A 121,327-nucleotide genomic window follows, 5' to 3' on the forward strand; every position below is an offset into this window, starting at 1 on the left:
GAGAGCCCCGACACAAAGAATACAAAGATATTTTATATGGCAAAGACACCCCCCCTTAGTCTACATGACAAACAGATGTGTGGAATGGGTCACAAGGTGAGACTTGATATATGAGAAAGGAGTATCCCCCAGCCAGATAGCATTTGCTATGAAGACTGTTCTTATTGTACAGAGTTTGGACCCTAAGACGAGGCTCTTATCTCGTCCATGGTACCTCACAGTACAGAAACACCAACTCATTCTATGGCATCAATCAATTGTCAGCAACAGATACCCCTATCTCAAAAGCTCCTCCTAAGTTCACACAGACACAATAGAGTTCTAAGAACCCCATTCTGTTGCATAAAACCACCATTTGATGCAATAACAGTATTTTAACATAATCTTGTAATTTCACCACCATTAACCGCAGTGTCTTTCTGAGACGCATAATAGGTGAACAGATGATCTCTGCATGTGTGGTTCCCACCATGAAGCATGGAGGTGGTGGTATGGTGTGAGGGTGCTTTGCTGGTGACAGTGTCAGTGATTTATTTACAATTCAAGGCACACTTAACCAGCATGGCTACCAAAGCATTCTGCAGCGATATGCCATCCCATCTGGTTTGCGCTTAGTGGGACTATCATTTGTTTTTCAACAGGACAATGACCCAAAACACACCTCCAGGCTGTGTAAGGGCTATTTGACCAAAAAGGAGAGTGATGGAGTGCTGCATCAGTTGACCTGGCCTCCACAATCACCCGACCTTAACCCAATTGGTTTGGGATGAGTTGGACCGCAGAGTGGAGGAAAAACACCTTCAAGACTGTTGGAAAAGCATTCCAGGTGACTACCTTATGAAGCTGGTTGAGAGAATGCCAAGAGTGTGCAAAGCTGTCATCAAGGCAAAGGGTGGCTACTTTGATGAATCTAAAATATATTTTGATGTGTTTAACACTTGTTTGGTTACTACATGATTCCATGTGTTATTTCATAGATTTGATGTCTTCAATATTATTCTACAATGTAGAAAATAGTAAAATACATATATGGCTGTAGTAACATACATATATATACATATATGGCTCTAGTCTGCACATAGCCACTATCTTTTATCTCATCTCACCTTGATCTAGTCACATCAATCAGCACCTGAGATCCAAACACTACCATGACTTGATAAGGTCGTGTAGTTACCGGAAATAGCTATATAATGTTTTTTTTAAACAACAAAGAAAACTGGTTAGATAGTAGCCTAGGTAGATGATTATGCAGAACTAGCGCCCATGCACTATGCACTATTGATGTGCATTCTCGGTAATACACTCGTGTACACCATGGACCGGCTAGTACATAAAGCATCCTCCATTCAGGCTGCAAATGCATCATTTTCCACATTAACTAGCTCGTAAGGCGAGAAGCCCTAGAGGATCTTGCGCCCATGCACTATCAGCTGCCTAGGCTAGTTAGATAGGCATACCTACCCTGCCGACGCTCGTCGGATGTGGCAGGGCTTGCAAACTATTACAGACTACAAAGGGAAGCACAGCCGCGAGCTGCCCAGTGACACGAGCGTACCAGACGAGCTAAATCACTTCTATGCTCGCTTCGAGGCAAGCAACACTGAGGCATGCATGAGAGCATCAGCTGTTCCGGACGACTGTGTGATCATGCTCTCCGTACTCGACGTGAGTAAGACGTTTAAACAGGTCAACATACACAAGGCTGCGGGGCCAGACGGATTACCAGGACGTGTGCTTCGGGCATGTGCTGACCAACTGGCAGGTGTCTTCACTGACATTTTCAACATGTCCCTGATTGAGTCTGTAATACCAACATGCTTCAAGCAGACCACCATAGTCCCTGTGCCCAAGAACACAAAGGCAACCTGCCTAAATGACTATAGACCCGTAGCACTCACGTCTATAGCCATGAAGTGCTTTGAAAGGCTGTTAATGGCTCACATCAACACCATTATCTCAGAAACCCTAGACCCACTCCAATTTGCATACCGCCCAAACAGATCCACAGATGGTGCAATCTCTATTGCACTCCACACTGCCCTTTCCCACCTGGACAAAAGGAACACCTATGTGAGAATGCTATTCATTGACTACAGCTCAGCGTTCAACACCATAGTACCCTCAAAGCTCCTCACTAAGCTAAGGAACCTGGGACTAAACACCTCCCTCTGCAACTGGATCCTGGACTTCCTGACGGGTCGCCCCCAGGTGGTGAGGGTAGGTAGCAACACATCTGCCACACTGATCCTCAACACTGGAGCTCCCCAGGGGTGTGTGCTCAGTCCCCTCCTGTACTCCCTGTTCACCCACGACTGCATGGCCAGGCACGAGTCCAACACCATCATTAAGTTTGCAGACGACACAACAGTGGTAGGCCTGATCACCGACAACGACGAGACAGCCTATAGGGAGGAGGTCAGAGACCTGGCCGGGTGGTGCCAGAATAACAACCTATCCCTCAACGTAACCAAGACTAAGGAGATGATTGTGGACTACAGGAAAAGGAGCACCGAGCACGTCCCCATTCTCATCGACGGGGCTGTAGTGGAGCAGGTTGAGAGCTTCAAATTCCTTGGGGTCCACATCAACAACAAACTAGAATGGTCCAAACACACCAAGACAGTCGTGAAGAGGGCACGACAAAGCCTATTCCCCCTCAGGAAACTAAAAAGATTTGGCATGGGTCCTGAGAACCTCAAAAGGTTCTACAGCTGCAACATCGAGAGCATCCTGACCGGTTGCATCACTGCCTGGTACGGCAATTTCTCGGCCTCTACCGCAAGGCACTTCAGAGGGTAGTGCGTTCGGCCCAGTACATCACTGGGGCAAAGCTGCCTGCCATCCAGGACCTCTACACCAGGCGGTGTCAGAGGAAGGCCCTAAAAATGGTCAAAGACCCCATGTTACAGCGTTTGTTTACAGAAGACGAGGCGACCACCTGTGCTAATTAACTACCTAATTAGCACAGGTGGTCGCCTCGTCTTCTGTAAACAAGCGCTGTAACATGATGATATGGCTGTGTGGGAACACTAACCCTATCAAGGTGTGTATCCATTTATTTCTGGCTGATATGAAAGAAAAGGTCCTTATGCTTCCAAAACCGTACAGCAAGCGACGCGTGTTAATGTTCAGACTGAGTATCGGGGTTCTTAACAGAACTCCCCTGTACAGAATACGTTACGTCTTCTTCCAATTGCTCTTATGTGTAATGTTATGGAACTGAGAGTCATGATCAAGGGTAGAGTTCACATAGTAAATTTGGGACACTAATTAGTATGATATTACGTTTCGTATGTATTAATTAGGAATTACAATCCGTACAATATGTTACGAATAGCAATTCGTACAATGTTATTGATGCAGCGTTGGTTGAAGAGACCAGACAACTCCGGTGTCGGCTTTTCAGGATGTTAAAAGAAAAGCACAAACATAAACATTCCCTTACACATGTCCATGGGGCTATCAGTAAGTAGATATGAGTTTTTCATGTAAAAGCAAACTTATCTTAGTTCTTCAAAATGTCAATAATTTGTGAAATTGTTTATTGCCTTAAGTTGTCTATAGGAGGGGAGAGACTGTAAGTCACAAAGAATTTATGGTCTCACCCCTAACCCTCAACCACAAGTAGCCCACTCTCCTTACTCAATCTGTGCTGTCTATTGCAAGAGGTAAAGACAGGGTTGCATTTCTAGGCTGTCATGCTAAATAATATCAATGTTTCTGATCTGGTGATTCCATGTCTATGCACAGTATGTTACACAGGTGGAACATTGTCCTATGTAAGAGATGATTAATGGAATACAGAATCCACTGACACCTTGTCTTAAATAATCAGGACCATTCAGTTGGCAAGCACCTTTTACACATTACTCCATACATACAACATGCGTGTTGTACATCTGGTTTAGATTTTACTACCGTGTAGATGTGGACTGACTGAAGTTAAAGTGTCAAAGACTGACATTATTGCTTATCTTTATGTGTTAAAGCAATAGTCATGTAAAACTGCATGTGTTTCCATTCCCCACTCTAAGCTTGGAACCAAATTAGCAAATTATTATTAATGAGTTAAAACACAATTGTTAGAGAGATTTGGGTACTTTCTCTCTTCTGTGATTATAGCCTACAGGCCTACTGTTGTGTTGCTATTTCCCCACACCTCTTCGTCGTGATTGGAATTGACCTTTGATCCCACTCCGAGTCACTAAACCAGTGAAGTCATTCAGAACATATGAGTGTTGAGACAAGCTTGCAAAGTGTAAAGTCAATCATAGGAAAGTCCCCCCCTGTTGGAAACCTTAACACACCTTGCTGTTTTTGTTCTTGCCTTCAACAGTATCTAAATACTTTTGGATGTGGATATATTCCAAGGACGCCGATTTGCAACTTTCAACAGAGAGGTCCACTCAGCAGGAACCGCCATATTTGATGGAGTCCCATACTATAACATTAGCTGTACATTGAAGGTATGTAGCTATTTCTGATGCCTGCTCTACTTTTAAAGAATGTGAGTTTAAATAGTATGAGAGGAATTCACAATATTCACTCCTAGCAAACATTCCCAGTATGTTATGAGATGGTATGTTTTTACTCAGCACCGTCTATCCACGGATAGGACAGAAACATGTGCTTGCTGTGTTTCTTGTATTTCAAGGATACAAAATATCCAATTGTCAGCTCTTAGCTAGCATCTAAAACAATGATATCTTCCCTGAAACTTAGCATCAGATGAATGTGTAAATATTAGAATGCTGTTTGTGCCTCCCAGGTGGTCTGTTAAAGCGGCCTGGGTGATCAACCTGAGCCTCTCAAACTACCCCTCCATCCTCATACAGTAGCCAGACAGTAGGTGAGCTTTTCTCTTTATCTCTTTCTGTATTCTTTAAATGTAAAAGCAGACTACACATTTAAATGTTCCCTATAGAGAAAATCTAAGAATTCTGTTCTGTTCTATTCACTTCCACTCTTTCCTAGCTTCTCTGATCTAGCTGCCATGAACGGTGTGATAGAAGGTGTATATGAGCCAGTGCAGCACCATTGGTTCCACTGCGAGCAGCAGGTGGACTGTAAAGACTCCTGGTTCCCTTTCAGCAGAGAGGACTCATCAAGGCTGGAAGAGGCACACAAACATGGCATGAGACAATTCATCATACTTTTACAAATAATACAAATTGTTCTTGTATTGTTGCCCCTTTGTACTATAGCACCATATTATGTGCTATGTATTACCCTGAAACAAGAATATAGTTACACTGAAATGAAGGACTATCTAGGCAAGTAATGTTTTCATTGTGATTAACTATAACTTGTAACCATACTATGTAATTACAACTTTTGCTGTAATGTGGAGTGTTATGGTTTTGACATGGGATGTAATGACGTGATCCCTGATGATAATAGCAATGATAAAGATGGCTATAACCATATCATCATAATTGTGGGTTTGCTCCTAACAGGGGAGACCCGCGGGGAGGAGGAGATGGTGGTAGCCACAGAGGGTAGGCGGTTCGATGTGAGGCTGAAGGAGAGGCGGCGCTACGCGGTGTACTGGGAGCAGCCCCCCTCGGAGGTGAGGCGGTGCTCCTGGTTCCACAAAGGAGACAAGGATATCTCCTACACCCCTTACCCAGAGCACACCAGCCTCGTCCTGGAGGTAGGACACAGTCTGAAACGACAACGTGTTCCCTATATAGTATACAGGGCCCTGGTCAATAGAAGTGCACTATATAGGTGCCATATCGGATGCACACAAAATGCAAATCATTACAAAGTGATACAATATCTACCTTGATAACTTGGTGTTTATCTTCGTACCATAGTTTTGCGGGGCCAGTATTTATTTATTTCTACCGTCTGAAAGGGGTATACTGCGGATTGGTAATGACCTTTTTAATCTGTCAATCAAACCTTGGTAATATTGTCAGTAACATATACAGTATGACTGACCGGGTTTGAACCTTGGTCAACCACATAACCCAAGACTTGTGTTACCTCCCGGAGCTAATGCCCGGAGTGCAGGAGACCAGGGTCCGTTACATTTGCATCACTTTATTCACAGGAGGCTTACATGATATCAGTGACGCTGAATGACTGGACGAGGAAGTTAGAATTCCCCACTGGAGAAACGGTGGTGTTGCACAGCCGTATGGTATGACCCCCTCTCCCATCCATAACTGACATGGACAGAAGCACAGTATATCTTAGTGACACTATCTTACTGTTACTAGTACCTGCATGGTTTGTCTGTAGAGATGCAAATATTGGACTGTAAAATAAAATGCAACAAAGTTTCTATTCCTTGCTCTGTCTCCGTTAGCTTATGACACAGCAACAGACAATCCCCTCTAGGTACTGGATAAGCTTCCCCTCTGACTCTGAGCAAAGTCGACCCAGGACCGTAAAAAGGGGGCTGGAGGGTATTTCAATAGAGATACCTGAAGGTAAGCCCGCAAATGTATAGGCCTCCATCTTCACAATGGGCTTTGATTTCTACACCTCTGTGTGAGGTTCTCACACCTGTACTGTACTTCTATTTGTGTCTCATGCAAACATTACTGGGAATTGGCCTGAACAATGGATATTGCATTGTTTACAGAGAACTCAAGTTGTGGAGCATCCAATGCATTGGACCATGTGCACGTTGGTATTTACATGATACCAAATTACAATTCCTTACACAGTAGACCCAATTTGTGTTGTTGGTCATTCAGGAGAGCCTTACCAAGTGGACCACCTTGTCTTCATGGTACATGGCATTGGACCGGCCTGTGACATCCAGCTGCGTGGGGTCGTTCAATGTGGTGTGTCTATAACCTTTGACCCCTACCTCTAAAACTTTACCTGCACTCTGCTTTTTCCCTTTTTCACAATTCCTTTTTTGCTCACAAACATTCCCATACATTGATTAATGCAGACTTGATAGGTTAAGATGACCATATTACTTGAAACAAAAGGCCTACCAGTTAACTGTATCAACATGCAAAAGCATATCACAAACATACTAAAGCACTCTCTACCGACTGTAGTGAATGATTTCCGCGATGCTTCACTCAGCCTGCTGAGCAGTCACTTCAAGCAGAGCCAAGATGGCGCCCACATGGGCCGTGTGGAGTTCCTGCCAGTCAACTGGCACCGGGTGCTGCATGGGGACGCCACTGGAGTGGACGAGTAAGGCCTTGGACTGTTCCATCATTTGGCTTTGAGTGCTGTTTTTGTGTTGGTTGTTGTTTAAATCGTCTGTTTACTGGGTTTTGTGGTTTTTCACACAAAAGAATGGCACGCACACAAACACAAACTTTCTTACCTTCCTCCTACCAACAGGGATATCCAGAGGATCACCCTGCCCAGCATCAGTCGTCTGCGTCAGTTCAGCAACGGCACGGTGCTGGACCTGTTCTTCTACAACAGCCCCACCTACTGCCAGACCATCATAGACACCGTGGCCTCAGAGATCAACCGCCTCCACCACGTATTCCTTCAGCGCCACCCACAATTCACTGGTGCAGTGTCACTGACTGGACACAGTCTGGGTCAGTACCTCATAGACCTCTCCTAACTTTTTCTTCTGACTTTATTAGGAAGAACTGCACTCTTAGAAAAAAAGTTTCCAAAAGGGTTCTTCAGCTGTCCCCATAGGGGAACCCTTTTTGGTTACCAGGTAGAACTCTTATGGGATATGTGTAGAACCCTCTGTGTAAAGGGTTCTACCTGGAACCAAAAAGGGTTCTTCAAAAGGTTATCCTATGGGGAGAGCTGAAGAACCCTTTTTGGTTCCAGATAGTACCTTTTTGTCTAGGAGTGTAGTATTAATAACCATTATAGTAATTCATATTCTTTATTAATATGACTTTTCTAGGTTCTCTGATCCTCTTTGACCTTCTGACAAATCAAGAAATACATAACACAGATGAAAAGATAGTAAGTAGTAGGCAACTGATAAAATGTACAGCTACATTTTGGCCATGGCCACAACCACCAGCATATTTATTCTGATTAGCTCAATGTTGATCCTATATTTCTTCTGCTTCAGAGTAGCGTCAGCAGCCCAAGTGAAGCAACCTCCATTAACTTTGAGAGCTTTGAGGAAACACTTAGGAATTTCGGATTGGGCAAGTTTTTCCAAATGCTTACAAAGGAGCAGATGGACTTAGAATCACTGGTAAGCCTGCGTGTGTGTGTGTGTGTGTGTGTGTGTGTGTGTGTGTGTGTGTGTGTGTGTGTGTGTGTGTGTGTGTGTGTGTGTGTGTGTGTGTGTGTGTGTGTGTGTGTGTGTGTGTGTGTGTGTGTGTGTGTGTGTGTGTGTGTGTGTGTGTGTCTTTGACTTTCTAACTGTGTGTGTGTCCTCTGTCTATTGACTAGGCTCTCTGTTCGGAGACGGACTTGAAGGACTTGGGAATACCCTTGGGGCCTCGCAAGAAGATCATGTGCTTGTTGAAGAGATGGAGAGAGGTATGAAATCCTATCCACTTCCAAATGGATCCATTCATTGTCAAACATAGCCATCATGTGAAATGTTCACCTAGTTTTAAAAATCAAGCTTCTTTGATCTGACATTCCAGTCTATTGGATCCATTGTGCGTAGCTTCCTGTCCGTCTTAACCCTGACAATATTCCATCCTAACTGTTTGTAAATGGGCTGAATGCTGGAACCAGCAGTCTGATGAAGTTATATTGTTTAGATTGTTATTGGAGCTATCTAATCTATCCATCTATCCTTCGGCCCAGAAGCAGGAATCCAGGACAGGAACGTCCCAGCCAGTTCCTGGCGTTCCAGGTGTGTATTCCCAGGTCCAAGAACAACCAATGCTCCTTTCAGACGCCCCCTCCACCAGCCCAGTGGATTACAAGTACTTTGACATTGGCATTGGCCAGGTAAACAAACAACAACAGTGACTGCATACTGTAACATGTACACATGCACATACAGTAGAGCGAGAGAGAGCAATGCCATGGTGCACATATCTGCACATATGTGAAGTAGTACACAATTTTCGGGGACCGCTTATGGCTCGTGAGCACAACTTTCAGAACTACTGGTTAAAAAGTATACATTGTTTTGTGTACAAAATTCAGTGAACAGATGATTTAAACAACAAACAACACAAAAACAGCACTCAAAGCCAAATTATGGATTAAAGAGAATATATTTAATAGAATGTCTGGATGCAGTTAACATGAGGCCCAACTATTACAACTGAAAATCTAAATTAATTAAATTACATTTTAAAATGTTGGTGAGTTTTGATATCCATGCTTAGTTACAGAAAGTGAAGAAATGTATCAGAATTTATACATGGAGCATACTGAATTAGTATTACCTTCCTGCCCAGGTGTCCATTGTGTACCCTCAGCTGGCCTTCCAGCCGCAGGCCTTCTTTGCCTTGGGTTCTCCTATAGGGATGTTCCTAACGGTGCGCGGCCTGAAGAGGATCGACCCCAAATACAGCCTCCCCACCTGCAAGAGCTTCTACAACATCTTCCATCCAGTATGTTTATCGATCATATGTTAATAAAAATGCTTAGCGGAGCTAAAGTCAATCAAAGTCATGAATATTCATAAGGACCTGACAATGTTTTTTTCCTCCTTGCAGTTTGACCCGGTGGCCTTCAGGATTGAGCCCATGGTGGTGTCTCCAGGGGTGGACCTTCCCCCAATGCTAATCCCACATCACAAGGGCAGGAAGAGGATGCATCTCGGTGAGACCTGAGGCGTGAAGCTTTGATCTGAACATTACAAAGATATGGTAGCCCCATATGTCATGAGCTTTTTGTTAAGACCCTAAGCAAGCATTACTAAAGCTCTGACCTGCATGATCATTTAAAACACTGACCTACATCGTTGCTATGCAATGAGCGTGTGGAAGCTTTCATCCACCTTGTGCTCCCATGCAGTGACTCTGTGTTGACATTGTGTCCCCCAGAGCTGAAAGACAGCTTGATGCGAGTCAGCTCAGATCTGCTGCTCTCCATCAGTACTCTCCGTGGTGTGTGGCAGACCCTCACCACACTACCTGTCAACACACTTCCCCCAGTGGCCAGTGTAGGAACCACATCTGCACTGCCACCTCAGGAGTCAGAAGGTGAGAGATTGGTCTCATTTATGTATTACTTTTGTTCGCTCATTAATTTATTCACTCATTTATTAGGAACCATGTGCAATGGTTTTCCATACATGCATTACTTTATTCTTCATATTCCCTAAAACAAATTCCACTGTTGTTACTCTAGTAATTACAGCATTACTAAACAGGTAGGCCTTTAAAAGCAACTTAATGTAATATAATGATTTTTCGGTGTAATTTGTCCTTTGTGTGACATGTTTTTTGTATGTACTATGCAACCAAATGTCCCTTTATTTTTATATATTTTTTTATTTACCTTTTATCAATACAGTTTTTTCTCATTGAGATAATATCTCTTTTCCAAGAGAGACCTGGTACAATAGCAGCAGGACGAACAATGTTTCAGACAAAACAACTTACATACACTAACACAACATTAAACAAAACTATAAACACACATACAGCACAACAATTACATATTACGTTAAAAACACGATGGTCTTGACTAAAAACAGCTGTCCTAAAGACAACAGCTGTCCTAAAGACAAAAAGGAGACAATAACATTTGAACTGTGTTAGCGGAATGTTCCATCAATACTCTTTTCCAGGTAGTAGGGCCCAAAACGGTACCGTCTCACCTACAGAGATGAAGAATAGCAGTTTTGGAATGTTGAATGGTGGACGTCGGTTTGATTACGTCCTTCAAGAGAAACCCCTAGAGAGCTTCAATGAGTATCTGTTTGCCATTCAGAGCCATCTCTGCTACTGGTAATAACAACTGAGCTAGTGTTGACTCTGACTCATGCTGTATTGAACTAGCTTACATGTTTTCTTTAGCTTTCTGCATTATCTTATGTTTTCTTGTGTGTTTCAGGGATTCTGAGGATACCGTGTTGCTGCTTTTGAGAGAAATCTATGAGGGGAAGGGAATCCTTCTCTAGCATCTCCAAATGTCCATGTAAAGCAGGGGTGGGCAATTCCAGTCCTCGAGGGCCTGATCAGTGTCACAGTTTTGCCCTGGCTAACACACCTGACTCCAATAAACACCTAATCATGATCTTCAGTTTAGAATGCAATTTGATTAGTCAGCTGTGTTTGCTAGGGATGGAGAAAAAGTGTGACACCAATCAGGCCCAGGAGGACTGGAGTTGCCCACCCCTGATGTAAAGGATGGATCTTTTGAGTTGTGTATCTACTAGAGGAGACTGGATGCATTACATTTTTATGGCTTCATTTGTATTTATTTTTCTGTAAAGTGTATTGAGGCTTCTGGTAAATGCACTTTGAATAAATGGTGATTTTAATCTGAATTGTGAATTGATCTGGAGATGACTAATTTACATAAACTGTTATTTTTGGTCGATACCTAATGCACTGTTTGCATAAGAATGCATTTAAAATGTACTGTAGGATTATGGGCTTGTTCTAATTTGTTTACAAATATGGAAACTGTGAACAACTTTTAATTAAAGCTGCTTTTCTGCTTATTCACACTTTTTGCTGGACCATGTCCTAGTTGCAATTTAGCACGTGTGTGTGTGTTTACTTTCAGTAAATTATGAACAACATAAATAAATCCTGCAAGGATTTTACTGTCTGCTGCAGCCAATAGGCTTATATAATAGCTACTGTAGACTCCATGCCACACTGTTGCCTATTTAGCCTTGCACTCCAAAGAGAGGTGACCACGCATTGTGTTCCTATCTGTAAGATTCATGTCGTAAATTAACCGACTGTGTCTTTAAATCACATTCCTGGCACATAGCCCCCAGAAAGTTAATTTCCCCATTTATCCGCGTCACCCACCGCGTGGAATATACGCCACAGGACAGTTCTCTTTGAAGAACGCGTTGGGACATTGGACTGCCCATCACATCGTGCTTTGCAAGGGACGTTTTCATAGTGAAGAAAATAACTTCATAACACCATCTTTGACGTCTCTTGAAAGTTGGGTTGCGGATTTATCCGGTAAATTCACTGGAAAGGTAGGACATTTAACTTTTGGACTATTGGCTATAATCGCCAGCCCTGTGTTGACTGTTTTTGCCTGTAAAAATGTAAAGCGCTATACTGTTAGATGGATAGTGATACCGTTGTGTTATGTATCGTGATGGCATCTACTAAAATGTAAAATCACATAACAAATTTGGAATGTTAATTATATTACATTTTGAAGTATAATTTTGCTTTAAAAGTTATTTAACTCACTTTGGCACAAGATCATGGGCGACATGACAGTACTTGCATGTTAAAAGTCACACAGCGTATGTGCAGACACCAAAGACTAGGCTATAATCACAATATCTACTTATAGAGTAACGTTCCATGAGAGCAATTCATTTTTAAAACATGATTTGAAACCATAGTCTCATCTGTTCAAGTTTCCTATGAATCCTACATGGACTAACACAGGCCCTGTAGTTTCTTGTTTATGATATATAGTTCTGTTTTATTGAAAGTAGGCTATTATGACCATGTAAAGTCAGTTAGCATAAGATCACACAAGTTGGCTAGTCATGATTGTTCATTTGTTGTGTCATGATTATAACAGTTTTTTTGTAGCCCATATAACATGGGTTCAAGTAAAGTGCAACCACATAGGGGAATCAATGGAGCAAATGCATCCCATGACATTTTCACATGCAAATATCTTTTACTTTCTATAATATATAGGTTATCAGTAGTCCCCGAGGAATGAGACTCAATGAGAGCAAAATATGTCTTCCACTGAATCATCCTTCTTTTTGTAGCCTGTCAATTCTGCTTGAATCAAATGTAATGCTTAATTTTCCAAAACTCTGCATTAACTGTCTAGATGGGGGTTCTGGCAAGGGAGGATTACTATTAAAGCATTTATCCTTTTAATTACTTTCTTTCACTCTTACAGTGTGAGAGTCTGGCAATGTTATAAGCTCTTTAACTCTGGAAACAACTAGCTGAGCTGACACCACAGCCGGTGTCGTGGATCATGTGTGAGCACTGCTAGTTTGTACTTTTTCATGCCTGTAAGCCTGTTGTTTTCGGCTTTTCTAACACGTGTTTGTATTGTGTTTATGTAAGTCTTATTCAACCACGGGATAATTAATCCCTGCTCTAATTAAACACACTTAAAATGCTTTCCTTTATTTGGATGAAAAAGGAAAGCTGTGAAATTAAAAAGTCTGGACCTGCTTTTTGTGGGGGCAGCCCATTAGTTACCTAACACCATTAGTTCATGTTTGAGTGCAGTGGCTTAGGTTTCTGCAGGACAGGTTTGATTGAATTCTAGGCTAACACAGCCAGGCTGCACTGTTTCAACCCTGCTAGTAAGAAAAACCCATCTGACTGAAAGGTGACTTCATGTAAAGTGAGGTAGCTTGAGATTCTTTGAAGTAGGGGAGCTAATAAGAGGACTGGAGGATAGAGTTACAATGTCACTCTATCTGAACAATGTAGAGGGGTTCTAAACCTGTGTTTTGGTCAAGGATTTCACTTTCGCGTGTACACATACACACACACATACACACACACACACACACACACACACACACACACACACACACACACACACACACACACACACACACACACACACACACACACACACACACACACACACACACACACACACACACACACACTCACCACACAACAGTGCATGTGCCTTTCTCACAATGTGATTCTCACATTGATTGATTAATCATTTGATTTATGGTGGATATTGTCCATCAACAGGAAATTCTTTCCACAGATTTTCCACTTGTTGACCAATGACCAACGTTCCAGTAGCCAACACAAGGCAAGGCTCAACCGTACACACACAGCACTATACATAAGGCAATGTAAAGTCTGTCTGAAGTGAACAGGGTGCTACTCATGGCTTACACACGCTCGCACACAGTGACACACACACAATCCTCTTTCACCGCACACAAAAACAGCGTATATCCCAGAAAGAGCACAGCTCAGACAGAGGGTCAAAAACTGACAACCAGCGTGCTGGAACGTTCATTTCCTTCCATGTGTTTTCTTTCAGTTACATTATGACTGAATGAATACGAGTGAAGAACTCATAGAAACAATCCATTTTGGCTTACTGGTTGCCTCGAACTTGCATTCACATTGCATCATGTGCTGTAGTGTTTTTGGCATTTCTGAGGCCCTCAGAGCTGGAAGGAAGATGAGGTCACTCTCAGACACACCCCAGGCAGAGGCTGAGGCTCAGCTGAACAGGAAGTAGGGGTTAAATGGGCAGGAGCAGCCAACATATGGCTGTGTCTGAAAATGTTTCTAAATGCCAAAGCTTTTCTTCCTCTGTCATTTTCTTTCTGAATTCCTATCAAAGCTCATTGAAGGAGGTCAGAGGGGGGATCCTCGGATCCTCTCCTCCAATGGGCTTTGAGGGGAATTGAGGAAACATGGATTGAGGAAGTAAGGATTTGACGGCACATAATATTTTTAGGCACAGCCCCAGTCCGCTCTTTCACATGTGGAATGGAAGCAAGCTGCGGTTTCTTGGAATCAAAAGAAATTCCCACAAATGTTCCCATTTTGGAGAACTGGAATGTAGAAGTTCTCTTGGGAGGTGAAGGAATCCAATTGAATTTAATCCATTTATATTGAGCTCATGAGGCCTAACCGTTTGAGTAACACTAGGGGAAAACAATGGATTATGTGATCAGTATTAGAAAATAATCATTGTAATATGTGAGCAGGCAGTATTAGAAAAGGGAGTTAAAGGGAGAGATTCCCAGACTACCATGACCCTGCCATTTATAGACTTGTGGTTGTGGAAGGGACTTCAGGAGCTTGTTGTTTTTAAGTGTTGCCCCTAGCAATTTGGCTGCGCTGATGTGGGTGAGTTATCATTTGTTGAGTAGGAAGTGCTAGGGAGACATTGAATCAACACTGTGCTGTTTCACATCCACGCATTGCTCATGGTCCCCTGCCTCTCAATGGAAACGCTGAGGAAGACTGCACTGTCACTGCCCCTGGCCAGGATGTACTGTAGGCCTACACCAGATGTGTCTGGTCTGTGTGTGAGGTTGCCTAGTAACCTCCCCATCATAACACCTTTAAACACGTACGGAATGGATTTGGATCCCTTTAACATGATGTCACATTAGACCCACACTAGTGGTCATTATTAGTTCCATCGTGGCAATTAGGCCGACTGTATGAGTAGGGGAGTCAACATCCCTAAAAGCAAGTACACTATAAAGTGTAAAAAGTTCTGTAATTATGATGTTGAAGATCTTGATGACAAACCTTGGGAAATCATGTCATGCCTGTAACAACTACCAACAATGTTTGAACGGAGCTGAAGGTTGGGACTAATAACAACAAGGTAACTAATGTAAAACATACTGTGTCTGTAAAAAAGTACATAGGTTCAGAACGTTTTTGAAATAGCACAGTTTGAAAGATATGGCAAATAGAAAAAAAATGGATGGACATCATAAATATATGGGAGGGGTAGAGGAAAGACAAGAGTTAAAACAAACAAAATAAAACGATTGTAAAATAGACTGTGTCCATAAACGGTATATAGTATGTATAAGCTGGAAATGCAGGCCTAAGAGTTGTTCACTAGTTTGCTCCAATTGGGGGAGGGGTGGTAGGGTTGGAGGATAATTAAGGAAATATTTTAAAAAGATGCGTATATATATTTATGTATGTATGTATTTATGTATGTGTATATATCTGCAAAAATATATATATGGGGGGTTGGAAGTGAGGCAGACAATTACATTGATACAATCTATCTGCAATATTTTAATGCTGATCTACCCCCTAACCCCCCCCCAAAAAACTATGCCATTTATCTTAGTTTACCACTAGATGTCAGGCTGTTCATACCTAGTCTTTGCTGACATTTCCTGTCAACCTGTTTAAAATGCCGCTATATGTAATAACATACAGTCCCGAACTGATTACAGTAAAATAACGATTCACTAAATCGGTTCTCAAAAGGATGGATGGATAAAAAGTTGAAGCAAATTCATTTCAAGCAGTGTTGGATTTGATGTTCTTTAACATGTAACTGAACGTGAAAATTATCTATGAAGATCATTGAACCTCTTTGAAAATAATTCTAATTGTTCTGTGAAAGCAAGGTGGCGAGGTGACAATGCCATGGCGTGGGCTAAAAGGCTATATTTGCCATCGGTATTGGGAACACGAACTGCACAGACAAATAGTCCTCCTACCATGATGCTATTATTGGTCAATGAAGATGCGTTCTTCTTCTTACTGTATCTCTGATAGGTAGTGTCTATAGGAAACATGGCCAGGTATGTCTGTAGCAGAGAGCTTTTACCTTTAATGGCTAGCTAGTATGCAATCATTACAGTAGAGATGGCTAGGTGTGTGTGTGTGTGTGTGTGTGTGTGTGTGTGTGTGTGTGTGTGTGTGTGTGTGTGTGTGTGTGTGTGTGTGTGTGTGTGTGTGTGTGTGTGTGTGTGTGTGTGTGTGTGTGTGTGTGTGTGTGTGTGTGTGTGATAGAGAGATGTCTGGTATTTATGACTACAATGTGACAGTGACCTCACTTTGACCGTTGTTATTATGCACAGGTCACCGGAGCAGGATTGTGGCAGTGTTGTTACAGTGTTAAGGGAATCGTGCTAATGTTTTCAGGGATTGACATTAAGGTCTGAAAGGTCATTTTTGGGTTGCCCGATGATTATGATCGTTTGCCCGAAAATACAAAGTAGCTAGAAGACGACCAGACTACTTCATTTTGGTTGTTATCAGTAAACAAAAAATCACAGACCCGATGGGGCAAACACGGAGCAGTCTCAACTTGCGTGACCACTGAGGTCACTTGCCTCAGGCAATAGGGCAACCCTTAATCTCAATCCCTGTGTTTTGTATTTTCTGACACTTGAAACTACTGATGAATTCATGAATTGATTGAATTAACACTACCCATGAGGGCTCTTCATGAATGAATAGAATTCATTCACTTTCTAAACTGATTGTGTTCAACAGGATTTGACTGCCCAACCCTGCCAGATAGACTGTTAATCTGAAATGAAGCATTATGCTGTGGTAAATTAAAAACAACTAAAAGGATTAGTCAGTGTGAGCAGCAGAACCTGTTTTTGCTGGCTTGTGTGAGCTTGAATCCTGAAACAAAGTTGTCTTAAAGTTTTCCCATGGTTCTTTGACAAACAGATATAAGGTATTGATTTTATTCATGGCATTGATCCAGTGTGGGTTCATAACTGTAAGAAAGGAAGTACATCTTGTGTTACATATGTCTCCTCCTTGTCACACCAAGTTGCATCGTTTGTGTTACTGTATGCTAACACATACTTTTTGTTCACGCTAAAGAGCACATATCTGTGCAATAAAGTACCGTAACATTTGAAATAGATGGGAAAACATCTAATCCAATGGGGTTCCAAATACCACAACTCGCAATTGCAGGAATTGCATGCATGCATTTTGGTCAGATAATCACTCCATGATAAGGGATGGATCGAAATGGACATGGAGGGAAATGGGGGAGGGTCATGCCTTTTCAATTTCAGTCAAGGGGAGCGTTTAGTATTTAAAAAGAAATCTAGTCCAGTGGAGGGTCATGTCATTTGTGATTGATGACATTTCAATATTTCTCAGTGTTTTAGAATTAGTTGCTTATTAGGCTATATATTGGCGACTATAGGCTATTTAGTGTGGTCACAATCAAATGATCCATAGCCTATAGGCTACGAAGTGCATGCTGGGAGAAGCACAGAGCAAGGTTCCATTTCTAAGATAGCTGCTGGGATGGTGTGAATAAAAGTAGGTTGCATTACACACAGCACTAGATATTCCAACCCTGAGCCCCGGCCTGCTCTGCTCTTGCTAATCAAAAAACGTTTTTGTGTGCTGCTTAACCTATAGCTGTGCTGTGTAGGGCTACAGTGGCAGTTCAGGAGAAGAGTCAAAGGTTTCTTTCGATTTTCTTTTAAATGATTAGGCCTTGCGCGCAAACAATACACACTGATTTAGCATTGGAGAAATAAGATAATATGAACACAGGCCTATCTCTCTGTCCATTCTTAGCCTGTAATTTTGGTCATTTGTGGGGTATTAAAAAAATATTCTGCTAATATGTACAATTATGTAGAATTGCATGAAATGTTTATAAAAGGCATTTTTTTCGATTGACCTGCAAATACGATAATAATAATAGCTCTGTCCATGGTGGTCTACGAACCCACAACCTTCTGGCCTGCAGCCCCGTGTGCTATTAAAATGTCTGCGTTGCCATGTAATGCTTACAGGACGAGGAACAGTTTCTAAAACTGCATATCTAAGGCTCTGGTCTGTCCAGGAAGTGAGTGTAAACGGTACACATATTCTCTGCTATCCACTTGGTTTCTAATGATTATTTTGGGTATAGGGGAGGGTCGATTGTATTTTTTTCAAGCGTTCAGGGAGGGTTTCGGTCAAATATATTTTTATATTTTTCTCAAGGTAGGGTCATCCATTTTCATTTCAGAGAGGTCCGATTTTCTCCATGTATTAAATTGTAATAAATGTAATAAATTGTATGACTGGACTGCTGTTGACATTTAGATTTGAGTCAAAACATGGAACCATCCATCCTTGCTAAACAGGTTGAACCAGAAGTAAGTAACACCACGTCGTCACATCAAGCAGAGTCCTGTTTGCTCTCATGACTTGTTGTGTGCCTGCTATCTGGGGCTGAGTCCCAAATGGAACCCCTATTCCTTATATGGTGTCCTAATTTTGAACAGAGCCATATGGATAGTACACTATAGTAGTAGTAGTACACTATAGTATAGGGAATAGGGCGCCATTTAGGACACAACCTGGGTTATACCCACATGACATCACTTTATGACGAAGAAACTTGACCTGGTTTACGTACTGTACCTTCCAGCCTCCTTCCTTGATTGTCTCCACCTGGATGTAGTATAGTGTACAATAACTCCCAGTCGAATGCTTACCACAGTCTGTTCCCTGGTGTTTGCGCCTGCGCCTGCGTGTGTGTGCTTGAGGTGAAGGAGGAGGGGACAGGGAGAAAAAGAAAGAAGTAAAGGCAGGGAATGAGGGAGCAATAAGTCTATGGGAGGGAGGAGGCTTGGGCCAGAAGAGAGAGCCTGGCAGGATATCAGGGCTGTTTCGGATGGACATTGCAGCGTCATTCACTGCAGCAGTAGTCAGAGAAACACGGATGGGACAGTACGCTGGCTAACTTGACCTGGGATGACCCACACCCACACACACACACGTGCACACTTAAAAGGAGCACGCAGTTGTATAGACTTACAGACAGACAGGTAAAGGCCCAGTTCCCTTAGAGGGGTAAAGAAAGCTGCTGTCAACATGGGGGGCTCTCAGTCCCAACAGAAGAAGACCGGCGGGGCAGCAAACTCAACCAAGAGGAAGACAAGTAGCATGTGAGTGAAGTAACTGTTCTCTAATACCTGTACTTACAGTAACAGCAATAGAAGTTTGACAACTGTCTAATAACAGTACTTCTACAGAGGCGTGTCAAAATGGCCTCACTCAGTTGTGGAGTGGACTATTTTAAATTAGCTATTGGGTCAATGATATTCATGCTGAATGTTTCAGGAGCTATTGTTTGTCAGAGGTTGTGGCGTCTTGTTTGCGGAATTGACGATATTCTGGTTTGTCAACGTTGTTGTGGCCTGACGAGTGAAGAAGCTATGAATAGGCTATGACTGATACGTTTGTGACCTGTCACAGTGTTTGTTGACCAGAAAGGAAGTAGCTTAAAACATAGTATAATCTTTGTTCAAAACAAAGTATCGGGGAGACTTTAGCTAATCAATGTCTACATTTTAACTATTACAGTATAACAATATCATCATTATGCTATGTTTTACGGATTGATAGTGTAAAGATACAGTCTTTGCTAGTTTTTGCAAGTTATGTGTCTTATTATTCAAATCGATTGATACATTTCAGGATTTATAATGACAAGGTAGCTGTGGGAAATGGATGGAGATCAGTTGCTTGTTATGCTGTGTATTATAGGAGTTATGCTGTGTATTATACGAGTTATACTGTGTATTATAAGAGTTATACTGTGTATTATACGAGTTATACTGTGTATTATAAGAGTTATACTGTGTATTTTAAGAGTTATACTGTGTATTATAAGCATACACTATAAGCAAACAGTCAGTGTATGCAGTGTGTTGTCACCTCCATGTGTTTAATACTAGTGTGAATGAATGGTCTGTTGAGACAAGCTCTTGCACACACATGCAAATATTCACACACTCAATGATAAGTCTTCAAACAGCCTGGAAATGTACAGTGTCAAGCATGTTTGTCTACTGTACCCTCTAGTACATCCTTGCCTGTTTGTTTGTGTGTGTGTGTGTGTGTGTGTGTGTGTGTGTGTGTGTGTGTGTGTGTGTGTGTGTGTGTGTGTGTGTGTGTGTGTGTGTGTGTGTGTGTGTGTGTGTGTGTGTGTGTGTGTGTGTGTGCATTTACTGAACTGAGATTTGTCATTTTACAGTTGTTGATTGAAACAGAGACCCTCAGTTGTCTCGTCATGTTTTGTTGACGAAAGGAACATTTAGCTTTCCGACTGATAGATCTCACTGTGTGAAGTAGCTCCTGTACTGTCAATGTTTATATGAGGAGTTGTCTCTCTTAAAGGGGACCACTCTGCCCCCTGCAGGTTATACCCACAGAAATAGAATTAATGGAATAGAGAATCCCATTCAAGTCAATGTACTCTAATTCTATTTCTATGGATATGCCGTTTCAATAGCAGATGAGACAGCGGGCGTAATGGATGCATTTGACCCTCATGCTTTTACCAATACTGTAAACTGTACCTCACACTAGAAGATAAATAAATGCTGCATTACTGTTAATGTAATGGAGGTGTTTGGGAACCTTACTTGTTTTATGAATAAACCTTGCCTGAGACCTGAAGAGTTGTGTTGGCTCCCAAGGCTTTAGTTCAGTGGGCTACCATAGATCAATATTGTGGTAAGCTGTTACTGATTGACTAGGTTAGGTAGATCCATATCCGATCACAGTGTTGAATCCATAAGATGCTCAGCTAATTGCATGTGATGAATGTGGCATTTGGAATTATAGAGTCGATCACTCTTGATTAAAATAAGTAATTTGTGTATCAACAGAAGTTCTTCTATAGACAGTCCTGTAAACCCGGTTAGCTGATCTAAATCAGGCTCTGTGAAGCGGGGGGGAACATTGAGAAAAGGTGGACCTTTTCTTCTGAATCTTCTGCCACAGGGGACCTTTTGTTCCTGCTGTGTGGAAATGAGTGTCAGGTTCTTCCACTTTCTACGGTCAATCTTATAAATACTGTGGTAGGGCTGGGAACTGCCAGAGACCTCACGATACGATATTATCACTATACTTAGGTGCAGATGCGATATGTATTGCGATTCTCACGATCCTCACGATTCTATATTGTATTGCGATTCGATACTGCGATTCTATTGCGACTTGATGTTCCAAACAGATTGCTCACTATATGTCTGCTTTAGAGAGACAAGAGAGAGCATGAGACAACGAGTTTAGGTCAGTCTGGGAAATAAAAGTGCTGAAAACATGTTGGCTTACAATTTCAAAAGAAGATGCAGAACAAGCTGTAGGTTGAACAATTTCTGAGTTTTGGCGCAGGTACAGCTGACTAGCGCTAGCTAACGCTAACTACAGTAGTGTCAGGTTTTGGCCAGGACTGTTCAGGTTTTGGTCACTAGATGTCCCCATTGCACCTTTTTTGAACCTTTTGTTTTTTTCCTTGCTCTAATTATTGTTTGCACCTGTGTGTCGTTCCCTTGTTGGTATTTAAACCCTGTGTGTTCCTCAGTTCTTTGCTCAGTGTTTGTATGTTAGCACCCAGCCCCAGCCATGCTATGAACTTATTTCTCTTGTTGGATTTTCCAGAGGTACTCTGGTTTTGTTCTTGTTTATTTTTGATTAGTCTTTTTTCTGTCAGGACCCGGTGTGAGAAACAGTCACTAAAAGTCGGCAGAACCCAGAAGATGAGGCAGACACAGCAGTACTAGAGACGGTGGTTTAATCAAAGTAAAAGATCTTCAGGCAAAAATATAAATCCACAACGTCAAAAGTAAAGCCAAGAGACAAAAATGGATATCCTCCAAAATACAAAGAAAATCCACAAAGTGGTAAGAACAGCAAGGGAAAAAAACAAACCTCAAAAGACTAATCAAAAATAAACAAGAACAAAACCAGAGTACCTCTGGAAAATCCAACAAGAGAAATAAGTTCATAGCATGGCTGGGGCTGGGTGCTAACATACAAACACTGAGCAAAGAACTGAGGAACACACAGGGTTTAAATACCAACAAGGGAACGACACACAGGTGCAAACAATAATTAGAGCAAGGAAAAAACAAAAGGTTCAAAAAAGGTGCAATGGGGACATCTAGTGACCAAAACCTGAACAGTCCTGGCCAAAACCTGACAAGTAGCAACAAAAATAATCAAATGTACAGTATATATTGTTTTATAAATCGAGTCAAATATTGATATAATATCAGCCAAAAATAATATTGCAATATGTAACTGTATCGATTTCCCCCCCCCCCCATTACTAATACATAAGATAAAGATAATACTTTACTAAACTCAAGCTGTGGTGACTTATTGCTGTATCATCTAAAAAGCTTTACTACATGGATAGTTCACCCAATTTATACAATAAGTCAGATGTTGTCCTGGGTGAGCTGAACTATCCTTCTAAAACAGGATATGCCTATCATTTGATTCCCTGGTGTTTACTCAGGTAAAAAATGCAAAGGCTCCCACTATAAAAGCCCTTCACACATCATATTTGCATTGCAAACATGGGTCACTTCAGACAGGAAGTATCTGTGTGTGCTGTCACATCAGATAGGACTTTGTCCTCTCAGCATTTGCCGTATACAGTGTCCTGGATTGGGCAGGGCTGGCTGGGGCACACTGCAAACAGGTGCTCAAGGCCTTGGCTATGTTCCAGTATCCATACTAGCACACCCACTGCCTGATTCTTATAGGACTCACTGGGGCGATTTAGCAAATGTATTTCTCAAGTGCAACACAAGTGCAACCTCCTTTCTCAATTTTGATCCAAATAGCTGAGGAATACATCACAAGACTAGTGAAGTACGACAGCGTGAAACCAAAAATAACCTTATTTGAGACTGTTGTATGATTTACCACATTCACATACAGTATCATAGATATTATTCCATATAGCTGTATATTATTAAAGAGGTAAACAGAAATGCAATTCAGGGCAGCCACAGAATTGGGGTAGAGGCCACTGGAGCAGAATCAGAACTGTTTCTGCCACCAGATGGCTCTCTCATCACATGAAGGGGATTTTCCATGGGGAGACTGTATAAGGCAAGGCTTATCGTATTTAGGTTTCATCTAAAATGGCACCCCATTCCCTATATACCTGTAGTTCACAACTTTTGACCACCAGGGCCCATAGCGTAGCTGGTCCCAGATCAGTTTGTGCTGGTGTGACAATGACCCTAGCAGCATTTCACGGTAAAGTCTACACCAGTTTTATTTTTTTATTTTTTTATTTAACCTTTATTTAACTAGGCAAGTCAGTTAAGAACAAATTCTTATTTACAATGATGGCCTACCAAAAGGCAAAAGTCCTGCGGGGATGGGGGCTGGGATTAAATTATATATATATATTTTAAATAACATTATAAATATAGGACAAAACACACATCACGACAAGAGACAACACAACACTACATAAAGAGAGACCTAAGACAACATAGCAAGGCAGCAACACATGACAACACAGCATGGTAGCAACACATGACAACATGGTAGCAACACAACATAGTAGCAGCACAAAACATGGTACAGCTGATGGTATAGCTGATTTTGAAAAGGCTTTTGATAAAGTACGACTGGAGTTTATATATAAATGCCTAGAATATTTCAATTTTGGGGAATCTCTTATAAAATGGGTTAAAATTATGTATAGTAACCCTAGGTGTAAAATAGTAAATAATGGCTACATCTCAGAAAGTTTTAAACTATCTAGAGGAGTAAAACAAGGTTGTCCACTATCGGCATATCTATTTATTATTGCCATCGAAATGTTAGCTGTTAAAATTAGATCAAACATTAATATTAAGGGATTAGAAATCCAGGGCCTAAAAACTAAGGTGTCATTGTACGCTGATGATTCATGTTTTCTTTTAAAACCACAACTAGAGTCTCTCCACTGCCTCTTAGAGGATCTAGATACATTTGCTATCCTCTCTGGATTAAAACCAAATTATGATAAATGTACCATATTACGTATTGGATCACTAAAAAATACACATTTTACATTGCCATGTAGTTTACCAATTAAATGGTCTGACGGAGATGTGGACATACTCGGTATACAAATCCCAAAAGAAAGAAATGATCTCACTCCAATAAATTTTTATAGAAAGTTAGCAAAAATAGATAAGATCTTGCTACCATGGAAAGGAAAATACCTGTCTATTTGTGGGAAAATCACCCTGATTAACTCTTTAATCATATCACAGTTTACCTATTTGCTTATGGTTTTGCCTACACCTAGTGACCTGCTTTTTAAATTATATGAACAAAAAATATTCAATTTTATTTGGAACGGCAAGCCAGATAAAATTAAAAGGGCCTATTTATATAACGAATATGAATTCGGAGGGCAGAAATTATTAAATATTAAAGCATTAGACCTCTCACTAAAGGCATCAGTCATACAAAAGTTATACTTAAATCCAAACTGGTTCTCTAGTAGATTGGTACGAATGTCTCATCCTATGTTCAAGAAGGGCCTTTTTCCCTTTATTCAGATTACACCTGCTCACTTTCGGTTGTTTGAAAAGGAAATAATCTCCAAAATATCTTTATTTTTTAAACAAGCCTTAGAAAGTTGGTTGCAATTTCAGTTTAATCCACCTGAAAGGACGGAACAAATAGTACAACAAATATTGTGGTTAAATTCAAATATAGTAATTGATAAAAAAACTGTATTTATCGAAGAAATGTTTAAAAAAGGTATAATTTTTGTGAATGATATCATAAATAGGACTGGTGGAGTAATGTCACACATGCAGCTAACACAGACATATGGAAATGTCTGCTCTACCCAAAATTACAACCAATTAATTGCAGCATTACCACAAAAATGGAAGAGGCAAGTAGAAGGGGAAAAAAGTAAGGAACTTGTATGTCGGCCCTATATTAAAGAACATAAATGGTTAAAGAAAAGTGTGATAAATAAAAACATATACCAATTTAATTTAAGGACCAAAAAACTGACAGCTGTGCCATATAAATTGCAAAATAGTTGGGAAGAGATTTTCGATGTACCCATTCCATGGCACATGGTTTATGAATTGATACGCAAAACAACGCCGGATTCAAAACTTCGAATTTTTCAATTTAAATTATTGTACAAAATTCTTGCAACTAATAGAATGTTATATATATGGGGGATACAATCTTCCCAGCTCTGCAGATTCTGCTGTGAGGAGGCAGAGTCATTAGATCATTTATTTTGGTATTGTCCGTATGTAGCTCGTTTTTGGTCACAGGTCCAGGAATGGTTGAAGAATTGCAACATTTGCGTAGAACTAACGCTACAGATAGCAATACTGGGGGATTTGAAAAGCCATAGTCAATCAATCAATAATATAATAATTATTTTAGCAAAAATGTTTATTTTTAATTTACAATCCGTGGAAGCTATGAGAATAGGAAGATTCAAATCTTTTGTGAAGCATCACAGCACAGTTGAAAAATATATGGCAAATAAAAATCCGAAATGGATGATGTTGGAAGATAGATGGGAAGGGTTGAGTGGAGCTGAAGGGTGGGACTAATAACAAGATAAACAATGTAGGGCATACGGGATCTGTGAAATGTGTATAGGTGCGGAGCCTTTGTGAAATAGCACAGTTACAAGTGGAAATCAAACTGGATGGACAACAGAAATAGAGGAAGGACTAAGAACAAACAAGAGAGAACTATTATAAAGTAGACTGTGTCTGTAAAATGTGTATAAGATGTATAAATTGAAGGTAAAAACAGAAATGTTTATCAGTTTACTCCAATTGGGGGATCGGTGGTAGGGTTTGCGGGGAATAATAATAAAGGTATACTCTTTAAAAAAGTATGTATGTCTATATAGGTATGTGTATGTATATATGTGTATATGTATGCATACGTGTATGGATATATATATTTACCCCAAAAAATATGGGGGATTGGAAATGATGCAGACAATTACATTGGAAGCAACATTCTTTCCGCAATATTAAGCTGATCCACCCCTTAAAAAAAAAAAAAAAAAACATGGTACAAACAGCTGTATTCGGTGCACGTGACATAAAATTTGATTTGATTTTGAGTTGGCAAGACAGAAGAAACAGATCTGGGACCAGGCTAAATGTAACCTTACATACTAGGTAGACACATGGCTGATAGAACAGATGGAGGCATAAACAGGAAAGGTGGTTGGTCTGCCTCAAGTCATGATTGGATAGCAGTTTAGATGTCAACATACATATAGTCATGTCTGTAGGCGGATGTGGTCTCCTCCACTTCCTCAAACTGTGTAGACTAGAAAAACTACTTACATTTCACCCATCTTTACAACTCTCTGACAATACATGAAGAAAAGACAACAAGTAGGCAAATGTTTTGTTGTAGTTTGTTACAGACACCTGAGGTAACTGTTATAAGATGTTGTGTTTTTGGGCCTGTGTTGTGCAGTGGGTGGTGATTTTCCCTGTCAGGTTTTTGGACAGGTGCAGCATGTGCTGTGGGAGAACAGAATAATGATCATTATCACTGCGCTCAAAATAGAGTCACTTCCCCATATGGCTATGCAAAATAGGGGCTTACAACAGCCGACAGATGCTGGTATAAACTAATAAAATACATATAAAATGTGTTACGTATTATTTATCCTGTCTCTCACTCTTTCTCTCTCCCTCTCTTGATCTCCCTCTCTCTCAGAGAGACAGAGAGAGGTCACATCCCCTTATGAATACCGTGAATCACACCAAGCAGCTACAAAGTTCCCATCATGAGAAGTTTGGAGAGAGAAAAATACTTAGTATAGGGGAGGACATGACTGTGACTGCAGTGGAGAAGTAGGAAATAAGGGCCCTGCCTTACATAACAGACCTTCCCTCTGCCTGGAGACAGAAATAGCACCAGTGAGGGCAGACAGAGGGGCTGCCTAATACAAAACCCCACTACGAATGCAACCATTGTTTGTGTGTGTAAATGAAAGCGTGCGTGAACCTGTTTGAGAGGGTGGCAAGATCAGAGAAAGAGAGAGTTGGGCGTCTCCCAAATATGCCTGTGTGTATGTGTTAACGAACTAGCGTTATCTGTGTTGCAGATGTATTCACCTCCCTAACTAACGGACATCTCAATCTTAGTTCCAACCTGTTTGGTAAAAGAGAACAAAGGAAGTAGCACATGAGGGCATGCAGCCAAAAAGGACTTCTACTTCCGAACGCTTGTTATTGTTCCTCCCAGCTTGGCTCACTAGAGAAACGATGTTAGCAGGCTGGGCTGTTGTGCAAGGCCTGCTATACCAGGTTGTTGTTATTATTGGATGTTCAGTAAGACTGACATCAAGACTCAACATAGATGGGTTTTTGTTGGTGACATCTGTGTTGAGAAAAGCAGAAACAAGTGAGATGTTGCTAAGGTCAGTGAGGACGTGCCTTGATGAGACAGTGAGACAACGTGTTAGGGGATGTGTTATATTCCTTTGCTGTCTTCTTTACGTGTGTGTGTGTGTGTGTGTGTGTGTGTGTGTGTGTGTCTGTGTGTCTGTGTGACTGTCTCACTGTCTCACTGTCTGTCTGTGTGTATTTGGCTCACTGTTGTCTCAGAGAGGATCCCTTTTACCCATACATCTGGAGTCAGACGGTAGTCAGGCCACTCCCCCATTGAAACTGGCTTGTTGGAATTCCTCACATATAGAAGCGTCCACCTTTATTTCCCTGCCTCCCCAACAGCAACAAAGGGATCTAACAGATGAAGCCAGGCCAGTGGCTGCAGGCTGGGTGGAACCTGTCTGGAGCTTTAATAGCTAGGGTCTGGTCTGCTCCACTGGAAACACCCTTCAGCCAATTAGATACACACACACACACACACACACACACACACACACACACACACACACACACACACACACACACACACACACACACACACACACACACACACACACTACACTCCCTTCTTTGAATAGTTTAGAAATCCCCCCCAAAAAGTTGAGGAAAGTCGTGTTTTTTTAAACAGGTTTCTTGAATATATTAGACTAGTACTTTGTCTCCAAGTGTATCATCTGTCTTTCCCAACTTTGGGATGAAGTGCTTTGCTCAAGGGCACAACAGTAGATGGTAGCTGGTAACAGACACCAGCAGCAATCTTCAGATTACTACTTCAATTCCTTTTAATGTGAGCCAGAACACCAAATACAATTTTCCATTTAGTGTAAACTTAAATGGACAATAAAGGTTTTCTAATCTCTAATCTAATTGCCACTGTCAGCAGTCCTAGCACCCCTTAGTTATTCTACAGGCTTTATAAAGGCTTTACGACAGCTTCATTAAGCCTTAACAGATATTGTTAGTTTAAAGTGGGACATGATTTCGTAACTGCTCATTTCAGTGGCATGTGGTTTCTGTTTTCCTCAGCTTCATAACTTTCGGTGTGTGTTTGAAATAGGAAGCATGTCTATGTAGCTCTCCTCGGGTTATATAACAGAACGTCAGTCTCAGATCCTCCTGAGCAGCAGTAGTGGAGAAGCAGGTAACATCAGCATACCTTTCAAGACTGGGTAGCATCCTGTTTGGAACGGGGCCCATGTGCCCCACAGACCATTGCCTCACCATTTTCATTGATGTGTATGGCTGTCGTCTTTATACTAGAATGAACAAGCTCAGCCTTAGCATTTCAATCAAGCGATCCTTCTTTGATGTTTCGTAATATAGCAGTGAAGTGGCCATGTGTGACGTGTATGCGGGTAACCTCAATTATTTTAGTTTTGATGCTGATGAACGTTATTGATGGAATAGTATGATTATAGGTACGCTAATATGTATATGTTTTATCGCTAAATTTAGTTCAACACTTTGGACAGGCTGTTCAGTTGGGCAGTTTTGACTGAATCTCATTGACTGGTGTAGATTAGATGATAATGTGGATCTCTGGTGACCGTCAGCGGTAATGTATCTGAATGCTGTACAAACCTGGGTCACCATGTGTCACAACTCTCTCTGGATCACTTTGACCTTTTCCTGCTTTTTGGGTTGAACTGTCCTTACACCCCCCTCACCTCATTTCCTCACTGCAGTAGTAGTCGGTAGGAGACCGCATGTTGTCAAGGCGGGTATTTCAGACAACAAACACTTTAGAGAGTTTGCTAAGGCGTATTAGTCTTTTAACACGATGGAAAATACCTGGAAAACTGATCAGAAATACAACATTGATAGAATCACCAATAACTCTCCAATGTAGGAAAACACAATAGAATGATTATATATTATCAATTGTTTTATTCTGAGTTAGAAGTTGGAACTCCCTTTCTCAAGCACATCTTCAAACCAGACGGCAAAAACCTCAACTAGAGAGAGCCTTCACCCTCTCCGTGGTGGAAAGAATTCTGTCAGGGTAAACAAGGTTTTTCTCTTCTACAATGGACAGGCTGCGCTCTCGTGGTTCTTTAACTGAAGCATAATGATTGATGTCAGCTTGAGCATAAATCACTGGAGGGGAACAAACAGCTGGCATCCCCAGGCTCTTCTATTATTTCAAGCAGCCATCAGTGGTATCGGTGAGGTTGTGTCCCAATCATTTAAAATGGCTTCCTCGTCTTTTCTTGGTGACAATTGATCGGCTTGAGGGAAGGGAAGGGAAAGGGGGATACCTAATCAGTTGCGCAACTAAATGCATTCAACCGAAATGTGTCTTCCTCATTTAACCCAAACCCTCTGAATCAGAGAGGTGCGGGGGGGCTGCCTTAATCGACGTCCACGTCATCGGCTCCTAAGGAACCGTTGTTGTTCGCTGCCTTGCTCAAGGGCAGAACGGCAGATTTTTGCACATTGCCGGCTCGTGGATTCGAACCAGCGACATTTTGGTTACTGACCCAACGCTCGTTACCGCTAGGCTAAGAAAAGATAGGGTCCGAATTCGTCCGATTTATTTTGCCTTTTCATGTCAGCGTTCATGAAGGACAGGAACATTTCCTAGGAAAATTAGGAAAGGAAAATAGGATCCTAAGGAAATTAGGAAAAGGAAATCGATGACTATTGAGACAATGAGCCAGAGAGAGTGACAAGGGGCCATTGAGTCCGTGAACCAGGGAGGAACTGGGGGCTATGAGAAAGAACAGGTTTCTCCGGTCTGGTCCAGTCATGCATGGCTGGCTGTTGCCGCCTTGTCGGGTCGGAGGAGGAGGGAAACGGTTAACGGTTAAACAGCCTGAGGGCGGGGAGCTTGGGAGACTACATTCCAAAACCCTCTGTGCTGTAAAACGTGAAGCTCCACCGACTCCACCACTCTGCAACACCAGACTCTCCTCAGCCCCTGTTCGTTTTCCCTCTTCTGCTTTTTGCATGAGTGGAACAGCTGCCTGACTGGAAGCTACCACTCTGTCACCACAGGGGCCGCCACACTCACTGGCCCAGGGAGCACAGCAATCTTTGAAGACGCAAGCTTCCTTTCTCCCCCCATGTTCTTTCACAGTGGACTGGCCCTGATGTAGACAGCATGGGAGAGAGTGAGAGTGCGAGCTAGGCAGCACTCTGGAAGCCAGCTGATCATTGCTGTGGTATTCTGACTGCCACAGAGGCAGAGAGAGAGGGAGCGTGACAGACAGTAAGAGAGAGGGTGAGTCGGAGCAAGAGAAGGCGACAGCACTGGAAGCCTCTTTCTATTCTGTCACCCTCTGAGAAAAGGTTGCCAAACAGAACATCAACAGCAGAGTGGAAGGAGCGCCTTCAGGGGAAACGGACTAACATGAAGAAGAGAACAGCCAGGAGGAGCTACTACTAAGATGTGAAGAACAACTGGTGGTTTGTTTTGCCATCTTTAAGAGGGAGAGAAGAAGATAGAAACAACTGGTTAACCATTGAAGACAACTCAAACAGATAGGGTCTATTCAGACACTACAGGACGGATTTTGTCTATCTAGACACAACGCAAGAAGATAGCGTCTACGCTATTCAGAACAAGGGAGGAAACCGAAAACAGTGCCAAGGAGGATGTCTTGGCTGTCGCCCGTGTCTTGGGCCAAGTGGACGTGGACGGCAGTCCGGGGAGCAGGGGAGGGAGAGGATGGTGAGGAGGAGGAGGGCCAGGGGGTGAAGGAGGAGGATGGACGGCTGCCCCTTGGAGGGAAGCGAGAGGAAGAGGAGGAAGATGGATCTCAAGGGTGCAGGCGAGTGTGTTTGTTGGCTACATTGGAGCCTTAAAGCATTCTAAGTGAGAGACCCACAAGGCAGCTGGAGGGAGAGAGGGGGTGTCATATGGGGGAAGGAGCGAGAGAGGGGGTGTCATATGGGGGAAGAAGGGGGAGAGGGGGTGTCATATGGGGGAAGGAGGAGGAGAGAGGGTGTCATATGGGGGAAGGAGGGGGAGAGGGGGTGTCATATGGGGGAAGGAGGGGGAGAGGGGGTGTCATATGGGGGAAGGAGGAGGAGAGGGGGTGTCATATGGGGGAAGGAGGAGGAGAGAAGGTGTCATATGGGGGAAGGAGGGGGAGAGGGGGTGTCATATTGGGGAAGGAGGGGTGTCATATGGGGGAAGGAGGGGGAGAGGGGGTGTCATATGGGGGAAGGAGGGGGAGAGGGGGTGTCATATGGGGAAGGAGGGGGAGAGGGGGTGTCATATGGGGAAGGAGGGGGAGAGGGGGGTGTCATATGGGGAAGGAGGGGGAGAGAGGGTGTCATATGGGGGAAGGAGGGGGAGAGGGGGTGTCATGGGGGAAGGAGGGGGAGAGAGGGTGTCATATGGGGGAAGGAGGGGGAGAGGTGGTGTCATATGGGGAAGGAGGGGGAGAGAGGGTGTCATATGGGGGAAGGAGGGGGAGAGGTGGTGTCATATGGGGAAGGGGGGGGGAGAGGGTGTCATATGGGGGAAGGAGGAGGAGAGGGGGTGTCATATGGGGGAAGGAGGGGGAGAGAGGGTGTCATATGGGGGAAGGAGGAGGAGAGGTGGTGTCATATGGGGAAGGAGGGGGAGAGAGGGTGTCATATGGGGAAGGAGGGGGAGAGAGGGTGTCATATGGGGGAAGGAGGGGGAGAGGGGGTGTCATATGGGGGAAGGAGGGGGAGAGAGGGTCATATGGGGGAAGGAGGGGGAGAGAGGGTCATATGGGGGAAGGAGGGGAGAGAGGGTGTCATATGGGGGAAGGAGGAGGAGAGGGGGTGTCATATGGGGGAAGGAGGGGGAGAGGGGGTGTCATATGGGGGAAGGAGGGGGAGTCATATGGGGGAAGGAGGGGGAGAGGGGGTGTCATATGGGGGAAGGAGGAGGAGAGGTGGTGTCATATGGGGGAAGGAAGGGGAGAGGGGGTGTCATATGGGGGAAGGAGGGGGAGAGGGGGTGTCATATGGGGGAAGGAGGAGGAGAGGTGGTGTCATATGGGGGAAGGAGGGGGAGAGGGGGTGTCATATGGGGGAAGGAGGAGGAGAGGTGGTGTCATATGGGGGAAGGAGGGGGAGAGGGGGTGTCATATGGGGGAAGGAGGAGGAGAGGGGGTGTCATATGGGGGAAGGAGGAGGAGAGGGGGTGTCATATGGGGGAAGGAGGAGGAGAGGGGGTGTCATATGGGGGAAGGAGGAGGAGAGGGGGTGTCATATGGGGGAAGGAGTGTGATAGTGGCACCTGCTTTGCTTTTCCACCTGTGGGGTTTGTGAGTCGGTGTAGTTCTAACGCTTCAATCACACCGACAGTGTCCTGGCGCACAATGGTGCTCAGCATCATCTGGATATGTATGCAACAAAAGTTCAACATTCACCTTCTGCTACCATTTCTGTCAGGCCGTCTACGCAGACAGTTTGACACATAGGTTCAATAAATCCAACGTATGCACCACAGCGAACGTACTGCAACTGCCTCTGCAACACAATGCTGCAAGGAAAGCGCAGCGTTTCATTGGAAATAAATGTAATTCTGGCGTACCAAAATGCAATGACGCTGCCGGTGTGATCGAAGCGTAAAGGGGGAATGAGCAGAGAGAGAGAGAGAAAGAGAAGAAAATGCATTTGACCATTACACCGTTTTGTTCTACTATGTGGTTCTTCCAAACAGACATGTCTGTTGTTGTTTTAGAGGCTTACTGGTTAATGTGTGCGTGTGTGACGTTTGTTGGAAGTATTTCACAATGCCTCAGGTACTTTGTTATTCCCCAGCACTGCAGACAGGTACAACAAGTGATATATAGCACACAATGTGCCCTCTGTCTCCTGTTCCTTGTTGGGGCAAAACACTACCCTGCCTTTGATGATAGTGTTATCACTCACGGCTTTGTGATAGCGACAGAGAGAGATGATCGTGCAGTATATATGTTTTTATAGCCGTGTTTAATTGCTATACCTATAGCACAACATTGGATCTCACAGATACTACTGCTAGTTGTTTATCAGTTGTAGCCAACTGGTTTTGCACATGACAGGTATGCAAACACATTGCATTGAATGAGTACACATACAAGAACATCTACACTAGTACACATACAAGAACATCTACACTAGTACACATACTAGAACATCTACACTAGTACACATACTAGAACATCTACACTAGTACACATACTAGAACATCTACACTAGTACACATAGTAGAACATCTACACTAGTACACATACTAGAACATCTACACTAGTACACATACTAGAACATCTACACTAGTACACATACTAGAACATCTGCACTAGTACACATACTAGAACATCTACACTAGTACACATACTAGAACATCTACACTAGTACACATACTAGAACATCTACACTAGTACACATACTAGAACATCTACACTAGTACACATACTAGAACATCTACACTAGTACACATACTAGAACATCTACACTAGTACACATACTAGAACATCTGCACTAGTACACATACTAGAACATCTACACTAGTACACATACTAGAACATCTGCACTAGTACACATACTAGAACATCTACACTAGTACACATACTAGAACATCTGGACTAGTACACATACTAGAACATCTACACTAGTACACATACTAGAACATCTGCACTAGTACACATACTAGAACATCTGCACTAGTACACATACTAGAACATCTACACTAGTACACATACTAGAACATCTGCACTAGTACACATACTAGAACATCTACACTAGTACACATACTAGAACATCTGCACTAGTACACATACTAGAACATCTACACTAGTACACATACTAGAACATCTACACTAGTACACATACTAGAACATCTGGACTAGTACACATACTAGAACATCTACACTAGTACACATACTAGAACATCTGCACTAGTACACATACTAGAACATCTGCACTAGTACACATACTAGAACATCTACACTAGTACACATACTAGAACATCTACACTAGTACACATACTAGAACATCTGCACTAGTACACATACTAGAACATCTACACTAGTACACATACTAGAACATCTGCACTAGTACACATACTAGAACATCTACACTAGTACACATACTAGAACATCTGCACTAGTACACATACTAGAACATCTACACTAGTACACATACTAGAAGATCTGCACTAGTACACATACTAGAACATCTACACTAGTACACATACTAGAATGATATTTTTACAATAGTTTGTATTTCCAGATATTCTAGTGGTATGACCTAACTCATCTGTCTTTGTCTGTTTCTCTCGCTCTCTTTCTGTCGTTCTCTCTCTTCCAGTTCGGACTCAGAGGGCCACTTTGCGACCCCAGAGGCTCAGAGTCCTGTCCACGCTCCACTCAGTGTCCCAGGAGAGCTGGAGAACCTCGCCACTGACAGAGCAGGTGAGAGCACTGCTGCTTGCCTTCAACACACAAGGACAGAAAGAGAGAAGTAGGCACAAAACATGCTGAAAATCACTTGCACGTATTTCATTAAGTTCAACAAAAAAATGAAATGAATGTTATCTATCCCCGAAGGGCAATTACTTTGGGCATGTGAGTCAGCAACAAAAACAACAACATGACATCATACAACTATATCATAATGACATACCACACAGAGCAGCTTCACAGTAAGGGATATTGTTGGGATATTATTGCACAAAATAGTCCCTCACAACATCTACAGTACATGGCATGGCCTACCACACACCCCAACCACCTCTTCAGTTCACTCCCACACCCACGCACCACTGACTGACACTCACGTGTAGAGAATGCATTAGCTGGCTGGCTTCCTTTGGAGTTTCCATGGCAACAATAGAGATTTTGTCTCTCTGTCTTGCACTTCCTGTGGGGAACCGTGTGTGTGTGTGTGTGTGTGTGTGCGCGCTATCATGGTGCTTCAACTTTTAACAGTCACCTCAGATGTGGTTTTCAATATGCTGTTTTCATAAACAAAATACCGTGTTTGGTGGAATCAAGTAGATTAGTCCTTCAGACCTTTTGATGTCGATCAATAATGTTTTCTCAACTGAAACTGCAGATTGCATTTGCTCTCAAAGGACTGCTACTGCATTAGATTAAACTACACCTACTGTAGAGCTATTTTAACTATGTTCCGTCTGACATGTGGCCAAACGGAGGGAAGTGTACCATGCCGCTGTAATTGAAGACAGATGTGCTTTGTTTGCCTACCGTACTTCTCTAGGTATCCATCTGACCGTTAGACATTCACAAAGACCATTAAAGTTACACAGCACTTAAAGCTTGATATTAAACTACACAATGACCTTATTCACACCAACAATTACGCTTGTTGTGAGAGAGAACCCACTGGGCACACACTGGTTGAATCAATGTCGTTTCCACGTCATTTCAATCACTTTACCTTGAACCAATGCAGAATAGACTGTGAATTGACGTCTGTGCCCGGTAGGAAGTCATCGGCTGAATACAGGACTTATATTTGCCATTCAGGTCAAACTGAGGGAGGCCACTCCAAAACAATAGCATGTGTGGCTCAAATAAAAGGTTAACATTGGAGAAGGGTAGAGAATTGGATCACGGCCTGCATAAGAATTGGCTTTGGACTATGGAATTCGGGAGGTCAGCCGTGAACAAAAGCAGTTGCTCCTCTTTGTTTTCAATTGTCTGTGGGAGGGGTTTCAAGTCATGAGAGTGACTTACCCTGTGAGGGATCTAGAAATATCTCCAATATATTGATCCACTTTGTATCTATGAGCCCATTACAAGTCAGTGAAGCAACAGTGGTTTTCAAATTACTCCCAGTCCCAATATTTTGAAGTAACCTACTTACAATACTTGAAACATTTCATTTCAAACCCTGTTATTGTATGATGTCCAGTAGATGTTGGCGATAATTTAGATGGTCTCAAAACTCATAGAGAGTGCATGCAATGCAACCACATACCCGCTGGATTTCAGACTGGTTTGGAAGTATTTGAGCAGGCGTAGTTTAGTTGGACAGCCGTGCTGCTTTTCACTCTGTCAAAGTTACTTTTAAATAAGTATTTCTTCGTCTCTGAGAGCTTTGTTTCGGTTCCCTCCACTGTGTTTTGATATGGGACTGTAAAAGCAAGGGGTCTGAAACTGCTTTGAGTGGGATTGCGTAGCACAGGCTAGTATGTGTCCAGGCTATCTTTGTTTGCTCACTGCCTGGGGTAGTGAAAGTGTCGTTCGTGAGCCGTGGAGTCGGAGAAGGCTGCATTCGCTGGCAGCACGCACCGAGGGAGTTGTCTTCTGTTCTATTCCACAACCACAAACATTCTCCTGATGTTTCCTCACTCCTCCTCTTGCTCACGCAGCCAGCTGCGGAGAAGATTGAACTCTAGCTCACTGGCCCGTTTTGAAATAGACTGTTCTTGGCAGCATGAAGCTAGCCTGTTCCAGGATTTGTTTGTGCTGCTTTGCTAATGGTCCCAGATCTGCTTGTGCTGTCTTGCCAATAAAGACCATATGAGTTGGCAAGACAGCACAAACAGACCTGGCAACAGGCTAGGATGAAGCTGCAAGTACTTTTAGAAATGTTTAGTAGTGTACACAAAAATAACCAACTTTGTTGTTTGTCCTACTCTCTGAATACTTAACTATCTCGGCAATAAGTAAAGTAAAAGAATGTTGTAGGATTTATAGACAGAAATAATGTCTATACGTCTATAAAGACGTATAAAGAGTGTGGTGCAATTTTAAAATGTGGTTAGTTGTTAACTGCACATTTTTCTCCGCCCCATGGCAAAACAAGTAAAATTGCATGAAATGAGTTATAAAATTGCTAAATGTTCTCTCCGCCCCATGGCAAAATGGTAAAAATTGCAGGACATTTTCTTTCAAACTAAAACATTATGGGTTCTATTTTAACAACCTAACGTAACGGCTAATCTAAGCAGGGGTGTGTCAGAAATATTTCTGCTATTTTCACTATCATAATTATCTGCGCACTTGTGAAAGGACTGGGTTTTGATGAATGCACAAGCATTCGCTCTAATATAGGGGCTAGGCCTACTGTAAATTGCATTATGGCTGAGCATGGACATGCCAAACATAGTCAATAAGCAAGTTTAAATTCATTATTGATAAGGCCTAATAAGAGAGAGAATTAATTATTTGAATCAAATTCTAAACAAAACAACAACTTGTTTTAAATAGGCTATGTCACACTTACAAACACCATCATTTCTCCCTGTGGGCATATAATATTAAAACGAGGCAGACTATGGAGGGTTTTACGAACATCCAAACTTTTCACAGTAGCAGGACAAAGCTCCAATGTAAAGAGAAGGGGAGAATGTCCACTCACGTTGTACTGCTCTCAAATAGGCCTATGTTTTATGAACATCCTGGAACCATCTTACAAATCAGATCGCACTCATTTGTTTTTTATGTTTCTAAATACAAAGTATACAGGCACCAAAAGCACATTAGGCTACTGTTGTTCCATGCGCATACGGGCAGTGTGCATCACGACTGGATAGGCTTTCAAAATTCATGCCATAACCAACTGCCTTACCGATAAAACCAGCTTTTGGTTGGTCTTAAATAAGAGAAAGTTGATTGCCAGTGTTCAGACCTGGTGAGAGAGCTTATATAACCACTCTTAACTTGGGGAATGTATTGTCTTGCCCCACTGTCTAGTCTTGTTCTACTTTAGGTCCTTAGTGCTGCTTTTGGCTACTGAAGGAAAAGAAGCGACTGCTATATTGTTTTAGGGTTGAACTAAAAACCCTAGTGCCGACAATAAGTATAACGTATATTCTGAAATATATAACTGTATTTTCCTTTATACTATGATTATTTGTATCAAATGAGTACAAAAGTACTTCTGTCCAGTGAGAGTTAGTCTTAGTATTATTGCAGTATCAGGTCCCAACTTAATAATGGCATAGTAGAGACTTTGAAAAATGATGATACTACAGCAAAACTGCTTATCAGAAATAGGTGTTCTTGATAATATAGCAATATAGCCATGTTCCCTATCTCCATTAAATATGGATTCAATAACTTAACCTTGAATTCCTGGGTACAGGGATCTGAACTTTGATGAACTGACTATAGAGCAGTTAACCAGATCTGCTCTGTCCAAGCTGTACAGATGTAGGATCTTCATTTGCAATGCAGGAAATGTAAAATGTGTTGTGTATTTGAGGTTTAAAAAGGCTTCTGCCCTTACGAAAAAAGATTGCAGAGTGCAGATATTCTGCAATTACTGCGTCCAAAATACAACAGTCGACTGCAGTTAGTGCACTTTTACTGCAGTTTCAAAACGGCAATCTTTTTTTGTAAGGGTGAAGTTTGTAATTTCCACGTTTTCAGACTTGATTTTGCCTCATGAAAAATGTATCAACCCCTTCAATAATGTCCATGATTTAAAATCCACATAATAATTCACATTTCCTGTTGCTGCAGGATTATTTTCCTACTGTAGCAAACTGGCTCAAATCAAGATCCTATATATTGTACCTCTCTTTGCGGCCCTCTTGTTCTCTCTGTCCACACGCACACACACACACACCACACCCATTCACACGTACGTAAACATACTGATGGAAAGATTTGACTTTGCTTAGTGATGATTAGCTCTAAATATTTTGAATAAGAGGATCAAAGCTACATTAAACACTGTAGCATATTAATTCTTCCACTCCACTGTATATAAATAAACTAGGGCCTTTGCTGCCCCCTGTTTCTTAGCAACAGACTGTTGCATGAAAACTGTGACGATGACGGCCATCAGGAAACATTTGTACATTCCTCTGGGCAGTGTTGCAAAAGCAACAGAAGCAACAGCTCCCTCAAGACATACACTCTCAATCTGACCTGTTAAGGTTTTTCCATATTCCCTTATTACAGTTTCCAGAACAAGCAAATGTATTGTTATGTTATTAGGCCTTTAAAGAAAAGCGTAACCATGGAAATAGATGCAACTTTATGTTACTGTGAGATTGGTAGCAACCAAGGAATATTATCATCTCTTAATATCTGTTGCAACCTGCCTTGAGAAGGCTTTTTTGTTGAAATTACATCACACTCCAAATTACATTTTTGATCATCGTCTTTTGCATTTGTGTTTTTTATTTATGTTCTGGCAGCTACTACTGGTTTTTGAGTCGACTTTTCGTATCCTCTCTCCTGCTTTCACCAGATACCCTGGAGGAGGAGGATGAACAGCTGATGGTGTCTGGCCTAGCCGGGGATCCAGCTCATAGCCTCTTTAACCAGAACATGGGCCAGGCTGAGCCCCCGTTGGCTCCTGAGGAGGAGGCCCCCGTGGACCCTAAGGAGGAGGCCCCAATGGACCCTAAGAAGGGGCCCCAAATGCTTCCCAACACAGACACTGCCGAGGTTCAACCCTCCACAGCAGACCCACCAGCACATGCCAATGGAGAAGCAATGACCAGTCCTGCTCTGAACTTAGATCTACCTGATGAGAGGCCAAATGCTACCTCTCTGGACTTGGGCCTACCTGAGGAGAAGCCACTGGCTACTTCTCTGGACTTAGGTCAACCCGAGGAAGAGAGGCCACTGTCCAGCAGCACAGAGCCAGTTTGTAATGGACACCCCATTGAGACCATCTCTGAACCGCAGGCCAAACTCACTAAAATCCCTAAAACCAAGCCCCCTTCCCTGAAGATAAAGGGAGCCCTGAGCGAGGCTAGCACACAGGGGGACGGGGACATTGACATCATCACAATCTCTAAGGCTAGCTACAACTTCGACCCGGACCAGTTTGACGACAGCTTTAACCCGTTCGCCATTGGAGGCTCCAAGATACAGAACTCCCCCCCAGCTTTTGCAGCCGATGCCCTGCCCACACTTGAGGCGCTACCTGTAAGTAGCTCCTTTCCCAAACTGGAGCCTTTGCCTGTACGTAGCTCTTCTCCACCGCTTTGTGGGACTAGCTCCTCACCTAAAATGGAGGTTGAGGAGGTCAAAGAGTTATCGTCGGAGGCATCAGAGGAGACCAAGCCTGTGAAGATGGAGTTTGGGTTAGACGAGGCAGGCGAGGTAAAGAAAACACAGCCAAGGAGGCTGGGTAAAAAGCCTGGCAGCAAGCTCGCCGCCAAGAAACCAAAGGCCAAAGCAACAACGACTGCACCTGCCCCGACGCCGACACCCGAACCAGTCGTAGCTGAACCAGTAGCAGAGCCAGTTTCAGAAACAGCTTCGGAACTGCTTTCCGTGCCATGTGCCTCCTTAAGTTTGGATGACGTTCCAATTCCCAAGTCCACTTATAAGTTTGACCCCAACCAGTGGGATGACCCTAATTTTAACCCCTTTGGGGGTGGTGGTTGCAAAATGAGCAGTTCCCCAGTTCTGCCCAAAGGATCCTACAGCTTTGATCCTCAGAACTTTGACGACTCAGCGGAACCCTTTAAGCCATCTAAACCCCTGGGCAGTGAAAACCCAACTTCCCAGGATACCCCTGAGAGGCCAGCAGAGGAAGCAGTGAAACCAAAGCTGGATCGCCCTCTAGAGGAGGAGAAGAAAATGCGCCAGCCTCCAAAGAAAAGCAAGGACAGGATCATCAAGTAAGTCCACTACACCCACAGCTCGGCATTTCAGCACGTCAATCCAAAGCATGCGTTGTGTTCCACCACTAGTGTAGCCTTCTTCAGGGTAATTCTGTTTTCAGAAATGTGCTTTGTCCTAGCAAGAAGAAAAACATGAAATTGTCTTCCTTGTCATTATCCTACAGTATGTGATATCAAGCCCTCCTTTGTGGTTTTCACACCAGTTTAAACTAGTTTTAGGTGGTGCAGCAGTTACTGGATCTCTTTTAGCCTTTTACGAAGTCACTGGCATCCTAATGTTTGGGTCAGACGCCCGCTGCCAAACCCTCAGCCCCTAGAAACCTAACTCCTTCATCTCTAATGCTGAGCAGAACACCTCTACTCACTCCTCCTTCTCTCTCCTTCATCCTTCATTCCCAAAATGTTCTCTGTGCCACCGCTGTTTCCCCTCCCTCCCTCCCATCTACCCAACCAACCTCCACTGTCTGTCTATCACGCACCCCTTCTCTGCTTCTCCTTCCACCTTGTGTTTGTTCGCCTCAGGACCACTGAACAAGTGAAGTTTCTCTGTTTTCTATTGTAAGTAGTACTCGCTCTTCCACCACTCAATCTCTCGCTTGGTATGCCGTCTTTGCTTTCTGTCCCATTGCATGTGTTGTCATGATGAGAGCTCAGTGAAGATGCTTTCAGTGACCTGCACTCCTGCTTGTTGGCACGTGAACCCTCCTTGAAAAACAAGGATTCATTAGCTAGTTGGCTATTTCCTGAACGGTTGCCTTGTTACTCTTTGCAAAGTTAAATAGCAGATTTCTATCAGCATAGGATTTTTAACAGTGCTGTAGTGTGCAACACTGACAAGACCAATGGGACCTGTAGTGTTTACAGTATAATCCATATTTAGACAACAGCTATTTATTAGATACCTGTCCTGAACAATTACATGTCAAGTAAACATGTCATCTTAGCTGAGTGCCCCAATAACCAATGCTATATTTTTTATTCACAAATCCCCTACCTGTGTTCTTCCTCTAGGAATTCTTGTAAGGTGAAGAAGTATGAAAACCAGTCCCTGGTCCTGGATGTCTGCAATCAGGTGTGTGTGTGTGTGTGTGTGTGTGTGTGTGTGTGTGTGTGTGTGTGTGTGTGTGTGTGTGTGTGTGTGTGTGTGTGTGTGTGTGTGTGTGTGTGTGTGTGTGTGTGTGTGTGTGTGTGTGTGTGTGTGTGTGCAATATCAGCTGAATATAACCTTGCTGCAGTGTCACTGCAATTGTTATTACTCAGTAGGTTACCTCATCTCATTTACACACACACACACACTTCTCTCTCATGCTGACCAGTGCCTTTCCCTTTCTCACACACTCATCAGTGTGTCTCTAGCACTGCAGTACAACCCTGGCGTGTTGACAGATGCATTACTCATCTCTCAGCACTGTTTATCAGTCTATAGAGGCCGTGTGCCATCACGTTTTTTGACCTCCCATTGTACTTCAATAGACTATCAAACTACTTCAAGTGACCCCCACATGTAACGCTTTGAAAAGCCAAACAAAAATCCTATAATATCAGAGAAGTCAAGTACTTTTTGCATGTTGAAATGCATATAGAATGCACCTTGGAATATTGCTGCATTGTTTATGATTTTTTGTTGGTAGACTTATTCTCTGAGGGTACAGTATGCACATTTTACAGATTATGGCTTTAATTATAGAATGATCTTCACCGCCTATCAGATGGAATACATTGAATTTAATACGGTAATGACAGTTAGTACCATCACATCAGTGTTCTATCTTCCTCTAGAGTCTTCTAGACTGACGGCACGCTGGCACTGCATTCTCTTGTTTACAGGAAGAGGATGCGGTGGTGTCCCAGGTTCAAGGAATGCCCCGCCGTGTTCGCCATGCCACCGATGAGGAAAAGCTGGCTTGCAGTGGCATCATGGGCCAGAAAGCCAAGGAGGAGGCCGAGGTGGAGGAAGACTCGGCGTGTGCCAAAGGCCCAGCCAACCCATCCAATGTCAAAAGCCAGGCGCTGCTGGATGGTACATTTGGTTTGCTCTCATGCAGGGGCGTCAGTTGGGTATGGCAGTCGCCTAGCTCAAGACCAAAAAATGTAAAAGTGGGCTACACTAAAGTAGACGCAAATCATTCCAATCCCGATTAAAATGTAAAGGCTGTTTAGCATATTAGCAGGCTGGCTTTAGGACCATGCAGAGCATCATCCCGCGAGAAGCTGCCAGCCTGCATGCCTTTCTCTTACTTTAAGAAAGCAGAGACAGAGTTTGCTTTGTCAGTCAGCCTTTTAGGCAGTGCACCGATTGCTTTGAATCTGATATCGGCGTTGAACTTGGCCTTGTAAGCCTCGAGGCCAGCTGTTTTATGCACAGGTTACTTTCACATTGATGTCGGCACAGGTGACACGTCCAATAGGTTAGGGGAAGATAAGCTTCCATGAAAGTAAATTGATTTAAATCTGCCCAAATAGCTATATAATTACTCGTGCCTATACAGAAATAAATACAATCTTTCAAAATACTACACCAGAGAGCATGATTTGGCCACAGTGAATCATTAGCTTCTTTTCAAAATGAGCTGTGGATCATTTTAAGCGCGCAGCAAATAGCTGATTGTTGAGTTGCAGCAGTCAGAAAAGCAATTAAATAGACCTTGGCCTATCGCAATATTTCAAAATACAATCATAGGAAAAACAGTTTAAAAATCAAATGGCTATTGCTGAAAAGAGAAGACAAAGAAAAGACAAATCTGTCTCTAGTTATCAAAATTCTCAACTCCCAATTGAGCGAACACAATTTATTGGCAAGAGCGGAGATCATTGGCCTATCCCTCGAGTGCAAGCATATTCACTGTCTTTATCATTGGATCAGTACCACTGGAAAGTTTTTTGGGGGACAATAATGTCCTTTTTTGGGGGACGTCATATTGTACAATTTGTGTCTCCCCTTTTCGTAGGCTGTAGATTTTTTGCATTCAAGACAAGGTCGTTTTCACTGATCTGTTTGTCAGTCATCAGAGTAGGCTTCTAATTTGTGTTTTATTAAAAAATATGTTGCCTAGCTATGTCTCCAGTCATATAAAGTGTAGTAGAATTGCATGAAATGTGTTTATAAAGGGCACATTTTTCCAGTGCAAAGAAAGAAGAAACATAGCTGATTAGGTCTACTCTATAGGCCCTATTCCCATTACTAGAGATTAAGGAGAGTCTGAGGACCAGATTGGCGAAAGAGATTTCCAATTTTCACTTCATATTTCACATTTGCCTTACCTTTCGTTGTGGCTGGCAACGTGACATTCTTGGTCCGCAGCGCAAATTGACCGTAAATATCACAGAAGCCAATAAGCACAAACGATTGAACAATACAAGCAATTTTTCTTCTAAAACACATTAGGCTACAATATTGAATAATATGACAATCCACAAGCAGGTGCAGACAATCAAATGGTTTATTTTCTCGTCAATACACATTAAATACCTGACAATACACAGGGAACTCCTGCTAACTAACTAACAACATACTTCATAATCAAATCATGAACGTTTACCCCTCCCTTGCTGAGGAACCATCAACTCCGTTCTCTTATGGTCGCGGGATTTGTTATCAACAACATTGAGTCACCATCAGTCAATTCTAAAAGCTTTTAGCGAATACAACCACTGACTTTTTACTCATTGCTCGTACTACGTAAACTAAGATTCAATTGGGTCCTTGGGATGTCCCTACCCCATTGAAGTTGAAATGTTAAATTGTTACAGTAAGGGTTAAGGTTAGGTAATGGTTATGGTAGGGTTATGATTAAGGTTAGGATTTAGGGTAATTTACGTAGCACGAGCAACGATGAAAAAGTTGGTGGTTGTATTCGTTAAATGATTTTGACTAGAAATATGAATTTCAGCACCCCGCGGAAGGACTGCAGTTGTACAGGACAAACATAAGTACAGTGAAGCGTATTCAGAATGTCTTTTTTTTACAGAAATCTACTGATTGTGACTCAATGTTGTTGCTAGCAAATCCCACGACCAGTTATCAAAACTCAACACCACCTCAATATAAAAGAACAGAGTTTGGGGCTCCTCAGCTACCCACCCATACGAATATAAAAGTACAGTAAAGCTATCATACAGGGTCATTCATATTATAATATAGGCTACACAGCAAGGTAACATTAGCTATCTAGTTAGCGAAACAAAATATGTTCTGCATCCTCACGTAAACGTGCTAGCTGTAGCTGACGTTTAGCTGAACCATGAGCTCTTTGGCTTACACTAGGTACCGTATTAAAGTTATCTCAGAACAAACCAGGGTTCATTTTATCAATATCGTGGACGTTATATTATGAGATCCAAGCAAATTGTGACTAGAAATGCTGATAATTCCCCGGGAGTTACTTTTGTTTGGACCTCAGTAGCTCAGTGCAGTCAAGCAAAAATAAACAGATTCAAAGCTACGGCTACAACTTCAGGTTAAAAACTAAATAAAACAAGTCTCAAAATTAAGGAAAATGTCTGTACATTTTAGCTGTTTCAAAAACATTGCTATGCTATTACTGTAAGAGTGTTGGCTCAAGGAGACAATTCTGTTTACACAGCCCTGCTTAAAGGGGGGCAACTGTCGGGCGAGTGTTGTGCGCTCTCTCTGAAGGTAGCGCTCGAGGCTTGACAAGTTCGCAAGTTTACATTGCAGTATATGTGTAGCCGAGGGACCCTAAAAGTCTGCTCGCTCAGGCATGCATTGTTCAGAACTGGCTGTTTTGCTAACAGTGATTGAGTTTAGTTATATTATTAGCTGAGTTCCTTTTGCTTTTTTAAGGAACTCAGTCGGGCTTTCAACTTACTCTTGAACGTTGTAATAGTAGCATCCACAAGGTGCAATTTCGAAACTGGGTAGTACATAAGCAGTTTTCCTCTTGTGATGTTGCAGACCTTAGAGAGCTACAGTATTTTGAACTTGTCCAGATCAACTAGCTCATGTCAGCTAACATTTTTTAGCTAGGTTTTTTTGGCCCATTGATTTTGTTGTAATGTTTGAGTCACTCAGATATCACATGAACACATATAAGATGTACAGGATGTTCCCCAATGATGGAAGGGGGACATGAGTGAAAAGCTTGTGAACCCCGGTTTTAGATGTGTCCAATAATCAAGTCATAGTCAAAGGGATTCTGCTTAAAGGGGCAAGAAAACAAACAGCTGAATGCAAGAAGCAGTCCAAGACAAAGCATAAAAGCAGCTTCTGGAGAGCCTCTTGGATTGTTGAATCTCACATTGGGTTTTACTGCCACCTATTGGCCATTGAAAATCAAGTGTTGAGTACAATAACTTTCCCTCTCCATCCCCTGATTCATGATACTGATTCAATATAATTTTTTCCCCCCTCAGGTCCACAGGCGAGGATAACACACTGTATGGATGAGAAAGACATTTGCACTTCGGTAAGTAGGCCTAGATCAGGGCTGGCCAACTTTGATGGGGGTGAGGCCACAAAGAATTTGAACTCGTCATGAGGGGCCACAGTGGCTCGTGGGTCAGCGTACCCTCATCCATACCCACACATGCAGTCAACTGACTTGTGCAATCACTCCATTTGTGCAGTTAAACTACTTAACTCTCCTAACTAAATGCATTATACCAGTAGCCAAGGCCGGTTCTAGCCTTTTCCACCTCGCCGACAAATCATTTTACTGGGCCCCTTCTTGACAGCGGAGAGAAATGTAGCATTTGTTTAAATTCTACATATTTTGCCATGGGGCGTAAAGAACATTTTGTCGTTTTAAAGCACGTTTTCTGCAATTCGACACATTTTGCCATGGGACAGAGAGAACATTTTGAAATGTTTTAACACATTTCATGCAATTATACTCATTTTGCCATGAGGTAGAGAGAAAAATAATTCTACACATTTTGCCATGACTTATGCCATATTAATATGATATCTGAGTGAGAGTGACTTGCAAAATCAATGGGGGGCCCCCCCGGAGTCAGGGCCCCTGGGCACGTGCCCTGCATGCCCGGTCAGTATTCGGCCATGATTACTATATCAGATAGCTGTCTAGACTAACTTACCAATCTAAAAATTGTTAGCTGACAAGGCTAATTGAGTGACTGTCAGTGACTAACAAAACAAGAGAAAAACTGCTGATGCACAACCAAATTTTGAAATTGCACCTTGTGTATTCTACTATTTTAACTCTCAACAGTAAGTTGAGACCCTGACCCCGAAATACATTGGGGTCGAGGGCCCCGTTTTTGGAAATTGATCCGCACACCTTAAAAAGAGGGCCTATGCGGCACACGGGCAGACAGTTACCGTAATTGCTGGACTATTAAGCGCACCTGAATATAAGCCGTACCCACTGAATTTTTTTTAAATATGTATTTTGTACATAAATAAACCGCACATGTCTATAAGCCGCAAGTGCCTACCGGTACATTGAAACAAATTAACTTTACACAGCCTTTAAACGAAACACGGCTTGTAACAAAAATAAATAGGCTTTTAAACGAAACACGGCTTGTAACAAAAATAAATAGGCTTTAACGAAACACGGCTTGTAACAAAAATAAAAAAAATAGCAGTAAATAGTAGCCTACCAAGAAAGTCAAACTTCATTGCGGTGGCGATTGTTTTGGCTTTCAGTCGGATCTGCACAGTTGAAACACCTCGGCTGTCTGCTCTCTGTGTGTTGACCCAGTCTTCAAGCTCATTTTCTAGTTCGGGCCTTCTGCTTTTCTTCCCTCTGAAAGCTTTTGTTGTCTTTTTGCACTGAGTCAGTTCCTCACGCTGCTGTTTCCAACGTCTTATCATCGACTCATTAAGGCCAAGCTCCCGTGCAGCAGCTCTATTTCCTTTTCCAACAGCCAGATCGATCGCCTTCAACTTGAAGCTGCATCATATGCATTTCTCCGTGTCTTTGCCATGATGAGGGTGACAAAATGACTACCGTAATCAGAATGATGGGAAGTTTGAGCGCGCTCGATTTACGTCACATTATGTGACGGTGCTCAGTTTTTTGGCGGCGTGAATCTTGTGAAAAAAATAAAAATAATCATAAATTAGCCACGCCATTGTATAAACCGCGAGGTTCATAGCGTGGGAAAAAAGTAGCGGCTTATAGTCCGGAAATTACGGTACCCATCCCTGGACTAGATCTTTTGATTTGTTAGTTGTCATAATTTGTCAATAGAAGCCCGTTTGCATTAGAGACCAGACTGACATGTTTTGTCCTTGGTGTCTACAGAGTGAAGAGCTGTCAATCACCCCAGGGCCAAAGTTGATTGGCTGTGAGGGTCACGATGATAAAGGCAGTCCTTCCTCCCTGGAGACCATATCGCAAAGTGAGATGGACAAAGCAGCAGTGCTCACCTTGATCAGAGAGGAGGTACAGTAACTGACTGATTAAACCTGGGTCGTGATCATTAGGCACCAAACAGAAATAGGGAGGGACTACTTTGACTAATAAGAAATGCACATTTTTCAATAAAAACATTTCCACATTTCCCATTGCCTGCCCTAATGAACACAACCTAGGTAACACCAAGCTAGCCCTCTGAGCTAAAGGCTCAGTTCCTTGATTGCAGACTGTCACTGTAATACTCAACACATACTACAGTACTTCTGTTAAATTATACGATAGTCAACATGCTTAAATAATCAACAAGTAGCAAGCAAATGGATGCCTGGCTGTCAAGCCTCTTCTAACCCTAGAGTGATTTCTCCCCAACAGATAATCACTAAAGAGATAGAAGCCAATGAATGGAAGAGAAAGTATGAAGAAAGCCACATGGAGGTGTTAGAGATGAGGTATTATATGGCGCTGTTGCTTTAGTTTGCCATAATTCAAAGATAATCATATTTAGAATATAACAGAGACAAACTCACAAGAAACCTTTTAGACTGAAAATAAACCTTTTCATTTTTATTCATATTTCTCCTGTGTTTATCTGTCTCTTGTAGGAAAATAGTGGCAGAGTACGAGAAAACCGTTGCACAGATGATTGGTAAGTTCTTGAGGAGTTCATTTTATCTGCACTGATATGAAATCATGGGATAGGTGAAAGCAATATGGTGGATGTCTACCAGCTTATGGCTTTCACCAGCCCATTTAATTCCACATCAGTGCAAATCCATGGAACTAAACGATAATAACAAGCCTATTTAGACTATTGAGACACACCATTGTTTGGATGTCCCTCAACTGTCTGACCTGTGACCTTTACAGAGGACGAGCAGCACAAGAGGAGTGTCCTGGGCTCCCAGAAGAGCGTCCAGCAGGTGATCCTGGAGCGGGACCAGGCCCTGGCTGACCTCAACTCTGTGGAGCGCTCACTCTCTGACCTCTTCAGACGCTACGAGAACATGAAGACCGTCCTGGAAGGCTTTAAGAAGGTAGGCTACGTGTTAACACTAGACTAGAGAGAAGGTTTAAGAATGTGAGTGTGAGTGAGCACGTGGTGCCACGGAGCTGAGCAGACATTGACAAACCGAGCTCTTCAAAGTTATTCCATTATTACCTAAATAACAACGTTGAAACAATATTCTAACATCAGCTGATAAATTGTCAAGTACTTACCTTCCCAAAGAGCCATTGACCTCCGACCAAGAGGCAAGAAGGACGACCAAAACGTTGTTGATTCCCAAGATAACGATAATGCTACAGCTAGCAAGATTAGCATTAGCCCTCATAACCCAGACGACAGTTCCAGACTGTTGCTCTCGGCAGCCTCGCAATGCTGGCTACTCTCCTCCGGGAAATTCAGGATGGTAACAAAGGTCTTTCTCTGAAAATTGACAAGAAATCGGCTGAACTCCATTCTTCCATTGACGACCTGAAATCCTCCATGAATGATCTCCTTTTGAGAACGACTGAGGCTGAGTTGCTCATTAGCACAGTTGAAGATACCATCACTCGACATGACCAGGTTCTGATACAACTGCAGAAGGACAATGCCTACCTCAAAAACAAGGTAGACCAGATGGAGAACCAGAACAGACGTAGTAATATCTGTGTGGTGGGATTGAAAGAGGACAGCGAGGGCCGTGACCCGGTCCGTTTCTTCACTCAATGGATCCCTGATGTCCTAGGCATAATCAACTTCACCAAGCCGTTGGAAATCGAACGCGCCCACAAAACGTCAGCGCAGAAACCCCGGCCAGATGAGCCCCCACGGGCCATCCTGATCAGGTTCCTCCGTTTCCAGGATAGAGAGAAGATACTGCAACTCGCAAGAGCCAGAGGGGACATCACTATCGATGGCAAGCGGGTCAGCCTTTTCCCGGATATGAGCGCGGTTCTCGAGGGGTCAGACCTGCCGCCAAAGCACTGAAGGAGAAGAACATCACCAACTACCTCATCCACCCTGCGCGGATGAAAGTTCAGTACAAAGGCCGAAGCCATCTCTTCAACACACCGGGAGAAGTGTTCACTTTTCTCAAAGAACTGAACCGTGTCTGAACCAGGATGGTCTCTCTGGGGGATAAGATGCAGTTTTTTTGTTTTTTCTTATCCGTGCTGTCCTGGGACTGAACTGCTGATATCTTCTTGGAATTTGGATCCGTTTACCCCGCTATCCGATCACTATAATTGATTTGTACATTTTCAACTAACTGTTTTTTTCCCCCGGGGTGAGTTCTATTACATTTACAGGAGAGTATATTTTGGTTTAGTCAATATCCACTGGGCGAAGCAAATTAGTGGGCTTAGGCCCACTGCTTTCCCCCCCATTTATGTTTCTCCTCTCCTGAAAAGAGACTCAAGCAGCCCTTACTGTGGGCAGTAAATATTCAGCCATAATGTCTATTCACAACGTTTGTTTTCAACTTAGAGAGCTCTCTGGTTTTAGTTTACGCCAAGGTTTAGCTAGTAAGAGCAAGATGGAAAGCGAGCAACAACGTATCTCTACAGGTGTATTCATGTTTGATTGTTGGGATTGTTGTTTTAGTCCGACAATCGGGGTGGGTGGGATTCTTTATTTTTTTTTCTTCTATTTCCTTCCTAAAGAGACACATAGGTCACTTCTGTGTTCAAACCAAAGTTGAAACATTTCCTGACTATTTACATATGAGAGATCTCCATTCAGTTACATATTTGAAACCCAACCTATGCTTAATCCAATAAAATATGTCACATTCAACGTAAAAGGTCTTAACAGCCCGATTTAAGAGGAAAAGAGTCTAATCATACCTTAAGAAATTTAAGGCTGACATTGTGTTTTTACAAGAAACCCATCTTACAGCCAGTGAACACAAGAAATTGAAGAGGGAATGGGTAAGACAAGTTTTTGTGTCTCCAAAGCAAGAGGAACTGCAATTTTGATAAGTAGACACATCCCCTTCTGCGTCAACAACACCATCTCTGATCCCTCGGGCAGGTTTCTTTTGGTGCAGGGGCATATGTTTTCAGAGTCTTGGACCCTATTGAATATTTATGCTCCTAACTTCGATGGCCATATGTTTATTCAGAATGTCTTCCTTCAGGTTGCTCAAGCACCACCAGGATGGCTACTGGTTGGAGGAGATTTTCATTTTTGTTTAGATACAGTTCTTGATAGGTCCTCTGATAAACCCTCACTTCTTACCAAAGCCGGCAAGCTCACCGTGTCATTCATGAAAGATCTTAATTTGCTAGACATCTGGAGACAGTTGCACCCACAGGATAGGGACTACTCTTTTTATTCACACCCACACAACACACACACACACGCATAGATAACTTTTTACTATCGACCCAACTGTTTCATAGAGTGTTAGATATCGAGTACCTCCCCAGATTGCTTAGTGACCATTCTCCTCTGGTATTATCAATCTCCATTCCTACCAAGGTGAATGGAGCATATAGATGGAGACTAAATTCTACACTCCTAAAGCAACCTGAATTTTGTGCATTCATCAAAGAGCAGATCAATATTTTTACTTTGACAAACAAACCCTCCACTCCTGACAGTTTCATTCTTTGGGACACATTGAAGGCCTATCTGAGGGGACAGATCATTTCCTATACTAAAGGGCTGAAGAGAAAACACAGTGCGGAACTGAATGTCCTTGAATCTGAAATCTCTAACCTACCAAAGAGGCCCGACTAAAGATCTATATCTATATTTTGGTAAATAAAAAACTGAAATATAATATTCTGAACACATATCAAGCTGAAAGGGCCATCACTAAATCAAAACAGCGTTATTACGAGCTTAGAGAGAAAGCACACAAAGTGTTGCCATGGCAACTGAAAGCAGAGGAAAGTAAGAGGACAATTAATGCTATAGAAACTCTTACTAATGAGATATCTTTCGACCCTACTGAAATTAATGATACTTTTAAGAAATATTACGAAGACCTCTACACTTACCAATCAAGCGATGATCTATCAGAGATCGACTCCTTTCTCTCCACTCTCAACCTCCCATGCCTGTCAGAGGAAGACAGAGAGCGCCTGAGTGAACAGTTCTCAGTTCCTGAATTGTTGGAGGCCATTAAATCCTTACCTTCTAATAAATCTCCTGGGGAGGATGGCTTCCCTCCAGAGTTCTATAAAGAATTTAGGGAGCTGTTGGTCCCCTACCTTATGGAGGTACTTAAAAAAGCTGGGGAAGACAACTACTTTCCAGAGTCTTTCTCTCAAGCAGTGATTACTGTAATCCACAAGAAAGGGAAAAACTCGCTAAAGTGCGCCTCCTATAGACCAATCTACCTCCTTAAACACGGATTGTAAACTGGTCACCAAGATGCTATCTATGAGACTGGAGTGATGTCTTCCCCTGTTGGTCAACCCAGATCAGACTGGCTTCATAATTAATAGATTGTCCTCCAATAATCTCAGAAGGTTCTTTGATATAATTCACCCTGCTAACAAAAACAAAATACCTAGTGTCGCAGTCTCCCTCGACTCTGAAAAGGCCTTTGATAGGGTTGAATGGCCATACCTCTTTCGCGTCTTGGAAAAGTTTGGTTTAGGTACCGTGTTTGTAAATTTGATAAAATCACTCTACAAATCTCCTAAAGCTATGATTGCCCAGAACACTCCCTCTCTCACTTGCAGATCCTACTACAGTGTTATAGTTCTTTCTCTGGATATAAGGTCAATTTTGATAAAAGCGAAATCTTACCATTGTCTGTCTTTGACCACCATACCATCAAGCACAAGTTTCCTTTTAGATGGTCACCTATGGGCTTCACATATTTGGGCATAATGGTGGATGGTAACCTGAACAACCTATATAAACTCCATCTGGCCAGCTTGTTGCAAAAGGTGGAGGGTGACCTTTGTAAATGGATGGACTTGCCTCTCACTCTACTGGGTAGAATCAATGTAATTAAAATGAATGTCCTGCCCAGATTTCTATATTTGTTTCAATCTCTCCCTATCCCTGTTCCCGCAGCATTCTTTTCCTCTCTCGACAAGCTGACCAGACGGTTTATCTGGCACGGCAAAACCCCTAGGGTTGGCCTGGATAAACTGACCCTTGATTACGGTCAAGGGGGCTTAAACCTCCCCAATTTTAGAATGTACTACTGGGCTGCACAGTCTAGGTTTCTGGCTCAGAGGTTTGACAATGGTCCCTCTCCCTCATGGTTGAACATTGAAAAGTTTGAGGTAAATGATGACACTGGGGCAGAATTGTTTTACAAATGGGATAGAAAATCTATAAAAAACATCACAGACAACACTTGAATCATACATTCTGTCCTGCCATGGTGCAAACTGCATGAGCTGTTCAGACGAGAGGGATTTCTTTCCCCTAAAACCCCTTTATGGAACAATAGATTGATCCCTATGTTTTTCCAGAATAGTAACTTTAGACCATGGTGTGATAAGGGTATCACTCTTCTCGAACAGTGTTACGAGGAGGGAGTTCTTATGTCTTTTGAACAGCTGAAACAGAAATATCACTTGCCTAACAGGGACTTCTTTAGCTACCTACAACTACGAAACTTTATTAGGGTGACTCTCAAGGGACAATGGAACCTACCTAAGGTGTCACCTATTGAACAACTCTGCCATGCAGACCAACCACTGTTCAAGACCATTTCCCGTGTTTACGATGCTCTTATGTCAGGACTAACACTGCCTGAGCTAGATAAACCCCGACTTAGATGGGGAAAAGATCTGGGTATTGATCTTGATGAGGGTCTATGGAGTGACCTATGCAGGGATGGTGTTACATCCACATTGAACTCCAGATACAGACTGATCTAGTTTAATTTCCTCCATCAGCTCTATATCACCCCATCTAGACTGCACAAGTTCAACCCTGATATCTCCTCCCTATGTTTTAGATGTGGCTCAGATGAAGGAACATTCCTCCATTCCACTTGGCAGTGTTTAAAACTACACGGTTTCTGGCAGGGGGTATACAATAACATATCCTCAATTCACGGGGTTGCCTTCCCTATAGACCCGGAGGTCTGTCTACTGGGTAACTGTACTAACTCCAATCTTAGGCAAAGTCATACTATAAAGCTAACAGAAATATTGCTAGCGATTGCCAAGAAATGTATTGCCTTGAAATGGAAATCGGATTCCTCCCTGCCAGTTGCAATGTGACTATCGGAAGTTAATAGTTGTATCCCACTGGAGAAAATCACTTACTGCTTGAGGAATAAGTTAGAGACATTTTACAGAATTTGGCAACCTTTTATTGACTATATGGAGAATCTCCCCTCACATCACATTGATTAAATCTCTATATAATCCTTATATAATGTTTCACACGTAATGTATAATATGTAGCTTACGGCAGGTGACCATATGATCCAATGTCTCATTATTATTTATTTTACTCTTTATTATGACTTATTTATTGTATGTTTGTATATACAATTATTATTTTTTTGTTACGCTCGTCTGTTACTGTCACTTTGTCCTTTTGCTGTCTAATATCTTTTCACTTTTGTTTTGAATGTTCTTAATTGAAAAATGCAAAAATACAATATAAAAAATTCAAAAAAATTGTGACCCATTGGGCAAAAACTGTTTTAATCAATGTTGTTTTCACGTCATTTCAACCCCAAAAATTGATGTGATGACTTGGAAACTAATTGGATTTGCTAAAAGTATTCAACGTAAGGGAATTTCGTCTTTTTTTCATCCAACTTTTAATTTAAATCCAATGACATGGCAATTTTTTGTTGTTGATTTCACATTGAATCACGTTAGATGACAACTCAACCAAATGTAAATCAAACTAGACGTTGTACTTAACCTTTTGTACTTGATGTTTTTATAATTTTATTGATGTTATGATGTACAGAGTCCTTTAATGTTTGGAAAAGCACTTATTAATGGGATGAAATGGTATTATTAGCATCACTGTTTTTTCTGTATCTGACTGTTGCTTGCAAAATTACTATCTGTAATGGAGATACAAGGTTATTCAGTTCTCCGTTTTTTTCTGTCTGTGTGCGTGTGTGCGTGTGCGTGCGTGCGTGCGTGCGTGTGCAGAATGAAGAGGTGCTGAAGAAGTGTGCCCAGGAGTACCTGGTCCGCGTCAGACAGGAAGAACAGAGATACCACACACTCAAGATCCACGCAGAGGAAAAACTAGACAAGTAACGATAGTCTAGTATTTCTTGTGTCTTGACTGCTTTTTCAGCAGACGTTTTATATGATTTGAGTCTCGACTCTAGGGATTGAGACGGTAAATGTTTCAATGTGAAATATCTGATCATTATAAATATATCACTTTATCTAGTCTATTGTTCATTTGGCTACAATGTACTTTTGAGGCGAGGGACATTATCTTTCTATGGTTCACTCTCTCATTTCTTTGTGAGGTCTTCTTTTTTTCTTTCTTTTCTTTCTTTAATGTTCCGCTCTCTGCTGTGTTGCAGAGCAAATGAAGATATCGCCCAAGTGCGCTCCAGAGCCGACTCAGAGAGTGTGGCTCTTCATGCCAGCCTGAGGAAGGAGCAGATGAAGGTGGACTCTTTGGAGAGAGCCCTCCATCAGAAGGTACTTGACTTGACATGAGTTAAATTGACTTGGCTTGACTTTATCCCTAAGGGAAAATGTGTCTGTAGGAATCATTGATAGTAAAAGAATAACTGGATACAAGAATTACGTTAGTTATCAATGGTTCCAAATGAGAAGCACAAAATGGCGCATTTCGACCAGGAAGTGTTTCATGATGTCCCATTTGTTAGTCACAAAAAAACAATTTAAATGCTGAGTCTTTGATTGAACAATCTCTACCTATCTCTCTATTCTTCACAGAACCAAGAAATTGAGGAGCTCACGAAAATCTGTGACGAACTAATAGCAAAGCTCGGAACGTTGGACTGATACCTGATATCATGAACTTTGGAGTTCTTGGATGTACTGTTCCACCAACATCTCTCCGCTCTGCCTTACCGTTGCAGCCAAGGCCTAACCATCCCCACCACTAGTAAACGACTGTCCACACATCAACACAATCTGAACCCGTCTCTGCTATTATAACTTATACACACAGGGAGTGACGGCGGTATTCACCCGCTGTCTCTCGAATGGAACCAATAAACTGCGAAACAGCTATGAGTATATGTTTTTTATGACCAATTGAAGTATTGATGTGGCAAATTGTAATGTGCATGTGCAGCTGTTATACGCATGTGGGGCCAAATCGTAACTTTTGCATAAATAAAGCATAGTATGGACATTACTGTCGATTTCTCCCTGTCGTGGGACTATGTGAGGGATCTGCTTGTAAGTTGCGTTGCGTACTGTGGGGTGTGTTTGTAAAGTATGTTCCACATCATGGATGATCAGTTTTGAAGAATGAGACAGAGACGTGTGATCCAGAAAGGGTTTGGGGGACATTCTTCTGCTGATACAGGGAAAGAGATCAACAATCAATCAGTTGGTGGCTCTCGTTTTGCAATCGCTTGCGTTCCACGGGTTTAGACTTTACACAATCATTCTGCTGCTATTCTAGTAACTACTAGAGATGGAGAGCGATCCATTTTTTGTTTTATAGAGTTACCGATTCGATCTACTCTCATTTTATCTTCTATTGTTTTGTACCTTTCTTTAGGTAGGACATGCTTTTAGCGGTATGCTAGTATACGTTTTTTTTTTTTATCGATCAAGGGATTGCACATTTATTTTAATAACTATGAAGCTTCTTGTTATTTGATATCAACTTCAAACTGCAGTTTGTGGTCGATGCTCTAGATCTTTTATGTAGCTCCATGAGATATACTCTATACTGTATACCCATATTAATTATTATTATAGTTTGAAGGCAAAGCACACGTGTTTCATGTGTACAGCATATGTTAAAGTATCTTTGTTTGCTCATGTCTGTTATCACCACATGTCTGGAGGAGGTGCTTGGTTTTCTGTATTAACAATGCAACATTATTTGGAAAAACTCTTGTTACCGTATTCGTTGTTTGAACAAATATGTTTTGTTATATAGACAATATAGGCTTTAATCCATATTCCTTGTGTCTTACCCCTTAGCTCATGTGGCTGAACAAAAGAGCACTATGACAAGAATATCTTAACAAATCCATCAACGGAGTAGTGACATATCCTGTTTATAATTGTACTTTTGCTCTCTTTAAGAATCGTTTGAAACTGACATGTTTTGTTTTCATCTTTCCTTTAGCTAGACACAGCATAGGGAGCTGTGGTTGTAAGCTTGGCTTTCTGCAGTGCAGCCACAGTTAAGTTTCTCTACATGACCTTTGGAAAACAGAACAAATATTTTCTACCATCTCCATAATACTTGAGTTGCCAAATCTTTCCCTTGCCCTCAAAGCCCATCACTGTTAATGTTGTAGGCTCTGAGAATAACTTTAGCAGAAAACACTAATTATTATGACAGATTATGACGGATCTGTAAACTATATACTAATGCAGATGTGGATTCTTGTTTAGATAGATGTTCTCAGAGCGAACAAAAAGATAACTGGTGGCCAAACAGCACAACGACTAGTTCCTTTAATGTTATGGCAATGTAGAGGACTGGTTCCTTTCAACCTTTAGGACTACAAGGACCTACAGTACAGTATGTGGACATGGAACTGTCCCCAAGCCCACTTTAGGTGCTACCTAACTGAGTCATAGTTTGGGAGCCATTGCCTTATCATACCTGTTTCATGAATCCTCATCATCCTCCTCATCATCATCAGTACCTTCAACTGCCAAATGTTATTATTGTGCCAAATAAAGGGGTTTCAGGAGGAGGTATCATGACTTAAAGGTCTGACTTTGAAGTTGCTTGTCATTCTATCACTGCAGTATGTGTACATTTATATTGTATGAAAATAATATAATTTTATTGGATTGTTCATACAGTATTTGTAAAGTGGAGGAACGAAACGTGCACAGATTCTATGATGTTTACTGATTGATATATATATTTTTTGTGCAGAAGGCATTTCCTGAATAAAAATGATCATTATTGTGAACTTTTTTTACTTCAGTAAAACTTTTAGGCTGGGATTTAAATTCGAGGCACTCTATAGAGTAGCGCACTGCACAGCCGATGTGCCTAAAGGCAATTTCCCTGACGTTCATGGAGATCACATTCACAGTAAATGCTGCGCATGTCGGCTGACCTTCAAAATTGAAGAGCAATGTGCTGCCGTTTAACGCGCCTTGGATTTAATCCCAGTCTTAGTGTATATGTTGTATGTGGACACCCCTTCAAATGAGTGGATTAGGCTATTTCAACCACATCACGCTTCACCATCTGGCACCATCCGACGGACGAATCTGAGTTTGGCGGATGCCAGGAGAACGCTACCTGCCCCAATGCATAGTGCCAATTGTAACGTTTGGTGGATGAAGAATAATGGTCTGGGGCTGGTTTTCATGGTTCGGGCTAGGCCCCTTAGTTCCAGTGAAGGGAAATCTCAACGCTAAACCATACACTGACATTCCAGACGATTCTGTGCTTCCAACTTTGTGGGAACAGTTTGGGGAAGGCCCTTTCCTGTTTCAGCATGACAATGCCCCCGGGCACAAAGCGAGGTCTATACAGAAATGGTTTGTTGAGATCAGTGTGGAAGAACTTGACTGGCCTGCACAGAGCCCTGACCTCAACCCCATCGAACACCTTTGGGATGAATTGGAACGCCGACTGCGAGCCAGGCCTAATCGCCCAAAATCAGTGCACGAACTCACTAATTCTCTTGTGGCTGAATGGAAGCAAGTCCCCGCAATAATGTTCCAACAACTAGTAGAAAGCCTTCCCAGAAGAGTGGAGGCTGTTGTTGCAGCAATGGGGGACCACCTCCATATTAATTCCCATGACTTTGCAATGAGATGTTTGACAAGCAGGTGTCCACATACTTTTGGTCATGTAGTTTATTTTAGTATTAAACAATGTCTTATTACTGCAGTAACAGTCAGTAAACACTCAATTTCAACAGTGCCACAAGACTTTCAAAAACTTTCATCAAAATGTCATTGAGGTAAAAAATGACTACTGAAAGTGTTAAATATAGTGTAAAATATTCAGTACTGAGTACATAAACACAAAACCTGTGATAAATGTTTAATTTTAATTTGACTAATTAGTGTGCATGTTTAAGCTAAATCTGTGACGTAAAGTCTACTTAGTTTAAATGAGTTCACTCATAAAGCAGAACTGTGTTGACATTTGACAAGTAAATGTTCAACAAAGGGAAATATTTACATTACAAACATCAAGGAATTAAAGAAATAGCAATACATATCTGGGCTGGGATTCTAACAATGTAGAGGGCATACGTGACCAGAGATTTTATGTACTGTATTCAGGATTTCAAGCTGAAAGTCTGCACAAAATGTTTTTATTTACTTGGGACCTTATGATAATTGATACTTAATCTGATTACAGGCAACCAACTAGTGGGATTTTTAAACTGATAGACTTTGTTTGGCTGATTAAGACCTCTTATTTTTCTCCAGCGTGTCAGCAAGCATCTTCTGCTTCATGTTCCTCAGGACATGCATGGTGATCTTCATAACCCCATCTCTGGCACTGCTCTCCTGCTTCTCATCTTCAGCGTCCACCGTCCTCTCTCTGACTTCAAAATAATTCTGGGTGATCTGAACTCAGAATCCTCTTGTTCTGAACTCAGCTCACTCCTCGCAAATGTGATGACATTCTCTCCCAAGTGTCTGAACACACAAAATGTAAAAGTTCAGATCGAAGGAACACCAAAGTTATTTCAACATATTGTAGAACTATACCTTCACTGAGGTAATCAAGACCAATATAAATCATCTCACCCTGACTATATAAAGGCCAGGTGTGTGTGATGCTGGGCAGACCGACCACTGGGAATATCTGACTCTGATCTCTGCTGTTGGTCTCTGTGGAAAAAACATGAGATTGTACACCTTACTCTGTACATACATATGAAACTTCCATTTAAATTCAGCAAAAAAAGAAAGAAGTATCTACCAAACAGAGGTACAAGAGCTATATCTTAAAATACAGCACATAATCAAATGCCCATATGATATTTATAAACCTGTGTGTGTGTGTTTGTATGTGTGTGTCCAGGTAAATCCCAGCCTAAAAGTTTTAAAAGTTTTACTGAAGTAAAAAAAGTTCACAATGATGATCATTTTTATTCAGGAAATGCCTTCTGCACAAAATATATACACTGCTCAAAAAAATTAAGGGAACACTAAAATAACACATCCTAGATTTGAATGAATGAAATATTCTTATTAAATACTTTTTTCTTTACATAGTTGAATGTGCTGACAACAAAATCACACAAAAATGATCAATGTAAATCAAATTTATCAACCCATGGAGGTCTGGATTTGGAGTCACACTCAAAATTAAAGTGGAAAACCACACTACAGGCTGATCCAACTTTGATGTAATGTCCTTAAAACAAGTCAAAATGAGGCTCAGTAGTGTGTGTGGCCTCCACGTGCCTGTATGACCTCCCTACAACGCCTGGGCATGCTCCTGATGAGGTGGCGGATGGTCTCCTGAGGGATCTCCTCCCAGACCTGGACTAAAGCATCCGCCAACTCCTGGACAGTCTGTGGTGCAACGTGGCGTTGGTGGATGGAGCGAGACATGATGTCCCAGATGTGCTCAATTGGATTCAGGTCTGGGGAACGGGCGGGCCAGTCCATAGCATCAATGCCTTCCTCTTGCAGGAACTGCTGACACACTCCAGCCACATGAGGTCTAGTATTGTCTTGCATTAGGAGGAACCCAGGGCCAACCGCACCAGCATATGGTCTCACAAGGGGTCTGAGGATCTCATCTCGGTACCTAATGGCAGTCAGGCTACCTCTGGCGAGCACATGGAGGGCTGTGCGGCCCCCCAAAGAAATGCCACCCCACACCATGACTGACCCACCGCCAAACCGGTCATGCTGGAGGATGTTGCAGGCAGCAGAACGTTCTCCACGGCGTCTCCAGACTCTGTCACGTCTGTCACGTGCTCATGTGCTCAGTGTGAACCTGCTTTCATCTGTGAAGAGCACAGGGAGCCAGTGGCGAATTTGCCAATCTTGGTGTTCTCTGGCAAATGCCAAACGTCCTGCACGGTGTTGGGCTGTAAGCACAACCCCCACCTGTGGACGTCGGGCCCTCATACCACCCTCATGGAGTCTGTTTCTGACCGTTTGAGCAGACACATGCACATTTGTGGCCTGCTGGAGGTCATTTTGCAGGGCTCTGGCAGTGCTCCACCTGCTCCTCCTTGCACAAAGGCTGAAGTAGCGGTCCTGCTGCTGGGTTGTTGCCCTCCTACGGCCTCCTCCACGTCTCCTGATGTACTGGCCTGTCTCCTGGTAGCGCCTCCATGCTCTGGACACTACGCTGACAGACACAGCAAACCTTCTTGCCACAGCTCGCATTGATGTGCCATCCTGGATGAGCTGCACTACCTGAGCCACTTGTGTGGGTTGTAGACTCCGTCTCATGCTACCACTAGAGTGAAAGCACCGCCAGCATTCAAAAGTGACCAAAACATCAGCCAGGAAGCATAGGAACTGAGAAGTGGTCTGTGGTCACCACCTGCAGAACCACTACTTTATTGGGGGTGTCTTGCTAATTGCCTATAATTTCCACCTTTTGTCTATTCCATTTGCACAACAGCATGTGAAATTTATTGTCAATCAGTGTTGCTTCCTAAGTGGACAGTTTGATTTCACAGAAGTGTGATTGACTTGGAGTTACATTGTGTTGTTTAAGTGTTTCCTTTATTTTTTTGAGCAGTGTATATATCAATCAGTAAACATCATAGAATCTGTGCACGTTTCGTTCCTCCACTTTACAAATACTGTATGAACAATCCAATAAAATTATATTATTTTCATACAATATAAAATGTACACATACTGCAGTGATAGAATGACAAGCAACTTCAAAGTCAGACCTTTAAGTCATGATACCTCCTCCTGAAACCCCTTTATTTGGCACAATAATAACATTTGGCAGTTGAAGGTACTGATGATGATGAGGAGGATGATGAGGATTCATGAAACAGGTATGATAAGGCAATGGCTCCCAAACTATGACTCAGTTAGGTAGCACCTAAAGTGGGCTTGGGGACAGTTCCATGTCCACATACTGTACTGTAGGTCATTGTAGTCCTAAAGGTTGAAAGGAACCAGTCCTATACATTGCCATAACATTAAAGGAACTAGTCGTTGTGCTGTTTGGCCACCAGTTAGCTTTTTGTTCGCTCTGAGAACATCTAACTTAACAAGAATCCACATCTGCATTAGTATATAGTTTACAGATCCGTCATAATCTGTCATAATAATTAGTGTTTTCTGCTAAAGTTATTCTCAAAACCTACAACATTAACAGTGATGGGCTTTGAGGGCAAGGGAAAGATTTGGCAACTCAAGTATTATGGAGATGGTAGAAAATATTTGTCCTGTTTTCCAAAGGTCATGCAGAGAAACTTAACTGTGGCTGCACTGCAGAAAGCCAAGCTTACAACCACAGCTCCCTATGCTGTGTCTAGCTAAAGGAAAGATGAAAACAAAACATGTCAGTTTCAAACGATTCTTCAAGAGAGCAAAAGTACAATTATAAACAGGATATGTCACTACTCCGTTGATGGATTTGTTAAGATATTCTTGTCATAGTGCTCTTTTGTTCAGCCACATGAGCTAAGGGGTAAGACACAAGGAATATGGATTAAAGCCTATATTGTCTATATAATGAAACATATTTGTTCAAACAACAAATACGGTAACAAGAGTTTTTCCAAATAGTGTTGCATTGTTAATACAGAAAACCAAGCACCTCCTCCAGACATGTGGTGATAACAGACATGAGCAAACAAAGATACTTTAACATATGCTGTACACATGAAACACGTGTGCTTTGCCTTCAAACTATAATAATAATTAATACGGGTATATAGAGTATATCTCATGGAGCTACATAAAAGATCTAGAGCATCGACCACAAACTGCAGTTTGAAGTTGATATCAAATAACAAGCTACATAGTTATTAAAATAAATGTGCAATCCCTTGACACACACACACAAACACACACACACACAGGTTTATAAATATCATATGGGCATTTGATTACGTGCTGTATTTTAAGATATAGCTCTTGTACCTCTGTTTGGTAGATACGTCTTTCTTGCTGAATTTAAATGGTAGTTTCATAGACTGGGTACTATTCATGGGAACACAGCTGGGTAGAGGGGAGTCTCGTCTTTCCAGCTGGATTGGGCTTCAACACAACAGAGTCAGACCTTCAGTCTCTAGTCTACTCTGTCTAATGATGATGTAATATACAAACTCGGAGCATAAATGCTACAGTGTACTCACGCATACACCCACCCATGCATGCATGCACGCACTCTCTTTCTCCCTTTCCTCCCAACTTTTAGCTTTTGTGTTAGTGTCATGTTCCCCTGAGAGATTCATCTTAGAGGCAGTGCCCCGTCCTCTCTCAACCCCACAGAGACTCATCAGAGGCAGTGTTCGGGCCAGTAACCGAAAGGTTGCTGGATCGAATCCCTGAGCTGACAAGGTACAAATCTGTCGTTCTGCCCCTGAGCAAGGCAGTTAACCCACTGTTCCCCGGGCGCCGAAAACATGGATGTCGATTATGGCAGCCCCCCCCCGCACCTCTCTGATTCAGAGGGTATTGGGTTAAATGCGGAAGACACATTTCAGTGGAATGCATTCAGTTGTACAACTGACTAGGTTTCCCCTTTCTGTTCCCCTTCCCTCTCTCCCTAGAGAGCCTCTTTGAGCCTAAACACAGACATGCAGCGTATGTTATAGTGAATCAATAATACAGACAGCGATATAATAGTCATAAAACATAACAGTTGAAGCAAAGTACAATGAAGCACAATACAATTACCAATAAAAACATGCGTATGGAACAGTCTTGATAGGGATAATTTGGGAATAAGGATGACCTTGTATATAACATTTCTATTGGGAGTTCTGGTTGCCATTCATTCCTCTTATGTAGTCAATTCTTTGTTTCTCTGATTCAAGCTCAGTGATACAAACTGTTACAAGTGAAGTGCTTTGTCAATGCTGTATCAATAAACCCAAGCCACAGTCCAGTGGAACAAACTGACACCTTGGCATAAGTACCACACCAGTGTTTACTAATTTAGCCTTTTCTTGTATTTACTTTACTAGAATAATAACCACTGTCAACCTTTTGTTTGTAGGTTATGCTCTATCTAGGTAGAGAATGTGACAATGTTGCACTAGATCAAGTCCTTATCTCCATTGTGCAGAAAGCTTTCCTTCTGCTACGCTACTAGAATCAGACGATACATTTCATATGTTTTCATCATTAGTTGGGTCCTTGCCTTGTGGTTTGGAATCACAACTAGAACATCAGGACATCAAATCACTGAAATATCTTTATTTCTGTTCTTGAAGACAGCTTGAGAAAAATTGTTTGTGCACCTCTGAGATACAATGTAGCTCTTTGGCCTTTTAGGTGGCCTTCTCTGGCCTTCTACAACTGAACTTTGGATTCCATAATACCAGCAATAAATGATGACAGGTAAAGTTCTGGGTGTATAATATATTTTTTTAAATGATAATTAATAACTGAAGTTAATATCCAAAATATTTTACCCTTTAAACACCAATCCAATATGCAGGTTGACTCCACTTAGATTGTCTGAGAAAATATTTTTGATAGTATTTTATCTATTTTTTATTAAAAGGAATTCACAGAGCAGGTGTGAAGGCTCCAGCCAAAGTCTGTATTGGGTATGATCACACTCCTGCAGGGGCCTACTCTCTGTTGGCCACTTGATGGGGGAACAGCACGGCAATATCAACTTCAGGATAGAGTAGGCTCACTCCATGGTCCTGTTTGAATACCATTTGAATATGTTCCTTCCTTGAGGAAATCACAGATCTGGTATGGTAAAATGGTGAAAGGACACGAGTGGAATACATTATATCACCTGCTATTGACACACACACACACACACACACACACACACACACACACACACACACACACACACACACACACACACACACACACACACACACACACACACACACACACACACACACACACACACACACACACACACAGGATCATTGACAGATCAGGATGAAATTATGTATTTTAAAGTTAGACAGAGTCAGAAACCTGAGAAACTCAACAGAGTGAGGTGCTAGGCAGCCAATCTATCTCAAGCATCGGTCTTTATGTTAAAAACTTCCATCACATTTCCCAGATCTACATCCAGGGGTTGTCACTTCAGAAGCTTATTGTTCACAGGATATTGTTTACACTTCTGGAATTGTCTTTGTTTATAAGCTGCTGGAAAGTATTCTAATATTAGGCTCATTGAGGTGAGAGAATGTGTTTGTAGCTTATGTAGCCTGTGATGTAGGGCAGGCCTATGCCTACTAGTCTTTTATATTGTCTGGTGCAATGTAAAGTCTATTTTATGGGGATCAATTTAGCAAGCCTTTATGGAAATATAACCTATTTGTTTTGGTGGAAATGTTGTTTTCTTCCCCTAGCAACTGGCAGAACTTTATACTAGTGCTACAACAAGCCAAGTTCAGTTGTTTCATAACCCTCCTGTGGACAAGGGGGCGGGAAGGATGCCGAAGACGTCATGACTGCAGGACTCCGCTTCCATAGATATTAAGGGAGGAGAACGTTTCGAGGAACGACCGGAGTGAAGGCTTGACGACATCACTGCTGCAGCCTAGACATTGAGAAGCCCAATTCGATTGAAACGCTGCTCTTTTTGGCGCGAGGTCATCTTCGGCATTTCTTCAAGTAAGTGGGTATTTTTTATGCACATTATAGCTGTTCCAGATGCAGAGCATTTTAAATAAATAACGGGAAAATCTTGAAGTTACCCGGTACTTTTAAAAAACAAGTTTTTTTCTAAAAACAACAGTTCATGAAATAACTTTAAAAAGTGTAAACTGTAGCCATTTATTTCCCTCTATAGTTTATTCGCCTAAAGCATTTTTTGTTTTGTTGCTTTTTTGTGTCAGCAATTAGACATTGTTCTTAAGTGGGGCTAGTTACCCCCTAGTACGCTAATAGCTATCCAAATCAACAGAAGGGCTTGTCTATTTTTAGTCTAGTGGTTGGGCCTGTCTAATTCTTTTTTATTTTGGGAGAAGATTATCATTATCTGCTAATGGGGGGGGGGGGGGGGGGGGGGAGACTTATCTTTGTCTGCCTTTTGCTGGAAAACGGTTGCCGGGGCTTTGATAGGTGGTCTTTACTGCCTGAGGTATTTACAGTCCACTCCAAAATTATTGTCCCCCTTGATAAAGACTGTATAAAATAAATAAATAATAATACAAATACTAAGCTATATTGTTTGGCAAAAAATGTTGGGAAATGATATTATTTTACACTAATACAATTGCTCAAAGGAAGTGATTTTGTTTAACAAGTAATACAAATAAACACAAAAAAAGATAGTTGTCAAAATTATAGGCACCCCTAAAGATTCTTAGAAATAACATCTGCATTAACATTCTACTTATTATTTTTTTTTAAATCTCAGTTTAAAATCACTGGAACAGTGGTAGACCTGTTGGATTTGGACGGATGTGTATCTTGTCCCCACACACAGTGAGGAAGATGGTTCAGGAGGCAAAGGAAAATCCAAGGGCCACAGTTGGAGAAATACAGAACTGGGTGTCAACTTGGGGTCATCAAGTCTCCGAATCTACAATTAGATGCCACCCCCATGACAATAGGCTCTTTGGAAGTGTTGACAGTTCTATTTTATTTTATTGAAAGCAACCAACAAATGTAAACGCCTGGAGTTTTCTAAACGACATTGGCACTAGGGTTGAACCGAGTCCTATGGTCAGATGAGACAAAAATAGATTTTATTTTTTATTTCACCTTTATTTAACCAGGTAGGCCAGTTGAGAACAAGTTCTCATTTACAACTGCGACCTGGCCAAGATAAAGCAAAGTGCGACAAAAACAACAACACAGAGTTACACATAAACAAGCATACAGTCAATAACACAATAGACAAATCTATGTACAGTGTGTGCAAATGTAGAAGAGTAGGGAGGTAGGCAATAAATAGAGGTGAAATAATTACAATTTAGCATTAACACTGGAGTGATAGATGTGCAGATGATGTGCAAGTAGAGATACTGGGGTGCAAAGAGCAAGAGGATAAATAACAATATGGGGATGAGGTAGTTGGGTGTGCTATTTACAGATTGGCTGTGTACAGGTACAGTGATCGGTAAGCTGCTCTGACAGCTGATGCTTAAAGTTAGAGAGGGAGATATCAGACTCCAACTTCAGTGATTTTTGCAATTCGTTCCAGTCATTGGCAGAAGAGAACTGTAAGGAAGGCTGGCAAAGGAAGTGTTGGCTTTGGGGATGACCAGTGAAATATACCTGCTGGAGTGCGTACTACAGGTGGGTGTTGCTATGGTGACCAGTGAGCTGAGATAAGGCGGGGCTTTACCTAGCAAAGACTTATAGAGGACCTAGAGCCAGTGGGTTTGGCGACGAATTTGTATTGAGGGCCAGCCAACGAGAGCATACAGGTCGCAGTGGTGGGTAGTATATGGGGCTTTGGTGACAAAATGGATGGCACTGTGATAGACTGCATCCAATTTGCTGAGTATAGTGTTGGAGACTATTTTGTAAATGACATCGCCGAAGTCGAGGATCGGTAGGATAGTCAGTTTTACGAGGGTATGTTTGGCAGCATGAGTGAAGGAGGCTTCGTTGTGAAATAGGAAGCCGATTCTAGATGTAATTTTGGATTGGAGATGCTTAATGTGAGTCTGGAAGGAGAGTTTACAGTCTAACCAGACACCTAGGTATTTTTTTAGATGTCCACATATTCTAAGTCAGAACCGTCCAGAGTAGTGATGCTAGTCGGGCGGGCAGGCACGGGCAACAGTTGGTTGAAGAGCATGCATTTAGTTTCACTAGCATTTAAAAGCGTTGGAGGCCACGGAAGGAGTGCTGTATGGCATTGAAGCTCGTTTGGAGGTTTGTTAACACAGTGTCCAAAGAAGGGCCAGATGTATACAGAATGGTGTCGTCTGCGTAGAGGTGGATCAGGGAATCACCTGCAGCAAGAGCGACATCATTGATAAATACAGAGAAAAGAGTTTACCCGAGAATTGAACCCTGTGGCACCCCCATAGAGACTGCCAGAGGTCCGGACAACAGGCCCTCCGATTTGACACACTGAGCTCTATCTGAGAAGTAATTGGTGAACCAGGCGAGGCAGTCATTTGAGAAACCAAGGCTATTGAGTCTGTCTATAAGAATGCAATGATTGACAGAGTCGAAAGCCTTGGCCAGGTCGATGAAGATCTCTTTGGCCACTCAAACCAGAGGTGGGTTTGGTGTCAAAAGAATGATGGATGTGCAGAAAATAACCTTATACCTACTGTAAAATATGGTGATAGATCTTGATGTTATGGGGTTGTTTTGTTTCCACTGATCCTAGGGCCCTTGTTAAGGTCAACTGCATCATGAACTCTACCAAGTACCAGGACATTTTAGTAAAAAACCTGCTTGCCTCTGCCCAGAGGCTGAAACTATCTTCCAGCAAGACAATGACCACAAGCACACATCAAAATCCAGAAAGAAATGGTTTATTGACCACAAAATCTACATTTTGCAATGGCCATCTCAGTCTCTGGACTTGAACCCCTTTGAAAAGCTGTGGTTTGAATTGAAGAGGGCAGTCCATAAGCGCAGACCAAAGGATATCAATGATCTGGAAAGATTCTGTATGGAGGAATCGTCTAAGATCCCTTTCAATGTGTTGTCCAATCATTAAACATTATAGAAAGGGGAGAGTGCAAAACATGTTGAAAACAGGGGTACCAATAATTTTTGACTTGTTAAATAAAATGTATTTCTCTGAGCAATTGTGTCAGTATAAAATAATTTCCCCCAAAAATGTAGCATACAATATAGCTCAGTATTTGTATTATTTATTTTATTACAGTCTTTTTTGCTCATCTTTATTTTTAAAATTTATTTAACCTTTATTTATTTTATCAAGGGTGTCAATCATTTGTGGTGACTGTATATTACTTCACTATTTCATAAAATTAAGTACTTTTTTTTACTGCTGCTAAAGTGATTGCAGCTTGGGAATATGAAGTCAGAGCCACATTGTGGTTGCAGACGGTTACTGTAAGGTCAGGGAAAGATTGAAAGCCAGTCAGAAATTTTGAAAAAGTGCTGACAAATCCCTCTTAATATGTTCCATATAAGAAACGTCCGGGTCAGGGCTGGTCCTTGCCATTCTGCCACCCTAGGCGAGACCAAAAAATGACACCACCCCTAGAAAACCAGAATAGTCCCAGTAAGAAAAATTATGTTGAAAAGACATGTAAAATACGTATTTTCCAGACGTTGAAGTTAGGTTCAATTTAGGTTCTGAATGAAAGGTGAAAAGACAGATTTTACGTATGTTTAAAATACATAACCTATATGGCCAAAAGTATGTGGACACCTGCTCGTCGAACATCTCATTCCAAAATCATGGGCATTAATATGGAGTTAGTCCCCCCCTTTGCTGCTATAACAGCCTCCACTCTTCTGGGAAGGCTTTCCACTAGATGTTGGAACATTGCTGTGGGGACTTGCTTCCATTCAGCCACAAGAGCATTAGTGAGGTCGGGCACTGATGTTGGGCGATTAGGCCTGGCTCGCAGTCGGCGTTCCAATTAATCCCAAAGGTATTTGATGGGGTTGAGGTCAGGGCTCTGTGCAGGCCTGTCAAGTTCTTCCACACTGATCTCGACAAACCATTTCTGTATGGACCTCGCTTTGTGCAAGGGGGCATTGTCATGCTAAAACAGGAAAGGTCCTTCAAGTTGGCATAAAGTTGGAAGCACAGAATCGTCTTGAATGTAATTGTATGCTGCAGCTTTATGATTTCCCTTCACTGAAACTCAGGGGCCTAGCCCAAACCAAGAAAACCAGCCCCAGACCATTATTCCTCCTCCACCAAACTTTACAGTTGGCACTATGCATTGGGGCAGGTAGCGTTGTCCTGGCATCCGCCAAACCCAGATTCGTCCGTCGGACTCCCAGATGGTGGAGTGTGATTCATCACTCCAGAGAACGCATTTCCACTGCTCCAGAGTCCAATGGTGGCAAGCTTTGCGAATGCCTAACCAACGCTAGGCATTGCGCATGGTAATCTTAGGCTTTTGTGTGGCTGCTCTGCCATGGAAACTCAAGCTCCTGACGTTGCTTCCAGAGGCCGTTTGGAATTCGTTATTGAGTGTTGCAACAGAGGACAGACGATTTTTATGCATTACGTGCTTCAGCACTCAGCGGTCCTGTTCGGTGAGCTTGTGTGGCCTACCAATTCAACGGTTGAGCTGTTGTTGCTCCTAGACGTTTCCACTTCACAATAACAGCACTTACAGTTGCAGCCCTAGCAGGGCAGAAATTGACGAACTGATGTCACATCCTATGACGGTGCCTCATTGAAAGTCACTAAGCTCTTCAGTAAGGACATTTTACTGCCAATGTTTGTCTATGGAGATTGCATGGCTGTGTGCTCGATTGTATACACTTGTCAGCAACGGGTATGGCCGAATCCACTAATTTGAAGGGGTGTCCACATACTTTTGTATTTTATAAATGCCCATCCATGTGGTAGACCCACCATTTGTACAACTGGCTTTCTCATTGGCTTTATTAGTCCTGATTCCTGTGACTTGTCATTTTAGCTACGTAAGCTCTGACTATAAGCTACCCAACTTTATCAGGAGTTATTGTGAGCCTATTTGCAATGTGTTTACACAGTGGGAAATGCAGATTTATTTTATATTTCGCTATGATCAGCTGGTCAAAAATTGACCTATACAAACTTGAAACCACTGATCATGACAATGGTGTGAAACTCCTGGACAAGAGTTGTGATTGTCCATTCCATGTTGTCCATTTTACTTTGACCTGTCCTGTTTTTAGGATATGTTGTTTGTTAATGTTACAGTGCATTTTTTTGTTGATTGGGCGCCATTTAGGTTAGGCTATTTGATCAGAGACACCTGCATGATGTAAAAAGTGTCCATCTCATTACATTGTCGTACATTTTACCTCCAGCCTGTAGACTACAGAAAAGGCCACATACTCGTTCTACCATATCCTATATCTGCTACGTGATTTATGTTAGAATATTTTTGGGATGGAACGTTGGTGGAGCGCCGCAGCGGCGCGCTGGGAATGGGCAAGCTAAATATCTTGTGCTCCTGCCTTTGACAAAGTGGCCACTGTTTATCACAGGGCGGCATTAGAGCTCACCTAAAAAGCCCATATCCCACTGGTTGAGAGAAATTGTCATTGTTTTTGGGCATATTTATGTGAGGTTTTATGTGTTGTTGTTGGAGGTGCGTCTTGGCCAGTTTAGCTCAGAAAATTCCGCCTCGTCAATCTGCCGTCATAGACAGCCACCTAATCCTGCCTAATGAGCGGGCCGGCCGTGGTCCGGGTTATATATAATATTAAGGGAAAACAAAGATATTTATGAGTATTTGATTAATTAAGGCTGATCATTTTGACCATTGCCCCCCCAAGTTTGCTACCTCAGCAGTTTGTTTGTCTTTACCATGACGTCGACAGGGTTAGTTGCCCCTAGCTGGGGCTTACGTGCAGGGCTACTACCCCCCCTTACGTGCAGGGCTGAATGGAATACTTCTCTCCGTTGACACTTCCATGGACTGGCTGAAATGAGAGGTAAAGAAAACGTTCCCGTTATCTGGTTCCACAGCCCAGAGGGGTAGTAGGATCTCCGGCCCAGGCAGAGATTAAAACATAGGAGCATACAAAACACAACCACATGTGAAACGCATTAGGCCCACAAAGTTGAGTCCCTGTCTGGGACATGCCGTTCCCTTCAGCCCAGCAACAGGAGAAAAGCCTGCACTGCTGACAACCCTACACATACCTCTGTCAGTAAATGGTGAAGCAAAGCAGTAACATTGCCATGACATAGAAGCAGCAGTCGATTTGTTTTCTCTAAAATGTATTATGGTGTATTGTGGACTTTGAACTGAATGGGGAAATCTTCCCATCCATCCACCCACCGATCTATCTATCAATCGATCCACCCATCTACTGTATCTATCCATGAAACTAAAAATCTCTCCTCTGCTGTGAACATTGCTCACCGCGAGAGATTTGTTTTGCTCCCACCATCCCCAATCCTCCAACATTGCTCAGTCTACCCTGGCCTGGAATTGTGGTTCATTCTAGATTGTTGGAGAAGGCTGTGAGGTTGAATGTCTGCCAAATAGTCAGTCTCTAATGATTTGATGCTGACGACTGCGTATGATGCTCAAAACACAAGAGGACTTATTTCTGTCCGATAAAATGCAAAACGCATGCTGAGTGCTTGACTCAAACCACTCACCACCCTTACTAGAGGTCGACCGATTATGATTTTTCAACGCCGATACCGATACCGATTATTGGAGGACCAAAAAAGCCGATACCGATTAATCGGCCGATTTTTAAAAAATTTACTTGTAATAATGACAATTACAACAATACTGAATGAACACTTATTTTAACTTAATATAATACATCAATAAAATCAATTTAGCCTCAAATAAATAATGAAACATGTTCAATTTGGTTTAAATAATGCAAAAACAAAGTGTTGGAGAAGAAAGTAAAAGTGCAATATGTGCCATGTAAGAAAGCTAACGTTTAAGTTCCGTGCTCAGAACATGAGAACATATGAAAGCTGGTCGTTCCTTTTAACATGAGTCTTCAATATTCCCAGGTAAGAAGTTTTAGGTTGTAGTTATTATAGGAATTATAGGACTATTTCTCTCTATACCATTTGTATTTCATATACCTTTGACTATTGGATGTTCTTATTGGCACTTTAGTATTGCCAGTGAAACAGTATAGCTTCCATCCCTCTCCTCGCTCCTACCTGGGCTCGAACCAGGAACACAACGACAACAGCCACCCTCGAAGCAGCGTTACCCATGCAGAGCAAGGGGAATAACTACTCCAAGTCTCAGAGCGAGTGACGTTTGAAACGCTATCGCGCGCACCCTGCTAACTAGCTAGCCATTTCACATCCGTTACACCAGCCTAATCTCGGGAGTTGATAGGCTTGAAGCACAGCGAAGAGCTTCTGGCAAAACGCAGGAAAGTGCTGTTTGAATGAATGCTTACGAGCCTGCTGCTGCCTACCACCGCTCAGTCAGACTGCTCTATCAAATCATAGACTTAGTTATAACATAATAACACACAGAAATACAAGCCTTAGGTCATTAATATGGTCGAATCCGGAAACTATCATCTCGAAAACAAGACGTTTATTTTTTCAGTGAAATACGGAACCGTTCCGTATTTTATCTAACGGGTGGCATCCATAAGTCTAAATATTCCTGTTACATTGCACAACCTTCAATGTTATGTCATAATTACGTAAAATTCTGGAAAATTAGGCGGCCCAGACTGTTGCATATACACTGACTCTGCGTGCAATGAACGCAAGAGAAGTGACACAATTTCACCTGGTTAATATTGCCTGCTAACCTGGATTTGTTTTAGCTAAATATGCAGGTTTAAAAATATATACTTCTGTGTATTGATTTTAAGAAAGACATTGATGTTTATGGTTAGGTACACATTGGAGCAACGATACGCACCGCATTGATTATATGCAACGCAGGACACGCTAGATAAACTAGTAATATCATCAACCATGTGTAGTTAACTAGTGATTATGATTGATTGATTGATTGTTTTTTATAAGATAAGTTTAATGCTAGTGTCACGTTCCTGACCTTATTTCCTTTATTTTGTCTTTGTTTAGTATGGTCAGGGCGTGAGTTGGGGTGGGCATTCTATGTTATGTGTTTCTATGTTGGGTTCTTTTCAATTAGCCTGATATGGTTCTCAATCAGGGGCAGGTGTTTTACGTTTCCTCTGATTGAGAACCATATTAAGGTAGGCTGTTCACACTGTTTGTTGGTGGGTGATTGTTGCTGTGTCTGTGTTTGTTGCACCACACGGTACTGTCTCGTTTCGTTTCGTTCGTTCTTTCCTGTTCGTGCGTTCATTGTTATATGTTCTCAAGTTCAGGTCTGTTTACGTCGTTTTGTTGTTTTGTCATTTATCAAGTGTGCTTCGTGTTAGTCTTTCTTCAAATAAATCATTATGTCTTCATACCTCGCTGCATATTGGTCCGATCCTTGTTCCTCCTCAGACGAGGAGGAGAACAAACGTTACAGCTAGCTAGCAACTTACCTTGGCTTCTACTGCATTCACGGAGCAGGCAGGCTCCTTGTGTAGTGCAATGTAATCAGGTGGTTAGAGCGTTGGACTAGTTAACTGTAAGGTTGCAAGATTGAATCCCCCGAGCTGACAAGGTAAAAATCTGTCGTTCTGCCCCTGAACGAGGCAGTTAACCCACAGTTCTTACTAGGCTGTCATTGAAAATAAGAATGTGTTCTTACTTGACTTGCCTAGTTAAATAAAGATTGAATAAAGGTGTAAAAAAAAAAAGGAAAAAAAGGCCAAATCGGTGTCCATAAATACCGATTTCCGATTGTTATGAAAACTTGAAATCGGCCCTAATTAATCGGCCATTCCGATTAATCGGTCGACCTCAAACCCAAACTGTAGCGGTCCATTGAATACATGTCTGTTTTCTGTTGGTATAGAGTAGATGTTCAATCATTTCAGAAATCCCTCAATTGTTAAAAGCTGTAAAAAAAAAAAAAATACTTTTATGCAACCCATAGCATATTACAATGGTCTTCAACTGGCGGCCTGTGGTCCAAATCTGGCCCACGAGTCGATTTGATGTGGCCCGCAAAAGTTGCCTAAATTAAGTTAAATACCCACGACATAATACATCACGTTGCTTATTGCAGTCATTCATTGGTCACTCTGGTCTGTGTCTCCCTCCTCCAGGTGGTCTACAGTACAGTGTGGTGAGTTCCCTGCCCATTCCTAGCAATGCCGTCTCCTTGCTCTCTCCTGTGCCGCCTGGCCACGCTTCTCTGTGTGTGGGCACTTTGCCAGGCCCAGTTGGATACCAAACTACCCCCTGGCACCCCCATCATCCAGCTGCGTCTGGCAGGGGACAAACACAAGCACTACGAGGGCCGGGTTGAAGTCTACTATAATGGAGAGTGGGGCACGGTGTGCGACGATGACTTCTCCATCCATGCAGCCAACGTCGTGTGCAGGGAGTTGGGCTACGTGGAGGCTGTATCCTGGTCTCCTTCTTCCAAGTATGGCAAGGGAGAAGGTAAGGAACACAGGGAGAAGAGATGGTTCAGTAACATGTTGGAATCTGAAATCCACTCTGACCATTAAGACTTTACTTAAAGGGATAGTTCAGAGAAATTATATATTTTGAAACAAATACATGTATCTCAGAAAGGGGAGTCACTCTTATCCAGAGCGACTTACAGGAGCAATTAGGATTACGTGCCTTGCTCAAGGGCACATCGACATATTTTTCACCTAATTGGCTTGGTGATTCAAACCAGCGACCTTTCGGTTACTGGCCCAACGCTTTTAACCTGTTCTATTACAACCGGAAGATACATAGGTGAGATACAGTATGTCACTCTTTGCAGGAACTATGATTAGCATAGCAAGGAGACGAAGTCTCAATGGGAACACGAGTCATTAACAAGGGGCGGTTGTGTTAATAACATCAATCATCTAGCTTTTATAGAGAGCAGACGGAGCTTCATGCAACTCCATACATACTGTCTCATTTACAACCTTCAGTCAGAATTATGGAGTTGGGAAAGTAATTAGACATATGACTGTACTAGAGATCTTCAAGACAAGGGGGATGATGAGATTATGTCTATGCGTCTGGCTTAGTGTGTTTCCAGTTGCCAATCGTTTTCCTCACGTAGGGTTTGATTGGTGTGTATCAGATAGACTGTAATGGGTAAAACATTGCTTTTTGAGGGATTATGGTCCAAGACAGGGGAAATGTGCTGCATTAAATGTGCTGCATGATTTCCATAGGACAAATCACATTCTGTTCTGAGCTGCTGAGATAAAGTCATATAATGTCAGTGGTGTCTAGTTCACTGCATGTGCCCAGATGATTTCTTGATCTTGAAATATGTAGACTGAAGAGTTGTTCGCTGGGAAAGCTATACTTTTTTTCACAGGTAACATAGAAATAAGGTGTGGATATCCACCAGCATAGGCCCGACATTCCAGGAGCAATTCTGCAACATTTAAAATCTCAAAAGGCTGAGTTAATATGCCCTATCAGAATCTGAAGAGAACAGTAGACCATTTAGATTAGTCTAAAGAGCCATAAATGTTTTTCTTTACAAGTGATGGCAACTGGAATTCTGTAACACTTATTTCTTGCATGAAGTAGTCAATCTAACCTAAGCAATAGGTGAGTTGTCATGAACTCATTAAGCCTAGTCCTGGACTTAAAATAATGTTCAACGGATAATATACTGTACAATGAAAGTTGATAACTAGACAGGCCCAAATTGTTACCTGAAGGTGTTGTCTGTTGAAGCCTAAAATGGATATAGGGTGTTGAGAATGGAGAATGGAGAGGGTCCCCTTACCTTCATGTGTGGTCATCAGAGAATATGTCTCTGTCCCCCATTGTTCGTAGGTCGGATCTGGTTGGACAACGTCCACTGTTCGGGACTAGAGAGAACCCTGGCCCAGTGTGAGTCCAATGGCTTCGGAGTTTCCGACTGCAAACACTCTGAGGACGTGGGAGTGGTGTGTAGCCAGAGACGAATCCCCGGCTTCAAATTCATCAGTACCCTCACCGACAATGTGGAAGTAAGCCTTAAAACATACAGACACACGTGTGAGCACATAGAAAAATGCACACACACATGGAAATGCACACAAGTATGTACGCATGGCCGCGCACACACGCCATCTACATGATTGCATCTTTGCTTTGATTGGATGCTGTTAAGGTGCTTGTGTAGCAATTTCACAGCAATGCAGGACATGAGAATATGTGTTTGAAGTTTGAATAATAAACAGAGTAATAATTCCTTGATATCAGAGATCTAGTGTGGAAATGTCTTACAGTTAGCTCGGTTGCGGTGACCGTATTGCCGGCCACACAGGCAGTCATGAGTCTTGACCGCAGTCGAATTCCATGTGACCTTTGAGTCATGGTAATCTCCTTTTATGCGCTCTGGACATGCCTTGGTAGTACCCAACTTGCTAACGACCATCTGGTCGCTAATGGCCTGGTACCGAGGGCTCTATTGTCCCTCTAACCACTCTGACATAAATGCAATTGAAAATCACATCAAACACATCATCAAAACAGTATGATTCTTTCAAAATCACCTCACTGTGATGATCAATTTGAAGAAATAAGTTTTTAAAAAACGGGTTGGAACTGAGTGGAAAACATGGTCGTTGTGGATGTTGTTTCAAAGCCAAACCAACGAAATGGACAGCGCTTTCTAAGGTGATGATTCATTCAAAACACCTATACAGCATATACAGCCCTCCCCCAAAAAACTGAATTAAAATAATGATTGTGCAATACGTAGTCTAATAGCCTACCTCATATTACGCACAGCAGAAGAAAATTGAGGGCCAACAGTTTAATGAAATATGTTTAGTTGTGAAAACATGTTACTATCGATGTTCCCGAACAGATTTCACTTGGCTTCACAAATTAAGCACTGGGTAGTTGCAGGAACAAGGTTGGAGAGCCCATGGCATACAGAGTTGGGGCGGAGTATCACCTGTCGCACAGAAAGAGGCTGCATGCTCCTCAAACAGGGGTTGATGCGTAGACTGAAATAAGTGTTCTTATAAGCCCAGACATTTGTATATGCAATCCCGTGTGAAAGAAGAGTTTTGATGACTGCCACTAGAAAGAGAAGGATCCCAGCTGCTACTTTATTTATTTCTCAGCTGCTTATATTAAGCACATACTCCACTATAAACCGGAGTAGCCTTCCCAGCATGATTGAAAAATTAACCATGGGAAAGCGGCCTCCATTCACTATTCGAGTGCATACGGATAACATGTTTCTTCCCCCCTGCCCCTGTTCCTGCCCAGTTGATAATAGGCCATTCTAAATCGAAACTCATTTTACATTTTAGTAAAGATAAGATTAAATTAAGTATTATCTGATGGGTTAAATATGATCGCTTGATGAGAGAACAGCGTGTGCAACCTGGGGCAGGGAACAGAGCGCGAGCTTTTTTACTACTTTCCCAAATCATCAATAGCCTATAGTCGCACCATGCAGCCCATATATGTTTTGATTTCTAAGACATTCTAAGGTTTGTATAATTCACAACTAAAGTTTCAAAATAACTCTAAATCTAGCATAAAGGACCTGTTTCAAATGATCACTTTTACGCTCAGCATAGCCACTTCATATGCTCACTAGTTCAGGAATGGGAAAAATATCCTTTCTATTTTATTCAGCTAGGTGCAATTATATTCTTCTTACTATAAAATCATATAATATAACATAATGGCACGGGACTTATAAGCATACCTTGTCTGGTAAAGGAAGATGGCGCCAACAGACATGGCAGCTCTGCTTCTAGCTGTTTCTAGCTCCTAAGCAACTTTGCAGTATTTCATTTTTTTTGTGTGTTATTTTTTACATTATTAGCCCAGAACATTTTTTGTGTTATTACATACAGCCGGAAATAACTTTTGGATAGCAGAGTGGTGGTAACTCACCAGCATTACGACCAGGAATACGACTTTCCCGAATTGGATCCTTTGTTTGTACCCCCCAGGGCAATTGAACTTATCCCAGAAGCAGCTCTAAGACGCCGTTGGCAGAGAAGAGGTATTCAGAGTGGACTTCTAGTCCGACTCAGGAGGAGCACACACCATCCACCGCTTCTGAGTATATTACTTGCTAATGTTCAGTCTCTGGCCAATAAAGTAGACAAGCTCAGAGCGAGGATCTCCTTCCAGAGAGACATCAGGAACTGTAACACTCTGTTTCACAGAATCATGGCTCTCTCTGGATATACTGTCCCTATCCATACAGCCAGCTGGGTTCTCAGTACATCACGCAGACAGGAATAAAGAACTCTCCTGGAAGAAAGACGGGGCTGTATGTTTCATGATTAACTACTCATGGTGTGATTGTGATAACGTACAGAAACTCAAGTCCTTTTGTTCACCCGACCTAGAATACCTCACAATTAAATCCCGTATTACCTCCCAAGATAATTATTTTCGGTTATAGTCATAGCCGTCTATATTCCCCCTCAAGCCGATACAATGACGCCCCTCAAGGAACTACACTGGACTTTGTGCAAACTGGAAACCACGTATCCTGAAGCCGCATTTATTGTAGCTGGGGATTTTAACAAAGCAAATTTCAGGAAAACGCGACCGAAGTTCTGTTAACATGAAGTACTCGCGCTGCTAAAACACTCAACCATTGCTACTCCAACTTCCGGGGTGTCTACAAGGCCCTACCCCGCCCTCCCTTCGGCAAACCAGATAATGACTCATTTTGCTCATCCCTTCCTATAGACAGAAACTCAAACAGGAAGTACCCGTGCTAAGGTCTATTCAACGGTGGTCTGACCAATCGGAATCCATGCTTCAAGATTGTTTTGATCACGTGGACTGAGATATGTTCTGGGTAGCCTCGGATAATAACATTGATATATACACGGACACAGTGACTGAGTTCATCAGGAAGTGTTTAGGGGATGTTGTTCCCACTGTGATTATTAAAACCTACCCAAATCAGAAACCGTGGATAACCACTGCATTTAACCATGGCAAGGTGACTGGGAATATGTTTGAATAGAAACAGTGTAGTTATTCCCTCCATAAGGCAATCAAACAGGCAAAACGTCAGTACAGAGACAAAGTGGAGTTGCAATTGTACGGCTCGGACACGAGACGTATGTTGCAGGGTCTACAGACAATCACAGATTACAAAGTGAAAACCAGCCACGTTGCGGACATCGACGTCTTGCTCCCGGACAAGCTAAACACCTTCTTCGCCCGCTTTGAGGATAACACAGTGCCACCGACGCGACCCGCTCCCAAGAACTGTGGGCTCTCGTTCTCCGTGGCCGAAGTGAGTAAGACATTTAAACGTGTTAACCCTCGCAAGGCTGCCAGCCCAGACAGCATCCCTAGCCTCATCCTCAGAGCATGCGCAGACCAGCTGGCTGGAGTGTTTACGGACATATTCAATCTCTTCCTATCTCAGTCTGCTGTCCACACTTGCTTCAAGGTGTCTACCATTGTTCCTGTACCCAAGAAAGCAAAGGTAACTGAACTATATTACTATCGCCCCGTAGCACTCACTTCTGTCATCAAGAAGTGCTTTGAGATGCTAGTTAAGGATCATATCACCTCTCCCTTAACTGACACCCTGGACCTAATTCAATTTGCATACCGCCCAAATAGATCCACAGACCATGCAATCGCCATCGCACTGCACACTGCCCTGTCCCGTCTGGACAAGAGGAATAACTATGTAATTGACTATAGCTCAGCCTTCAACACCATAGTACCCTCCAAGCTCATTATTAAGCTCGAGGCCCTGGGTCTTAAGCCCGCCCTGTGCAACTGGGTATTGGACTTCCTGACGGACCGCCCCCAGGTGGTGAAGGTAGGAAACAACATCTCCACTTCACTGATCCTCAACACAGGGGCCCCACAAGGGTGTGTGCTCAGCCCCCTCCTGTACTCCCTGTTCACCCATGACTGCGTGGCCACGCATGCCTCCAACTCAAACCTCAAGTTTGCAGACGACAAAACAGTTGTAGGCCTGATTACCAACAATGACGAGACAGCCTACAGAGAGGAGGCGAGGGCCCTGGCGGAGTGGTGCCAGGAAAATAACCTCTCCCTCAACGTCAACAAAACGAAGGAGCTGATCGTGGACTTCAGGAAACAGCAGAGAGAGCACGCCCCTATCCACATCAACGGGACCGCAGTGGAGAAGGTGAAAAGCTTCAAGTTCCTCAGCGTACACATCACTGACAATCTGAAATGGTCCACCCACACAGACAGTGTGGTGAAGAAGGCGCAACAGCGTCTCTTCAACCTCAGAAGGCTGAAGAAATTGCTTGGCCCCTAAGACCCTCTCAAACTTTTACAGATGCACAATTGAGAGCATCCTGTCGGGCTGTATCACCACCTGGTACGGCAACTGCAGTGCCCACAACCGCAGGGCTCTCCAGAGGGTGGTGCGGTCTGCCCAACGCATCACCGGGGGCACACTGCCTAACCTCCAAGACACCTACAGCACCCGATGTCACAGGAAGGCCAAAAAGATCATCAAGGACATCAACCACACAAGCCACGGCCTTTTCAACCCGCTACCATCCAGAATGCGAGATCAGTACAGGTGCATCAAAGCTGGGACCGAGAGACTGAGAAACAGCTTCTATCTCAAGGCCATCAAACAGTTAAATAGCCATCACTAGCCGGCTACCATTACCGTGAGACCGGCAGTAATTTGCATGACAATAACTAGCTGACAAAATGTCATGACCGTCACAGCCCTACTTACAGTAAACCATTTCGTTAAACCTAGTTTCCATGATATCACATTCCAGCCAGACAAGCAGAAGGGGTTCCCATAAAACAGGGTTTCCCAACTGGTGGCCCGCGCGCCGAATTAGGCTGCAGGTGGTTTTATTTGGCCCGCATGTTTTCTGAGCAAAACAATTAAATATATATTTTTTTTTCATTTTCGTTTTTTTCTGTTGTTGGACATAAAAGACTGTAAAAACACCAGGAAATCAGCTCCAAGGGATTTTAATTAAAGAAATCAAGTATTCACATGCATAATAGAGAGACACGTGATCGTATACAAATGTAAGCAAGATTTTAAATGATTATGTTTTAGTCAAACATTATATCTGTTTGGGCTTCTTGCAGTTAATTTGCAGTCTACAAATTATTTGTAAATATGTTCTGGCCTCCCGACCATCCACGCAAGAAAAAATCAGCCTGTGGCTGAATCTAGTTCATGATCCCTGCCTTAAAAGGTCTGGACTGTGATTGTAAAGATGAATCAATCAAATTTCAATCAAATATATTTATTAAGCCCTTTTTACATCAGCCGATGTCACAAAGTGCTGTGCAGGAACCCAGCCTAAAACCCCAAACAGCAAGCAATGCAGATGTAGAAGCACGGTGGCTAAGAAAAACTCCCTAGAAAGGCCAGAACCTAGGAAGAAACCTAGAGAGGAACCAGGCTCTGAGGGATGGCCAGTCCTCTTCTGGCTGTGCCGGGTGGAGATTATAACAGAACATGGCCAAGATGTTCAAACGTTCATAGATGACCAGCAGGGTCAGATAATAATAATCACAGTGTTGTAGAGGGTGCAACAGGTCAGCACCTCAGGAGTAAATGTCAGTTGGCTTTTCATAGCCGATCATTCAGAGTTAGAGACAGCAGGTGCGGAAGAGAGAGATAGTCAAAAACAGCAGGTCCGGGACAAGGTAGCACGTCCGGTGAACAGGTCAGGGTTCCATAGCCGAAGGCAGAACAGTTGAAACTGGAGCAGCAGCATGACGCGGTGGACTGGGGACAGCAAGGAGTCATCAGGCCAGGTAGTCCTGAGGCATAGTCCTAGGGCTCAGGTCCTCCGAGAGAAGAGAGAGATAGAGAATTAGAGGGAGCATACTTAAATTCAAACAATACACCGGATAAGACAGGAGAAATACTCCAGATATACAGACTGACCCTAGCCCCCCGACACAAACTATTGCAGCATAAATACTGGAGGCTGAGACAGGAGGGGTCGGGAGACACTGAGGCCCTGTCCGACCATACCCCCGGACTGGGCCAACCAGGCAGGATATAACCCCACCCACTTTGCCAAAGCACAGCCCCCACACCACTAGAGGGATATCTTCAACCACCAACCTACTACCCTGAGACAAGGCCGAGTATAGCCCACAAAGATCTCCCCCACGTCACGAACCCAAGGGGGGGTGCCAACCCGGACAGGAAGATCACGAGTTCCTGTAGGGAAAGTTCAGTTCACTTAGCACCAACAGAGACACATTTCGTTGGTAATGTTTGTTCATTGAGAGGGTCTGTGTGACTTCAATCAGCATGTCCACAGCACTAAAGCTCGAGTTTAGTTTAACTCAAGTTTGACTGTATCTGTATTGATTTTGGCAGTTCGCTGGGAGTTGAAAACAGCCTTAGCTAAGTTAAGGGATCACACTAAGTTTTGACTTGGAATGCCCTGAACTCACAGAGAAGCAGGTTTTACGGTGGGATGGAAACGTGACATCATAGAATGTCAACAGACGTGACACAGGTGGGCCACATGTTAAATCTTCCACTAGTGCTCTCACATTTGCCTACAACAGGAAACCAGAGACATTCTAGCCCACTGAGCAATGGTTGGTCTGTGGCCTGATGACTTTACCATAATACGCCCTTCTTTCTGGCGTAACCACGGTAACGACCTCCTCTCTGGCATCTGGGATGCTAACCAGGTGACTCACAGAGAACCAGACTCTGACTGGTGTGGAGGAGATAACAACAGTGTATATAACACACTGGCGCGCACACACACACACACACATACGCACACACAGGGGGAAAACCATCCCATCCCGTCACATTAATGAAAGCACCTCTGTGCCAGACGGAAAGTCTGCGTGGGATTTATATACCTAAAGGGAGGAGGGAGGCATTTCTGTTTTAACATGGGACACTTCAACACTAATCTAAAACTCCTGCCGTCCGACAGGAGCGAGGAATAGCATGAGTATGGCCATTTATGTGAGCCTAGCTCATCCAGTAGTGTTTGTGTTTCCCTTGAATGTGTTTGAATTTAAATAAGAGTTTAAAGCCATCTAAAGCTGAAAGGCCAGTCTGTAGTTGATCTTTTTAACAGTTAGCAGCTGAGAGCAGCAGGATAGTCAAATGCCACATACTGCGCTAGACTAGAGAATTGGCAGTGTTTCCCGGTTTAAAATGTATGTGGATTCTCCCTCAGTGTCTGTGTTTTCACTAGGCTTCATAAGATAACACGCCACTAGAGGATGTCTCAGATCCCTGTGTATCTTTCTCATTAAATGACCAACTCCATGAGAAAGGATGAGGAAGCTGGGGCCAAGCTTCCTGCCATCCAGGACCTCTATATCAGTTGGTGTCAGAGGAAGGCCCTAAAAATTGTCAAAGACTCCAGCCAGCCTAGTCATAGACTGTTTTCTCTGCTACCGCACGGCAAGCGGTACCGGAGCGCCAAGTCGAGGTCCAAAAGGCTTCTTAACACAGCTTCTAACCCCAAGCCATAAGACTCCTGAACAGCTAATCAAAAGGCTACCCAGACCCCTCTTTTACGCTGCTGCTACTCTGTTTATTATCTATGCATACTCACCTTAATAACTCTACCTACATGTACATATTACCTCAATTACCTCAACTAACCGGTGCCCCCGCACATTGACTCTGTACCGGTACCCCCTGTATATAGCCTCGCTTGTTATTTTACTGCTGCTGTTTAATTATTTGTTACTTTAATAAATAAATAAATTACTTATCTATTTTTCACTTAACACTTATCTTTTTTATTAACTTCTTAAAGCATTGTTGGTTAAGGGCTTGTAACTAAGCAATTCACTGTAAGGTCTACACCTGTTGTATTCGGCGCATGTGACAAATACGATTTGATTTGAAAATGGAGAGTGGAGGACGAGAGGCAGTGAAATAGGACACATGGTCATGACATTTACTACTTTCAAGGCTTAATGAAGCCTTCACTCGCCTTTTATAAGGCCTATATAGATGCTTCAGGAATCATTCATAAGCTTTAGCGTGGAACCTAAGTGGGCAAAGCTAGTTCAATAGATGAATCCCCATCAAACTTTACCCTGTTCTTTTAATACCTAGATGCCTGCTTTACAAGGATATGGCACCCGCTGTTTATTTGTGCCCTGTTTATGTTTACCTTTATATGGGTGTTATTACGGCTAACTGTCCCCACCCTGTCAATATTTCCCTGGACTGACCAGTCTTTCAACTAGCAGGGGAGTGGAATGGGAGTGGAATGGGAAAAGGTGTCATTTCGACCCTTCACCAGGCCTGACCTTGCGTCAGAAACAGGCACAAGCAGCTCCTGTGAGTGACTGTCTTCCATTCATTCATGGGATGAAGTGGTATTCTATTCAGGGTTTCCCACCAGGTCACGCCCTGACCTGACTGTGTCAATATGTCTTTATGTAGCCTAGTTAGACCCAACCAGACAAACCCGTGTTACATGCTAATTCAGTTATTCATATTTTATCAGAGATATTCCTATCTTGTAATGCTCTAGCCTGTCCTGAAGTTAAAAGTAAAAACAAAAAAGCACTATTTAGAAAGGTCTTTGAGTGTTTTGGGGGTTCTCTGATTGTCAAAGGCTTGTTTGTTTTGTGTATGCGTGTTGTGTGTGTGTGTGTGTGTGTGTGTGTGTGTGTGTGTGTGTGTGTGTGTGTGTGTGTGTGTGTGTGTGTGTGTGTGTGTGTGTGTGTGTGTGTGTGTGTGTGTGTGTGTGTGTATGTATGTATGCAAGTATCTGTGTGTACTTTACACTAGTTAGCTGTCAAAAAAGAACAAGACCACACAGATCTGGCAATTAAATTAAGCCTTTACCACAAATGATAGGTTGTCCATATTAAAGACATGAGAACTGCAGGTGACTAAAAGTTGTCTTTCTGTCATTTCAAATAAATCAATGATCTTTCGGTGGAAAGACACGGAATTATTCTAATCTTCTGATAATTGTTTCACAGACATATTTTTTGTTAATTACGCAAAACTTAAATGTCATGATATAGTAGCTTATGACCATTTCGTCCATCTCACTTGACACTGGGACTTTCAGGTGTCTCCTAGCATTTAGTCCTTATAAATCATCTCAGTTGTTAAGTTCTGCTCCAGGCAGATTCTCCTTGTATGTGTTAGTTCTATCCAAGCAGAGCATCCCAGACCATCAGACTAGTCCCGGACGCTTTGCTTTGACCCCGGTCATTTAGCTATTTCCTGTCAGTGACGTTAGCCTTTCTTTGGTGCCGCCTCATGTTGACCTTTTTTGGTCAGTGTCAGCCATGTTTTGACAATGGAACTAGATGGATACTGTGCATGACTCAGCTCTGCTGTGCTATGTCGCTAATGAGAATTGGCTTGTGCTTACGCTAGTGTTGTATATCTTAGTAGGAGTCGTTGTGTGATATTTGGTCTCTGCTTTGTATACTGTAGGTCTGTTTGTCCTCTGTTTGGTTCCTCCAAGAAGCCAAAGGATGAAGCCAAAGAATGAACTGAATGAAGTCATCTAATGGGGGCTTCTCTCTTCAGACCCAAACATTAGGAGGTGGGCAGGAAGCGTTGTTTATCATTAGCTAACTAATGCCATGATTCAACAAGGACAGCTGCTCACGCAATAGTTCACATGCACGTGGGGATAATGGCTTGCCACACGCGGAACCAATCGCCATGGTGGCCTAGGGAGTTGGGTCTCAGACGGTTACCTGGGAGGTACATCTCGATGTGGAGGGATATTCCATGGGTCTTATTATACACGATATGGGCAATATATCATATGATGCTACAAAGCAAAATCGTCAGTGTTCATATCCTGGTGTAAGCAGTTTTGGTGTTGATGTGGTGTTACTTTGTGTTACTATGTACGAACTGAACACCAGCTGGTGTTGCTTTTTAAGCTGTTAAAAAAAACAGTTCTTCCATCAGGGTGTCAAATTGGCCAGTGTTACCTAGTGTTGATTTTTCAGCTGAATATTTCTAGTGTCAATTCAGGTGTTACATTAACTCTGTAAGTGTTAAATTACCACTTATTGGTGTAAAAGAACCACAGTGTTGGCATTAATAACCAGTTTTAAACCAAAACCATGCCCATCATTATCATATTTCCCAGCATGCTCTATTGCAGTTAGATCTTTTGTATTGTTTGTTTCAATATCAATGTTTTTGCATGTACATTGATTGATTCATTAATCGTATGCTAATCAAATATAAATAACATACATTCTTCTAAGCTAATCAAATCTGTTATATGGATTTATTGCACCCTTTACTGAAATGGTTGTTTGAGTTTAGATGCTTAAGGTAATCTCATGTCTTAGTCTTCCCAACCTGGCAGTCATTCTGAATGCAGGTTACGGGTGAATATAAATTCCAAATGTTGGATATCCCCACTCTGCACATCACTTTGCAAGCCAGCATAATGTGATTTGCAAGCCTGATTTCGCAAGCCTGGTGCAAGCCTGGTGTTGGAAAGTATCAATGTTCAAAGGACAACACTTTGAAAAGTGTAAATTCAACACTTTCTGGTGATTCTCACATAAACACTTCAAAAGTACCCACAGTGTTCAATTTACAGATATCATTTTGCTGTGTAAGTATATGTTTATCAAAACATTTTCTTGCTGATTTTTTAAATGAGCCTGCCAACAGTATCTACAAGGTATTTGATTACGCTTCATGATCGTGTATGATGAATTTTCAGCAATGATCTTTTCAGAGACACACCAACACCCATGCAATATTAACTCTTTTGAAGACTATGGTGAGTCCAAGTCTTAAGGGGGAGGTTTCCTGGACCCAGATTAAGCCTAGTCCTGGACAAAAAAATCATTCTCAATGGAGAATCTCAATTAAAAGTGCTTTTTAATCCAGGACTAGGCTTAATCTGTGTTTGGGAAATCGTCACTAAGAGTGTAAAGTCTTTGCAGGTTTTGATTAGTTCTTTCCCGAGTCATTGCAGGTATTGACCGAGAGGTCTTCCCCCAAGTACTTATGAGTTATAACAACACATGATGTGAAGTCCTTCCATAAAAAGAGCGAAGCAGCAGCTGCTAACACTCTCCAGATGTCGATTACGATTTTGTCTGTTGCTCCTGGCCAAACATACTGTCAACAGACTGCCTAGCAGCAGACCTTTGAGGTCCATATACAGCTACGGGGGGGCAAAGGTTGCATTTTTCAACCGGGCAAAAAAAGGTGTTTCCAAAATTCCGTGTGACACGGTAGAGTTGGAGAGTTTGAGACAGGCTTCAGAGGAGCCTCGTGAGCGAAGGGAGAGAGGAATGTTGCATATTTGGCTGAAGAACAAGGACCGTGTATTAGACGGTTGTTTCCCTCGGTGGCAATCGGAACAGAATGTCCTCACTCACTGCTTTCCCTAACGTCTCATGTTCGACAGCTGTACCAAATCATTTAAGGTTTAGTATATCCTCCAAATGATGATGCACAGCTAGCAGGCAGTGGCATTGTTTCCCATGTGTTCATCCATGCTTGGCATGTTGCACTCATAAACAACCCTGGCCTTATGTTCTGTTTTTATCACAGGAAAAATTGTAAATGAGATGAGGAAACAACAAGCTGTGGAAGTCATTGTGCAGGTTTTCAGCCTCGGTTTATTTACACTACAGGACAGCCTAGGCCTAAGGTGTAGAGGCTAGGGGTCAAACTGCTGCTAGCTCTGAAGATTCTGTTGCTAACAAGACTCCCCTTGTTAGTTAGATTCCTCCTGGTATTAGCTCAAGGTGTGTGTGTGTGTGTACAACATACAAATAATGATGATAAGACTAATAATATATTTGATAACAGATTTCATATACAGTTGGGTCCGAAAATATTGACACCCTTAAAAAGATGAGCAAAAATGACTGTATAAAATAAATAATTCCAATACTGAGCTATATTGTATGCTCAAAAAAACTGGGAAAGGATATTATTTTATACTAATACAATGCTCAGAGAAAGAGATTTTGTTTAAAAAGTAATGGAAAAAATCTCAAACGGTAGATTGTTAACTCACGTGTTTTCAATACCTTTCAAAACCTCACCTTGTGAGGATATCGGCACTGAGCCTTTTTCTAAAATGTTTTATGAGTTGGAGGCCACATTGGGAGGGATCTTAGACCATTCCTCCATACAGAACCCTTCCAGATCCTTGATATCCTTCATCTGTGGTTATGGAATGCCCTCTTTAATTCAAACCACAGGTTTTCAATGTGTTTCAAGTCTGGAGACTGAGATGGACATGGCAAAATATAGATTTTGTCATCAATTAACCATTTATTTGTGGATTTTGATGTGTGCTTGGGGTTGCTGGAAGATCCACTTGCGGCCAAGTCTCAGCCTCTTGACAGAGGCAATCAGGTTTTTAGTTAAAATGTCCTGGTACTGGGTAAAGTTCATGATGCCGTTGACCGTAACAAGCACCCCAGGACCAGTGGAAGCGAAATAGCCCCATAACATCAAAGATCCACCACCATAGACTCCACATAAAATAGTACATATAAATCTGGGACACTCAAATTAGTAAGATATGTTACATTTGGCTCCCGTATGGCACAGCGGTCTAAGGCACTGCATCTCAGTGCTAGAGGCGTCACTACAGACCCTGGTTCGATTCCAGGCTGTATCACAACCCGGCTGTGATTGAGAGTCCCATAGGGCGGCGCACAATTGGCCCAGCTGTCTTCTGCGTTAGGGTTTGGCCGGGGTAGGCCGTCATTGTAAATAAGAATTTGTTTTTAACTGACTTGCCTTGTTACATAAAAGTTAAATAAATAAATAAATAATAAAAATGTGGTATGCTTATGTAACGGATGTGAAATGGCTAGCTAGTTAGCGGGTACGCGCTAGTAGCATTTCAATCAGTTACGTCACTTGCTCTGAGACCTGAAGTAGGGTTTCCCCTTGCTCTGCAAGGGCCGCGGCTTTTGTGGAGCGATGGGTAACGACGCTTCGTGGGTGTCAGTTGTTGATGTGTGCAGAGGGTTCCTGGTTCGCGCCCGTGTCGGGGCGAGGGGACGGTTTAAAGTTATACTGTTACATTGATGCTGTTGACCCGGATCACTGGTTGCTGCGGAAAAGGAGGAGGTTGAAAGGGGGGTGAGTGTAACGGATGTGAAATGGCTAGCTAGTTAGCGGGTACGCGCTAGTAGCGTTTCAATCAGTTACGTCACTTGCTCTGAAACCTATTAGTAGTGTTGCCCCTTGCTCTGCAAGGGCCGCGGCTTTTGTGGAGCGATGGGTAACGACGCTTCGTGGGTGACTGTTGTTGATGTGTGCAGAGGGTGCCTGGTTCGCATCCGTGTCGGGGCGAGGGGACGGTTTAAAGTTGTACTGTTACACTTACATAAGACAGAATGGTACTTGTGCTTGGATGAATAGATGGGTGGGTGAATAACGCAAACGTCTAGCAACTCAAAGGTTGTGTTTTCGAATCTCATCATGGACAACTTTTGCATTTGAGCTAATAAGCAACTTTGCAACTACTTACTACTTTTTAGCTACTTTGCAAGTACTCAGTATGTTAGCTAACCCTTCCCCTAACCTTAACCATAACCCTTTAACCTAACTCCTAACCCTAACCTTAACCCTAACCCCTAGCCTAGCTAAAGTTAGCCACCTATCTAACGTTAGCATTAGCCACCTAGCTAACGTTAGCCACCTAGCTATCATACGAATTGGATGATGGACATCCACAAATTAATACATACCATACGAAAGATAACATATCATACTAAATTGAGTATCACAGATTTACGTACAGAATCATACAAAATGCTCTGAGACGAGGTTGCCATATTTTTACAGGAGGTATGGGGTTCTTTTCTGCTTATGCATTCTCATTTCGACACCAAACCCACCACTGGTGTGCGTGGCCAACGAGTTCTATTTTCATGTCATCTGACCAAAGCACCGGTTCTAATCCAAGTGCCAATGCATTTTAGCAAACACCAGGCATTTACATTAAGTTGAATGACGGGAAAAGAGAGTTCTTTGGCCACATACACCAGTGATGGGTTTGGCATCGAAATGAGAATGCATGAGCAGAAAAGAACCTCATACCTACTGTAAAATATGGTGGTAGATTTTTTACGTTATGGGGCTATTTTGCTTCCTTCCACAGGTCCTGGGGCCCCACAAAACAATCTTTTGGTATTTGTTTTATTAGTCCATTGTTGATATTGTCCCAAAATGTGTTGCATGTCAGCATTCAAGTTTTCAAGATATACAGTTGAAGTCGGAAGTTTACATACACCTTAGCCAAATACATATAAACTCAGTTTTTCACAATTCCTGACATTTAATCCTTGTAAAAATTCCATGTCTTAGGTCAGTTAGGATCACCACTTTATTTTAAGAATGTGAAATGTCAGAATAATAGTAGAGAGAATGATTTATTTCAGCTTTTATTTCTTTCATCACAATTAGGATTTGATAGCATTGCCTTTAAATTGTTTAACTTGGGTCAACTTCGGGTAGCCTTCCACAACCTTCCCACAATAAGTTGGGTGAAATTTGGCCCATTCCTCCTGACAGAGCTGGTGTAACTGAGTCAGGTTTGTAGGCCTCCTTGCTCGCACACGCTTTTTCAGTTCTGCCCACAAATGTTCTATAGGATTGAGGTCTGGCCTTTGTGATGGCCATTCTAATACCTTGACTTTGTTGTCCTTAAGCCATTTTTCCACAACTTTGGAAGTATGCTTGGGGTAATTGTCCATTTGGAAGACCCATTTGCGACCAAGCTTTAACTTCCTGACTGATGTCTTGAGATGTTGCTTCAATATACCCACATAATTTTCTTTCCTCATGATGCCATCTATTTTGTGAAGTGCACCAGTCCCTCCTGCAGCAAAGCACCCCCACAACATAATGCTGCCACCCCCGTGCTTCACGGTTGGGATGGTGTTCTTAGGCTTGCAAGCCTCCCCCTTTTTCCTCCAAACATAACGATGGTCATTATGGCCAAACAGTTATATTTTTGTTTCATCAGACCAGAGGACATTTCTCCAAAAAGTACAATCTTTGTCCCCATATGCAGTTGCAAACCGTAGTCTGGCTTTTTTTATGGCGGTTTTGGAGCAGTGGCTTCATCCTTGCTGAGCGGCCTTTCAGGTTATGTTGATATAGATTTTTATTTTTTTGCTGTGGATATAGATACTTGTGTACCTGTTTCCTCCAGCATCTTCACAAGGTCCTTTGCTGTTGTTCTGGGATTGATTTGCACTTTTCGCACCAAAGTACGTTCATCTCTAAGAGATAGAACACGTCTCCTTTCTGAGCGGTATGATGGCTGCGTGGTACCATGGTGTTTATACTTGCGTACTATTGTTGTACAGATGAACGTGGTACCTCCAGGCGTTTGGAAATTGCTCCCAAGGATGAACCAGAGTTGTGGAGGTCTACAATTGTTTTTCTGAGGTCTTGGCTGATTTCTTTTGATCTTCCCATGATGTCAAGCAAAGAGGCACTGATTTTGAAGGTAGGCCTTGAATTACATCCACAGGTACACCTCCAATTGACTCAAATGATGTCAATTAGCCTATCAGAAGCTTCTAAAGCCATGACATCATTTTCTGGAATTTTCCAAGCTGTTTAAAGGCACAGTCAACTTAGTGTATGTAAACTTCTGACCCACTGGAATTGTGATACAGTGAATTTAAAGTGAAATAATCTGTCTGTAAACAATTGTTGGAAAAATTACTTGTGTCATGCACAAAGTAGATGTCCTAACCGACTTGCCAAAACTATAGTTTGTTAACAAGAAATTTGTGGAGTGGTTGAAAAACGAGTTTTAATGACTCCAACCTAAGTGTATGTAAACTTCCGACTTCAACTGTATAACTTTCAAAATACAGAAATACAGCCGTTATGGTGCATACCGTCTTTATTTCTGCATTTTGAAAGTTATGTATCTTGAAAATCTAATTGCTAACATGAAAAACATTTTGGGACAATATCAACAATGGACTAATGAAACAAATACTAAAAGATAGTTTTTGGGTGGTTTTCCTTTATGAACTTTAATCAGTACAAGGACATGGTTCCCTTTGCCATAGAAGCTCGAATCTTGGCCACATGTCGATCTTCAAGCAAGACAAGACAAAAAATCAGCCCCCCCCATGGAAAAAATAATCGTGGCACCCCCACTCCCAAACTACTTCCCCGTGGCCATGAAGACAATAACCCCAAGCACAACATCAAAATCCACAAAGAAATGGTTAATTGACAGTCTCTGGATGCATTGAAAACCTGTGGTTTGAACTGAAGAGGGCAGCCCATAAGCACATATGAAGGATACCAAGGATCTGGAAAGATTCTGTATGGAGGAACGATCTAAGATCCCTCCCAACATGGTCTCTAATCTCATAAGACATTTTTGAAAAGGGCTCAGTGCTATTATCCTCGCAAGGTGAGGTATTAAAAAAAAGGGGTATCAATCATTTTGACCACTACCTTTTTGATGAGAAATAAAGATTACATGTTAAACAAAATCTCTTTCTCTGAGCAGTTGTATTCGTATAAAATAATATAATTTCAAATCTTTTTGAGCGTACAAAATACCTCCGTGTTTGAATTATTTATTTGATACAGTCATCTTTATCAAGGGTGTCAATCATTTTGGACCCTATTTAATGTGGCACTACCTTTTTCACTACTAAGTCTCCATTCACTCATCGAGGCTCTAAGGGCTGCCACTGTAAGAGCAGTTTCAGACTGGAATGTGACGACATGCTCTGTGTGTGTGGTGCTGTCCATTGACTGGACACATAATGGTTTAGTCTGCTGGTAGGACTGTTGGGACTTGGTTTGCTGGGCTTGTCCTTGTGTGTGTGGGGGTGATCCTTGTACTTTCTGTCTCGGTGTTACACAATAATAGATATTCCAGATGCGAAACACACAAACGTGTGCATGCAAGCAAACACGCACACACACACAGCAGCAGAGCCAATCCAGTTTCCAGTCATTTATGAGGAAAGGCCTTCGAAACGGCAGGGCTAGGGGCAGATGTGAAAGTAATTTCAAATAATTTTGAAACTTGAGCTCTTTTGCTACTAAACTGCTGCAGCATGATTAACATTCATTTCCCCCCATGTTTAGTAAGAGAAGACAGGCACGTGTAAGCCCAACGTGAAGCACAGTCGGGCAGTGGGGTGAATGAGAGGAAAGAAATGCACAGTAGCTTCAGGCTGAATTAGTCAGTTACTGGAATGACCGTGGCCTGCCTCACTTTAACATAGACACCTACTGATGGATGGGGAACCCAGACAGGAAAACATTCCGCCTTGTTCCAGATGGCTGCTGTGGAAATGGTTGAGTAATCAGTCGGGTATTAAAAGTCTAACTTACATAAGGACATGTCCAGTCCAGCAGTAATTCCATTTCTACTTTGAGAGGTCCATCGAACTGGCAATGACCACTTTTGGACATATTTACTTGGACATAAGAGTTGTAAGATTTATGTTGTTTGTGAATAGTCTTAGGATGAATCATACAAACATGCTTATTGGGCCCTATCGGCGAAAGGTCAGTTCAGGTTAGCATTAGGTTGCACAGATGAGAACTGAAAGGACTAAACAGAAATAGATGAATAGTTTATTTGCATATTTGTTTTGCGACACAAGTATGTTGACCTAAGCAACTCCCACAAACACATGTTTTTAGTTATGATCTAATTATTATTTGGATTTTTTAAATTGAACCTTTATTTAACTCGGCAAGTCAGTTAAGAACTAATTCTTATTTAGAATGATGGCCTACCAAGGGACAGTTCGAAATTTACTGGGGTGGGGTGGGCTGGTCCAAAATAGGGGAGGATTGTCAAACTTTTTTTTTGCTTTGGGGAGAGTAGTGTGTTTTTTCCTGATTTAGATTAGCCATTTTGCAGGTCTACTATACTATATAAGGTCTTCCATATAGGCACATTTCCTCATCTGCTTGCATGCGCCTCCCCTATGATTTAGTACTACCCTTATGCAGTACGCATGCACTATACCACAGGTCAATATAGTCTATCAGTCAACTGTCTATCCTCCCCTCTATCAGCCATTCATGGTGACAATAGTGGTAGGTGGGTCGTTTGTTCAGATCTGCTGCCTTTGACACCGTGAACCCTCTCAGGGCTGGGCGTCTCAGGCTTTGCACACTCTTGGATTGCATCCTACCTGGAAGGCCGCTCCTACCAGGTGACGTGGAGAAGATCTGTGTCTGCACCATTTACTGCTGGTGTCCCCCAGGGCTCGGTTCTAGGCCCTCTCCTCATCTCTCTATACACCAAGTCACTCGGCTCCGTCATATCCTCACATGGTCTCTCCTATCGTTGATATGCGGATGACACTCAACTACTTTTCTCCTTCGCCCCTTCTGACACCCAGGTGGCGACACGCATCTCTGTGTGCCTGGCAGATATCTCAGCTTGGATGTCGGCCCACCACCTCAAGCTCAACCTCGACAAAACGGAGCTTCTCTTCCTCCCGGGTAAGGCCTGCCCGCTCCAAGTCCTCTCCATCACGGTTGACAGCTCCACGGTGTCCCCCTCCCAGAGTGCAAAGAACCTTTGGTACTTGTCTACAGAGCAGCAAGAGGACCTACCCCCGCCCCCCCCCCCCCCCCCCCCCCCCCTCATACCTTCAGGGCTATGCTCAAAACCTCTCTTAGCCCTCCCACCGCTACGTCAAGGCAGCGCCCACTCAGCCCAGTCAAAGCTATTCTCTGTCCTGGCACCCCAATGGTGGAGCCAGCTTCTCCCTGAAGCTAGGACAGCAGAGTCCCTGCCCATCTTCTGAAAATATCTCAAACCCTACCTATTCAAAGTGTATCTTAAATAATCCAACGACACCCCCTTGCACCACCTCCTCACCTCTTCATTCTCGTATTCTCGCTTTTTCCCCCCCACTTACTAGCTCTGACCTTGCTTATAGCTACTTTATTGAGGAAAAACTTATTTACTACGACTGTGATATGTGGTTGTTACACCTAGCTATCTTAAGATGAATGCACTAACTGTAAGTCACTCTGGATAAGAGCGTCTGCTAAATGACTAAAATGTAAATGTAAAATGACATTTGAATGATGGTGCAAAAGCCCTGTTATTTGAATGTTTCATTCCATTTGGATCAGTTGTGGGTCTACTCTGGACAGATTATAGAAAGACACAGTAGCAGCCCAGTCTGGCTGTTGCTGATCATCATTCTTCCAAGTTGTCCTATATAGTGTGGCCACATACAGTGCCTATGGAAAGTCTACACCCTATGGAACTGTGCTTGAAATATATGTAATTATATGTTCTTGTCATTGAGCTACATAAAATTCTCCATTATGTCAAAGTGAAATTCTATCCATTTTTACAAATTAGTATTCACCCCTTTGTGTAGGCAAGCCTAAATTAGTTCAGAAGTACATTTTGGCTTAACAAATCACAGAAGAAGTTATATGGACTCACTCTGTGTGAAATAATAGGAGTTTTTTTTAGAGTGATTTTTGAATGACTGCCCTTCCTCTGTCCCCCATATATACAACATCTGTAAATGTCCTGAGTGGCCATGTTACAGTTTTGACTTAAATCTGCTTGAAAATCTATGGCAAGACTTGAAAATTGCTGTCTAGCCATGATCCCCAACTCTTTGACAGAGCTTGAGGAATTCTGAAAAGAATAATGGTTAACTATTGCACAATCTAGTTGTGCAGAGCTCTTATGAGGCTTACCCAAGAAGACTCACAGCTGTAATCGCTGCCAAAGGTTTTTCTAACATGTATTGACTCAGGGGGGTGAACACTTATCTAATCAAGGTAAATTAATGTTTTAATTTTCAGTCATCTTTACAAAAATATAATTTAGTTGGAAATCTGATTGCCCTCTAGCTGATCATTGTCTGCAGCCGGCTCTGATCGTAGTGTAATGAAACAGGCAGGGAGAGTGAGCTCCTCTGTGGTGGTTGGTGAACCCTCAACGTTCTGGCCTGTTGCCCTGCGTGGCATTGACTGTGCTCTGATCGTAGTGTAATGAAACAGGCAGGGAGAGTGAGCTCCTCTGTGGTGGTTGGTGAACCCTCAACCTTCTGGCCTGTTGCCCTGCGTGGCATTGACTGTGCTCTGATCGTAGTGTAATGAAAGAGGCAGGGAGAGTGAGCTCCTCTGTGGTGGTTGGTGAACCCTCAACCTTCTGGCCTGTTGCCCTGCGTGGCATTGACTGTGCTCTGATCGTAGTGTAATGAAAGAGGCAGGGAGAGTGAGCTCCTCTGTGGTGGTTGGTGAACCCTCAACCTTGTTAGCCCTGCATTGCATCGACTGTGCCACAAAACCATGCTGAAGTGGTAAAGTTGATATCCGCGTTTATAAACACAGGGTTTGCTATGGTTATTGTTATTTATGTTGGTAATAATTATTTTTGAGTACATTTTATGAAGGGGGAGGGTGCGCAAAATATTTTACAGTACAAGGGGAGGGTCATGTGAAAATATTTGTTACGTTGGGGAAGGGGATGCATTTCTTTTTAATGACACCTCGAGTAAGACCTTGAGTATGACTACAGTCGTCTGACCCCCGAGATGAGTAGGAGCTAACCACGGTCCAAAGAGAATGAACTTCCTTGGGAGAGGTCATAACACAATCACCAAGGCTCGGGATGATAACAATATTAGTCATTAATGAAGGTCACTAGTTCTGAGACATTTGTGTCTGAACCTTCCCAAAAGAGTGTTTCTATGTTTGATAAGCACAATTTCCACATTCCTAAACAAGGTGTAGTTTTAGGTGTGCCTTGAGCAAACTGTGATGCCGGTGTTATGTCTGGTGGTCTCGTTTCGGGGAAATGAGTGTATATGCATCCCAGCTGCAGGTCTCATGTGTCCCCCTTGCACCTCACATTCTCAGCCCTTTGGTTTCCTTTTGAACCATTCTGCCAAACCAAACACTGAGATGGTTTTAAGAGCCCCCACTTCAAACCGGCTTCCCCTCCGCCCGTCATGTATTTACATTATAGAGAGAAACCTCGCCCACTTTGCGTCTAACGTCCTTTCAAGGCCCTCTCTCCCTTGACCACGTTCACCCTGCCTTGCTCTGCTTTGTTGACGGAAACTCACAGTGATAAAGTGACCGTCGGGATTTAAATGTATGAAAGACTGTCTTCTCTCTTGCCACTGTAGTCAGTAGTCGGGTGACTGGGGTCACTGCAAAAACAGTCTTGACTCAATCACGTCTTTCCGTTCACCACTACATTTTTGGTGTCGAGGGAATACGAACATTCCCAAAGGCTGACGCCATTTCCAGAAAACCACCCCCATTTTTACTAAATGCTAATGTTTCTGGATTCACACAGAAATGTTGGACTGTCTTTCTTAGCAGGCGAGACGACTGGCTGTTGAAGAAAAGGCTGAGCTCAGCATTCATGGCTTATCAAATGAGTTTTTAGAGGGTTGGCACTGAGCACTTCATGTCTCCACATACACATTACAGCCAGGAGTTAGACTGTGGGTCTATGGTTCTATGGGCTTATGGGGCTGAACAGAGTCAGAGGGGTTGGGTTAAATGCGGAAGACACACTTCAGTTGAAGGCATTCAGTTGTACAACTGACTATGTATCCCCCTTTCCCTTTTCCTCAAATGTGAAGACGCCGCTCTCCTTTAAGGGTTCTCAGGACAGACAGAGGGTAACTGAGGACCATGACCCCTCTACTGACCGGTTGGGTTTAGGGTTAGCCCCATACTTTAGGGTTAGGGGACCACCCTCAGCTTACTTCAGCCCTCAGGCAACAGCTTTTGTCTCGACTGTTATTGTACCTTGGTGAAAAGCTTGGTGTAGCTTGGGCTCCCGAGTGGCGCAGAGGTCTAAGGCACTGCATCTCAGTGCTAGAGGCATCACTACAGACCCTGGTTAGATTCTAGGCTGAATCACAACCATCCTTGATTGGGAGTCTCATAGGGCGACGCACAATTGGACCAACAATTGGCCGGGGTAGCCCGTCATTGTAAATAAGAATTTGTTCTTAACTGGCTTGCTTAGTTAAATAAAGGTTAAATAAAATACACGCAATTCAGATTTTTGTTATGTTGGATCAAGATAGCTTTAAGATAGTGTTTTTGCAGTCCCACTTTGTATTTTACTGATTTGATTATAATTGAGCGAAGATCAATGGGAAAACATAATTGAATGATTGATTATGCAAATGCCATTCCCCTAGTCCCAATCAATTACATTTTCAACATCTCATTTACTTTCTCAAACGTTGCTTAACATAGACCGACAGGAAGTGAAAAGTCACCAAGTAAAACAAATTGATGATGCGTGTATCAACCTGGCCCTCGATACACCTTACCCTGAACTCACCTCTCTGGTCAAGTTGGTGACAGAGCACAACAAATTCTAGACATTCATAGGGTTAAGTAAGGCATTGCAGTTTAAAAGGATTGGACCCTTTTTTTAAATTTTCGCTTAAAATGACATTCTCAAATCTAACTGCCTGTAACTCAGGACCTAAAGCAGGGATATGCATATTCCTGATACCATTTGAAAGGAAACACTTTGACGTTTGTGGAAATGTGAAATTAATGTAGGAGAATATAACACATTAGATCTGGTAAAAGATAATATAAACAAATAAACATGCGTTTTCAATTTTTTTGTTTTGTTCCATCATCTTTGAAATGCAAGAGAAAGGCCATAATATAATATTGCAGTTTAGGCACAATTTAGATTTAGGTCACTAGATGGCAGCAGTGTGTGCACAAAGTTTCAGATTGATCCAGTTAAGCATTGCAATACTGGACAATATTTTGTATCAAGTCTTCCCAAAATGTGCCGAATTGGTCAAGTGATATATTTTCAAGTACATAACTATAGAAAACATACAAAAATTATATGGTAATACAAAATGTAGCTACCGTAAATTTTACAGTGCAGTTAGATTAACAAGAATTTAAGCTTTCTGCCCATATAAGACATGTCTATGTCCTGTAAGATCTGCTGTTACTTACAACGTCATGCTAATCACATTAGCGCACATTAGCTCAAGCGTCCCGGTATAGGGACGCCAATCCCGTAGAGGTTTTAAAGGCAAATATGTCTTCAAAAATGAAGAATACGGCCTCAATAGGGCTCCATGCCATGGCTGCACTGTCCCGAATCTTTCATTGATAATCTTCAAGTGAAATAATATATGATTGAATGACTGTGGCTGATCCAGGGACTCTGTATCTCTCTCTTTCTGCAGAGTCTGAATGTCCAGGTGGAAGATGTGCGTATCCGGGCCATCTCCTCCCAGCGTAAAAGGGTTCCCATGACGGAGGGCTACCTGGAGGTGAAGGACGGGGGGAAGTGGAGACAGATCTGTGACTTGGAGTGGACTGAGATGAACAGCCGGGTCATCTGTGGGATGTACGGCTTCCCTGGAGAGAAAAGATACAACACTAAAGTCTACAAGTGAGCAGCATAACAGAAAAGAGGGAAAGATACATGCAGACTTCATGAAGTGCTCCCAAATGTCTCTCTCTCGTCATATTCAATTTAGTTGGACTCGAAGCGATAGCCTTTGCATGCGCACATGGAAAAGTTTTCAAGGGTCAAACAAAATGTAATATAACGTTGCGATAAAGTTTGAAATGACACAATTTCATGTGTAGAGCGTCTAAAGACCTGCACACCTGGACACTTCTATAACATGCCATTTACATCCAAAATACAGATGAAAAAATATATATTAAAAAATGGAATCTCTCCTTTAAATCAGACAGATTGTTTATTCCAGCAGGCAGCCAAACTATTCTGGCCTGTATCCCTCTATTGGCCCTCTTCTAGGGGAGGGGGTCGGTCCTTGCACCACCAGATGCTGTTGGAAGTAGTGTGGGGGGCCAGTAGGGGGCACTCATCCCATTTGGTGGCTCTACAAAGGGTCATGTCTCTAATGAGATATTAAACTAAGGCCCTGACTCTCTGTGGTCACTAAAACTCATGTGGTACTTGTGAGAGAAGTGGTGTTAACTGGAGCAGAAGAGAAAGTGGTTGTGCAACAATCACACTGTGTGTGTCCACTAATATTCTCACAAAAGTATTTTGTTTCACATTTGGACCATGAATGACTTGGACTGGTAATGGGAATGGTAATGGAATCACAGGAGGTGGGACCTTAATTGGGGAGGGGCTTGTGGTAATGGCTGGAGAGGAATCAGTGGAATGGTATCAAATACATCAAACATATGGTTTCCATGTGTTTGATGCCATTCCATTTGCTCCGTTTCAGCCATTATTATGAGCCGTCCTTCCCTCAGCAGTCCCCACTGATGGGAATTGCATGTTGTTTTGACTACAATACTCCCATTGTACTTTGTACTAAAACAGTCAATAAAAAAAACTTTTAAACCTCCCAAGTTCATCTGGGGAAATGTATTAATGAGGGGTAGGGTAGCATTTTATGTATTAAAAAACAAAAGTTGGTATAATGTTTCCTCATCAGGTACTGTAGACAAGTTCATGTTTTCACAGCAGGCTAAAAGAGAAAAATTAACTACTTAAATTCAGTGCAATTCAACTAAATTCAACTCGACTCAACTCAATCTCTTTGTTTCCTGTCTCAGGCTGCTGTCCAAGCGCAGGAAGAAGAACTACTGGGGCTTCGGGGTGAACTGCACGGGGAACGAGGCTAGCCTGCATGGCTGTAAGCTGGGCCACAAGGTGGAGCTGAGGAGGAATGCCACCTGTGAGAAGGGCTTGCCCGTGGTGGTCAACTGTGTTCCAGGACGTGCCTTTGCTCCCAGCCACGCCCAGGGCTTCAGCAAGGCCTACAGGGTGGAGGTAGGTTGGATCATCTGGAACGAGAGAGAGCATAGAACTGTGATTCATAGGACCTCTGTGCAAGAGACTGCTTATGATGGAGATGTGATGTTACTAGAGTTTGAGCTGTCTCTGGCATTGTATCTTGTATTGAATTGGAAAGCATTCAGAAGAGGAGAAAATTATGAAAGACAAACCTTAGTTGTTAATGTTAATTAATGTAAGGAAGCAGTTACAATTACAGTTTGATTTAGTGATCTTTCCTATAAAATCCACTCTTTGATTTCTCCATTATGTGCTGTGCTGTTTTGTATCACGTTGCATGTGATTCAACTTAGAGACTGCAGAACAGTGTTCGAACACTTCACAGATGAGTCATGGGCTCTGGACGAAAGAGAAAATAGATACACTGAGATCTCAAATTCTCTCCCTCTCTCTCTCTGTGATTCACAATAAGCTCAGATGTATGGAACAATAAGATACTGTTTATCTTTGTGTGGTTCAACAAACAAAATCCAAATATGAGTTACTGGACTGTTTCTGTAAAGAATACATAAACACGTTTCAAAGTAATTGGATATTTTAACTATGCCAAGTAATTGTAAACTATTGTTTCTCAGTAACAGTAGGCCTAACACGGTTAATCGTTTCTGCAGCAACCCCTGGTGCGTCTGAGAGGCGGGGCCAACATAGGGGAAGGGCGAGTGGAAGTGCTGAAAAATGGTGAATGGGGCACCGTCTGCGACGACAGCTGGAACCTGGAGGCAGCCACCGTGGTGTGTCGAGAACTGGGCTTCGGTAGTGCCAAGGAGGTCCTCGCTGGAGGCAAACTGGGACAAGGTAGGTCTCCACTCTCTCTCTCTCTCTCTCTCCCATTCAAGTACATAAATCTGCTGTAATGGAATATGCAAGCGCTTATCCAGTGATCCAAGTCTCAGACCAACCACCTCTGCCATCCACTATTCAGATACTGTATAACCACACAGTAACAGAGGATAGTGTATTTTCTGTTTTCTTGATCTGCTGTCAGTCTGTGTCTCGGACCACCCTGGCTCTAGTTACAGAGCAAACACTGCCAGAGAAATGTTCCTGTCCTGTCATATGCTGGAGACAGACACAGCAGGAAGGGAGTGATCCCACATTATATTGTGGAAAATCCATTTTTATTTACATGAATTATTTTTACTTGACAAAGTTTTAAAAAGAGAGAGGAGAACAGTTTAATATTCCCAAGTGCCCCACTTGAATGGGTCAGAGTTGGCTTAAAATTGGCAGGAGAGTTGATATCCACTCTCAGTGGGATTTCTACTCCTGTTAGGCATTATTGCTATTCAATTAAACATAGTGGGCCGGTTTCCCAGACACAGATTTAGCCTAGTCCTGAACTAAAAAGCTTTTTCATTGGAGGACTCTTTGTTGAGAATGCTTTTTAATCCTGAACTACGTTAAATCTGTGTCTGGGAAACCAGTCCAGTGTCTGTGTCCTGGATTATTGAAAGCATAGAGATACATATTTAATTCTGTGATTGCGAGTGGGATGGATCTGACTCCCAGTGTGTCTTCTCTCCCCTGTAGGAATGGGCCCGGTCCATATGAATGAGGTGAAGTGTTCTGGCTTTGAGAAATCCCTCACTGAGTGCTACTTCAACAGAGATGCCCTGGGCTGCAGTCACGAGGAGGATGTTGCAGTTAGATGTAATGTTCCTGCCATGGGCTTCCAGAACAGAGTGAGTAGACCTAGCACATGCCCACTGCATGTTGCTGCAAATTCAAGTAATATTTTCCCTCATAAATCTACATACAATACCCCATAATGACAAAGCGAAAACAGTTTTTTAGAAATGTTAGCAAATTTATAAAGTAAAAAAAATGGAAATACCTTATTTACAAGTATTCAGACCCTTTGCTATGAGACTCGGAAATTGAGCTCAGGTGCATCCAATTTCCAATGATCATCCTTGAGATGTTTCTAAAACTTGATTGGAGTCCACCTGTGTTAAATTCAATTGAATTGGACATGATTTGGAAAGGCCCACACCTGTCTATTTAAGGTCCCACAGTTGACAGTGCATGTCAGAGAAACAACCTAGCTATGAGGTCGAAGGAATTGTCCGTAGAGCTTTGAGACAGGATTGTGTCGAGGCACAGATCTGGGGAAGGGTACCAAAAAATGTCTGCAGCATTGAAGGTCCACAATAACACAGTGGCCTCCATCATTCTTAAATGGAAGAAGTTTAGAACCACCAAGAATCTCCCTAGAGCTGGCCGCTCGGCAAACTGAGCAATCGGGGAAAAGGGCCTTGGTCAGGGAGGTGACCAAGAAACCGATGGTTACTCTGACAGAGCTCCAGAGTATCTCTGTGAAAATGGGAGAACCTTCCAGAAGGACAACCATCTCTGCAGCACTCCACCAATCAGGCCTTTATGGTAAAGTGGTCAGATGGAAACATGACAGGCTGCTTGGAGTTTGCCAAAAGGCATCTAATGGACTCTCAGACCATGAGAAACAAGATTCTCTAGTCTGATGAAACCAAGATTGAACTCTTTGGCATGAATACCAAGCGTCACGCCTGAAGGAAACCAGGCACTGCTCATCACCTGGCCAATACCATCCCTACGGTGAAGCATGGTGGTGGTAGCATCATGCTGTGGGGTTTGTTTTTCAGCGACAGGGCCTGGGAGACTAGTCAGGATTGAGGGAAAAATGAACGGAGCAAAGTACAGAGAGATCCTTGATGGAAACCTGACCAAGAGCGCTCAGGGCATCAGACTGGGTGAAGATTCACCTTCCAACAGGACAAGGACCCTAAGCACACAGCCAAGACAACGCAAAAGTGGCTTCGGGACAAGTCTCTGAATGTCCTTGAGTGGCCCAGCCAGAACCCGATCCAACATCTCTCAGAGACCTGAAAATAGCTGTGCAGCGACGCTCCCCATCCAACCTGACAGCGCTTGAGAGGATCTGCAAAGAAGAATGGGAGAAACTTCCCAAATACAGGTGTGCCAAGCTTGTAGCGTCATACCCAAGAAGACTCAAGGCTGTAATTGCTGCAAAGGTGCTTCAACAAAATACTGAGTAATGGGTCTGAATACTTATGTAAATGTGATATTTACTTTTTCTTTTTTATACTTTTGCAAACATTTCAAAAAACCTGTTTTTGGTTTGTCATTATGGGTACTGTGTAGATTTATGAGAGAAAAAAAAAAAATTTCATCAATTTTAGAACAAGGCTGTAACGTAACAAAATGTGGAAAAAGTGAAGTGGTCGGAATACTTTCCGAATGCACTGTATGGGTATTACACAATGATTTATTTAAACCCTGGATTACTGATGCTATGTATTGACCGTTGAGAGGCTTTGAAGCCAGAGGTAGGCATAGCCGCGGGAAGTAGGGGTGCTGATCACAAAACTAGTGCACTGGGCCTTTATTACTCTTGTATGTGCAGACTGAAATAGTCGTCAGCAGCTCGGGGAGAAGATATTCTCCAAAAAGTATATTTTTTACAATGAAGGAGTACCAAGATGGCTGCACGATGGTTTCAATACTGCACCCCCTGTCAGTCATCCAGGGTTTACATCACTGGTATTACTCATAAGTACTCATATAGTACGTGTGTTACTCATATAAAACTTCTATAGTACTTGTATATTACTCATATAAGTCATATAACTCTATTGCCAACCATTGCCATTTGTAAATGTTCGTTTTATGTCATCCGTGGATGTGTTTTTTTGTTATTCTGATTCCACTATTGACACCAACCACACATTTTTGCCACATTTTCATAATATAAGAAATATTTGATGTTTTATTGCCTCTGAAAATACTTTAGGTAAAGCCTAAATATAGGATTTATGGCAAATATTTTGAGTTTTCTATGCAGAACAGAATACTTAACACAGATGTGAGGGAATATACTACCTCTTTGAATCAAGTGGATTTTTGGGCTCATAATAAACAGATCATCTGTGGCCTAGTGGGTGATCTAGCGGTTTAAGTCGCTGACCCAGAACACATACTGCTGCAGCGTGGGTTCGAATCGGACCCACTGCTATTTCAGCACTTTCTCCTCCTGTGTTCCCTCTCTATCTCTACCCTGTCCAATAAACACCAAATATATGAGCAGAATGGGACTGCCTTTATAAACATCTAATCTCTGGTTGCAGCTGCGTCTGAGCGGTGGGCGGAACCCATTTGAGGGGCGTGTGGAGGTGCTGGCGGAGAAGAACGGCTCGTTGGTGTGGGGTACGGTGTGCAGTGACAGCTGGGGCACCATAGAGGCTACAGTCGTGTGCAGACAGCTGGGTCTCGGTTTTGCCAACAACGCCTTCCAGGTGAGTTTATACACAACAAAATCTCATCACATTGGCTGGGCAGCCAGACAATCAAGAGCCTAACATTCTTTGACAAAGGGTAAATCTGCTTCTGTGTAAGTATCCACAACATATAATAATATTAAAAGGGTCAATTATACATTTTGTATAATTTTGTAATTGGACCTCACAGATCAGCATGGGTTTTCATCCTAGTGTGGATGTTGGGAAATAGTCTTCGTAATACTTCGTAAAAGTACATCATCAAGTGGGCCTCAGTTATATATATGCCACCAGCAAACCCCATATATCCATATGGCTCTTATATACACCATTTAGCTGTAAACAGCTGGAGATGTTCACTGAAGGAAAGTAAAAGGGGCTCTGACCTTAGAGCTTAGAGTCTCCACTGACCTTAGAGCTTATAGTCTCCACACTGACCTTAGAGCTTATTGTCTCCACACTGACTGAGGTGATGGAGTGAGGAAAGGCTACAGGCTAGCCTGGGATACTATAAACTTCACATGTATAGGTCTATGGCTATATGGCGTACTTGAACAGTGTACATTTGGTGGTGGGGAGTTCATTCCTGCTCTTTGAAGTTTCATTGGCCTACAACCATCAGCAAACTATGTAGGGTAGGTACGCTTATCTCCTGATTAGTGCTGCTATTTAGATTTTTGGTGTATTTCAAGGGTGATTCAAGAGCTGTCTTTAGTCCCACAGTGTGATACACCACTCTAAGGAAAGCACCTCGATACACGCCCGAAAGGAAAGCACTATCTGCGTTCTATATACATTTTTGCTTGCGGTTCTACAGTTTGACTGACTTTCTATAATTTGCAGTGTACTAACAACTGCTGAATGCCACTGGCAGTGGTGATATACGTCTGGAAAGTATTTATGAATCATGGAAGAACTGCGTTGATGGGCGGGAGAGTTTAATGACTGGAAATTGGACTGGGCTGATAGAACTCTTTTGCACAGTAATTGCATGATTAAGTGTGACTTTGATGATTGTGTACTAATGCCCCCCAGTTTACATTAAAGTGTCATTATGTGTTTGGGGATCCTTTAAATGTATTTGGACCTAGCATACACACACCCACGTGCACGCACAGACAGACAGACAGACAGACAGACAGACAGACAGACAGACAGACAGACAGACAGACAGGAGCAGCAGCACAACCAGGTGGACTGGGGACAGCAAGGAGTCATCAGGCCAGGTACTCCCGAGGCATGGTCCTAGGGCTCAGGGGTGATAAAAGAGAGAGAGAGTGAAAGAGAGAGAGAGAGAATTAGAGGGAGCATACTTAAATTCACACAGGACATCGGATAAGACAGGAGAAATACTCCAGATATAACAGACTGGCCCTAGCCCCCCCGACACATAAACTATTGCAACATAAATACTGTAGGCTGAGACAGGAGGGGTCGTGAGACACTGTGGCCCCGTCCGACAATACCCCCGGACAGGCCCAACCAGGCAGGATATAACCACCCACCCACTTTGCCAAAGCACAGCCCCCACACCGCTAGAGGGATATCTTTAAACCACCAACTTACTACCCTGAGACAAGGCAGAGTATAGCCCACGAAGATCTCCCCCACAGCACAAGCCCGAGGGGGGTGCCAACTCGGACAGGAAGATCACCTCAGTGACTCAACTCACTCTAAGGTTGCGTCCTAATGGTACCAGATTCCCTATATAGTGACTGGTCAAAAGCAGGAGAATAGGGTTCCATTAGTGACGCAGACTAAGTGTTTCTGCAGGCAGAGGGGCAGATGGAACATATGATACCAAAGTCTAAAACTCTGTTCCGTAGATCTCCCTAGCCCCCCTCCTTCCCTCCAACCCACCCATACTTACTCCTTCCGTGGGAGACCCTGGAAATAATGAGTCTTACAGGAGTATTCCCTTGGCTTTGGGCGTTGTCAGAGACATACAGATGATAGCCTCTTTATACTGAGTCAGATCCATGAGGACAGATGTAATACATTATCTCTCTCTCGACATAGCAACATTTGACTTCAGACGGAGAGACTTTGTTTCCTTAAGGATCTTGCTACTTGCTTTATAAAGTCTCACCAGAAACATGAAATCTAGAAAACATCCTCCAAGGAAAAAGTGGCCTAACCAATATACTTCTATGTCTATCTTGTGAAGGGGTTTTGGACGATGACAATCAACTACATCTAGGCAGATGTTCCCGTGTCGCAACAATAGCTGTGCAGTCTCATGACTTGCAAGGATGGAAATGTAGATAGGGAAACCTCTTGTGGTAGGATGATGAAATGACAGTAGTCCATTTTGAGTTGGAAGAATTGAAGCTCGGCCTATGTTTGATCGGTTTGTCTGTGTTATTTCTCACTACCAGGAGACGTGGTACTGGCCAGGAGACATGAGTGCTGATGACGTGGTGATGAGCGGGGTCAGGTGCTCGGGGACGGAGATGACTCTGGCCCAGTGCCTCCATCATGGGAAACACCTCGACTGCCCCCGAGGGGGAGGACGCTTCGCTGCTGGAGTCTCCTGCTCTGAGAGTAAGTCACTTACAATAGCTGGGTCGCATTCATTATGGCACACCGTTGCAAAACATTAAAAAATAAATAATAATGTTGTTCTTGGACAAGTCCATGTTACCCCCAAAAAGTGTTGGGCGGCCATTTTGCTGTTGTTTGAATCCTTGATTGGGTCTCTATTCAAAGTGCAGGCTCTGATCTTCATATTAACAACAACCTATTCTCTGCCTCGGCATACAGCGGCCCCAGACTTGGTTCTAAATGCCCAGGTGGTGGAACACACCACGTACCTGGAGGACCGGCCCATGTACATACTGCAGTGTGCCAACGAGGAGCACTGTCTGTCCAGCAGCGCCGCCGCCGCCACATCGTCCTCCTACCGCCGCCTGCTGCGCTTCTCCTCCCAGATACACAACAACGGACTGACAGACTTTCGCCCCAAGGCCGCACACCACTCCTGGATCTGGCACGAGTGCCACAGGTATAGAAACATGGCGTAGGACGGGAGGATGAATTCCTGGGCCCTTCAGTTTTAGTCATAGAGTTAAGTAGTGGAAGGTATGATGAAAGAGGGGTTGGACAATGGCATGCAAGCGAGCATCTTTGTGTTACGTGAGTTGAGAACAATCACTGTGCTGCAATAAAAGTCCTCTGGAGAGGGTGGTCATTGTCGCAGTCTTGTGAGATCATAGAATTGTGGTCTGATTTGTAGTCATGTGGAGGCAGTGCCTGCTGTGGGTGTACAGACTGGTTATGATGATGACGATAAGGAGGGTGGTGATGATGATGATGGACTGTCTCCGTCTCCCTGTCCAGGCACTACCACAGCATGGAAGTGTTCACCCACTATGACCTACTGAGCCTCAACGGCACCAAGGTGGCAGAGGGACACAAGGCCAGCTTCTGTCTGGAGGACACCCAATGTGAAGAGGGTAAAGAGGCTTTAATGTGAAAAACAAATGATGAAAATGATCACGAGAAACCTCGTCTATGTTCCTGATTCTCTACTTTAGCACTGTTGTCTCTCTGGCCGGGCAGGTATTGAGAAGAGGTACGAGTGTGCTAACTTCGGGCAGCAGGGCATCACTGTTGGGTGCTGGGATACGTACAGACACGACATTGACTGTCAGTGGATAGACGTGACAGACGTTGTGCCAGGAGACTACATCTTCCAGGTGAGAATCGTATTTAATTTGTCTTATTTCAAACAACAAAACATTTCTTCCATCATTTAAAATAACAATTATGTTAGGATAGGCATGCAAATCTCTAAATCCAAGTATGATATGGGAGCAAGGTCCTTGCTGGGTTCGCGCCCAGGCTCTGTCGCAGCCGGCGCGGGGCGACGCACAATTGGCCTAGCGTCGTTAGGGAGGGTTTGGCCGGTAGGGATATCCTTGTCTCATAGCGCATCAGCGACTCCTGTGGCAGGCCGGGCGCAGTACACGCTAACCAAGGTCACCAGGTGCACGGTGTTTCCTCTGACACATTGGTGCGGCTGGCTTCCGGGTTGGATGCGCGCTGTGTTAAGAAGCAGTGCAGCTTGGTTGGGTTGTGTTTAAAATTCACTGATTTCCTTATAACTATAACTCAGTAAAATCTTTGAAATTGTTGCGTTTATACTTTTGTTCAGTGTAATAAGCTTGGAGTAGTGACAGTTCTTCTTTCCACTTCTTATTCCATGGGGTTAACAGGAGTCGATTCATTTCAATGGAATCCACTTTTAGTCATTCTGCTGGTCACTTTCCCAGCATTTTATAAATGTTAGAATTTCACTAATAGTTGCTGCCAACACAGATCGGTCTTTTGGTCATGGCAAGAGTATGTGGGTGCTCTGATAACATCATCAATACGTTGTTTCTCTCCCTAGGTTGTGATCAACCCAAACTTTGAGGTAGCAGAGTCCGACTACACCAACAACGTTATGAAGTGCAGGTGTCGATACGACGGCCACAGGATATGGATGTACAACTGTTATATCGGTGAGAGACTGGAGCTTACTGGCTACAACATTATTGAATGTGATGGACACTTGTCTTGTTCAAAGCCATTTTGTCTATGGATGACCACATTCCAAAGAGGTTTAAATTCAGAGAAAATAAATGCGTGAAAAGGCAATCGCAAAATTGAAATAAATGTTTTAATAGTACGGCATCCCGGTCTTGCTCAAGGACACAGACTTTTCACCTTGACAGCTCGGTTATTCGGACCAGCGACTTTCGATTACTGGCCCAACGCTCTTAACCGCTAGGCTACCTGCCTCATCTAGTGTATTGCTCAACTTGAATGATTCAGATGTTTGTGTGTGGCCGTTTTTAGCATTGGGGGAAAAATATACACCACTCTATTCTGTCTGGAATTTAATGTCTTTCGAGAAAACAACAATGCTTATGAAAATACATTTCACACCAACACGTTTTTAGTTTATTTTTCTTCACAGTTGTTAATTGAACATTTCACATGATGAATGCCTAATTTATACCCTAGGCACATACACAACGTAAGAGTGCAAAATGGCGATCCTGAAAAGTTGCGTCAAGTTACAAATGAAGTCGCTGCAGTTTATCAAATCAAACTGTATTTACATATAGTTTTACAAAAAGTAAATTAATCACCTATATATTTATCTGAAACCTACAACATAAATGATAGAGTTGCTTTGCTTTCCTAACAAAATTGTCCACATCCTGCCTTTTTATTCCCGTCTCCAGACAGAAAATAAATCTGTGTTAATTTAATGTCATCTTTACATTTTATTTAAGTCACTGCACCTTCACATATTTTTGCTATGCAAGTACACAGGGTATAAATTACACTTAATAGGAATCACAGGAGGTTGGTGGCACCTTAATTGGGGAGAGCTGGCTTGTGGTTATGGCTGGAGCGGAATAGTATCAACTACATCAAACACGTGGTTTCCATGCGTTTGATGCCATTCTATTTGCTCCGTTCCAGCCATTATTATGAGCCGTCCTCCCCTCAGCAGCCTCCACTGATAGGAATTATACAACTGGTGCCTCTGTTTGCGATGCATCACCAACTCTGAGTATTACCTTATCCATCTATGTATGGACACATTCAGGGTGTTAAACTGACATGTAAGTGGTTGGCATAGAACAAATTACAAAGTAAAACACATAACTGTCGCCAAACCCCCCCCCCCCCATTGTTGGAACCATGCTAGAAAAAGACCACGTGAAAAGAAAATATCCAAGCCAGCATAGTATGGTTTAGGTTGGCCCTATAGTGTGAATCAGGCACTTGAGTGCTACAGTGGCATTAACAATAGGAACTTGAAAACAGGAACAAGCCACTGGTTTGACTGTTATTTATTAGCAAGGACATCAGGTGTGTCGTCCAGTTGTAGCCTGGCATTCCTGTGAAAGATCATGAACACTATCAGTTCAGTTAAAAGAGAAGGCTGGTGAAGACTTCAGTGATTGAAGTATTTCTACTATTGTAACAATACAGATTCATTTCTATTGACAACCAGTGTACCCTGTGCTTTTCAAACTGTGCCCACTATTGAATGAGTGCAGTTCTTCATGTGTCCCGTTTGTCTCTCCTCTTCAGGTGGCTCAATGAGTTCTGAGACAGAGGAATCCTCTTTCCGTGGCCTCGTGAATAACCAGCTGGGACACAGGTAGTGTGGACGGACTCAATGGAAAGACCGGAAGGAACATTTTATTTTGCGAAACTGATGAATGACCAGCAAGACTGTTGTGAAATTACCAACCTCTAGAGGGAGCGCTGTCCCGTCTGTTCCCTCCCTAACGGTGCTGGATGAAAATTGAAAAGCAACGCTCACCTCAGTGCCAACGTTTTATATAAGGACGTTGCAGACGGGACAAAAACTGGTTTAAAGATCCAGCTTGAAGAAGCAACTCTGTCTTTACTGATCTCACAAATTTCTGTCACATGTACAGCAGAGTGCTGGTGCTATCAAATTAGAGCTATTTAGTTACATGTACCCAACCTTTGTGGTCCACCGTAAGGGAAAAAAGTAATATTTTTCAACACCTGTTGCACTTTGAGACAGTGTACTGTATTGTTTATTTAAAAAGAATTAGGACAGTGTGTTGAGCAGGCAATTAGCTATGCACCTATGAACACTAGCGTAACGCTGTTTCTCTGGACCCCCCCCCCCCCCCCCCCCCCCGCAATGAGTTTGACCCTTTTTCTGTTCAATCCCTAAAGAACTGTTGTCTGCTAAAGATAACCTATTTGCATCTATCAATGTATTGTCTGTCCAGTTTGCAGACGCCCTGTCCCCGGAGGAGTGCCGAGTGATTAACTGAAATGTATTATTTTTCGGTTTTTAAACAACTAATTGACTGACGTTGAATCAATTATTTGTATTTCATTTAGTTCCGTTTTTTTCCTGTAAGCTCAATGCACACAGTTTCTCTAAAGATAAATCAGATCCGTTCTGTGTTTCTGTTATGACTGCTACACAAGAGAAGAATGCGCGATCATTAAGGGATATAGAGAGCAGCAGTTGTTCCGTGAGGTAAACACATGATCTAAGTGGTTGATAGTTGTTATTCAGCTGTCATAAAAGTGTGCCTTATTTCATTTGAAGAACTACAAAATAGTGATTTTTTTCAGACAGCATTAGGCAGCAGCACTATAGAGATGAGATGACTTGGAATTAAATAATAAATTCATAAAATATTTTTTTTTAATATACAACACAACTGAAATATTTTATTAAAGTAATGTGAATAGGGCCTCCCGGGTGGCGCAGTGGTCTAGGGCACTGCATCGCCACCAGAGTTTCTGGGTTCGCGCCCAGGCTCTGTCGCAGCCGGCCGCGACCGGGAGGTCCGTGGGGCGACGCACAATTGGCATAGCGTCGTCCGGGTTAGGGAGGGTTTGGCCGGTAGGGATATCCTTGTCTCATCGCGCTCCAGCGACTCCTGTGGCGGGCCGGGCGCAGTGCGCGCTAACCAAGGGGGCCAGGTACACGGTGTTTCCTCCGACACATTGGTGCGGCTGGCTTCCGGGTTGGAGGCGCGCTGTGTTAAGAAGCAGTGCGGCTTGGTTGGGTTGTGCTTCGGAGGACGCATGGCTTTCGACCTTCGTCTCTCCCGAGCCCGTACGGGAGTTGTAGCGATGAGACAAGATAGTAATTACTAGCGATTGGATACCACGAAAATTGGGGAGAAAATGGGAAAAATTTATATAAAAAAAAAATAATAATAATAAAAAATAAAAAAAATAATGTGAATAAATTATGGTTAGTAATTGATAAGCAGTAATGGGCAGTCTACCATCATGGGACTTTTATTCATTGTTTTATTCTGTGTAACAGCATTCAACCCACAATGCATATTGCATTGAATGTTTTAAAAAATTATCAAAACTGATTCTTTTTAAAATAATTGAACCAAAACCGAACAAACCTCCAAAATCACTAATCGCTCAGCACTACCCCAGAGCTTCCTATACAGTTAGTCTCTTTCCGTAATGTTTTGAGGCCGGCAATTAAGGAGAATGAGAGGCTCAATTAAAGATGTGCTTCAAATACAGCAGTTCTGTAACAACTCCCTTCTGCCCAGTTTCCCCTGATGTCGCTACGACAATCAAGCTTTTTGTTACCATCCCTGTAACTGTCGCTTCTGCGGAGATTGTTTTCTAAACTAAAACTCATAGAACTACCTAAGAAGCATTAGACTTTTTGGAGGGTTAATGTCAAAATGATTAAATAAATAAATAGACATGGATGACAGACGCATGGGCCACCAGTGCACGTGCCTATGAAGTGGGGGTGGGGAAAGTAGCGGAATAGTCTTACATCCACGGAGAATATTATTTGCAAGTCTATGGCGTGATAATGTGGTAGAAGCCATTGTGAATATAAAATAGGAAGAACTGATTTCTTTCTTGCTGTACGGTAATCACTAAGGATATGGCAGTATTATTACAACCATACAGCTACCACTAAGGAGAAACTTTTTTCCCCCTCTCATCAAACCTGCATTTTTACGTCTCTAAAGAGGCAATGAGCATTTAAGGCAGAATCCCCAAGTTAAAATGTACACAAACTTTTGTCCAAATTGGCGACAAACAGCATGATTTAGGTGAAAGGGAGTTAGTTATTCATGTAATTTGTGTTGGGATTCTGCCTCAAGTTAACATAGTGTATCTTGCATCTCCTAATATCAACTCTGGCAATATATTTAATACTTTTCATCTTAGGATTCTAAGATACATATACATTTTAGTCTTATCACCATATCTTGCTCAGCTTAGTTCATTTTTCAAACATCCATTTAATTAAATTATTACCGTCAGGGACTCTTATGTTTGTTTTCTCGATTGTACAAGTCACAAATGACATGTGAAAATGCATCTTTGCATTCTTTTGTCCTATTTTTGTGATACTGCAATTACAGGGCCCTTTATTTTACAAGGGTGCTCTTTACTAGATGGGTGATTATCCTATACTGTATACACAGTTGAATGTTTTAAAGCATTTTGTCTAATAAAAATAATTCAACAAGCAAACCATGACATATTCTTGATTTCTTAAACTGAGACTCAGCAATATGATGTGATCATGAGCAACAATGTGAATAAAATATATTGCAGTGTGAGGCCCGATAACGCAGTTTAGTCGTCCCGATTCTGTGGTTTACTTTGCATGTCTGAGCCTACGTTGAAATGTCATTTCACCTGCTGTAGCGGTCAGAAATGTTGTGAGAGCGCTCCACCTCTCCCCGTTCTCCGGGCCACCGCAGAGTCTGTCCATGGCCTCTCCTTTACCGGCTGGATAAACTCTGGGAAATACAGAAGGACTTTACATTAGAGCAAGGAAAGAGGTAATAACATGGTATTAATATGGTAATAAGTTAGCTATTCACAACGAAAGCACGACAGACCACTTACTTTCTGTTACAGTACAGATGGATCAAAAAACAAGAACAATACCTGCGCATCTCATGGCTTTCCCTTTGGCCTTCTTGCTACTGTCAGACAGAGTGCGTGTCTTCAGGAGAGGGTGCCGAATGGAAAGTGCATGGAGGGCTAAACAAACACAGGAACCGATTCAAAGATTTTAATCTCTGATGTCATAAGAAAGAATACCAACTTCCCTTCACCGATCGTCAGAAGGTCACACACCTAACTCCAATGTGCCAAAAGGGACTCGTGACTCATATTGGAGTACAATATAACTTAAAGTAACTGCCTAGTTTTTCCAGATTTCTATGAAATATGACCTATAATTACTTACAATATGAGAGTGAAATAGTTAATTAAACAATATTGTAAGGGAAGCTATGTTAAAAAGCAGCTATTCTGTGTGAGTGTACTAGAGGTCGACCGATTATGATTTTTCAAAGCCGATACCGCTACCGATTATTGGAGGACCAAAAAAGCCGATACCGATTAATCGGACGATTTTTTTTATTTGTAATAATGACAATTACAACAATACTGAATGAACACTTATTTTAACTTAATATAATACATCAATAAAATCAATTTAGCCTCAAGTAAATAATGAAACATGTTCAATTTGGTTTAAATAATGCAAAAACAAAGTGTTGGAGAAGAAAGTAAAAGTGGAATATGTGCTATGTAAGAAAGCTAACATTTCAGTTCCTTGCTCAGAACATGAGAACATATGAAAGCTGGTGGTTACTTTTAACATGAGTCTTCAATATTCCCAGGTAAGAAGTTTTAGGTTGAAGTTATTATAGGAATTATAGGACTATTTCCCTCTATACCATTTGTATTTCATTAACCTTTGACTATTGGATGTTCTTATAGGCACTTTAGTATTGCAAGTGTAACAGTATAGCTTCCGTCCCTCTCCTCGCTCCTCCCTGGGCTCGAACCAGCAACACAACGACAACAGCCACCATCGAAGCAGCGTTACCCATGCAGAGCAAGGGGAACAACTACTAGAAGGCTCAGAGCGAGTGACGTTTGAAACGCTATTAGCGCGCACTAACTAGCTAGCCATTTCACTTCGGTTACACCAGCCTCATCTCGGGAGTTGATAGGCACAATGCTTGACGCACAACGAAGAGCTGCTGGCAAAACGCAAGAAAGTGCTGTTTGAATGAATGTTTACGCGCCTGCTTCTGCCTACCACCGCTCAGTCAGATACTTAGATACTTGTATGCTTGTATGCTCAGTCAGATTATATGCAACGCAGGACACGCTAGATAATATCTAGTAATATCATCAACCATGTGTAGTTAACTAGTGGTTATGATTGATTGTTTTTTATAAGATAAGTTTAATGCTAGCTAGCAGCTTACTGCATTCGCGTAACTTGTGGAGTGCAACTAGAGAGAGGCAGGTCGTTATTGCGTTGGACTAGTTAACTGTAAGGTTGCAAGATTGGATCCCCCGAGCTGACAAGGTGAAAATCTGTCGTTCTGCCCCTGACCAAGGCAGTTAACCCACCGTTCCTAGGCCGTCATTGAAAATAAGAACGTGTTCTTAACTGACTTGCCTAGTTAAATAAAGGTATAAAAAAAAAATATATATATTTTTAAATAAATTTTAAAAAATCTGCGCCCAAAAATACCGATTTCCGATTGTTATGAAAACTTGAAATCGGCCCTAATTAATCGGCCATTCCGATTAATCGGTCGACCTCTAGAGTGTACACTGGTCATTAAAATATTCACGCAAGTAGACCGTTGATTGGCCAGCTCATCCTCCTCTAGATCACTGACTGGCCAGCTCATCCTCCCCAAGGAGATGACATGTTCTATGAGGAAATAGCAAGCATTTATGAAACAGTCTGAGATAGAAGTTTGAGGTGGGATTTTTGAAGTGTTTTTTTCTCTTCAATTTATGCTTTAGCCACACACAAAAAAATGTCAACATTATTTGGATAGGAGTTAACAGAATATGAACTTTAAATAAAGTTAGATTTACACTGGGCAGTTACTTTAAAAACAACTCAATAGATGAAAAAAACACATACTCAAAAACCATACCTGAAGATTGACTGGAGAACACGCCTAGGGCGCGAGTGTTGTCCATCCACATAATCTTCATGCCCCCGTCACTGAAAGACAGACCAAGATAGACTGGGAGAGAGACAGACAGCCCTTGTGAGTGTGCTGTCGGCTTTAGTGAGTGGCATGGGGAGGCTTTCACCTGTGCTGCAGGGTGAGGTTTCCCTTCGGTACAGATCCAGGATAAGATTCCCTTCCCCCAATCCTAACCATCAGTGAGGAAAAGGTAAAACTGATCCAAGATCAGCATCTAGGGGCAACGTCACCCTACTCCAAGGCTTTTACCTGTAGTCTGCAAAGGCATCCAGCAGGTCGTCTGTTTTGAACACGGCCGGGAACCCGTAGATCTCGATAACGTGGGCATACTCGTCCTGGTTGAGCCACACGTTCCCAAAACACGAGTAGTCGTTGTGGGCGTGATCGATGGCCACGTCTGTCTCTGTCAAGTGGGCTGTGATCTGACGAGAAATTCAACCAGTTATTGACAGATATACCTATCCCAATTAAGTGTTTCTCAGTAATCCCTTTAAATATAATACATGTGAAATATAGCCTATATCTTAGACAATACTGTATATAGTCTATGCCTCCAAAGTTTCTATGTATTTAACTTGAGGACAATCTACAATGTCATGGTAATTTTTGTTCCATTTTCATACAGATTTAGAAAAAACAACATTTTAGTCATTTGAAGAACAGAAATGATACAATCCCCATAGATCACCCCCTCCCCCACTCTACTGTCATGGAATTTGTCAGAACTTCACGACACTAAACAGGTTTCCATCCAACCTTTTTATGTGAGTAAACTATATGTCAGATAAATGTCACGACAGGCCTGATGGAAACAGCTAATTTAAACTTTCCAAAAGTTGATGGTAAAATTATTATTGCGAGAAATGGCAGGTGAAACACCTTTATGCACCTTGGGAAAGCATGCAGTTTACTAGGCTACAGAATAAATAAATTATGATGAACTTCACAGGGTGATGAAAGTGCACAGTGATGAGCTTGCTCTTTTCCAATAAATATTGAGTCTTATTCTGGTGACATTATCATTGATGCTTGGCTGCCGTTTGACAAATAAAAATTCTCTCTCTTATCCAAAATAATCTCAGCATGTAGGTAGTCTACCCGCACTGTATCTGCGAGCTGTTGGCTAGAGCGGATGTGCCAAGACCAGAGTGGGCACATTTGCAATATAACGCAAAATTTGTGACATAACCATAAGTACAGTTGAAAATGTGATGTAAATGCATTTAACTGGTCTTTTTTAAAATTCTGTACATGGTAATTTAACCACAAAAGTTATTTTTATGCGCACTACGTCATCACGCACAGCTTTTTATCCGCAACAAGCCAATTTGATAGAAACTCTGGTCAGTAAATTATTTTATGCCGATTTTAGAATATTACAACGAAAATCTGTCGCTAATTGGATGGAAACCTAGTTACTGTACCTTTTGGCTAAAATCAGCAGTGTCGCCAGCAGCATCCTTGGCTGGTGTTGTATGCGAGGCATGGTGTTGGTGGGGGGCCACGTTGCTACTGCACACAGACTCCTCCTCCTTCAGTACCTCTTCTGCTACTTCTTCCTCCTCTTTCTCAGTCTGGTCCTCCAGAGTTACGGCCATGAAGTAGGACACAGTCTGGTCCCAGGCAGGGGGCCAGGGGCAGGCCTCCTCTGCTGAGAAGCGAATTAAGTCGTCCTCCTGCCCAGCGTTAGAGGTAATAGAGGGCACACTGTCCTGGTTGGAGTTGGACGGCGTTTCTGATGGCATTCCCTCTGTGGTGTCTGAGGAGCAGGGGCAGGAGCAGCAGGACTCCGAGGGCGAGGTGCAGCCCGAGGAGGTGCAGCTGAGAGTGGGCAGGGGCAGGTCGAGGTCCACCCCTGCTGGTGGTACGTGGAGGGAACCGCCGCTGTCCCGCTGCCTGTCCCTGGCCGCCTTGGGGATGTAGATGGCCTTATCGGGGCGTTTGGTGTTACCTCCGCTCTTCCGGCCCGGGGGGTTGGGTCTGGGGGGCATTTTGCTGCTCTGCATCACCATACCTCTCTGGGAGCCTCCTCGTATAAGCTGTCGTCCCCCACACACCATACTAAAGTCATCATGTAACGTTGTGAAAGTAATGGGCAATAATTCACATTAAGATGCCCCTATACCATGCAGTTCCTTTAGAACTACTTTGGCAGCCAGGCTTGGATAATTTTAATTTACAGTGTGACCTGATAATACATCATATGAATTTGTATTTGACAGTTGTTTATCCAGGAAGGTCAGAAGACTTATTTTACAAGGGAGACATGAATGTAAGACCTTGTTGTGTGTGCTCTACCTGTGGCGAGAGTAGCAGATGACTACCCTGCAGCTCCAGCCCTCACCCACCCACACAGAAGGAGGCGAAGTTAGTGTGCTTCTCTGTGGTTCTGTGAATCAGGTAGCGAATTCTCAAATCAAACCTTATTCAGAATATGGTGGGTGACTTGCAACGGTTTGCACGCCAGATAATGTAATACAACCAATAAAATGTTGGAGTCCATTACTGGAAGTTACCAGTTTGCCTATATAAAAACGTTGCCATAAATGTTCAACTAACCTGGTATTGGCGATACTCTCTTCGTTCTCGATTCTGGAAAACAGTTCTTATAAAAATATCCGTGTCCAGTTGCAAGTGGTTCTACAAACACCAGAGAAAACACATTATGATAGAAACCCCATGTTTTGTACCGCGCCTTGGCATCTTAGCTGCTGCACATTTTCTTGCGTCTTCGTGGGAACTAGTTTCGCCGCCACCTGTAGAAGTATATAACGAGTCATACAGCGCGACCAAAACAAATATCTAGACACGTGCAAGAGCAGTGGCGACTCGTCATTCAGGACAGGTGGGGATTTGAGCCCCACATTTTTGCGAAAAAATAAAAACAATAGAAAAAAAATTGGAAGGGGCTTGCCTGTTTTGCATGTTATTTTGACATTAATACGTGTCACGTATTAGTTTGCAAACAATGTAATTTAAAAAAAATATATAATTGAGTTAATAAAGCAGCATACAAACATGGTCTGTTTTTTGTTTTCTTGAGTAAGGCACCTCCAAAATGCCGGTGTTTCAGCCCAGCTCAGTGCTTTCTGTGGTGGTGGCGCAAGCCAGCAGAAAATATGGAGAGTTGCACTGTGATTGGCTCACTGTCCTGTCACTCATGGGGAAACTACATCACCTCGAAGCCTACGGGGAGACCTTGAAAATTCGAGCCCTTTGGGTGCTGACATAGAGATACATTAGAAGTGCCCATCCAA

The 121,327-nt window shown here is 42.6% G+C and overlaps 3 protein-coding genes across 3 annotated transcripts; all 3 read left to right on the plus strand.

Annotated features, from left to right (window-relative positions):
• Positions 1-4,996: 4,996 nt before the first annotated feature.
• LOC120021439 (phospholipase DDHD2-like) lies at positions 4,997-10,970 on the plus strand. The gene is made up of 15 exons (XM_038965209.1): positions 4,997-5,135; positions 5,460-5,656; positions 6,062-6,151; positions 6,320-6,443; positions 6,714-6,803; positions 7,029-7,170; positions 7,324-7,532; positions 7,859-7,920; positions 8,033-8,161; positions 8,362-8,451; positions 8,791-8,874; positions 9,333-9,488; positions 9,594-9,699; positions 9,924-10,082; positions 10,939-10,970. Exons 1-15 carry the CDS (start codon positions 4,997-4,999, stop codon positions 10,968-10,970), a joined length of 1,809 nt encoding a protein of 602 aa, XP_038821137.1.
• Positions 10,971-30,817: 19,847 nt separating this feature from the next.
• Positions 30,818-58,641, plus strand: LOC120062568 (transforming acidic coiled-coil-containing protein 1-like). Its single transcript, XM_039012642.1, has 13 exons — positions 30,818-31,500; positions 35,006-35,109; positions 39,869-41,255; positions 42,270-42,330; positions 43,086-43,278; positions 46,632-46,684; positions 48,491-48,631; positions 48,977-49,053; positions 49,207-49,250; positions 49,472-49,638; positions 55,688-55,794; positions 56,077-56,197; positions 56,459-58,641. The coding sequence occupies exons 1-13, from the start codon at positions 31,325-31,327 to the stop codon at positions 56,525-56,527; spliced, it is 2,700 nt and encodes an 899-aa protein (XP_038868570.1). The 5' UTR covers positions 30,818-31,324; the 3' UTR covers positions 56,528-58,641.
• A 7,695-nt stretch (positions 58,642-66,336) lies between these two features.
• LOC120062575 (lysyl oxidase homolog 2A-like) lies at positions 66,337-113,779 on the plus strand. Its single transcript, XM_039012654.1, has 14 exons — positions 66,337-66,457; positions 75,602-75,941; positions 77,301-77,476; positions 100,653-100,861; positions 102,013-102,229; positions 102,865-103,048; positions 103,784-103,935; positions 106,378-106,545; positions 108,906-109,071; positions 109,291-109,531; positions 109,867-109,982; positions 110,089-110,225; positions 110,921-111,032; positions 112,624-113,779. Exons 2-14 carry the CDS (start codon positions 75,647-75,649, stop codon positions 112,695-112,697), a joined length of 2,247 nt encoding a protein of 748 aa, XP_038868582.1. The 5' UTR covers positions 66,337-66,457; positions 75,602-75,646; the 3' UTR covers positions 112,698-113,779.
• The last annotated feature ends 7,548 nt before the right edge of the window (positions 113,780-121,327 follow it).

Source organism: Salvelinus namaycush, chromosome 2 (genome assembly GCF_016432855.1).
Source record: "Salvelinus namaycush isolate Seneca chromosome 2, SaNama_1.0, whole genome shotgun sequence".
Classification (NCBI taxonomy): domain Eukaryota; kingdom Metazoa; phylum Chordata; class Actinopteri; order Salmoniformes; family Salmonidae; genus Salvelinus; species Salvelinus namaycush.

What these genes read in the sequence shown, in the direction of transcription:
- LOC120021439 (XM_038965209.1), top strand. Translation starts at nt 4,997, where the DNA reads ATGAACGGTGTGATAGAAGGTGTATATGAGCCAGTGCAGCACCATTGG. An exon ending in TTCAATAGAGATACCTGAAG is followed by an intron (nt 6,444 to 6,713) that starts GTAAGCCCGCAA and finishes TTGGTCATTCAG; the next exon opens with GAGAGCCTTACCAAGTGGAC. An exon ending in ATAACACAGATGAAAAGATA is followed by an intron (nt 7,921 to 8,032) that starts GTAAGTAGTAGG and finishes CTTCTGCTTCAG; the next exon opens with AGTAGCGTCAGCAGCCCAAG.
- LOC120062568 (XM_039012642.1), top strand. Translation starts at nt 31,325, where the DNA reads ATGTCTTGGCTGTCGCCCGTGTCTTGGGCCAAGTGGACGTGGACGGCA. An exon ending in AGCAAGGACAGGATCATCAA is followed by an intron (nt 41,256 to 42,269) that starts GTAAGTCCACTA and finishes TTCTTCCTCTAG; the next exon opens with GAATTCTTGTAAGGTGAAGA. An exon ending in TCCTGGATGTCTGCAATCAG is followed by an intron (nt 42,331 to 43,085) that starts GTGTGTGTGTGT and finishes TCTTGTTTACAG; the next exon opens with GAAGAGGATGCGGTGGTGTC.
- LOC120062575 (XM_039012654.1), top strand. Translation starts at nt 75,647, where the DNA reads ATGCCGTCTCCTTGCTCTCTCCTGTGCCGCCTGGCCACGCTTCTCTGT. An exon ending in TGGAGTCTCCTGCTCTGAGA is followed by an intron (nt 109,072 to 109,290) that starts GTAAGTCACTTA and finishes CTCGGCATACAG; the next exon opens with CGGCCCCAGACTTGGTTCTA. An exon ending in GATGTACAACTGTTATATCG is followed by an intron (nt 111,033 to 112,623) that starts GTGAGAGACTGG and finishes TCTCCTCTTCAG; the next exon opens with GTGGCTCAATGAGTTCTGAG.